Source organism: Lepidothrix coronata, unplaced genomic scaffold (genome assembly GCF_001604755.1).
Source record: "Lepidothrix coronata isolate B3197 unplaced genomic scaffold, Lepidothrix_coronata-1.0 Scaffold36, whole genome shotgun sequence".
In the NCBI taxonomy this organism is placed as follows: domain Eukaryota; kingdom Metazoa; phylum Chordata; class Aves; order Passeriformes; family Pipridae; genus Lepidothrix; species Lepidothrix coronata.
Genome location: NW_016690216.1, coordinates 1474622 through 1603162, shown reverse-complemented (window position 1 = coordinate 1603162; position 128541 = coordinate 1474622). Strand labels below are relative to the sequence as shown.

Genomic DNA, 128541 nt, shown 5'->3' with positions numbered 1-128541 from the left:
AAGGTGAAAGAAACAGATTATGCAAATGCAAGTGTAAAATTAAACTTTTTGTCTGAGCCAAGAAGCACATATTCCAACATTTGGAACTTTGCCAATTAGATTTCAGGTAAAAAGTCATATTTCTCCCAAAGACAGCTAAAATACCTTCAGCAAATCTAAGCTGGTAATCTGATTTGACAAACCCTATTATCTACAGAACACCCACTGCCATTAACAGCTCCATTCATTTGAAATCACTTTGTATAACTGAGAAATGTGTAAAATTAAGAAAGACACCTGTTTAATTGTAACAAAAAATATGCATAACAACCTATATTGACTTAATTTTCAATTATATTCAAACAGGCCTACAATTAAATCTCACAGTACTAATATACACACTGTACAGCACACAAGACTGTTTATAAAACAGAATATGAAAGTATAAAAATATAATTTCTAAAACAAATAAATACACTAATAACTTTAATATTTTGACCTTTCATTAAATACTAGGCTTTGTCACTACAATGGAAATAAATGCCAACACTGAGAAAATTCCAGAGAGATGACTAAAATACTTAGATTGTAATTTTATAGCACAGTATTTTGAATGGCTATATCACTGAGTAACAGAAAATCTAATTGTTCTCAAAACCAAATCTAATTGCTCTTGAAACCAAATAGGAAAAAATCTCTGTCTTCATGTCCTTGAAACCATTTGCTTCATGCAACTCTCTGTACTCACTACTTCAGCTGCAAGAAGGCTCTGGACAAAACCCCTTTGAAGGTACCAGAGAGAGAGCTAACTGTCTTGAAGAGAGGAAAGGTGTCTTAAGACTCAGAAAGAAGGAAGGAATGCTCCAAAAGAATAGATAGACTAACATTACCACCCTGAAGAATTAATGCTACTTTCCTCATCAGTGAATACAACAGCAACACCCATTTGTCTCTTTTGACTTCCCTTGCTCCTGATGAGACGGTATAGAAGGGAATAAAATGAAGGTGTATAGGCAAAATAAAGCACTGTTTTGCATTCTCTCATATAAGCGAAGTGGCAAAAGGGATTTTATGAGATCATTCTCTCACAGCTCATATTTTAGATGGCAGTCATACAGTACAGGCATTTAAAGGACAATAGCAATAGCCAAGGTTGCTAGGTTTGGCTCAAGATCTGAGCCGTTTGCTCCCTGATGTGCAGGATTGAGAGAACATATAGAATCTTGGCACCTGCTGTTAGCGGCTACTTTAGGGAATTCAAAATTTAATTAACCTTCATAGTAATCCATATGTTATTGTAAGTTCAGAAAGACCATGTAGAAAACTTAAAATTTCTATATTCCTTACCTTTCTACTTGTTAATACCTGGACAACGGATGCCAGGTAAAAAAAACAAGTGCCACACTTTCATGTAGTTAGTTGTTTGAAGACGTTTTACAACATAAGTAATTTGTTTGTGGTGAATTGGGAAGAATCCCATGACTAGCACATTCACTCTTTCCTTAAAGCATAAGGCCACGCTGCTGCTGACAGCAAAAACTCTCTAGAATTGCAAGGCCATCCAGTACTCTGACAGTACTGTGAGCTGAAGTTCCCTGAGGCTCCACAAACCTGCTAAAGAGATGCTATTTCATGGGTGATTCAATATGCCTGTAGTTAACGCTTCCAGAGCCTCAGAAAATGTTTTGAAGCTCCTCTGCCTGCATAAGTGCTTTATAAAACTAGTAATTTACGAGCAAAATGGGGAAAAAAGTAGAAACGTAGGGTGGCATATGGCCAAACTTTTGACTTAATTTCACCACAGGTTGCTTTTTATTTACAAGCAGCTAATCCCCTCTCAAACTACACAATAGAGCAGCCATTGGCAAAGGCTGGCAGATAAAATTGGCATGCCTCTGTATTGTTCTTGCTAATCTGAACCATTAACAGAAGGGTGAGAAGGCTAGTTTTGTCATTTAAACAGGCTTAAATCCTTTCTCCAAATGAGCTTTTGTCTACATAGAAGAATTCATCCAGGAAATTTAAGGGGTTTCTGTAAGTGTTGCATTCTCAAGTTGACTAGTCTACAGGAATACCAACCTGTTTATTTGGCCTTCATACTGTAAATGCAAGAATTATTTCCAGCTGTCAAAACCAAAAGGGGTTCTACTTGATTAAATTATTTCTCAGAGGTGAAACAGGATGAGATTATAAAGTGCTAAGAAGCAACTATTTGAAATCCTGGACTGCACCTGTGCAACTAAATCTCCATTTATACAGGTGCTTTTCAAATTGGATTTGAACCTTTAAATTCCCTGATTCATCCACTGAAAAACCAAAGAAGCTCAAATAACTAATGAAATTCAGAGACAGAAAGGCTTAAAATGGTTTCAAGCTGTGAAGTAAGGCCTAAGACTAACTATGTTCTTTGATTCATTGTTGATGTGACATATCAAGCATAAACATAAGTTGCACAATTCAAATGCCAGAGGTCATAGTGTAGCCAGTAGCTAAGCAATTATTTTTTCTTTAGCACAGGAGAGGTCATCACCTGGCCCATAAGCACAACACATACCCAAAAATCTGGGGAAAAGAAGGTATTGGCTAGTATGATCTGGGGTTTTTTTTTGCTTTTTACCTGGCACATCTTGCACAGATATTCAATGTGACCTTTGCTTGAGGCTCAGCCGTATGAGCACTTCGAGTCTGATTGAATTTGTTCCCAGAAGACATCACACTTGTTACTCCTTCCATTCTGAGATCATCAAGATCCTCTGCAACAAGACAGAACAATGGAATGAACACATGATTAAATGTTGTAGCTTAAATAAAGGAGCTTCACCGGTAGAAGCACTGAAAAATGGAACTGCTAAAAAGTCAGGAAGAAAATAGACACAGTTACTTGCATATTAATAGGAAATGACATTTGAGAGTATTTTTTATATTATCACCCTGTTACAAGGAGTTTCCTGAAAAATATTCAATATTATTTTCACTTCAAACAGTGCTGCATATTTTTTTCAATCTTTATTTGTCTGATTAATTTCTAAAAAATCTGTCAGGAAGAGATGCTGTCAAATAGCTCCATTTGACAAAGGACATATTGAAGACAAAAATATTTTTTTGAGTGTGTGCTCCTCCTCTGTTGTTTTTTCATCAACTATTCACTTAGCAATGAAAAAACATTCTTAAAATAAAAGTGTTCTGCTAGACCCAGAAAATGTGAAATGGACACACATTGAAAGAGACCAAAATGTGCATACTTAAATCCTCCATATCGCTGTAATATTGGCAACTCATAATAATAACTGGATTTTCTACTACTGTAAAATCATTCCCATTTTGCAGGAAGAGAGCTGAGGCTGACAGAGAATTTTTTCCCAAGATGACACCAGAAGAGTGTAGGTCAGTTAGACTGTAAATGATAATCTGTATCTCTTTTGCTAACACAAAATAGGCAAGTTCTCTATTTCTAATGTATTCATAAAGCCCAATTTTCAGTTGTTTATAACTTGATTAGGGTCTAGCTGAAGGGTAATCAAGCAAAACACTGATTAGCTGCTATTAAATGACCACGTACTGACTGATGCATGTGGCTTATGGTATACAGTATGTGATCATCTAATTAAAATGTCTTTCAGATAATGTATGCATACACGTGTATTTTCATATATTTCATTTCACAAAAGAAACCTGATGTTAATGGATCTGAGTGAAGCAGAAAATACAAAAAGGCAGATTTTAAATACAACATCAGATACGTAAAAGTCACAGAGAATTTAAAATCAGAAGAGGCACCATTCAATTAGAATTTAAAATATACAAGTAATCACTATAGACACACAGTGGAGTACCAAGCTCCTTTTCATACACAAAAGAATGAGATACAACCCCCCAAATCTTTACCTGAAATATTTTTGGTTGTCCTATGTAGCTCCTAAAGCTACTCTTATCACTGTGCTTTGAACTCAGGACAGTATGGTCAGATTGTTGGGACTCTGCCATGTTAAACGACACTCTAGGGAGACATCTATTTTAATAAGCAACATTCAATAACAGCTAGGCTAAACGTAAATGAAAGTTTTGTGACTAAAGTCCTTGAACTACATTTTCTTCTCTGTAATGTTTTATTTTACTGCTTAAGAAAACTGTCTTTCCACTCCCCTCTCCCTCCTCTAGGTAATTTGTTGCCTTGATATAAATTGACCACTGCAATGAAGTTCCTGGCATCATTTTGCACTGTTTCAACAGCTTTTCCTTTAAATTTCATATATGGTTAATACACAAACTAATTCAAAGGACCTGGAAGGTTATATAATAAAGAGTTATGAAATCAATCATCTATGAGTCATTTCAGAAAAGGTATTACATATTTGGAACACATTATGTATTAAAATAAATACAGTTTAATTGTGCTTTAAAAAGGTGCGAAAAGTTCCATATTTCTTAACAGATGTAAACCACTGTATGGATTACAGTTTAAAAGAAACTGAAGCATATGCCTCAGGTTTTTCTCCCCCTAAACAGATGTGATTTCTGTAAATGAGGTTTTCAACTGTTCTCTGCTTGATTAACTTTTGGCTTTCTGACGACTGTTTCAACAGAGCAAGGATATAGGCTGCCCTCCATCAGTCCTTTTACATTTGAATTTGTATATCAGAACCATACTTTTTTTCATTTTTAGTCAACTACCAGCATTTTTCTGTCAAGAAACTTTGTGCAAGAAATGTGGATTCAAGAGTTGCCTATAGTTGTAGCTAACAGGCAAATAGGCAGAATAGTACACAGTATTGATTTATTGTCACATGCTGTTAGACAAATAGCAGTATTTGCATACAAAAATGCAGATTTAAAATATCAAAAAGGTACATCATATACAATTGATAATTTTTCTCAAGGAATTTTCATTGATCTAATTCAGCATTGGATGGAATTTGTCAAATTGGCAAAAAGCTGCTAGTATTACAACTAGACAGAGAGGTATAACCTCATCTACCAAATCCAAATAACTGCAGCATTTGATTTAACCTGGATTACTGCACCTCCACATCAGTATTGAATGATTTCAGTTTCTTCTCAATGCCTCAAATGTAGAGTGCAAATTTCTTCTCACTAAAGAGACTGGGCTTTGAGAAGCTGCCTGGTTTGCAATACCCACAAATCTGGATGGGGATTTTTGAATGGTAAGCAAGTTTATATGCCATCTGGCAATCTTCCTGATTGACCACATTAATTAAATGGCCCTTAATTAAAAAAAAAAAACAAAACAAACCCAAAAATTAATAACAAAAAAACAATAAACCATACAGTAACTTTAGTACTAAACTCTGTGTGTATGTGTTGTTCAATAGTTCATGTGCGCTTTGTAGAACAATATTTGAACATAAATAAGAATGTTATTAAAATAAATACAAGCAACGAGTACAATAATGCATTCTAAGAATTAAAAAAAAAAGGTTTCCAAAGGTTCAGATGTTTCCATGTAACATCGAAAAGAACCAGTCTTAGCAAAAAAAAGGGTTTCTTTGAAAAGTCAATTCAGTTACAGGTTCTGGACACTGAATCCTTTCTCTTTCTTTGTATTCTCTGCTAGACCAACTATTGAGGATACAGCTGAGTGGTTCAGTGATTTTATTGAGCAGCAATGAGGTAATTCACTGAGAAAAGAGAGAAAGAAAAGCCAAGCTGATGACTGCTTATGTCATGAAAGACAAGAATACTGTGAAACTTCTCAAATCCTTAGAAAATTATTACCTATCTTCATACACAAATAGGCTGGAAGTTCACATAAATGAAACAACCTCACTTGTGCTAATAAAAGTTTGTTATTTTAATGCATGACTGTGCACTGTATTTCTTTGATTTAATGTTTATTCTCTGCTATTCTCTAAATGAATAGGGAATGTGAAGACTCAGCTTTGGTCCTATAGCAGTTTCTATGGTTAAAAAGACCCTACCTACAAACCAAATGAAAAAAACTTACATTTTTCTCAAATCAGCAATTCTCCAAAATAAATTCACACAGCTGCAATCTTCATGCATTGCCATAACAACAATAGACAAAAATACTTTAAAGTGAGATAAAGATCACAAGTATAATATAGCATAGCACAGAAACAGATGTTTTCTATATCAATAATAACACTGCACTAAGCTGAATTCTTTGTGATTTTTTTATAGACAAGTGTCATTAAAAATTTTATTTCAACTAAACAAGAATATAGCTCAGTAACAAGGTAATGTTTTTAAAATAGAATGTTGTTCACAATTATTTACTTCCTTTCTATCCCGGAAGGAAGGGAGAGGGGGAGGGAAAGGGGCACTAGCACCAAGTATTCTAGAAACAATGTAAGATTGCTTAATGTCTTGGGATGACAGGCTGTGGAAACATCTTACAAACATTTACAAGACTCACAAACCATTCACTTTAAGGATACAGCTTTTCTTATGCAAAACTCCTATAAAATACAATGAAAGTTTAGTTGTATAGAAGGCTCACATAATTAGGTCATGTGTTACATTTTCTTCTATGATCCAGTCACTTTTGTCTCCTTCCTCCTTTATAAAACGTAGTAATTTCCCAGGAGTACTTCAAGATGCATAAGGTGCAAAGCTGGAAAAGTCTATGACAACTCAGTTTGTCTGCTCTGTCTAACACTAAGAAAAGCACTAGATGTTTTCATGTAAGAACAAAAATTCAGATAATGAATTATGACTTGTGTTCTTGCAGGCCACCAGGCAATTCTGATGCATCAGGAAAATAATGCCTCCTCCTTTGAAGCAATGAATTTCTCGAGGTAGTGTTCTTACATCATGGTAGACATTGCCATACTCCGTGTACATAGCATTGATTTGTAAAGGCCTGTTGACTGACACACAGACTCTTAATATGTTCTACTACTCTCATTAAAAAGAAAAAAACCACAAACCAAAACCAAACAAAAAAACCACCAACCAACCAACCAATTACAAACCAAACAAACATAGATTCAACCCCAAAAAATCAAGTCATCAAACCCTACTGCTCATAGCAGTTCTGCTTGTGTTCCAGGAATCTCAGCTGCTTTATATGTCATACTTTTATACATCTTAACATATTAACCAATCCTTTCTGGTTTAGATAAATTATATTGCCAATATCAAGAGAGTCTAATAAAAAAACCACATTAATTACAAAAGAAATGTTGAGACAAGCAGGAATTAGGCTTCCAGACAAGGAAGAACCATTAGCCTAGAACACCTGATGCTCCATTCCTGAAAAGGATACTTTAAATATTTGCTTCAACAGATGCAAAACTGGAGCTAGCTTCTGCAGGAAGCTACGTGTTCTGGTACATGTTCTAATATGTCTTCCTATTAACATCTTCAAATACCAGACTTTGGACCAGTTTAGACCTATGCCATAGATTTTTGATACAAATATCACTCTAAGTAAATTCGGAGACTTTCACTCCTTAGAGGTATTTTAGATTTCTGAACACAATGTTTGGAAGCCATTTAACTTGAGAAGCATCTCAAGTTGACAATAAATTCCCTAAATGTGCTTTCACTGATGGAGTCACGCAAAATCAATTGAAATATGATGCCACTAAGTACCTGAGTTTGCATGTGCACCTTTACCTGTATCATTTGTCAGAGGATAATACCACTCTACAGTCTAAAACCCACAAAACCAACATAGGAGTAGGGAAAGCATCACTGTTTGCAGACCCTGAAACATGAATCCCTGATTAGAGTTCTCACTCTTAATCAGCATGAGAGGAATAAGAGTCAGAGGAATCTTTCTTCAGTTTCTCCTTCTTCCTCTTTTAAGCTGGGACTGGAATTAACATAGGAGGTCTTTTCTGATGAAGATGTTCTAGTTTCACTAGAGCACACTTCAGTATCTTAGAAAAGTACACTAAGCCCACAGCGCTCCTGCTTATTCTCCCTTTTCCCACTAGGTGTGATAATTGTTTATGACTGAAAACAAATAACTAGCAAGTAAGACTGATGAAACACTGACTTAGGGGATGAGAGCATCTCTAAGATGCAGTGCAGGGGCTTCGGAGCTTTGCTCCAAATCAGACAAACCACTGACTGAATGCAACATTACAGTCTCATTTTATTTAAATGAGAAAGCTCACAACCACAGTTGGAAAGAACAGGCATCATGTCCTCTTATCATTCCCTACTGGTAATCGTAGGACAAATGATCTAAAACCACCAAATAACTACTGCTCATCGACTAGTTCAGCAACAGTAACTGACTATATAAGTATTGTTGCTTCATATCAGTAGCGGTTTCAAACTCACCAATCTAAGATATTAACTAGGTGGTTTCACTCAGTGTTAAAGAACTCATTCATAAATTTTATTTTTACAATAATAGAAATCTAGTATTGATTGGAGCACATTAATTACTTCTACATTTCCAATAAAATGAAATTTAGAATATTTCACTTGTTACATCACATTCTATAATGCATTACTGCAACTGCCATAATTGTACAACAGTACTTTCATTGTAATAATACAGAACCTCAAAAAGGTGATCATGAGAAAATACACAAAATCACCTCAAAATCTGGACTTCAGAAGGCATCTAAAGGAATGTCTTTTAATGTTTTTCCTCAGCAAGCTTTTTTTTTTTTTTTACTTTAGCTTTAAGTAAAACATCTTTTAGAATTAAAAGCAAATTTTGATAAGTATTTCTAATCAGCTCCAATTCCAATGTCATTCATTCATGCAACCGCTACATTTATTTGAATGTGCAATTCAAACCACAGTCCAATTCTGCATTCTTAAAGAAAACCACCAAAAAAGCTTTGTCATAACAATAGAATTTAAATCAGTAAGTCTTTTTTTCAATCATAGTAAAAATATCAAAGCATTCAAAAAGAATGTGTATTTAAAAGGCTTCAGTTTGGTGGGTTTTTTCTTTTTTAACAAAGAGGAGATAGCGTAATATTTTTCAAGTGTATTTGGTTAACATAGTACAGATGTTCCTTACAATATATATCTTAAATATTGAATTTCACATTACATTATTGCTTACATTTTTCTTATTTATATATATTTTTAATCAAACCAATAATTTGCATTCTGTTCATATGAAGTTTTACAAAAATTATCTAAGATGAATAATAATTCATTAATTCAGTATACTTCACTAAACACAGAGCAACTACAGTGCACTTTCAGCCAGTTAGAGAGGATATTAAACAATTTTTGCACTGACAGGCACATCCCTATTTCTTTGCATTCACTCAATTTACTCTACTAGCCCTTGGCTGGATTAACCCTAGCTAGCTTGTCAAGAGGCCAGCGGAAATTCATACGCCTCATACTAAAATGAAAGTTGAGGTAAAGCATAAAAATTACAAATAATTTTATGCCAAACACTTCCAGTAACACTGAAACATCCAACAGTTTACTTTTAAAAATACATATCACATCAAGAATTCCTACAGTGCAAATATCTCTATACCCAACTTCTTTTTTCTTTTAATTAAAAAGATCGAATTCCAAATATAGTCAAACACTTTACTTGTCCTTCAGAGAATTTTCTTCATGAAGAGAGAAACACACTAAGTAAGAAGCAAGACGCTTAAACAGCTTCAATTTTCTACTGATAAACTAGAATATCTCCCATTTTAAAAACTGCTTTTCAGTCAAGCACTCTACCCAAATACACCTGGCTACAGACCAAAAAGTTGTGCTAGAAAAGTTCCAGTTAATTTAGGGACTCATATATGAGTGATTTCAGACTGGACAATTTGGGCAAGCAGGGAGAAAGCAAAAAATCTCTAAGCTCTCTGTGTGCACAGGAACGTTTAGCAACACATACTTCATATGTTGTATGTGAAAGTCCGTACTGAGCTCTAGGTGCATTAAAGTCCTGACTGAGATAGTAACACATTAATAATTCTACGATAATCACCAAAACTCTTAGACAAAAAGCTAGAAGAATCGTACTGTAGATCTTTGCTATTGCTCTTCAAACTTCTACCTACTTGCAAAGGGACAACTGCCCTCCTTGCTACCTCTAACTGTGTATCAAGGATGAGTACAACACGGCATCCAACAATTGAAGCTCTGCCACTTCTTCCAGTTCCATCCCTCTATCAGCTTGCATCAACTCTGCTTTGCCCTGAGACAAGACCATCTGTTTTGTATCACTATCCCTATTTTGGCCAGACACTGGGACATCTGGAAGACTGCACTGTCTGCACTCCGAGAAGCAGACACTGAGCTGGATACCATCAGCATACCAATGGCATCACAGCTGACAGTACATGCTCTTCCTCACTCATTGATTAAATTCATACCACTGACATCTTTTCAAAGAGGGCAGAACAAAATTTTTAAATATAATTCTATCTCTCTAGTTGGTTTAAGCAGATAATCTAGCCATGGTATGTCAAAACCATTCCCCACATCCAATAGATTAGTCAAGTAATAAAGTTTCAAATATACCACACAGTTTTCCATTATTTTTTTTTTTTACTAAAGAGAAGTTTAGATTACTGGAAAACATTAGCAGTTGGGGATATATAGGTGCTGTTTATTCTGTTAGATTGTTTTGTATAACTTGTGAGTTCAGTGTACTATTGAGTTACGTTTGCTCATGCTTTTGGTTTGAACAAGAGAAAATTAGGTTTTTGGGTTTGCTGCAATGCAAGACAGAGAGCTGGCTGAAATGGAAAATAATCCAGTACATATAATACATTTGGTTGCTACACTTCCACTGAATATTGCAGGACAAGATTATTGCCTAAATAATAAATCAGAGATTACAGCACATTACCTCATGTAATGTTAGCGCACACCTACTATCTTAAACATCATAGAGATACATTTACTTTTAGCCAGCAGTACTTTATCTTCTGGATATGAACCACACGTTTCTCTGGAAGACATGATTTCAGAAGTATAAAACCATTTTGTAAATAAATCAGAGAATGTTACCCAAAAATTCTGCTTTTTAAGACATAGTAAGGTTAATCATGACTCCACTGAATTCAAGCGCAATTTTCCATGGTTCCACAGACTGAAAATTTATCTAAAGTATTGTAAATTTCTCTCTTTTGGGTTTTAGCTCCCTAATATGAGAGCTGTGAAACTCAGACAGATCATGAGACATGTTTAACTTTGGAGTCTACAGCAGTGGAACAGAATGTGAACCATATCCCTAGCAGTCACTGCATTCCATCCTTTGCAAAGTATAAAAACTGCAGGCTAACCATTCAAAGCAGTTCAATCCACCAAGAGGGAGGCAGAGATCCTAGAATGGAAAGTCAATTCAACATCAGATAGCAAATGTTCCCCAAAGACTTTGAAAAAAACAAGGGTGAAGGAAATACAAAACATTAGGAAGCACAATCATCATACGCTGGATGGAGTCAGCAGAAAAGACTATATGGTATCACAGAAGATAAATTACTAATTCAGTATATTTTCCTTCTCAAAAAGAACCATCTGTACTAATTTCTTAGATTGCAGGCAGTTCGACTGATAAAAAACCTAAAAATGAAATAAGGACAAAGTGATAGTACAAACCATATCAACAGGAAGAACAGAGAAAATGAAAACAAAAAAAACCCAACTTAAATTGAAACTATCTTCAATAATACATAGCAGAGAAAATCTATTTCAAGCAAAAAGAAAACAGGTAGCATTGCTCGAAGAAGACAGCTAGGTCAACACAAAAAGGCCAAGTAATTCATGGTTTTCAGTCTTCAGGCACACTAGCAAAGCTCACTGGCCCTGAAACACCATGAGTTCAAATGGTGGATGAATGAGGTCAAACTCCAAGGTGCTAACCAGTAGTCACTAAGGATGCAGCTCTGAAATCCCACAAGGATGCAGCTTGTTCCCGATAAAGTCCCACTTATTTGTGCGCTCCTACCCCTTCCTGCCATTCCCAGTGATACCAGTGCTTGATTCTTATCTGACTTTGGTATAAGCGCATATGAAAAATATTTTATTATTGCTGCATATTTTATTTATTCTGCATGTGGCTTGGTGAGCTGCACTGCCACACTGAGGGATCATACAAGCATATAAAGGAAACACCATCAGCATACAGTGAAGGAACAGAGTAGGAAGGAGGACCACCTTCTTTAAAAAAAGCAAGCTATCATATTTATTTAGGCTCAGCCCTTCTCCCAGAGCCATACCCTAAGGGGTAGAGGCATGAGATATTTAAGTAATACATGGACATGTTCTGTGGAACTAAAGCACCAGAAATAAAAAAAAAAAAAAAAAAATATGCTAATTGAAGTATTAGAAATAAAAGTAAACAAGACATCATTTTACATTAATGCAATGATACCCCATCTGCAACTCACCATTGCTGCTTTTAAGGACCTTGAAATTTAGTGTAATTTTGCTTCTCTAAAGACACAGAACAAAAATTTTTCAAAATAGAGGTTATATCAGAATATTCAAGTATGCATTCAGAAAAGCATTCCTAATACATGACCAAAATATGATCTTTAATACTATGTGTTACTATATTAAAGATAGAATTTTCAATTTTTTTTTAGTAGTATTACATTTGCCAAGTAATCACGGCCTTTGTTTCTTTCTTATTTAACTGAGCAATGCCAAGCTGATAAAATCTAATATAACTGAACTTATATATAAGTTTGAACATGAGAGGCAGGCTAAGATGTTGTTATCAACACAGTGTCTTACTTTCTCATCACCTTTTCCTCATCTGTTTTATAATTCCTGAAATATGGCAACATACATGAATCAAGTTAATTCTGATATTCTGATACAACTGTATAAAGACTTTTTGTACATGAATGTAGACTGAACAAATGTAAAATGAACTGAAACTGATGTAGACATACATTTGAATATTCATAAAATTATGTCATATCAATTAAACTGATTCTTCCAAATTTAACATCCCTTATGTTGTCCCAAAACACACAAAAGTTTGTGACATCTGATAATGCTTCAGCATACCCAGAGAAACACTTTTTTCAGCTCCCAAATGACATTTTCAATTATCTATGAACAATCAAAATTCCTTTTCAGATAGCACTTTAAAATAATCCAAAGCAAGAAGCTCTCCCAGCTGTCAAAAACTTTTACTATTCCCTATCACCTGAGCAGCTTAGTTTGTAGACCCTCTCATAACCACTTCACTAAGCACCCAGACTAAGCACCCATAGCAGCTAACATAACTTCCCAACACACCAGTGAAAATCTCCCATCTAATTAATGTTCTATTGCTTATGGAACTTTTTTCTATGTGAAGATTCAATACAACATGAATTATTGCCAAACTATTTCTCATTTACAAATTATAAATTATGTCTAATATAAAGAAACCAAACCCATATAACCAAACAAATTCTAAAGAATAGGGCATCAGAAAGTGAATTCCTAAGGCACTAGTGGTGTAATTACAATATTTATAGAATTTGGAAGTTTGAACAGAGGAGTTTAGATTCATTAAGCAAATGTATCAGTCAAGCGTTTTCACCAATGTTTTTGAAATACATAAATAGAAAATTAATATTCAAAGATGAAAAAATAATTACTGCTCAGTGAGATCTTAACAATATTTTGCCTCTGGTCACTAGACATACATTTAGAACAAATTTCACCGAAAAAAAAGATTATTTTTATCAGATCATTGTGTGAATATTCATTAAAATCCCACAAAGATAAATTCAGCCTAATGGTTTGTGACTGATCATAACCCAGTTGCTACTAATTTCCTGAAAAATATCAGGAAATTAGTTCCTCTCAGAAATATTCAAATATGTCAAAATATTTTTCTCTCCCTCTAAGGACATCCAAGTAAGCATGAAAAACATTTAATAAAATCCCCGCATGGATACATTTCTACATACAGCCAAATGGAGAAACAGGTCTGCAAACTACTGTCAGACACCTTGCCAAGTCTCCTCTGTCCCAAACACTGCTTAGAGTACTTCTGCAGTTAGATGATAGTGATTGAATAATTAAATCTAAGACATGCTAAGGAATTGTCTCTCCACAGATATTAACTCATATTTGCCTTTAGTCATATATACGCTAAGTAACTGAGAGTCAGAAACAGAAATTAAATTGTACATAAAGTTCCTTTGTATATGTATAAATGACAATGAGTCACTCAGCTTCTGAGTGTCCTAAATAAAAATTAGAGTAATCCATATGTCAAGAAAAAGCATTTGCTTTTGATGTGCCAGGGTAATATTTTAGAGAAAGATGCAGCTGAGTGAGAGGAAACAAATCCACTGAAGCAAGCATTAATTAGGAATGATTGTATTCTCTATGTGTAGGAGAGAAACGAGGACTTTGGACCACTGTTCAATGTCTGAAGAAGGAAATACATGTTCAATTACTTCTTTGTACTATCACTGCGAATGGCAAGTTCTCTGTAAGGCACAAGCAGAACACGCACCCATCTCCTTTGTGTTTTGAGGATGAAAACAGCTGATTTGCCTTCAGGTGATCAGAAACCTACTTGCAACAAGAGGAATGTTTCTACATAAAACCTGTAAAACATCCACATGGCAAATATGGCTTATCTTCTCTACCTCAAAGCTTAATGTTTTCAGTTGAGTTAGGCAAAAGATTACATACGAGAACAAAATCAGTTATCCTTCATTTGCATTTCACATATACCATAAAAATTATTTTAACAATGATTTAGAAACAATAAATGCAAATTTCATATAATACAAATGTTACTTTTTCTAGCCTATTGGGCAGTACTTTAATTGTCTGAACAATCTTAAAGCTGAAATTACACTTCAGAAACTTGAAGGAAGACTTAAAAAGGATAATATGCAACATTACTTTCAGACTTCAATGTCATCATTTAAAGTTTCAAAAATAGGAAAATTTTAAAGTCAATAACATTTAAAAATTCTGCAATAATGTAGGAATGTTTTGGACAAAAAGAAAGTATGCTCTTTACCTTTGTTGGAAAGGACAAATATGTGACTATCACTTTTTTTATTACGAACTATGCCATTAAGAACAGGTTTGTATGCTTATAGTTCCATTTACAACATCTTTTCAAGTATTTATTCTCATCATATTGAAGAGAAAACAACCTTTTTACAACTTCTGGTTTCAATAAAATAAAGAGAGAAAACTTTTAGAAGACACAATTGGATTTGTCTCTCTTTAAATCTGGTTAAAAATCGAAACTTAAAAATCCTATTATTTGCATATTTATTTATATTTAATTATTCCCAGGACTGCAAACTTTCTCTGGAGAGAATTAAAAACAGTGAAATGGCTGCAATTCTTTTGATTTCTATTTTATTCCTTCATTATTGGATACTTCAAAGATACATAATTTCTTTACAGAGAAGAAATTTGGGTTACATCATTATTACCCAGAAGAAAAGTAAGCCAATAAATGTAACCTTTGTGTTCAAAACTCCTCCTTCTGTCAAAAAGGCAAATTGTAACCTCAACTGTTTAGTCCAGGAATGTACAAACTTTAGGTATTTAACATCACATACATACGCTCACACAAAACCTTTTAAATTTCCATTTCAGCTGCTAAATATCTCAATATTTAGCTAACCATTTGCATCCCCATTTTTAGATATTCTTCCAAAGGTGACTCACCACATCTCTTCCCAGGATCACACTCCCTCACCACAAAACCTTGTCCTTATATGCATTAGCGGCCAAACTCATATTTTACTGCAGTGAAGCCAGGACTTAACTCTTTTAAGAGTGCTTCCTGTGCAGCTTATTGTTCAAAGATCACAAAAAGTCAAGGAGCACAGTCAGTTTAAGCTAAACTAAGTCTGTGCTGCCACTGGAAGGGTCAGACTTGCTTGTCTCCCATGTCAGCCGACTAACTCGTCCAATCCTTACAATAACAGTAGTGCTTGTGTGGCCCACAGTGAAGGTTCCATCTTTCTTGCTGGGTTGATTTTTGGCTCAGCTCAGACTCACTCTTCAACACCTTCTTTGAAGTCTTTTGCTCAGACCTTGACTGTTTTAAACAGGCAATCAGAAGAGATGATTTTAAAACACAGCCTAATCTTTTTTTCCATTCAGCATCTGATGATATAAAATCAGTTAAATTACACAAGGTCAGGGCTTGTTATTGAAATTAAAATGGAAGATTATCATCAGAAAGTGTCTTCATAGAAAATAATGATACTTAGTCATCTTGAAATACCATTTTTATTTTCCTTGGAATATAAAACTGAAATCTTGTAGGTTTATTGTTACAATTTGAGGAAATATTTGGTAGATATTAGAAATTAATTTTAGGAGTTATTTTAATACCTCTTACTTTGGATTTAGTTTATGCAAAAATATTGTATGCATTATCTTGAGATCATCGCAGTACTACATAAGTACAGAGAAACACACAGAAATTGTCAAAACTTTCACAACTCCAAATAAAAAGGTTAGAAGATAAATTTGCTTCAAAAAATGATAATGTGGATTAAACCAACACACCTGACTGCAGGAAAAAAAATCAAACGTGTAATAAGGGAAGCAGTCAAAATACAGAACTACATACAACAGCTTCCAATGTCTATTCATACTTATTATAACTCCACAGACTTCAAATGATTTAATATCAAAGATAACTTGGATCCTTATATTTAAATCTCATATATTTCCTCTTTCTTGTCTCATCTTTGCCCATAGTCACACCTTTTTTTTTTTTCTGGATTAGGTATTTGGAGGTATTCTTACTATAGTTGTCTCTCACTCACCCTTCTAGTCCTCACTGATTATGCACAGGATCTGGTAGCTATTTATGACAACAGATGACATCTGTCAGTTGAAATGCTCCTTTGGGTTATTTTGTATTTATTTTCCATCATTCCTATTTTGTGATGTTATAAACTGATGATTACCCCTGATTTCTCTTCTCAGTCACTGTTCTGGTTTTGAATTTCTCAAATCCTGAATTCTTTTCAGTCTCTACAGTCTCCCACTCTACCATTCTTCCACTCCACTCTCTTGCAGTATAGCCTTCATTACATTTTGCCCTTTCCTCATAACTGATACATTAATAGTCAAGATGTCCTAGATAGACTAATACTTACTGCCAGTATATTCACACACAAAGAACAACGTTTTCATGAATGCTGCATCATTGAAGAAAATGCAAGAACAGAGGGTGGTAGCAGCACTACTATTGCTGTTAGCAGGTGCAGTGCAGTCACTCCAGTGATCTGCCTAAGCTAGCACTGAACTTGCAAACTCAAGGTATTGCATGCCACAGCAACCCTGTGAATCACAGCAATGGTGAATGAGCTTCTTGGTCAGCTCAAAATGGATAGATATACACTTGGACTGTTTGAAGCTATCTTTTGTTTGCAGGGCAGTCACAGCATTTACTGCAGTACTCATAATTTTACCTGATCACAGTTCTGTGCTTTAATTTCTTAAGGCAGCAAACAAAACAGACAAGTGGAATACTTGAAATTGTAGGTGAAGAGCTGTATTGTAGTGTTTTTATTTATTTTTTTTCAATCTTACTCTCCTCTAGTTTTTATGAAGGCTTTCGAAATAAAATTTTGAGGTCTGCAAGTATTAGAGGAGTTGCCATTCTGAAAAATCACATTTTGTACTTAGCTATAAATTATCTCTTACTTCAGTCTATTCTTTCTTCTCCATGTTTATTATTCCTCCATCCTCTTTTTTGCTTTTAGCAATTACAACCACTACTCCACTTCCACACTCAGAAGCTCTCCACATGCAATCCACTATAGAAAGAACAGCTGGTCAAGCAACAGTCTTTTAATATAAGTTGAATTCTCTGTTTTCAAGCAAGAACAGGTAACTTAACAAATAAGTTTGGATTTTGCCATGTTATTTACTGTTTTTCATATTATTTGCTGCTTGCAGAACTTAAAATTATATTTATCTTCTGATTTTTAAATTCAGTGTTACACTTAATATCATGTTCAACAGTAAGAGCACACACCTTGCAACACACAATAAAATTAAAATTCTGCTTGATAGGGAAAGAAATACAAACAAAAAAGGAGGTAGTTACTCTGTAAGCAGCAAATGTAATGAATCTTGGATTTGTGTTACATCTCAACAGTTCCTTCAAGCTAATATCAGCTGTTTCCCTCCATATTTCTTACAGTATCTATCCTCTCTCTAGTAATTCTGCCCATCTTCCTTCTTTTCCTTTCCTTTCCTTCCCTTCATTAACTCAAACAGCTTGTCCAGAAATGCTTCAGCAAGTCAGCAGATGGTTTGTTTGATTCAGAGCCATAACAGCGATCAATCTGCAATGGTAACTCTTTACCCTGTACTGAATCTTGAGGATGGTACTAATGAGATTGTCTTCTAGCCAGACACCAATTTTCAGGGAACTGGAGGAAATTTCATCTATTAGAGAACTCCCACATTCAGTTGAAATTTTTTAGCAGATTTAAAAGTTACTAGGACTAGAACTCAAAGACAGATGGGCACACTTTACAAAATCATGTAAGTCCACATAAAACCAGTCTCACTGGAAACCAGGGGCTGAAAACTTATAGGATGAAAAACAGCGTGCATGGGTTATCGTGACTGGGTTACATCACACTAAGCTCACAGCTGTGCAACTTATGTTACTGTGAACATTTCCCCCACTGAAATAAACACTGGATTAAACAAACATTTCCCTTTTTATCAGATTTCAGTCATTAGTAGCTTTATAAGGTCTAGTCCTTGAAGTAATCGAATATATGAGGTCTCCAGCAGACTCACCCTGCTTGAAGTTGCTACCAGGCAAAAGCATCTTCCCCTCCCCTGACAGACAATGCCACTCTTCTAGGCAGAAACAGCCTTCCTTAATGCACTGGGCTGAAAACAACAGTGATTCAGAAGCTGATTTACAAGCAGACCAGATGTCTTTGCCTTGAGGGTTTCCGTATCTATTAAGGTGCAGGATAAGGCAGATGGTTGAGGGTGGCAACAACTTCAGCCAACAATCTCCTGCTGCAAGTCTGTCAGAAGCCAAACAAGAATCAATTTATCCTCACTAACGATTTTGCATGCCCTTTTTCATTCCTTCTCTAAACTTTTAATCTATAAAACTCTTGAACTTCCATCTTTCTCCAGTCATTTCCCTCTCACATTTTCCAACATCCTTCCCTTCTGCTGTATCTGCTCCAAGATGAGGGTGTTTAGAACAGAAAGGCTTTAAACCAAACTGGGACAGCTCACTGGATTCTCACAGGGACAACTGAAAGACACCAGAAAGAAGTCAAACAGGATATGCAGAGCAGACAATGTTACATTTTGACCTACTGGCATGGGTCAAAGGTACCTGGCTCCTTTTATGTTCACAGCTGTTATGGGCCTGCAAACATATCATCACAACCATTTATGTTAATTCAGGAGTCTGAAGATTGTAGCCATAGGTCAAACCATTCTTTCTAATCTGTTCACAGACATTTCTCAAACCCAAAAGACATTTAATGTCATCTTGTTAATTTTTAGAAAATTCTTCACTTGTTTTCAGTCTTGACCCCCTTGGATATTTTAGTGTAATGCTGTAAATATCATTTCACTTATCACCTACCTCCCATTACACTACAGCATTCTAATAAAGGTATTCACTGCTACTGGATTGCCTAAATAATAAATATTAAAAAGCATGATTCTTAATTATTATTATTTTGCCACATGGGCAGCTTATAATCCATGACAGCACTTTATTTTTCACTTTATGACTACTTCATCTCCTTAGTATCCTTTTGTGAGAGGTTTTGACACAGGTTTTTTATGAAAGCCCAAGTAAGTTATCCCTACTAGCACCTACTAGCCAATATTTTGCCAACACCTTCATAGAATTACCATTACACACACAAAATACTGAAAAGACAGTTGCACTCAACTCTAGCCACTACAACAATCCCCTTATAGCTTTCCAGGGAGAAAAATAAACTTGACATTACTACAAACACCCACCTTTCAAAAATGGAGAAAAATCTTTCCTGCTAAAATAGCTGGTTTATTAAATATTGAGAGAAAGAGAAAGCAATGATTAAGTGTTTGAGACCAATATTAACCTCAGAAGCAATGTTATAGCTGACATCTTAACCATTTATTTCTTATCAGAAGTTGTGAAATATTTATATGGAAACTTCTCTGATATCTTCTGAAAACTGAACCTAGTAACTAGCTTACTAAAAATTAATCAAACTGCATAGGTAAATGAATGTATTTTTGAAGTGAATCATACTCCTTGAAACAAATTTTCTAATAAATTAAATTGGTTTTATTTTTAATGAAAATAAGCATCTACTTTAAAAAAAGTGTATTTTCTATTTTTATTACACAAGATTTTGGTTAATAAAAAAGTGCTGGGATCTGCAATTTTTCAAGTAAAGATATTTGTTCAAGATATTCAGTGGGAGTTAATAACACTGAGACATTACATACCAGCTGACAAAACTGTTATTTTACATGTCACAAAAACAATGCTAGTAACAGACAAGAAAATACTTTCTTGACTATTCTTGGAATGGTAGGGTGCAATGAAAGGGTTCCGATATATGTTGACAAAAATTTTGAATTGAGGAAGTTAATAAGGAAACAAAATGGAACTTAACTATTCCCAGTGTAACTCCAAACATGCTTATATGCTCTTGAATACCCTTCATCATGATCATAACTAATCTTCATATAGAGGTGTCTTGAAATACTGCAACATTACATCACTAAGGGTCAACGTGTAACTTTTAAACTCTCAGAAATTTTATGCTGTGGCAAATACTATTGTAAAGAAATGTGGTTTTGCCTTCCCTTCACAATTGTGTCAGAACCATTCCATGTATTAAACGGTTTTGTAAATCCTGGCAGCTTTTCCTTTCATGCAGCCTGATTACACCAAGAAAACATTATCTATTTCACAGCCAAGAGCCATTCATTTGATATTGGGCAGACTGCCTTTAAGAAACCATACAATGCCTAGGGGGTACAAGCACTATTTATTCTCTGAATTTCAGCTCATTTTGTTAACAGAGCATGCAAAAGGACAATAGCTCACAGCCCATCCAGTTAAAATATGTAAAACCACAGACAGAAATATTTGCCATACTGTTAGTTAAGCAATGCCTCTCTAGAGGTGAAAAGAGCACAAGCTTTTCAGAATTGCACAACTGCTCTGGAGCATTGAAAACAGAAATGTACTTTGATGATCACCAACAACATTCCAAATGCTCATTCCTTCTTTTAGGAAAAGCAATTCTGAGCTGAAAATGAAAAGATAACTTTGGTGTTATCTGTGTTTCAAACATGTTTCATGATTGTATCTATCCTAGTTGAATGTCACCAAAAATACTCCAGTGATAATTGCCTTCACACTAACAGTGGATGACTGATGTTCAGATGCCCGTGTTACAGCTATATTCAAAAGTACTGCATCATTAAGTTTAGGTATATTTCATTCAAAAAATACCAGGTTTCCTATACTTTCACCCAATCCAGCACAGATTAACTCCAGCTTTTCTACCCAACAGCAATGATTTTGGTAAGATCGTGATGCTGGAATCTACCTGTTGCTATCACACAAGCCTGAGAAAGCCTAGTTGGTACCAGTCAGCATCTGCTCTCAGAGCACAGGGCCTGGAAGTTTCCAGGCAGCTGGAAGCCTGCAGTTAAAGAGGCTTTATCTCTAGCCAAAGATCAGATTTGCATGCTGCACACCGAAGCCAACGTGCCATTATAACCCTGTCTCCTCACTGCAGATTTGGACATACATCTTGCTTGTATTCTGAGCCATTCTGAGCTGGGTGGCCCAGGTGTGTCATTGCACAACCCACAGAGGGGCTGCCCTTGAGCCACAGATCTTGCCGGTCCCAGCAGCTCCTCTGTGAAATGACATTCTTGTCATTTGCCCTGGTAATAGTAGCTGTGAAATTGTCAAGAATGTCAATTTCAGCAGCCTGCAGCAGGGGAATTGGGCATCTTCAGACAAAGAGCAAATTTAAAAATTCCTTATTTGGAAGAAAACATTTAAAGAAAATAATTAAAAATGTCAGCTGTTCAGTTCACTTTAATATTCACACTTTTTCTTTGAGGCATGTCTAAATAGCCATGTGATTTATAAATGTCACAATTTCAAAACTAAATTGCAATTTAAAAATAATCTGCCAGTTTCAGCAATCCCTAGGGTACACGGAAACACAGAAGACAGATGTAACTACTTGTCACAGGAAATGTCCTATCCTTTTCTTGGCAACAAACTGTGAGAATGCTGCAACATTCATTCTTACACTGTAATTCTTGACTTCAAATTTATAATATTACAACAACATTCCCCTTCATGGCAATGTCTCAGTCATAATACCCTACTACTTGTAACAAATAAGAACAAAATCCTGTAGTTACAGAAAAAAAATATATTAAGCTAAGATATGTCCATATGTATAAGGCTAAGAAACCTGGGATTGTTCAGTCTGGAAAAGAGAAGGTTTCAGGGTGACCTAATTGCATCGTTCCAGTACCTGAAGGAAGCCCACAATACCGATGGAGAGAGACTATTTACAAAAGCATGTAGCGACAGGACAGGGGGGAATGGATTCAAAATGAAAGAGGGTAGATTTACATTAGACATTAGGAAGAAATTCTTTACTGTGATGGTGGTAAGGCACTGGAACAGGTTGCCCAGAGAAATTGTGGATGTCCCATCCCTGTAAGTGTTCAAGGCCATGCTGGGTGGGGCTCTGAGCAACTCAGTCTGGTGGAAGGTGTCCCGGTCCATGGCAGGGGGCTTGGAACTAGATGATCTTTAAGGCCATTCCAATCCAAATCATTCTATGATTACATACATATATATGTGCATCACAGACTTCTGCTGGAGATTACTTGATGTCATCCATATTAAATATACTGACCTTCAGATGGAAAAAGTGGCATATATTTTCTGAACAATAGAGAACATGATTCTGCAGATTTATTTCAGTCATCGCCCTGAAAAAGTAATTTAAGATAAAGACACTCATGAGAAGTAAACCTTCATCTGTTGAACAATTCCTAGAGTATGACTGTTTTTCAGGTTCTTATAAATATTTGCAATTTCATCTTATTTTTTGCCTTACTTCTTGCACATCTCAAAAAAGTAAAAAAAAAATAATTATTGAGTTAAATTGTTGCATCCATTTCTAAGGGTTAGGAACACTAAAGTATATCTGTCAATGTTAAGAAAAATATCTATTTTACTAAGGGGTTTTTAGACTTTGGACACCCGATCATAGAATCATAGAATATGCTTAGTTGGAAAGGATCCACCAGCATCATCGAGTCTAACTCCTTTCCCTGGACAGGAAAGCCACAAGAATCACACCATGTTCTTGAACTCTGTCAGGCTTGGTGCTGTGACCTCTTCCCTGGGGAGTTTGTACCAGTACTCAACCATCCTCTGGGTGAAAAATCTTTTCCCGATATCTAACTTAAACCTCTCCTGACTCAGCTTCATGCCCTTAATCCTTGAGTCCTGTCACTGGTCACAACAGTGAAGAGATTGGCACTTGCCTCTCCATTTCTCCTCATAAGGAAGTTGTAGACTGCAATGAGGTCTCCCCTCAGTCTCTTCTCCAGGCTGAACAGATCAAGTGACCTCAGCTGCTCCTCATAAGGCTTCCCCTCCAGACCCTTCACCATCCTCATGGCCCTCTTTTGGATGCTCTCTAATTACTGAATGTCTTTTTTATATTGTGGTGCCCAAAACTGCACACAGTACTCAAGGGGAGGTCGCATCAGTGCAGAGAAGAGCAGGACAATCATCTTTAACCAGCTGGCAATCCTGTGATGAATCCAAACTTTTGCGGCAAGTCATGAGACCTTCTTTGTTATCAGACATCTTATTGAGACTTCTGTGGAAAACCCAGTCAATGTGGCCTCCTTGTAAAAGTCTCGTAACTTCAAAGTTATCCACAGTTAGTAAAAGCTCATAAGGTTAGCAGCTTACTCTGCCTACAGTACAGGAATATGGAATATTCCATACTTACATAATACATTTTTCTCAAAGGCTCCAGTATTGGACAACTAGTGATTTTTTTTTTTTCTGCTGGATGCTTGCCAGCATTGTTTCACCAAGCACCAGAACTGAGACCATGCCTGCTAGTCAGCACAAAAAAAGAGACGGAATGCAACACAAATGAAGAGGACAGTGAAGAATGGGTTTGGTTGAAAACAGACCCACAGAACAAGAGAAAATGTAATCATATATTAAAAAAATTATCTTCTAATGCATACATACAAGGAGTTCAAATGACATATGCAACAGAACCCTGTCTAGTATTTCTGAAGTTCTGATTAAATGTCCTGCCATTTTACATCTATACACACTTCAAAAAAAGTTTTAGTTCTATGTTTGATAACCCACTTACTAGAGGTAGAGCCCACAAAGGTACTGCTCCTTGAAACGCTTCTGTGGGTGTAGTTTTGTCACCAATGAAATCCCTATGAATGCACTTTATTTTTGACTGTTAAGCTACAGTTATGCCTTTTTTCTTGCATTCCTTTCCTGCTCATTCCAACCCACTTCAGTTAATATATGGCATGTCCTGACAAAATAATTCACGCTATTCTCCATTCTGCACCCTTATCTCCTAAGAATTACAGCTGAATTGCATCACAGATTCAGGTAAATACCTTATTGTCTAGAGTAAAGTTTAAGTTGAGCTACGAGTGGTTTTCAGTAGCATTATTGATGCAAACTTACACGTGTTTGTAATGATTATCATAGTTTATTAGATATGATCTCACTGAAGGGAAGACGGGCAATGCCTGTGCTCTAGAAATAGATATTATTTAAAAGCATATTTTGAATAGTATTAGCTTGATTTTTCTCCTAATCTTCTATGTGGAAGTGATTACTCACACACACACAAAAAATAAATCTATCAGCACTGGTTTCTACGTTATAGACTTTTGAGCCTTTCATATTCATAGGTCAAAGGCTTGTATTACTATCTTATAGTAGGATCTCCTTAAAAAGTAGGCGATTATACCTCTGTGCTCTATTTCCTTTCACAAAAGAATTTGCAAAACAAACAACTTTTTCCCTTACAAGATAAAGAGAAGCATTAGGGGTTTATTTTTTTTCATTTAAACCACAATTCCTCTGAACACTACCTTCTTTCAACAGACTTAACTAACTCATCAATTATTTGAGATAGGCTTTTGTAGAAACAAATCAAATAATAAAAAATAGTCACACCTTAAACAAGTTGCCAGAAAAATAGCGTCAGGATTAGAACCATTTAAAACTCAATTTTCCCACATGATTCTAACAAAGGACCAGGTGTGCTACAAACTAAAAGTATGAATTAAAGTCTGAAAAGAGAAAGCAATACATACACAATGAAAATTTTGCTTTGCCAAAAAGAAGGAAGCCCTTTAAACTCATTTGACCTGCAGCTTCTCAGAAGAAAACACATTACATAATAAATTCAGTAGAAGAGGTTTGACAGCAGCTGTACTACTTAGTTTCTACAGCAATCAACATACACTTCATAAGTTAATTGCAAAAAGTGCATGTACGTCACTTTTAACCAAAATTTTTAAAATAACCAAACTGTTCCTATTACTCCAATGCACTGTCTTTTGAAGACACCGACTAGAAATTCTGTTAACAACAAAATCACTTTTTTTTAAAAGAATCAAATTAGTTAAAATTCTAAACAGCTGAAGCAGGAGGTACTGAGCCCATTTTTTAATTTCTAATACATTTCAATTTTCTTTCAAAGAGTTTATTTTTCTGGTATGTACACATAAGCTATTTTTAAACCTTACGATAAACATTTTATAGAAATAATATCAATTTCATAACCAGGAAGAGGATACCATAATCACTGCAGCAAAACAGGAAATAATTCAATTAATTTTGTGGTAGGAGAAATAATTTTGATGACCACTTCGGGTTTCTTGTATCTTTTGTTCCACACTAATTAGTTAATTTAGCCTGATACAATTAACTGTAGTTTTGTACATATATTCAGTTAAGCACATTATCTCATATACAATGTCACAATCTTGGTCTGTAAATAATTTTCCAGCATTATTTAAATGTCCCCATTGTTAAGTCTAGCATTAACTACATGCTAAGTTAATTGTAAATGCTATAAAATTAAGTTCAAATGCATCACAATGATGACAAAATTCATTTTTGCAAAAATTCAAACTCAGGAACCTTAGCAGAACATCAGCCCTTCTTCTCCGTTCTACACATTCATTGCCTCCCCATACTTAAATAACTGCTTTTCCAGTAGATTTACAAAAATTGGGAAAAATTACATATACAAGAGGGGAGCAGCAGCAGTCTTTATGAGCAACAATTGTTGATATGATTCTGCCACATTTTGACAAGTGTTGCTCTCTCAGTTCATTTGCTTCTACATCAATCAAGATGACATAAACCAGGTATTCACAATTTGTACAATTAGATGAATCATGTGACAGGCTTGCAGAATCAATGATTTAGACTCCGAAAATTTGGCAAAAAGAAGCACATTTTGTTAAAATGGACAAATTTGCGTAGTTTCAAAGATAGCCACTATAACGCAGGCTAAATGGAGGTTTGTAAAGCCTAATTTTTGCTGCACATTTCATCATTTCTTGATTATACAGAAGAACAAGATGTTTGTTTTCTCATACGAAAATGTTGCTTTTTAATTTCAAGAAGTAAAAACTAAATCTGATTCTCATTTCTTCTGTATGTTTCTTTTAAATGATGCACACGTTTCTCTAATCACCATTTGAAAATCCATGTTCCTTGCAAAAATTTAACAAAAAAGATTCTGTCAGAGCTTACTATGGTGGACTACAGAACATCAGTTAAAAATTGCTTATCAGTCACATGCAGTCTTCAGTGTGACTATGCATACACCTCTTAGTAGAACAAAGCACCTATTTTATTTGTATAACCTTTGAAAAGAAAACTAGCACAGGTTTACAGTATACTGGGTTTTTTCACGTTTTCTTGCCCATACAGTATTTCTCTCCTGCGAAGTGAAGCACTTTGTTCGCCTTTTAAACAGATTAAATCTAACCTACATTTAGGTTAATCAACCCCTAAGGAAAAACGCCAGCGCCCCCTCGTGGACACAACTTTCTTTCGACAATACAGGCTTCACCAGCCGTTCCAAAAATTCAGTTCATCAATAATGACAATTCCCTTGCTAGACATTCATATTTTCTAATCATCGAATAGGCTGGGAACTAGATCTGTAAGCTGGAGAAGCACTCTCTTGTTTACCTGAAAAATTTACATTCGTATCCATTTTTACTACAGAATACATGAGACAGGTTTATGAAGAACAACCTGCAACTAAACTCTTTATTTTAGCTGCTTGTTTAAAAGACAATCTCTTCATAAATTAATTAGAATCAGTAAATCACATTTGTTATGTTGGCTGGTTATTGTAAAATAAACTGAAAACTGTTGTAAATGCAAAGTAAATAGAGAACACAAGAATGACAGGCTAAATCTGTATGGTCCAATCCTATTGCAAATAGACACAATAATTCATACAATGTACCAGGAGTATTAATGCATTAAGGAACAGTCTCTTTTTTTCTAGTAAGGCTGTTTGCACAGGAAAGTCTAAGTTTTTTCCCAGTGCCATTCACAGTTTTGCATGGCTTTAACATTGCAGATTCCTACAAAAAGTAAGGTTATCAGACAGAAGTCTCACCTGAACATAATTCCCACTGATATCATTGAAATTTCAGGGTAAACAGCAATCACAGCATCCCAATTAGAAAGTCTTCAGCATATAAATTTTTGGCACAGGATAAAGACGTCATTGCAGCACCAATTTGATACAGAATGAGTTGCAAATGCAGAGCAGCATCTAGAACCAGTATGCCAAAAGCCTATCAGTCCACTTCTGGAATTGTGTTCATCTCAGTGTGGAGCTCACATCTCAGGGTTTTCAGTGATGCATATGCCAAGTCATTGTACTTACTATTTCCTGTATATTACAAGAAGCTCACTTCTGGAACCGGAAATAAACTCTTCCACACTGTCACAGGTGACACTGGCATTAGACTGAGTCAGTGCTGAAGAGTACTACAGAAGATTATGCCTATACCAATCATTTTCAGAGAAAACCATGACTTTTTAAGCATTGAATTTTGTGTATGTCAAATAATTGTGTTAAGGTCATACACAAGATATAACCTTAACACAAGATATAATTTGCATCCAAACAAAAACCTTTAAATAAGGTTCCACTAAACTCACTGTATTGTATAAAATTAAGGAGAATTTCTTTCTATAAGAAATCAGTACAAAACAAGCAAAAATCTTTAGATTTGGTCAATATTGAAAAAGAAGATTCCAATATTACTTATCCATCATAAGCTTATATTACCTCTGAATTATTTAATTTCTTTAATAATATGAGTCTCCTAAAATTTTAAGAAAAAATTAAATGTTTTCAAAACCCTGTTTCCATTTCCTTTTTAATCTAAATAAACAAATATAAGCCTCAGCAATATTACAACAACTTTAATGAATTTTGAAGAAAATGTAAACTGAGGCAGAGGCTCCAAAGTATCCTGAGCAGTCTGTGTAGTAGCTGTGACTAGATGTTTCTGCCTCTCAGGCGCCCAGACACTTTTCCTAGCACTACTCTTACCTAGTTCTGTAGCTTCCTCTCCTCACTTCCCCAGATGTCAATGCTGTACTTTCTCTGCAGACTGCAGCAGTGAGCAGCGTGCATCTGTCTGTAAGATACTACTGTAAGACATCAGCTCTCACCTGCTCTTTATAGGTCACAACACCTCTTTTTAAAAATACTATATTCACTGCATTTTAAATAACACTGCCTTTTCACCTCTATCATAGGTAAGTGCACTATCCATAGTCTCCTTCAGGGATTTTGGAGACACGAGGTTGTTGCTGACTGTATGTAGAGATTCTATCTGCCTGCATGCGTAATTTTGTGATGCTCCTTTGCACTGAATACACCCATATTTTATCCCCTCATATTCTACCAAAATTTCCAATTATGCCTATATAAATCCATATTGTCTATTGTCTATTCACTGATTATTTTTTTTTTTCCATTAGGATTGTTCTATCTGGAGCCTGGGTGTTAATACTACACTTTCATCTACCCTGAAGCAACTGTTTGTTTCTTCTAGCTAAATATAGGTTTCTACCACACTGTCTGGCCCGCCTTCAACTTTGTGATCTGACTGATGAGATGGAAGTCAGATGGACTGACTTTTCCATCTATCTTGTCATTCTCCTAATTCCCCCCAAAACTGTTAGTTGGATGTGTTTTCAGAGCTAAATGTATCAAACTTATTAGTTCTACTTTTACTCAACAGCACTCATCTCCTCATTTTAAGTTCCTGATACTGCCCTCACAGCTGCTAAGCTACTAATCAGCCTTTAAAACCTGCTACTTTTTTTTTTTTTTAAATTGCTTGTTCTGAAGAGAAAGCAAAAATTGGAAGCCATTCACTGCCACTTATTTAGATAATTTCAGGCACTTCAGTCCACTGTAAGGGCTCAGGAAAGGTAAACAACTGTAATGGGCTGTAATAACTTGTCTAGGTCATTTTACATTAACTTTCTACCTCTATAATTTTAACTACTTCAGTTTATCAACTTCTAAAATGTGGCATAAAAATATATTTACTTCTGAGTTTTTAACTGGACACTACTCTTCAAGTTTTTTCTCCTCTCTTTTCACCTGGATTTCTTCCTAAGCAAAATCAAATCATTCATTTTGGTTTTTAATCAGCCTGCAGGTTCTTTTTTCCCCACCACATCTGGGAGATAACCACGAGCTTTGACAGAATTTTTGCATTACTAAAGGGCTAATACAATTCTCATCAGTAAATGAGCCTCCCCTCTGGATGACTGAACTTTTAATCAGCAACTGGGTAGTTAAAAGTGCAGTTTGTATCTCTAATACTTGCTACCATATTTGAAACTGCCTTTTTAAGTTAAGTAATATAGATCTGAGAGGAATAAGGAAATAGATCAATCGTTCACACGTTTTCATGACAGATATAATTCTTGTCCAGGTTATCTAAACCACCTAATATTTTAAACCCTTCTGCATGTCTTTTAATCACACAGAAGGTATCCATGTCATTACCTATTTCACTTTCCTTCTGAAGTCTAGATCTAATCTGTTCGACTCAGCCTGTATGTTTCATTTGGTAAAACATTGCTTTGCACAGTAGTTGGTGTGAGCTCCCTGTGCTTCTGCAGAGCAGGTTCTGATCCTCAGAACATTTTTGTACATGGGTGAAACTTCACGCAAGGCACTGATCTCTTCTCTGTGGTGACCAGTGACAGGACCCAAGGGAATGACCTGAAGTTGTGTCAGGGGAGGTTTAGCTTACATATTAGAAAAAGGCTTTTCACCCAGAGGTGGTTGGGCACTCAAATAGGCTCCCCAGGGAAGTAGTCATAGCATCAAGCCTGACAGAGTTCAAGAGGCATTTGGAAGATACTCTTCTGGTGCATGGTGTGACTCTTGGGGATGGTCCTGTGCAGGGCTGGGGGTTGGACTTGATGATCCTTGTGGGTCCCTTCCAATTCAGCAAATTCTGTGATTCTGTGAAGAATCCTGGACAATTTTAAAAGGGACGTCATCTGTTCTGAGCTGCTAAACTTGCTGCAGCATAACTTATGCAATCTTTTTACTATCACAACTTACACCCTGTACACTAGTCCATGCATTTAATTTTTGTTTTTCTTTTTTTTAAAAAAGGGCTATAAGAAAATACAGATTGAATCTCCTCATGGGAAAGGCAGCACCTCTACTTCTTTACTATTCTCTTATCTCGAAACTGTTATATCCCACCACACCAAAGTAAATAGATCTGCTGCAGCAGTTAAAGCTTCAGGAAACCTAACTTCCCATTTGGATCACATTTCTGTATATGAGGTTTTGCCCTTTTCTTTTTTTAAATAGCCTAGAGGAAAAAGCAACATAAGGCTCTGTTTTTCTATTCATTCTCTTAACTGTACTATCACTTGTCTGAATCATGGATACTTCCCATAATTTCATTTTTTTAGCCTTTGTAGACAATATTATACTTAGGAGAGATATGGAATGTAATAGTTCATTATTGTTTCTACTGGGAATACGAGTTATTCTGAAATATCCCAGTTCTGCAGAAAAATGCATTCCTGAAGCTGTAATATTATTCCCCCACTCTGTTACAGTACTTGTCAACTCCAATTTCATTGTGCTAGGGCTCATACTAAGAAATGGCAGTTTTAGAGTCTGAGAAAAGATCTTACAATCCAGTCACTTCCTCTCAATAAAATTACACACCTAATTCTAAGTCCCTTTCTCATACTTACAAATCCACATTGCAAATCTATGAATCTAAACCCAAATAATTAACTACATACTAACAACTAAGTTATCAGTCTTCTGGAGTAAATAACATTAGTAGGTCCAGTGTGATGTAGAGATTTAAATCTGATTTCTGAAGTAACAAACATTCAGTATCCCTACTTAGCTCCTGCCATTCAGAAACTTGTCAGAGTTTATCTATATCTTTTGAATAGTCCTTCTATTAGTTCTGCGTCAATAAACCGTAGTGACATTTGTGAATTATAGCAATCGCTAAACTGGATATCAAGTCTCAGCACAAGCTAACCTTACAAGTCAAAATTAAAAGCTGACTTCTAGTAACTGGCTGTTACTAGAATGGTGTTCGTTGGCCCCCGTGCTGAGCCCCACATGGTGCCCCTGAGACCAAAGTAAAAGGGGAGGAAAACCTGCTGGTGAGAATGGTGATCGCAGCCTGGTCGAGAGTGGTGGTCGCAGTCCGGTCAAGAGGTTGCAGTCCAGTCGAGAGTGGTGGTTGCAGTCCGGTTGAGAGTGCTGGTCGCAGTCCAATTGCGGTTCTGGTCCTCCTCTGGATCCAAAGAGTGGGGCCCAGAAGTCCCAAGACCCCAAGATGGTTGTGTGAAGGAGAGTGAGATGACAGCAATGTATTAGATACCTGATTTCTCATTACTATGATGGCATTCATAAAATCCTAGCCCACAGTCTCATTCTACCACTATCAGGTATGGGATCAGCTCCATCATAAACTTCACCTGAAATAGAAACAAATCTACCTGACCTACTGAGACACAGAAAGATGCAGAAAAGTATGAAAAAGTGACTTTTTCTACTGCCATTGAGGCTTCAGACCTGTTTAGGCCTTGCACTATTTTGAGTATAGCTATGTATTCGAACCACGCATTTAGCTTTGTGTCCTAGTTAGAACAGCTGGGGCCAGTTCATCACTGTATCAGTGTAACCCAAAACTGTGTATTCTATAGCCTTCCATGCCATTTCCCAGAAACTGTTATCAATAGACCATTTACACCATCTGCTCAGTGCACTCCTGACTCCTTAGGCTATAAACGGTGTTAAGAGGCCTTCCAGATAAGAGGATGCTCCTGTCCTCATACCCATTGTGAAACTCCCCACCCTGAGGGAGGTACTGGGCATTCTTGCCTGAACCTGAGGATATATATAATTTTGAAGTCTTGGGACTTTTTTAACCACTTGTGGGATCCAGAGACTGAGACCACCACTCTCGACTGGACTGCAATCACCACTTTTCAACCAGACTGCAACTACCACTCTTGACCAGACTGCAACAGCACTCTCACCAACAGGTTTTTCCCCTCTCCTTTTACTTTGGATTCAGGGGGCCCAAAGTAACACCACTCTGTTCATGCCCCAGAGTGCTGGGTTATACATTTGGGTTTTGTGGGTTAAAACCAATTGTTTGTCTGTATAATCGTATTTATTGTATTATTTTACTAAATTGTTATTCTGACTTATAATCTCTCTTTTAAGTTGGGTTCATTTCCCCTGCTGGTTTACCTTTAAACCAGCACACTTTCATAAGATTTTTAAGTAAGAAGTTCAAGTAGTCTGAGCCTTTTCATGGCTTGTCACCTAAACATTGACTCTTTCTTTGAGACCAGGACACAGTTCTGTGATTCTCAATTTCTGTAGCAACTTGAGGATATGATTTATCAAAATACTCTTTGTTCCCTTCCAGAATCTATTCATATGTGGTAGCAGAAGTTCTCATATAAGTGGTATCTATCTACAATGACATATAACATCATTATACCTTCTTCTCCCTGTTTCTACTTTTCTTTGATGGCAGAGGAAGAAGTAGCTTTAGCACTCAGTTTAATACATAAGTCATTTGTTTCTCCCAAAACTCTGCTGAAAGAGTCATTGCACTCCACATGAGAAGGATATAAACTCATGTCTTGAAAAGTGGCAACACAATTTCACTAAATCTGTGAAATTAAGCCTCTAGTATTAGGAATGTAACAAAAATTATATATATTGATTCTCAATGTGTTCTGATGATCACTTTACATGGCATACATCATCAGTCTTTGGGGGAAAACAGGCTAAATATTTTCAAATCCAACTCTTAATAGAAGTCACTAATATAAATGAACATCATCAAAAAAAGCAGCAATTAAAACCTACTTTAATATACTAGTTAGGAATAAACCGCAAATAACGTATGCCCCAAACTCATTTAGAGTGCCAAACTCAACTATCAAATACAAATAAAACAGAAAACAGAAGCAAATACAGTAAAATCTACTGGGAAATAATCCATAACAAGTTTTGAATCATAATACTTACATAAGAAGACAAAATATTCATAAGAGAACTCCCTTAGTTTTGGGTGCATCAGGTTAAACAAATATTTTGTTTTAGAAATTTCATGCTTTCCACTAACTGTACCAGAACCTAAAACATCTATATTCATTATGAAACATAAATAAAACCTTTATTTTCTGTAAGTAGCATTAAATTAGATTTTCAGCAATTGGAAAGGCTTCACTAAGTAAGGAAGGTCTCAGAAAAACATAACATGAATTTCTGAAAAAGCTACTGTGGTGTTCTGCAATGCATGGCAATGGAATCAGTTTTTCTACATGGATTTCCAACACCTTCCTCTCAAATTCTACTTTAGGAAGAAGGATAGAAAATTACATTTTAAAGTATTTCATTCATAGTCTTGATTTGGTTCATTTTGCTTCAATTCTTACTTTGCATTGTTATATCACCAAATTCTGTCCAATATTATAAACAGCACTATGATTCAGGGTGTAAAACTAAGTAAAAAAGTAAGAAATACTTTTGAAACAAATATATTTTATGTATTTTTTATAATTTATATGTGTGATTTTATATATATAAATAAAATATAATAAAATAAAAATAAATCTCTATGGCCACCCATCAAAACCCATTTCTTTGAGAGCTCTTACTGGTAGTAATTATCTTCTTGTAAGCAACTTATCTGTATGTAAAATAAAGGACAATTTATTCAGAGGAATCGATACTCTGGCAGTTCAGAAAAATATGATGGTAATCAGTCATATATTAACAAGAAAAATAAGTTTAAGCTCTGATGTGTTTGGACATAATTTTTTGCCTTCACATCCTTGCCTCCCAACATGGACAAAAATCACAAATCTCTCTTTGACTAAGCCCTCTACCTATCAACAACTTACTCTGATGAACAATCTCTCCTCAGTAGCTGGAAAGAGCCCCGAAGCCAAGGAATTCACTGAAGCAGGTCAAACACTAGCTGTAAGTGGTTGCAATACCCAAAATCCAGTAATCATAGTACCTCTCACTCTGCTGTCACCTCCCTTAATTGTTCTGATAGCTCTAGATCAACCCTATTCGCCCAGCACAAGACAGTAATTTCAGCTGTGTACAACTGAGTAGTAAGGAAGCTTCACCAGACCTCACAAGGTTCTATTGCTCTCTTCCACATCTCCAAGTGAAGAAATCCTATCATTTCTTACTAAAGTATGAGCTTGACGGTTGTAACTGACTTTTTTCTTGCTTCTTTTCCCTGCACGCTCCAAAAAGAGAATGTGATTGCTCTGGAACTGGCAGCAATTTAGCACACAGAGTAGTCAATCGAGTGCGCCAAATCTCCCCAGCCAGCTTCTGAAATCCAACATTCATATTTTGAGCTTCACTGTAAGCTCAAGAATAAGTATATGCAGAGGTTGTTGCAGATTACTAATACTGGAGAGTCAGCACGCTCACTAAAACAGAGCCAGGCACAAAAGCAACTACATCCATTTATTGCCACTGAATCATTTCCCAGCAGTATATCTATACTAACCTGAGCGTCCTGAAGAAGTACAAAGTAGTCTGGATATCCATTTATCTAGGACCTTAGGGATATCCCATTCCCAGGGATCAGTACAAGATCAGGGCAAGAATATAAGGATACTTTACTGTTATGCAAATGTGAAAGGTTAGCAAATGTAACACCCATCTACAAGAACAACCAGAAGAAGGATCTGGTGAACTACAGATCTGCCAGCCTGACTTCAGTGCCAGTGAAGGTCATGGAGCAGATCATCTTCAGTGCCATCATGCAGCACATAGAGGACAAGCAGGGCATCAGGCCGAGTCAGCAGGGGTTTATGAAAGGCAGGTCCTGCTTGACCAACCTGATCTCCTTCTATGACAAGACTTATTTAACAAGGGAAAGGCTGTGGATGCTGTCTGCCTGGACTTAAGTAAAGCCTTTGATACCATTTCCCATAGCATTCCCGTGGTGAAACTGGCTGCTCAAGGCTTGGATGGGAGCACTAGATTAAAAACTGGTTGGACGGCCAAGCCCTGAGAGTGGTGGCGAATGGAGTTACATCCATCTGGTGGCTGGTCACAAGGGCTCAGTATTGGGGACAGCTCTGTTTAATGTGTTTATTGATGATCTTGATGAGCAGTTTGAGGGCATACTCAGTCAGTTTGCAGATGACACCAAATTGGACAGGAGTGTTGACCTGCTAAAGGATGGCCCTACAGAGGGCTCAACTGATGGGTGGAGGTCAACAGTATGAGGTTCAACAAGGCCAAGTGTTGGGTCCTGCCCTTGGGTCACAATGACCCCATGTATGCCCCATACAGGCTTGGGGCAGAGTGGCTGGAAAGTTACTCAGAGGAAAAGGACCTGGGGGTACTGGTTAACAGCCAGCAGAACATGAGCCAGCAGTGTGCCCAGGTGGCCAAGAAGGCCAACAGTATCTTGGCTTGTATCAGAAATAGCGTGGCCAGCAGGACTAGGGCAGTAACCGTACCCCTGTACTCAGCACTGGTGAGGCCATACCTTGAATCCTGTGTCCACTTTTGGGCTCTTCACTACAAGACACTGAGGTGCTGGAGCATGTCCAGAGAAGGGCAACTGGGGAAGGGTCCAGAGCACAAGTACTGTGAGGAGCAGCTGATGGAACTGGGGTTGTTTATCACTCTCTACAACTCCCTGAAAGGAAGCTGTAGCCAGGTGGAGGTTGGTCTGTTCTCCCAGGTAACAAGCAATAGGACAAGGCCTCAAGTCATGCCAAGGGAGGTTTAGATCAGATATTAGGAAAAATTTCTTCATGGAAAGGGTTGTCAAGCATTGGAACAGGCTACTCAGGGAAGTAGTTTAGTGACCATCCCCAGAGGTATTTAAAAGATGCGTATATGTGGTGCTTAAGGACATGGTTTAGTAGTGGACTTACACTTTCTCCATTCTGTTCTTTAGGTACAGGTTTAAAATAAATTTTGGTTCCTTGTGCAGACTGTAAACAAATGACATTTTAGGCTCCTGCACATGATTATATTCAGTACACACCTATTTATTGAAAATTAATCATTATTTTGTAGCTTTTTACTAGCTGATGTAACTTATTTCAACTCAAGAAAAGCTAGTATCTCTAACTATAATTGGTTTTCTCTCTCCATTTTCACTTCAGCAATACGAAGCACAATGAACCTCACTTTCAAAACATTTTATGCTTATCTAAACAGAAATTACAGTAAGTATTGTAATATGTGACTAATCGAATTAATAATTTATTCTAACCTTACAAATACACTCTTAGCCAAACAACAGAACCTATTTAGCTTACTGGAATTTATCGTCAGTCTAAAAATTCCATGCAAACACCAAACATCTATATTACTAAGGACAGTAAGATTCAAGAGCAGGATTCCATTAGGACTTTAAACACCAAATTCCTGCTCTTTGAATAACAAGCTAGAGCTTTGCTTATACTTCAATCAATTAAAATATTCTCACAGATGTTGCTGTCTCTTAGCAAAAAGGACCACAAGATGAACTGAAATCAATGAACTCCATGAATGACATTAAACAGACTTGCACATCTCTCTTGCTCAGGGAGTTTATACATTGGCAGAAAGAAAAAAATACTAAATATGGTATCTGTTAAACTTTACCTTCAAAATGGTATTTAAACCCACACCTGATGAACTCTGAGTGCTCTTCTAATGGAAATCTGCTACACACACTTGCACCAAGTGCATTACATCTGCCACTGAAAACTTTGCAATATATAGTACAGGCAGTCTCTCCATGCAGAGCAGGCCTCCTGTCTCCCAGTGGTGTCAGCTTATGTGCATGCACTACACAGCAGATGCCCACTGGTAGTTTTGCAGATTTCCCAATAGCTTCCAAAAAAAGAAGATTCAGCGAAAGGGAACATGATGAGAAAATCCCACAGCTTTCTCCCACACAATCATTCTACTTAAACCCCAACAAAACAGGCTATGGGCCAGAAAACTGTTCTGAAGATGGTAGTACAACTCACATATAATCTTTCCCAGGGCCTTTTGGCCTCTTTTCTGGAAAATGATGTATTTTAGTCACATAATGGAGAAGATTTTGTTCAGCTGGAAAAGACAATAAAGAGGAGCAACCTGTTGCTAGTATTAGTATAATTTATCATGTCTAAAGTCAGTTTTCTACATGTTGCCAAAGGCCTTTAGGAACCAAAGAAATCAGGAATGTCTGTAAAGGCAGAGAAAATTTACTGAAAGCATTGCAGATTGCACACCCTTTCATTAAAGCGCTCAGAAACTGATTAGAAAAGAGTATAGATTATTTAAGGGGTGGACTACTGAGCTACGATCTCATCCTACAGGAAAATGCAATCTCCACTAAATTCTGTTTATCTCCTCTTTTTATCATCATCATGGCTAGGCTTCGCGAATGAAGATTTGAGAAGGATTCTATCCACGCTTCCTACAAGTACGCTGATGACTAAAAAGGTCAATGTGAGATAGACAAGTCTGGTTGCAAAAGGCACAGCGGAAAGTTTCCTTAGACGGCATTGGCAAGACATGGTTCCTTCTGCGTTGTCTTTTCTCCTCAAGAATGATTCTGCGTGTGTTCTCAAAAGAAGCAGCAGCGTTATGTATAGTGTGTCTCTGTGTCTCCCAACTGGAGGCCAGAGTAGACCAATGATGATGATCAATATGGCCAAAGCTGAGATATTGTTTCAGGGAGTCCTTTTATCTCCTCTTCGGGGCTCCTCTCCTGCGGCAGCCAGTGGCAAGTTCGCCACAGAGCACAATCTTAGGGAGGCGGTAGTCCTCCATCCTGGAGACATGCCCTGCCCAACGCAGCTGTGTCCTAAGCAACATGGCCTCAAAACTCATAACTGCTGCCTGTTCTAGAACAGACACATTAGTCACGTAATCAGTCCAGTGGATGTTTAGAATTGTATGGAGCCAGCGCTGATAGAAGTGTTTTAAGAGTTGCACGTGGTGGCAGTAAATGACCCATGATTCGGATCCATATCAAAGAGTAGACAGTACAATGGCTCTGTAAACACTAATCTTTGTGCTTTCTTCAGGAGTTTATTGAACCAAACTCTTTTATGGAGTTTTCCAAAAGCTCTATATGCCTTTGCTAACCTGTTGTCTATCTCTTTGCCAATCTTACCATCCAAGGAGATGACACTTCCCAGATAATTAAACTGTTGGTCTGATTTGAGCTCTGATTCGTCAATGATGATGTGGAGATGATGGAAGACTTCCTGAGGTGCAGGTTGGTAATTTGAACAGTCTGATTTATCTCCTTTCTTCTTATATAAAGTGATGATGACTGCATCACAAAGATCTAATGGTAGTTTGCCTATTTCCCAACAACGCACCACGAACTCATGAAATTTAGCATGGAGTGCTTGGCCTCCATGCTTCCAGACCAGGTGGAATTCCATCAACCCCAGCTGCCTTGCCAGTTTTCATCTGCTGTATGGCCTTAAGAGTTTCTCCCATAGTAGGGGCAATATCCAATTCATTTTTCACCAGTTGTTGTGTAATGTACTGAATTGCTGAGCCTTGAACTACATGGTTGGTAACGAAAAGAGTCTGAAAATGTTCAGACCATCGATTCAGAATGGAAATTTTATCTGTGAGAAGCATTTGACCATCCGCACTGAGTAAAGGGCTTTGAACCTGGTGTGTAGGTCTGTAGACTGCTTTCAAAGCCTCATAGAATCCTCTGTAATCACTCGAATCTGCGCATAATTGAATCTTTTCTGCTAGACTGATCCACCACTTGTTCTGGATGTCTCGAAGTTTCTGTTGGAGCTTACTGCATGCAAGACGAAAGGCTGCTTTTCTTACATAACAGGATGGCTGAGCAAGGTGTGCTTGGTAGGCAGTTCTCTTCTTTACCAACAATTCCTGGATCTCTTCACTGTTTTCATCAAACCAGTCCTTGTTTTTCTTGAAAGAGAACCCTAAGGATTCTTCAGAGGACTGCAGGATGTTATTTTTAATATGTTGTCAAAGCACTTCAGGAGAGGGATCTATGGAATGATCTTCGAGTCTAGTTTGAAGATTTACCTGGAAGCTGTCTCTCACTGTAGCTGTTTGAAGATTGTTAACTTGGAGTCTCCTCCTTGGAATACTACCCCTTTTATAGGTTTGAACTTAAGGTGGAAGTTAAGTTTACGTCGCACAAGACGATGATCTGTTTGACATTCTGCACTAGGCATCACTCAGGTATGACGAACATTGCGAACATCTCTCTGTCACACCTCACATCGTCAAAATACCTCCAAGGATGGTGATTCAGCCACTTCCCCGGGCAGACTGTTTTAGTATTTGACAATCCTTTCTGTGAAGCAATTTTTCCTAATATCTAATCTAAACCTCCCCTGGCATGACTTGAGGCCTTGTCCTATTGCTTGTTACCTGGGAGAACAGACCAACCTTCACGTGGCTACAGCTTCCTTTCTGGGAGTTGTAGAGGTTTCCCTCTGAGCCTCCTCTTCTCCAGGCTAAACAACCTCAGTTCCATCAGATGCTCCTCACAGGATTTGTTCTCTGTATCAATATTGTGTTAAACAATACAGAATGTCTTTTTCATCTTCCTTACTTGTAAAAACCTCAGGAATGTATATCTAAGTCGAACTGTGCTACAAAAAACCTCATACTTTACCATGTGTACGTTTATGCATAGCAGTACACTTAAACAATTATATACTTACACTTAAAAAAACAACTGATTCTTTAAAACCATATGAGTCATGCTTTGGTACAATCAATATTCACAGCAATTTCAGGGAAAATAAAAGTTCAGTGGACATCGGTGAGATACTGAGGGTATAAAATGATTTCAAAGTCTCAGTGGACTTTCATCAAATGTGAAAGACAGCTTAAGCCCAAATGTCATACAATTTCAAAAGGGCCGCAGAGTTTCATAAGGAATTGCTTCAGCTCCTGATTAGATTTCCAAAACACAATACTTTGGCATTATGATGTGCATTAAATGAGTCCCTTGATAAAATCTTCAGTCACAGACCTCAATTGCATTACCCTTTTAAATTTACAAACACATGTGGTTTTATAGTTACAGTTCTCAGCTTTTTAAAGTCAGGAAGATCCTTTCCACTATGATGTTATCTGTCAGTAATCTATTTCAGCCACCTGCTTGACTAAACATACTTAGAAAGATGCCAGTATGTGAATGGCCCTCCTATATATCTTATTTTACACATAAAGAGTGATAACTGAAATCAGAATGTAGCCCCATAACATTCTTTTTCATCTTTGCACATATATTGCTTTTGAAGCGGTTGACAGTGTAATTGTTTCTTCTATTTGGAATGTTTCACTGTAGCTAAAATCTTCATTACCAATTCTGATGGCAGTCCTAGGAGATGGGTTTTTTAAAAGAAACTATGCCAACAGTTAGCCTCATTCTTTTAATATCTAAATAAATCAAACAAACTCTGAAAAAGGTTCTCTTGAACACAGATTAAGATGGAAGTTTTTGTTCTGCAAAAACCTGCATTATAGGTAGTGTACGCTTTAAATAATCTGCTGTAAATAGATTTTTTTCCCAGAATCTTGACTTATTTGCACGACGTTTTGTAAATTTTTAAGAAAAGGCTGAATAAACAAATACTGAACTCTAAAGGGAACAAATCAAAGAGCTATATGCAAAAATTCAGTGATGGCAAAACACCATGATTTGAAATTAGTTATACTGCATATAAACAGTATAAAAAGCATCAAGCAGTTAATAGATTAATGTGGTACATTATAAAAAAAATTCCATTTCAGTATCAAACAGTTACTGACCTGGAAAATAAGGCAATGAAAAATACCTGTTTGCTAATAGAAACCGAAGTTCTTCATGTTACCTTCAAAAGAAAATAAAATACCTTTCCCATGTAACACCATCATATCCTCAATTTTGAGCAGTTCTGCAGGATGTAGCCTACCCGTTATATCAAACCTAACACATATAGTGTCAACAAATTGCGAAATGAGAATTAAAATACAAGCCAGTTTTTCAGAGGCACAGCATTTTCAACACCAAGATGTGTATATTCAACTTTCTATCAGTGCTATTTACGATAATATGGCCATACTATAACCACTATAAGCACACCTACTCCTCATATTCCTTTATACTGCCTTCCTGGTTCCAGATATCTTCAGGGATTCAAGTGTTTGGAAGGAAAGACCTATACCTATATAATGTTATCTACTGGATACATTTTTCTCACTATCTCCACAAAAGTTAACAAAAGATTCTATCCTGTATGTGGCAAATAACGAGGCAAATAACAGAACACACACACACTCACCTACTGTACCTTCCAGATGCCACAGAATCCTAGAGGAGTCCTGTGGTTTTCACCAGCACAAGACACCCTTTCACCTTTCTTTTTATGTTACATTGATAAAGTCAGAAAGATCTGTAAACTGAAGAAGGAAATAAGGAGGTAACGCAGCTAGAGACTAATTATGGTCTTCACTGAAATCCATGGATTAATTCCGGAAATACCAACAGATTCTATGAACACTGCAAGCCCACAGTCACAAACACTGTGACTTTTCAAACACAAAGAACTAATTGACACACTGTGACATCTGAGTGATCCAGCCCATTATTTCTTCTTTCTTGTAAAACAAATGCATGTATCAAACTTTAAACTACTAAAAAAAAAAGGTATTATTTTATGTAATTTATGTATTAATTCACAATTAATTAAGTAGAATAAAAACTTTTTTACGATGAGCACAGTCAAGCACTGGAACAGAAAGAAATGTTGTAGAATCTCCACCTCTAGATATGGTCAAAATCCATTCACAACAACCTGCTATAGCTGATTTCTTTGAGCAATGAGTCAAGTTAGGTATCTCCAGCACTCCTCTCCAATCTCAACTATTCTGTGGTCCTATGAAAACTATAGTAAGGAAGCAACAGAAATATATACAGAAAAAAAGAGTACCATGTGTTTTCTTGATTTTTAGATTAAAGTCCAACCTGAAAAAAATATTTTTTCCAGAATTTGTAAACATAAGAATGCTGCCCTATTCAGAAGTTACAGATTTCCCATGCTGTGATCCCACATAGAGTTCCATATAGTAAAAGTTGTGAAAAAAATACTTAAATTCATGACTACTTTTTAAGCATCTTACACTGAAAGATTGAAAAATGGTAGAAAAGAGACTATTAATTCATTTTCTTCAACAATGTCCCTCCTTTCAGAACTAGTGCTTCCAGGAAAGGGACGAAGCAGTGAGCATCAAGCCTTCTACAGTACAATTTAAGATACACAGTGTAGTGGAAATTTACAATCAGATCCTCTGAAGAGGTTACAAATTCACATTGCATAAGCTATTTGTAGCTCGTTAGTCTCAAATAAAATCCACTGAGGTTAAAACTTCGATACAGCTAAGAAAAAGAAGACCCAGATGAAAGACAGTGAAGCCGATTCTGTTCTTTCTACATAAATACATGCAGAACCTGCAATTGTAAGAAAACCAAATTAATTACTTTAAGCACCTGAAGCTTTTGACATTTCATGGGATTTTGATGCAGTTGGCAGTTTATTCACCTATATTGTCTTCATTACATTTCTCCTGAAAGTTTTAAGCTAAAACTTATGAACCTTCACACAGCTGCTAGATACTTCAGCTTCAAATATAGAGAGCAGTTTCAATAGAAAGACTATAGAGAGATTATAGAGACACTAATCTATGTTTGATTGGGTATTACACTTACAATAAAAAAATCAGAAAATACACATAATTTTTTGCAGTTACCCAGTAGTTCCATTGCATCATCTTCATTGTCAATATCTTCTTCGGTTACAGATGGAGCTGTGCTTTGAGCAGAATCAAAGGAGTCCTGAGAAAGCATGGCAGCCAGCAGTTTCTTATGTTGCTGCTGTTGATGTTTTAGTCCTTTGGTCTTTGGCTCCATTTTTAAGCTGTGAGAGAGGAAAGCACAACTTTCTCTTACTAGTGCTCTCTTCAAAATTTGTCACAATTTTGTCAAATTACTGTAGTCCATGATGTCTTCCAGATATGAAGGTTAACACCATCAGATCACACATAAACCAACTGGTTTTCACTCCTTCCCCAGTCATTGGATGTTCTAAGTCAGTTTGTGTTTGCAGTTCCTATTTAAAGTCTTGACTGAATTTGGTAGATTTCCCATTGACTTTATGGGCATTAATCAAGTCTAAATAAGCTACATATATAGAGCAACATGACATCAACTACTAATCAGTATTGCTAAGGCATTGATCACATAGCAACAAAGTTGACAACAAAGAACTTCTCCCTTGAGTGGTTATGTTACCATGACCCCACAGAATTAAGGGCTATATATTTATAACAATTCTCATAATTTGCTGAGTTGTATCCCTAACCTAAATAACAGAGAACTGGAAATGCGCAGAAGTTAGCAGAACAGTCTAAAGCAGGACTTGCTACCATTTGCCATTTCTGATTTCTTACAATATAAAAACAACAAACAGAAATTTGGTGCTCCACATGAGAGTATCAACACCACCCCAGATTGTTTTTATAGTCTGTTGCAGCAAGGCCCATCTGTAGCCAACGTATGAAATTTAGTATAATCAACAATAGTTCATTTCCCCAGCAAAGATAAACACTAATAAGGCAAAGTGGACCTTGGAGATGAAGAATGGCCTTTGAGTTTAGGGCATCAGGTTATGAATGGGGCCTCTGCAAGCTCTAGTTCATTTCAGGCTCTAAGAGAAAAGAGTATCATATTAAAAAACACTCAAATTCCCCACTGTGTACATACATTATCCCTCGAGGAAGATTCCCAAGAGCCTTGCATCTTAGAATTCCTCCAAAAAATTTTTCATGTAGAAAACTACCAACTGTGACTTGAAAATGAGTTTAATCCTATTTTCACGGTGTTCGAATTTCTGAAACATGAGCTCAGTACCAGCAGGATTGCCATCAGCACTTTTCCATGGTCTCTTATCACTTACTAATACCTTGCCTTGCTTCCTTACAGGAGCAACAGAGAGCAGTACAAAACCAGTAACAAACACAGTCTTTCCTCTGAGGCAATCCTAACATGGCAACTCAAACTGGCCACACCATCTTTTCCAGGAAAAACATTAGTGACATCTGTCCTTTCAGTTGCTCCTTTTTTTAATTTCTTTTCTTGAGTAACTGAACCCGGCTTTCAAATACACAACATGTCTGCTTCTGTTGCTCATCATCACAGGAATGTATGTTTTTACGGAGGAAATAGTGGTTCTTTCCCACTGTGCACTACTGAATAGAACAAAAAACGAGGATCATGGTTGCAAAGACAGAAAATCAGACAACTTACAAATTCCCAAATATTACATACTACGTATATTCACTACGATCTGCTTTATGTTGAAAAGACAAATACTGTAAATGAGCATGTTATCGATGTTATCAACAGATCCATAGGAATATGCTGCTTCCTGCAGTCCATTCCATCCTTTACAGAATGCAATGAATGTGTAAGGACCCAGGGCTTCCCCAAAAAGCTTGTACTCTATGGTCTGTGAAAACAACATGTGTCACATGACACTGATGGCAGTTACTTGACCAGTGATCTGCCAACGCCTAATCTTCTGGATATTTACATAATGTTTTATTTTTGTAGCATTTCCTTACGTTTAGTGACAGGTAAAGAAAACATTATCTGGAAATAATGGGACAATTTCAGTTTTCACTTTCTTGTTCTTATACTTTAACTGATTATTAGGATTAGTTTAAAGAATTTGCTGGCTTATCACATAAATTTTGATAAATAGTGATCCTTAAACTATCACTTCTTATTTAAAGTGTTGTTACATAAAATTTAACAAGACACAATTGGAAACATTTAATGTAAATTTCCAATTGCTCCTGCTTTCATTTGCCAGGTAAAAGTATAAATGAATTATTTTAGGCTACATTAACTACTAAGTGGTGAATGAAATACAGACGAGGTAGCCAAAAATTCTTTACAACTGAGAACTTCACTCATTTGAGAGTTTCACTTAATCTTGTAAAATTTATACTCTTCCCACTATTTTTGGATGTTACATTAAAATGAAGTTATTGTTATCTAATACTTATCTCACACATTTGGTATACGCTCAATTCCAAATTCTGCTAATAGCACTTTAACTCACAGGAATACTGCATTAGACCTTGAAGCAACTGCCAGTTATTAGTGAACTATTATTAAATATTCAGATTAACCTTGATCAACACAGGTCTTTTAAACTTCCATATATAGTTGGCATCAATCTTAGTAGCACCACTACCTTGAAGTCCTGCAACTTTATTTATTCTTTTGCAAGACTTGCAAACATGTTTTTTATAAATGCCTTACAAAAGCTGATGAAATGCTAACGAACCAAGAATTATCTCAGACATAAAATCAGTCATCCAAATGTAAATCCATATGCTGTATGTAATCTAGTAGTTATTAATTTCCACTGAAAATCAGTACTCCCACGATACATATTTTTCAATAGGTCTTTAGCATTTACCGCACCTAAAAACCAGAGATTTCAGTACCCCATGAGTTTTTCCTGGCTCATATGACAGGCAATGTGATTTTGCCATGATACTCAACAAGACTTCTCAAATGCTATTCTCAAAGCCATTAATCATATTTTTTAATTATAGCATNCCTTTCTTCTTATATAAAGTGATGATGACTGCATCACAAAGATCTAATGGTAGTTTGCCTATTTCCCAACAACGCACCACGAACTCATGAAATTTAGCATGGAGTGCTTGGCCTCCATGCTTCCAGACCAGGTGGAATTCCATCAACCCCAGCTGCCTTGCCAGTTTTCATCTGCTGTATGGCCTTAAGAGTTTCTCCCATAGTAGGGGCAATATCCAATTCATTTTTCACCAGTTGTTGTGTAATGTACTGAATTGCTGAGCCTTGAACTACATGGTTGGTAACGAAAAGAGTCTGAAAATGTTCAGACCATCGATTCAGAATGGAAATTTTATCTGTGAGAAGCATTTGACCATCCGCACTGAGTAAAGGGCTTTGAACCTGGTGTGTAGGTCTGTAGACTGCTTTCAAAGCCTCATAGAATCCTCTGTAATCACTCGAATCTGCGCATAATTGAATCTTTTCTGCTAGACTGATCCACCACTTGTTCTGGATGTCTCGAAGTTTCTGTTGGAGCTTACTGCATGCAAGACGAAAGGCTGCTTTTCTTACATAACAGGATGGCTGAGCAAGGTGTGCTTGGTAGGCAGTTCTCTTCTTTACCAACAATTCCTGGATCTCTTCACTGTTTTCATCAAACCAGTCCTTGTTTTTCTTGAAAGAGAACCCTAAGGATTCTTCAGAGGACTGCAGGATGTTATTTTTAATATGTTGTCAAAGCACTTCAGGAGAGGGATCTATGGAATGATCTTCGAGTCTAGTTTGAAGATTTACCTGGAAGCTGTCTCTCACTGTAGCTGTTTGAAGATTGTTAACTTGGAGTCTCCTCCTTGGAATACTACCCCTTTTATAGGTTTGAACTTAAGGTGGAAGTTAAGTTTACGTCGCACAAGACGATGATCTGTTTGACATTCTGCACTAGGCATCACTCAGGTATGACGAACATTGCGAACATCTCTCTGTCACACCTCACATCCTCAAAATACCTCCAAGGATGGTGATTCAGCCACTTCCCCGGGCAGACTGTTTTAGTATTTGACAATCCTTTCTGTGAAGCAATTTTTCCTAATATCTAATCTAAACCTCCCCTGGCATGACTTGAGGCCTTGTCCTATTGCTTGTTACCTGGGAGAACAGACCAACCTTCACGTGGCTACAGCTTCCTTTCTGGGAGTTGTAGAGGTTTCCCTCTGAGTCTCCTCTTCTCCAGGCTAAACAACCTCAGTTCCATCAGATGCTCCTCACAGGATTTGTTCTCTGTATCAATATTGTGTTAAACAATACAGAATGTCTTTTTCATCTTCCTTACTTGTAAAAACCTCAGGAATGTATATCTAAGTCGAACTGTGCTACAAAAAACCTCATACTTTACCATGTGTACGTTTATGCATAGCAGTACACTTAAACAATTATATACTTACACTTAAAAAAACAACTGATTCTTTAAAACCATATGAGTCATGCTTTGGTACAATCAATATTCACAGCAATTTCAGGGAAAATAAAAGTTCAGTGGACATCAGTGAGATACTGAGGGTATAAAATGATTTCAAAGTCTCAGTGGACTTTCATCAAATGTGAAAGACAGCTTAAGCCCAAATGTCATACAATTTCAAAAGGGCCGCAGAGTTTCATAAGGAATTGCTTCAGCTCCTGATTAGATTTCCAAAACACAATACTTTGGCATTATGATGTGCATTAAATGAGTCCCTTGATAAAATCTTCAGTCACAGACCTCAATTGCATTACCCTTTTAAATTTACAAACACATGTGGTTTTATAGTTACAGTTCTCAGCTTTTTAAAGTCAGGAAGATCCTTTCCACTATGATGTTATCTGTCAGTAATCTATTTCAGCCACCTGCTTGACTAAACATACTTAGAAAGATGCCAGTATGTGAATGGCCCTCCTATATATCTTATTTTACACATAAAGAGTGATAACTGAAATCAGAATGTAGCCCCATAACATTCTTTTTCATCTTTGCACATATATTGCTTTTGAAGCGGTTGACAGTGTAATTGTTTCTTCTATTTGGAATGTTTCACTGTAGCTAAAATCTTCATTACCAATTCTGATGGCAGTCCTAGGAGATGGGTTTTTTAAAAGAAACTATGCCAACAGTTAGCCTCATTCTTTTAATATCTAAATAAATCAAACAAACTCTGAAAAAGGTTCTCTTGAACACAGATTAAGATGGAAGTTTTTGTTCTGCAAAAACCTGCATTATAGGTAGTGTACGCTTTAAATAATCTGCTGTAAATAGATTTTTTTCCCAGAATCTTGACTTATTTGCACGACGTTTTGTAAATTTTTAAGAAAAGGCTGAATAAACAAATACTGAACTCTAAAGGGAACAAATCAAAGAGCTATATGCAAAAATTCAGTGATGGCAAAACACCATGATTTGAAATTAGTTATACTGCATATAAACAGTATAAAAAGCATCAAGCAGTTAATAGATTAATGTGGTACATTATAAAAAAAATTCCATTTCAGTATCAAACAGTTACTGACCTGGAAAATAAGGCAATGAAAAATACCTGTTTGCTAATAGAAACCGAAGTTCTTCATGTTACCTTCAAAAGAAAATAAAATACCTTTCCCATGTAACACCATCATATCCTCAATTTTGAGCAGTTCTGCAGGATGTAGCCTACCCGTTATATCAAACCTAACACATATAGTGTCAACAAATTGCGAAATGAGAATTAAAATACAAGCCAGTTTTTCAGAGGCACAGCATTTTCAACACCAAGATGTGTATATTCAACTTTCTATCAGTGCTATTTACGATAATATGGCCATACTATAACCACTATAAGCACACCTACTCCTCATATTCCTTTATACTGCCTTCCTGGTTCCAGATATCTTCAGGGATTCAAGTGTTTGGAAGGAAAGACCTATACCTATATAATGTTATCTACTGGATACATTTTTCTCACTATCTCCACAAAAGTTAACAAAAGATTCTATCCTGTATGTGGCAAATAACGAGGCAAATAACAGAACACACACACACTCACCTACTGTACCTTCCAGATGCCACAGAATCCTAGAGGAGTCCTGTGGTTTTCACCAGCACAAGACACCCTTTCACCTTTCTTTTTATGTTACATTGATAAAGTCAGAAAGATCTGTAAACTGAAGAAGGAAATAAGGAGGTAACGCAGCTAGAGACTAATTATGGTCTTCACTGAAATCCATGGATTAATTCCGGAAATACCAACAGATTCTATGAACACTGCAAGCCCACAGTCACAAACACTGTGACTTTTCAAACACAAAGAACTAATTGACACACTGTGACATCTGAGTGATCCAGCCCATTATTTCTTCTTTCTTGTAAAACAAATGCATGTATCAAACTTTAAACTACTAAAAAAGAAAAGGTATTAATTTATGGAATTTATGTATTAATTCACAATTAATTAAGTAGAATAAAAACTTTTTTACGATGAGCACAGTCAAGCACTGGAATAGAAAGAAATGTTGTAGAATCTCCACCTCTAGATATGGTCAAAATCCATTCACAACAACCTGCTATAGCTGATTTCTTTGAGCAATGAGTCAAGTTAGGTATCTCCAGCACTCCTCTCCAATCTCAACTATTCTGTGGTCCTATGAAAACTATAGTAAGGAAGCAACAGAAATATATACAGAAAAAAAGAGTACCATGTGTTTTCTTGATTTTTAGATTAAAGTCCAACCTGAAAAAAATATTTTTTCCAGAATTTGTAAACATAAGAATGCTGCCCTATTCAGAAGTTACAGATTTCCCATGCTGTGATCCCACATAGAGTTCCATATAGTAAAAGTTGGGAAAAAAATACTTAAATTCATGACTACTTTTTAAGCATCTTACACTGAAAGATTGAAAAATGGTAGAAAAGAGACTATTAATTCATTTTCTTCAACAATGTCCCTCCTTTCAGAACTAGTGCTTCCAGGAAAGGGACGAAGCAGTGAGCATCAAGCCTTCTACAGTACAATTTAAGATACACAGTGTAGTGGAAATTTACAATCAGATCCTCTGAAGAGGTTACAAATTCACATTGCATAAGCTATTTGTAGCTCGTTAGTCTCAAATAAAATCCACTGAGGTTAAAACTTCGATACAGCTAAGAAAAAGAAGACCCAGATGAAAGACAGTGAAGCCGATTCTGTTCTTTCTACATAAATACATGCAGAACCTGCAATTGTAAGAAAACCAAATTAATTACTTTAAGCACCTGAAGCTTTTGACATTTCATGGGATTTTGATGCAGTTGGCAGTTTATTCACCTATATTGTCTTCATTACATTTCTCCTGAAAGTTTTAAGCTAAAACTTATGAACCTTCACACAGCTGCTAGATACTTCAGCTTCAAATATAGAGAGCAGTTTCAATAGAAAGACTATAGAGAGATTATAGAGACACTAATCTATGTTTGATTGGGTATTACACTTACAATAAAAAAATCAGAAAATACACATAATTTTTTGCAGTTACCCAGTAGTTCCATTGCATCATCTTCATTGTCAATATCTTCTTCGGTTACAGATGGAGCTGTGCTTTGAGCAGAATCAAAGGAGTCCTGAGAAAGCATGGCAGCCAGCAGTTTCTTATGTTGCTGCTGTTGATGTTTTAGTCCTTTGGTCTTTGGCTCCATTTTTAAGCTGTGAGAGAGGAAAGCACAACTTTCTCTTACTAGTGCTCTCTTCAAAATTTGTCACAATTTTGTCAAATTACTGTAGTCCATGATGTCTTCCAGATATGAAGGTTAACACCATCAGATCACACATAAACCAACTGGTTATCACTCATTCCCCAATCATTGGATGTTCTAAGACAGTTTGTGTTTGCAGTTCCTATTTAAAGTCTTGACTGAATTTGGTAGATTTCCCATTGACTTTATGGGCATTAATCAAGTCTAAATAAGCTACATATATAGAGCAACATGACATCAACTACTAATCAGTATTGCTAAGGCATTGATCACATAGCAACAAAGTTGACAACAAAGAACTTCTCCCTTGAGTGGTTATGTTACCATGACCCCACAGAATTAAGGGCTATATATTTATAACAATTCTCATAATTTGCTGAGTTGTATCCCTAACCTAAATAACAGAGAACTGGAAATGCGCAGAAGTTAGCAGAACAGTCTAAAGCAGGACTTGCTACCATTTGCCATTTCTGATTTCTTACAATATAAAAACAACAAACAGAAATTTGGTGCTCCACATGAGAGTATCAACACCACCCCAGATTGTTTTTATAGTCTGTTGCAGCAAGGCCCATCTGTAGCCAACGTATGAAATTTAGTATAATCAACAATAGTTCATTTCCCCAGCAAAGATAAACACTAATAAGGCAAAGTGGACCTTGGAGATGAAGAATGGCCTTTGAGTTTAGGGCATCAGGTTATGAATGGGGCCTCTGCAAGCTCTAGTTCATTTCAGGCTCTAAGAGAAAAGAGTATCATATTAAAAAACACTCAGATTCCCCACTGTGTACATACATTATCCCTTGAGGAAGATTCCCAAGAGCCTTGCATCTTAGAATTCCTCCAAAAAATTTTTCATGTAGAAAACTACCAACTGTGACTTGAAAATGAGTTTAATCCTATTTTCACGGTGTTCGAATTTCTGAAACATGAGCTCAGTACCAGCAGGATTGCCATCAGCACTTTTCCATGGTCTCTTATCACTTACTAATACCTTGCCTTGCTTCCTTACAGGAGCAACAGAGAGCAGTACAAAACCAGTAACAAACACAGTCTTTCCTCTGAGGCAATCCTAACATGGCAACTCAAACTGGCCACACCATCTTTTCCAGGCAAAACATTAGTGACATCTGTCCTTTCAGTTGCTCCTTTTTTTAATTTCTTTTCTTGAGTAACTGAACCCGGCTTTCAAATACACAACATGTCTGCTTCTGTTGCTCATCATCACAGGAATGTATGTTTTTACGGAGGAAATAGTGGTTCTTTCCCACTGTGCACTACTGAATAGAACAAAAAACGAGGATCATGGTTGCAAAGACAGAAAATCAGACAACTTACAAATTCCCAAATATTACATACTACGTATATTCACTACGATCTGCTTTATGTTGAAAAGACGAATACTGTAAATGAGCATGTTATCGATGTTATCAACAGATCCATAGGAATATGCTGCTTCCTGCAGTCCATTCCATCCTTTACAGAATGCAATGAATGTGTAAGGACCCAGGGCTTCCCCAAAAAGCTTGTACTCTATGGTCTGTGAAAACAACATGTGTCACATGACACTGATGGCAGTTACTTGACCAGTGATCTGCCAACGCCTAATCTTCTGGATATTTACATAATGTTTTATTTTTGTAGCATTTCCTTACGTTTAGTGACAGGTAAAGAAAACATTATCTGGAAATAATGGGACAATTTCAGTTTTCACTTTCTTGTTCTTATACTTTAACTGATTATTAGGATTAGTTTAAAGAATTTGCTGGCTTATCACATAAATTTTGATAAATAGTGATCCTTAAACTATCACTTCTTATTTAAAGTGTTGTTACATAAAATTTAACAAGACACAATTGGAAACATTTAATGTAAATTTCCAATTGCTCCTGCTTTCATTTGCCAGGTAAAAGTATAAATGAATTATTTTAGGCTACATTAACTACTAAGTGGTGAATGAAATACAGACGAGGTAGCCAAAAATTCTTTACAACTGAGAACTTCACTCATTTGAGAGTTTCACTTAATCTTGTAAAATTTATACTCTTCCCACTATTTTTGGATGTTACATTAAAATGAAGTTATTGTTATCTAATACTTATCTCACACATTTGGTATACGCTCAATTCCAAATTCTGCTAATAGCACTTTAACTCACAGGAATACTGCATTAGACCTTGAAGCAACTCCCAGTTATTAGTGAACTATTATTAAATATTCAGATTAACCTTGATCAACACAGGTCTTTTAAACTTCCATATATAGTTGGCATCAATCTTAGTAGCACCACTACCTTGAAGTCCTGCAACTTTATTTATTCTTTTGCAAGACTTGCAAACATGTTTTTTATAAATGCCTTACAAAAGCTGATGAAATGCTAACGAACCAAGAATTATCTCAGACATAAAATCAGTCATCCAAATGTAAATCCATATGCTGTATGTAATCTAGTAGTTATTAATTTCCACTGAAAATCAGTACTCCCACGATACATATTTTTCAATAGGTCTTTAGCATTTACCGCACCTAAAAACCAGAGATTTCAGTACCCCATGAGTTTTTCCTTGTTCATATGACAGGCAATGTGATTTTGCCATGATACTCAACAAGACTTCTCAAATGCTATTCTCAAAGCCATTAATCATATTTTTTAATTATAGCATTAGCTGTGAGGTTTCTCACATCTTGTACCACCCTCTACAAAGAGAAAAATGCGTTGCTTTGAATCATCTTTGTTACTCAGAACTAACCTCGTTGATCCCTTTTGGAGATTAGACAGAGATGCTTATTTCTGCTCCTTCCTATTGACAGAAAGGATACAATATCCTCAATTCTCTCTGCAATGTGGAACAGATCTTTATTCGGTGTCTTTATTGGCTGCTGAATAAGGAAAAAGAAACACAGGCCTGCACAATCAAGCTGCAGCGCCCATTGCTGACTCCATTACTTTCCCAGGAATCGCACTGGAGAGATCCAGTGTCTGAGTTGTGTTGGTTCCCATCCAATGTCTGGCTGAGGGATCGTTACTACATGCTGTTACTTTGAAATAGTAGTACTTGCAGCTTTCCCCACAACAGTCTAATTAAATGAAGTACTCATGGATAACAAACATTACAAACATGTGAGGAAAGTTAATGAATGCAGCCTTTAAGAGTAAACCTAGTGACAGACTAGTCTCCTTCTGACAGGGAGGTAAATTCCAATGGAGAAGGCACATGGAGGACACAGTGAAGGAATACCTTAGATATTTCAAAATGAAAGCAGATAGTTTCTGCCTTCTTAAAAGAGGAAGAAAAAGGTGTCTGCTGCAGTCAGCGTACTAGTTATAACCAAGGAGAAACGCCACAGGGCTGAGGGAGAAAAGTAGGTGATTAAGCCAATTAACAGAGGCAGTGCACAAGATTTACACTTAAAAAAATAGGCATTAATTCCTTTTAAAGAAAAGCTGTGAGTATTTAACTTCTGTGATAAACCGGTATCTTTAAATCATGGAAAATGGACTCCTTGTAAAAATGATAATCTCTTTCATGTAGCTGAAGCACATTAACAAACAAACATACTCCTTCATTCTCAGACAAGCACAATAAATCTTCAGAAGTTATTTACTGCAGAGAACACAATTTTCTCTTTGAGAAAGACCTGTTATTGACACCAAAATGCTAGGTATATGAAAAGAAGATAAATTCAGGAAGTCCTGATAAAAATAACATAGATACTGTTTCCCTTGTCCATCTTTTCTTTAGATGAGAAAATCAGGTTTATCACTGAAGTGTCAAGAAGAGTAACAAATACCAACTACCAATTGTGGAAAGATGGAAGGGTTTGAAGTATCTGAACAAAGCTATACCTTGCAAAATTATTACACGCTGGACCCCAGTCATGCCAATATAACCTTAGCTTTATACATGGGAATTAATTAATGTGATTGCAAATAAGTATGAAGTTAATCATATATAAAAGCATGAGAAGAAATCAGTCACATATTAATGACTTCCATTTATTCTGCATGCTGCTGCAGTACGACATGGGAATTGAGAAATGGAGTTTGTGTTAAAAAGACAGCTCTGTTTCACAAAATATAATTTTTCTAGGCTGGACCAAAATCCCACCTTCCTCCAGGACTGCTGCTATCCTCACTGTCCCACTGCTCATTTTTATTTCTTGGTGTTGGTGGCTGTAGCATCTCAGCAGCCAGAGGGTCTGCATCATTTTCTTCACGGCCAACCCATTCTCCAATCACACGAGGTCTGAGAAGGGGGGTGTTAAAACCTGTTGTGTCCTAAAGGGAAAAAAAAATAATAAAAAAACCAATGCACTGTTTGTTCTTAACCATAGGTGTAAATAGAGAAAGAAAAGATGAAAAAAAAATTCACTAAAAAAGTACAAGAATAGTACAGTACATTATCACTTCAGAGGGCTACAAAATACCCTGAAACAATGATAGACTAATGGAAAGTTTCCCATTAACAAAATTCCAGGAGATATAACAAAAGCACAGTCAAACTAAAAAATAGACCTGTATACCAAAGAAAAAGATATGAAATTATGGGATAGGAATATTTATTTTAATTTTACTAAATTCTTTTCTAGGTTAGCGAAGACATTTCAAACACACTGTTCCTAATTAGAAGAGACATATTCTATTCCTATCATTTTACGAGAGAAAATTTTAGGAAAAAAATCCACGGCTGTTATCGACCTCAGTGCCTCAATAAGTATTTCTGCCTTGAAACAATGCTTTCCAAACAAAAAGCATCTGGAAAATGTACAGCACAGCAATTATTTAGCATAGAAACCATATTTTCTCTCCTTTCTAAAAAAGAATCACTTTCGAAGCCTCTTCCTAATTGAAACAGATACGGTAAAAGCACAGTTTGAAGTAGAGGCCTCTACTGAAATGAAAGAAACAAAAAACCAAAAAAGGCTGCAAACTACTTTTAATATGAATATATTTACCTAGCTCTGGCTAGATGCTGTAATTTTTCTGAGCAGAACTCCAAGAGCTTCTATTTTGACAGAAACAAATGCGACCCAGGCCCTGGATCCAATTCACTCAACCTTGTTGTTTTGTTCTGCTTTCTGCAATGTGCCTGTGAGTGCATTACCACATTCCTCTCTACAGAGTTGTCCATCATTTGACTAATTCACTTTTACATGATGTCTGTTTTCTGCAAGGACCACTGAAAATTGAATACAGACCATACAGAAGAGAGAAATCTGAGGAAAACACCACAGCTTTGGAGATATCAGGATATCTAGCCAGTGCTGTTCTGTTCTTATGTACTTACAAATATACATTTTGTGCATTTATTTGGAGCTGTGTCATAGTCAGGTCAGGTAGATTACATGACAGTCACCTTTGGGCTCTTGACAAGCATAAACTGTCACTGGTGTGACTACCATCATATGATTATGAGCTTAGAAAAAGGATTGCCCACAATGCCTTCATTAAGATTGCCCACAACCTTTCTGAGGTTTATTCCTTCTATTCTAGCTATTTGCTTCCTTCTCTTTCTCCCTAAGATAATTTCTAATAATGAATAAAAAATGGTTCCTGAAAGTCAGAATATCTTAGTGTCCATCTTGCTAAAAGCTTTCAGCGTCTTAAGTGAAAATGAAAAGCACCTAAAAATGTATCCTTTTGTCAGTACCTTAAGTTTTTTCTGACACTGTACACTACACCATCAACATATGAATAAGTAAACCATGAATGCTGCAACTGTCCTTGTTATGCTAATTTCTTTCCTAGGCATTTTAGGGATTAAAGTAGCAGTTTCATACTTTACTTAATAGAAATGTAATTTACATTACATAGTCATGCTTTGCCTTACTTTATCACCTTGCTTTACTTTTTGCATCATGTTAGATTAGTACACCACAGTTTCAGTGACCTAATTTATCGTCCTCCTTTCAACTATATAAGCAGCCACAGTGAAAACAGTAAATGGAGAATCAGAGACAGCTCTATTCAGAACATGAGGATGTTTCTTTGGCACTATTTCAAAGGCTGCAATAAATTCAGATGAAGTATTCTGTTCTCTAACAAGTTTTTATAGTTTTGGGTTGGGGTTTTTTTGGTTGGTTTCTTTTTTTTCATATAAATCTTACAATCTTAATTGATTTCCAATCTATATTCCCCCATAAATAACAAGAGATTGACAGTGACATTAGTGGGCACAGAAATATTTTCAGGACAGGTAGGTATTTAAATCTGCAATAAATGAACCGAGAGCACTATTTCACGGAGCAGTCCACGTGTTATCCTCTTATCCACATCACTGGCTACCAGTTTGACACACTCAACCTTCCTTTATGTGGAGACTAGGAAAAGAAGGGAAAGATTGCAAGACAGTTGAATCTCATCTTCACATTGGGCTGAGTTGTGGTTGCTGAATGCAACCTCTACCAGAGAGCGAAACATTTTTATATCCATTTATTTATGCATCATTTAAAAAGCCTGGTATTCCTATTTTCTGATATGGATTTTAAGGGAATTTCCATCATTAGAAATACTTTTAGGTGAGAAGAAATGTTTTTGGTTTTATGACATAAGAACAGTTGTTTCATCTATTCTATTAATCTGTGTTCACTGAAGTAACATTACATATGAGAAGAAAGTATACGCTAGACAGCACAGAATATTTTTTAATATTAACATTGAGGGTCAAAATCTGCTATAAATTTTTTGATCTTCCCTTGAGTTTCCTTGTGGATCTCTAACACTTAGATTAAAGTGTTTGAAAAACATCATTGGGTATTTGGGATAAATTTCACAATTTATGGCAGGTCTCTCCCATCACTGTTTTTTGTGAGAATTTTTTTTCACCCTAGAATTCTGTGAATTTCAAAGAAAGGTTAACTTCCTAGCTCTCCTTTGTTTACATTAAACTCTTCACATTATGCATGAAAGTGTGTAGTTTCCTAAAGCTCTTCAACAGTTTCTGTTCAGTGGTATGGAGGGTGAGTCAATTCAGAAATTTGTATTATATTAACTCTGCACTTTAGTTTTAAAATACGTGAATCACAAAGCATCCTTTCTTATTTCCTTTCCTTACACAGCCTACTTGAGTGCTAGTCTCTGATTTTACATAGCTTCTATGGCCTAGAGATGTAGGCTGAGTCAAGAGAGAGAGAACAAACACTGCAAGTCTGAAGTAACTGAGATGAAAAAGAAGGGAATCTATACAATAAGTCTGTTTTAAATGCAGTCATTATAGGACTTTTTTTTTTTTGCAAGTTTTATGAGACTAAGTCAAACTGAAAGATTCCATTTTGACTGAAAGACTGACCTTGTCTGCCTGTATTTTCTCTCTCTCAGACTAAAGCCCTAAGTACTGATACAAAGCTAATAAAAGCAGATATTTGACACGAGTCCATTTAAATGAAACACCCTTCTACAAAAGTCATTGTAATTCAGACCAAACTGTTTTTCCAAATCCAAATGCTCGAGTAACTAAGCAACTAACTAACTAACTGGATTACTTGGAGAAGGACTTACATCAACCAACAATACTGATTAAGTACTCCCCTGATGAAGGCAGCTGCGTTACTAAAGCCAGAAAGAAGTAATTTAAAAAAATACACAATGAGGAAAAAAAATAGAGGAATATACACATGTATTCTCTGTTTTCTCCAGGTTCATAATTTAAACCACAGACAAAGCATCAGGATTATGGGCTCTGTTCTAGTCCCCCAGATATTCCAGATCATCAGGAAAATAAAGCAAGGAAGAGTGTATAGAAGTTTATTACTGTGTTTAGTTTTATGTCTCTCATAACACCTATGCAATGTCAATGTTTTAACAGAATCCAATGCCAAGTTTGGCCATGCTATTCTAGACCCATGACATGCACCCAATGGGTTAAATGGTTAATCCAAACCACAGATGAATGTGGTTTCAAAAAATGATTCAATGCTGCCACAGCCTAGACAAGAAGTTCTAGTATCAGCATTTATTTCTGGTATAGGAATTACAACTTGGCTACATTTATATCTGAAAAATAAACATCACCTGTGAACACATTCAGAACACATTCTCTTTAACTTTAAAACAACCATTATCAGGTAGTCTTTGGCTGCTTTTGGTTCAAGCCAAGTAATACATGCAGAAACAAGTCACAGGAACATGTCAGGAATTAGCTTCCTAGGAATCATTCCTAGGAGGCAGGACTCCACAAAATGGTCCTAGCTATGCTTATATTCTTAAGACAGAACTAGATTTTATGTTCATTAAAAATCCCTAAGGGTCCAAACAAGAAATAAAAATGAAGATCACTAAAGCCCGTGGAGATGAAAAATCACTCCTCTAAGTCTGTGCTGAAAGCCTGTTGAGCAATGCTGCACAAATGACACATGTCAAGAGCTTAATTGTTTGGGGGTTCATTTATTTTACAAATAGTTTCTGACTTCAAGAACGTTCTATTTACCTGTCCTCATCGGAAACATACATTAAAGCAGATGCAGTATTCCAAAGGTGTCAGGTAACGCATGCTACTGAATGTACATACCATAATTCCAAGTTTTGTTTCAAAAATTCAGAAATACCCAAAAGTACTTCTCATGATGGAAGGTCCCTCAAAATCCATATCAGAAAATAGGAATACCAAGCTTTTTAAATGATGCATTAATAAATGGATATACCTTTCAATTTTAAACTATAAACAATTAAGTAAACAAACAGTAACCAAAAAAAAATTATCTCTTCGCTCAGTGTGGATCCTGAGGAAAGCCCCAAATTATGTTCCCCACCTCAGTTTTCACACTGAATAATTAAATATAAAAACCATTAATGTTTTTGAGCAATATTATAGTTTAAAAAAATTAACAGAAATTATATCCTAAAAATAGATGTAAAAAGTGTTGATAACAGGCTCTAGCCCAAAATGCCTTTTCCTCCCACAAACAGTATTTTATAGTTTTTTTCAACAAACAAAATTAAATGGAGTTTTTCATAAGTATTCTTAAAGGTAAGGGTTCTAATGGAAAGGCTTTCCAATCATTTTTATCATCACTTCTGAACACAGTTATGAAAATAGTAGGAAAGAAGACTTAAGCCATAGTTTTGAAATGGCAGCCACATATGCTCACGACTACATGGTAACAGTGATCAGTCTTGTCTAACTGGCCTTCCTTGGAGAACGCAGTGGAGGTATTTTATATGCACTTGTCAGAAAGATTTGTGTCCTCATTTTACCAGCAGAAAGGAAAAATATTTTTTTAAAAAATGTGTTCTATATTAAGCATTAGTCNTGATCTCATTTCCCTGACAGCAATTGTTTCCGACACCAAGAACACAACCCAAGATTCTTGGCACCTGAAGCATACTGCTGTTCACAGGTGAGAATAGAGAAGATAAAGGCGCTCTGTTTCCTTTGGTAATTCGAAAAATTAGCTTGATTACTCTTTCAATGTAGAGTTTATTACAGCTAAAACTAAAATTCATATTAACTGTGTAATGTATCAAAAGGGACTGAGGAGAAGAGATCATTGTTTGTGGCATTCAACAAGGAGGTAAAGACTGATTTTTATGCCCTGTGCATTCCTGATCAAATCTAGAAGCAAAAATAATTCCTAAATATTTTCACAAATCATATCTGGGAATGCAGGATTTGTGACTTCATGAATAAAAGGTATTTAAGGCTAAATGTTTCCAAAAGTATAAAAAGTAACCCAACAGACTGTACTAAGCAAAGATGGTGTCATGATTAAAAAGTATTTCCATGGCCTCATTGAGAGTCTCTCAAACTCAGTGAGAGTTTTTTTCCATACTTGACAGCGCTTTCCAGTCAAGCTCTTGATGTATCCACATATACTCTACTTACACAGCTTTCCATACCTAAACTTCCTCTGAACCCAACAGAACTGAAGTCTGTATGCCAGGACAGGGAGATACAGCTCTCATTGCCTAAAATTATCACAATCAACTGTCTCTGTGTACTGTTCATTAGGTATACCTTATCAATCTTACCTTCTCAAGTTCATCAGAAACAGCAATGCCTGAAAATGAAACAGATTGGAAAAAAAAAATTTAGAAACATGCTTTCTATAATGTCTTCTACTACAGTAAGGAAAAGTAAGGTTTAATCTGAAAAGTTTACATATTGTTCTCTGCATGCTGCTGTACCACACAATGTGTCATATTTAGTTCCACTAGTGAAATTGCCTGGAAACAATATACTTTTATATCAGCTGCAATATTACCAAAATGAGTTTTTAAAAAACTACGGAAATGAAAATAGCAGATGTGCCAGTAAAGTGACAAGAAGGTTAAGTGCAATTCTACCTGCTTTCTGAAACTAAATTAGCAACATTGTATTTACCAATGGATACCTTATTATGCAAATCTCACCCTGACCAGCATGCATAACACATCTTGCTGCAACTAGAGGGCAATATGGACATGACTCTTTTATCTTTCTCCGTAGTACAATGTAGAAATGATTCTATAAAAACAGGTGGAACTTTGGAACATAAAGTAAAATTTCCCAAAAGAATCCAAAACAATTTTTCTAAATCCTCTGAAAAAGAACTTGTATATTTGCTCTTGTCCTTTCTGCTGATACCTGCCCATGTCTTTCCTATACTTTCTTCCATCATGTCATCTAAGTCTTTTAAGTATGATAATCCTGTAGAACATTAAATATACACAGCTGGTCTCAGAATTTTTAATAGGTCTGCACATGTCATATCACAAGTAGTTATCAAGTAATTATACATTTAATGCTATCATGTTGAAAATTCAGATACATTGAAAACAAAGCATTTCCCAGATTCCTACGAGGTTCGATAAGAAACATTTCCAGGTTAGAGCTTCAAAAACCAAGGACAAGTTTCTCCTGGTGGTGAAACTAAAGTGGAGACATATCCATGCACAGGAAGACCACACACTTCAATGTTACATATAAGCACATAAAACTGAAAAACATCCATACTTTAAATGAGTGTTTTTTGTAAAATGCTTTTTGTTTGTATGTGCTGTAAATCACACTGCTTGCCAGAAGTTATTTTGAATTTAGACAAGACTAAACTGAGTAATTGAATTGACCAGAATGCCTCAAATTTCTTCTTTACTAAATAGGAAACAGTAGCAAGAAACCAAAATTAATTGTATTTCTTAGACAAGCAGAGAGTTAGCAGTTTCTGAAGACACGTTGGCAAAATAAAATTTTACACATTTAGAAAACTTTTATTTTTGCAATCATGGAATTAAACCTGCAAACTATTTTTAGCTCTCTCTCTCTCTAATGGGTCATCAAGAGGAAAAAAAAAGGATTCTGGGGAAGAAATTTTATCAGGAGCTTATTACAGCAATCTTGGCATGGTGAGTCTTCTGGAGGTGGTATTTACCACACTGTCAGCCACACAGATCTTTCTGTTATGTCTTGAGCCTCATTATTATTAACAGTACTCTTTTAGTCACTGATAACACAACTCCATTAGCAGAGACCAGGATAAATAACCCATAAAACATTGGGTGTAAAAATGCTTCTTATTTCCTTCCAAGACTCTACTGCACCACACAGTTAGTGTGTGCCCATCTCTTACCAATTTTTTTTTGCAGTTGCCAAACTCACAGGATATCATGGCTGAACTTGAGAGGAGGGGGGATTTGCAGCGTGCAGTAGACAGAAAATCACAAGAGTGAGGTAATTTTTTTAGTGGAATAATATGGACTCCAATTTTCAGAAAGCAGCTCCTCAAAAAATTCAAACCCTTGTGTATTTAGGATAACATTAAAAAAAAACAAAACCAAAAAAACCCCACAACCACCAAACCCTTAATCCAGAATGCTGAAATTGCAACTAGAGATATTGTCATCGTCATTATACAGGAGTATTTAGGATTTCTGTTAATTTCTTAGCCCTTCGCAGACTCCTGACTTTTCAGTAGTCAAATAGTTTACTGTCAGTTACTTTACTTTCAAGTAATATACCACCAATTTAAAATAGTTAAATTTCTATAAAGTATTAAAATAGTTCAATTTCTAAAAAGTAGTGGTAGTGATGGTTGCTATCTCCAGTTCATGTAATTGCTAGTATGCAGACAGCACTTTTCAAAAAGAAAACTCTCTTGTCACTTATTTGTGACAAGTATCTGATTTTGCTCTCTGTACTTCATATAGTTATCTTCAGCTTTTTGTCTGTGGCTTTCATACAACATAATAGAGAAAATAGAAATTTTATTTTTATATACTCTAAATAAGAAAATGTCATTGTAAAATCACCCAATACTAGAGACAAAGGTACAGCCCATTCCATGAAACTACTCTAAATGGAAACAGCAATGGTTCAGTTTTAGACAAAACATTCACAGGTGTAGCCAAAATGTCTATACACTAAAAACTTTTAACCTGACAATTTAGTCAATTCTTCAAACTGTAACTCTTTTCCATCAAATCCTAATCACCAAAAAAACTCTAACACCACAAAAACTGACACATCTAGTTTATTCAACCTTAAATCCCATGGCTTTGTTAGAATATATGTTACTATGAACAACTATTTCTGACTTTTCTCCGTTTAGAGCATTTAAAGCCTGACTCTGCACAATGATGAATGTAGAGAATGGAAGTTTTAAGGGTGTGTCATCATTGCTCTGCCTCAAGACACTGAGCAGTAGATAAGAAGGGGACTGTTAAAAATATTCTCCTTCCTTTGTTGGGAAAGGTCTTCCGATGTCAAAGGCATATCCACCAGAAATGAAGGAGTAATAAAGGAGCTTCACCCTTTCTCTTATAGCAGCTGTTTCTCACAGACAACATTTGCCACAGTTTTATATCATACTATGACCGACAACTATACACTCCTACCACTCTTACTAACCATTCCAAATAAAGGGGTGAGAAGTTTGCTTCCCACCATCAGCTAAGGCTCATGGATGAGGTTTACAGTGGGAATTAGTTAGGTAGCCAGTTGCCAATTTTATGTCTTTAAAAAATCCTCCCTTTTAAAAGTAATTAAGGGTGCTGAAATTTGATCAGGCACCACAACTATCCAGCCCACTCAGCTGTCTGCTGAATCACACAGACAGATTCAGGGCACTTGTTTCTACTTTTGAGTGTAATGACCCTCTATGCTGGAAGAGTGCTGGAACAATGAAATAATTGGTCTGAACATGCTTCCACAATCCTTCACAAAAGCTCCAGAGCCACAACTACTATCTCTGATCAGCAACAAATCTAGAGAGGGGCTGTTGATGGTAGCACAGATTCTCTCAAATGGAACATCATTCTGTCACTAGCTTGGTTTTTGAAGGGAACTGGAAAAACAATGTACTCTCTGATTGCAAGAAAGGTCTGGCACTCTAGGATTAAATGAAACATGATTAACAATGTAATAACAATGTAATTTATTAATACTTATTATATTTTAGATAGTATTATTATGCTTTTTTTTAATTAGCATGGATTATTAAAACCATCCTTTACATAGTTATCTTAGATTTCTGTCCCCATCTTCTATCTCTATGGTAATCTGCAGCAGCACAATGGTAAGAATGAAGAAATAAATATAATAAATATACAGTGTCTTCTTTGATGTAAAAGCCACCTCTCAAAATATCTACACTATGTTTTAACAAAATAAAATCCCTTTTGAGTCTAGAACGAGTATCTTCCACAGTACAGACCTTCTGCTTAGGATATTCTGCTTCATTTCTAGTTTATCAAAAGAACTTTCTTTCTAAAGAAAAATTAACATTGTTAATAACAATTCCATGAGTCTTAAAGATGCCTAGCTCTTGCATATGCAGTTTTTAGCAGAAGAGTTTTATTTGTTATTGCTCTCCTGCAACAAATACAATTAATCCAGTTCTTAAAGCATCTCCACTCAGTGGTATTATTCCTCTTTGAAAAGAAATTTTTAGACTTTGATGTTCTCAATCCAACAGTATAACATTTATTTTCAAAACAGAGGGCACCACACCAGGTCTTTTTGAAATAGAGCAACTGATGTCACCTACCAGGACCTGTGCAGGGCATTTGATACAATCCCAGACAACACTCTTGTCTCTGATCTGGAGAGACATGGATTTAATGGGTGGATCATTCAGTGGATAGGGATGTGTCACACTTAAAGAACTGTGTTCAATGGCTCAATGGCCAGGTGGAAATCAGTGGTGAGTGGCATTCCTCAGGGGACAGTATTGTTACTGATGCTGTTTAATATCTCTGTTAGTAACATGGACAGTGGGATCGAGTGCACCCTCAGCAAGTTTGCTGACAACACCAAGCTGTGTGGTTCAATTGACACGCTGGAGGGAAGGGGTGCCATCCAGAGGAACTTCGACAGGCTTGAGAGGTGGGGGAGGCTGTGTGAACCTCATGAAGTTCAACAAAGCCAAGTGCAAGTTGCTGCAGCTGGTTCGGAGCACTCCCAAGGACAAGTATGGGCTGGACAGAGAATGGATTGAGAGCAGCCCTGGGTAGAAGGACTTCTGAGTGTTGGTGGATGAGAAGCTGGTCCTGACCCAGCAAAGTGTGCTCATAGCCCAGAAAGCCAACTGTGTCCTGGGCTGCATCAAAAGCAGCGTGGCCAGCAGGTCAAGGGAGGTGATTCTCCCCCTCTACTCTGCTCTCATGAGACCCAGTCTGGAGTACTTGTGTCCAGGTCTGGGGCCCCCAACACAAGAAGGACAGGGACTTGTTGGAGCAAGTCCAGAGGAGGGCCATGAACATGGTCAGAGGACTGGAGCACCTCTCCTATGAAGACAGGCGGAGACAGGTAAGGTTGTTCAGCATGGAGCACAGAAGGCTATGGGGAGATCTTATAGCAGCTTTTCAGTACCAAAAAAGGGCCTACAAAAAGCTAGACAGTGACATTTTACAAGGGCATGTAGTGATAGGACAAGGAATAATGGCTTCAAACTGAAAGAGGTTAGATTTAGATGAGATATTAGGAAGAAATTCTTTACTGTGAGGGTGGTGAAACACTGGAACAGGTTGCTCAGAGAAGTTGTGGATGCTCCATTCCTGGAAGTGTTCCCAGACTAGATGGGGCCTGGAGCAACTTGATCTAGTGGAACATGTCCCCCCCATGGTAAGTGCAGTGGAACTAGATGATCCTTAAGGTCTCTTCCAACCCAAACCATTGTATGATTCTATGAAATGGCAAGTCATAAAATCCCTGACTGCTGCATTATTCCTGATCAGCTTTACAGTAGCTTAAAAGCTTGCAATATTTTCATATGCTATATGAAATTATAGAATTTCATATAACATCTGAAATCATAGAACTGGTGATCTGATAAGAACGAAAGTTGTGAAACTTCAGAGACACCCACCATTTTTGCTTTTATTTGTAGTCCTTCAATAATTACAGGAAGAAATAACACAAAATAAAAATGTGGTTTTTTTTTTTTAAGACTTAGATTTTTCTAATGACACAATGTAATCTGACAAATTCAATGTGTAAGAAAGATATCTGTAAGAAAATAAAATGCTACAACTTTAACATATGCCAGACTACCATTATTCAACTGAATGGGAGGAAATACTTATGCATTCTTCTAAACATCCAGAAGATGGCCACAAAGCTCCCAATAGCCAGATTTCCCTACCTGCCAGATGAAGTCTTCTCTATTTACTTGACACACAGGTTTTGACATAGAGACTTTAGACATACTAAGACAACCCCAATGCAACTCTGACTAACTTGACAGAATTCATTCTCAGGATCAGTCTAAGCCAGGGAACTTCTGGATGGCTGGACTGTCAACCTCGCAGCGCATATCACAGGTTCTGTAAAAAACTCCAGGACAGAAACAGCATTATTATTCTACCATCATTAATAGAGCAGCTTTGAGCACAAACACAGAAATACTGTATCATGTATCAACTGCCCAGCGGTTAACTTTCCCAGTGCATTCTCCTACTCCTTGTAAATCAGGGGAAGCATATGTGCTTTCATTAGTGGGACAGGCCACCTTAGCTGTACTTGCATATCCCATGTCAAGACCTTTTGCCATACTGCAGCTGGCAGCCTAGTATATTCTAGTCCCTGTGCCTGCTTGGACTATGTATTGAACATTAGGTAAATTGAAATTATTTCTTTCACACCATCCCTGGATCATAAAGAACATAAAATGGTTGCTCTGATTTACCAAACAAAGCATTCATCCCCCCCAAAAAAGTACACGAGAAACAAACCAGCTCAGTCATTTCTGTGTAGGAACTATGGAATACGTTTGTCCTTGGCTGTCATAAGAGACACTGTTAAGATGTTTCCTTTGCCTACGCTGAGTCATTTTACCACTTTCAAAATTAGACATATTTCCCCCAGTAGTAACTTAGATTTTCTATGAAGGCATATTGAATTGAAACCTCAGAGTTTTACCAATGAGGGCCGTGTGCCCTTATACTATTAAGCAACTACACATCAAGTTTCTGTAGAGGTATCCATAATAATCCTCCCAACACCTAGCCATATTAGAACAAAGGAAACTGTCATCTACAAGGCACCACACATCAACATATCAGCACACTATACATCTTGTAGTCACTATCTAGAAAACATGATTTTAATCTCTCTTCTTTGTAGTGGCTTTAAAAGAAAAACATAAAAAACCAACTAATCCCTAGCAAAATAATCTCTGCTTTGGACTTGCAGCATTTATATATCCAAATTTCTGAGTGACTCCAATGGAGAATACAGGTTTCGGGATTAGGTTTAGTGACTAACACACTGAATTATGCAAAGACAGGGAAATAAAATGCAAAGTACCCACCAAATATTATGTCCTAGAAGATCTCCTAGGCCAAGGTCATCTCAGAAGAGAATAATCAACAATGCAGAACCTTTCAGAACTCTTGATTTTAGGGAAAGGTGTACACTCTAGTAAGTGGGTTAAGATGGAGAACCTGCAGCATCCAGATGCCAAGGGCAGAGTCATAGCTTATGCCCTATTACCCCATGAATGTCAACCCCCTTGTACTAAAAACTAGTAAGTTCCACATCCAAGATGACAGTCAGACAAACCTAAATTCTGCATTAGGGAAACTTCTAGCAAGCCAAATACTGTTTCAGAAAACGACACAGTAACTATAAAAGACTTTAGTCCTGAAACTTAGAGTAGGCTGGAGCTGAATGGCAAATACCTTCACAAAGGTAATTAAAATCTTAATATCTGTGGGAAAAAGATACTTAAAACTGAAGTAGCATTGATCTCCTGGCCATGCAAGCCCCAGTATATAATTGAATAGCAATAATTATGTTCATATTCTTCCTGTTTCAATCTCAGAAAATATCATTACTTTGTATTATTACTCATACTTCATACTAAAAGCAAATGGATTTTATGAGCAAAGGCAGTATCACATAACAGCTGCAGTACTGAGATAAAATTATCTTCCTTAAAGGTTTGATTGAGCTTATCTAAAAATGTCGATCTCAAAATAAGTCACAAGCATTGATCTCACACAAGAATAACATGATTTTAAAGTTCAGACTGAAGAGAGGGCAGAAAAATCCTCTAGACAAGACTAGTTTTGTGGTTCAATTAGTGAACACATTTAGGGCTAGATGATCAACTGATAATGGAGAAGTCATTTTTACAGACTCAAGTCCATTTCAGATCAACAACTGTGTACAATTGAAAAAGATTACTAAAGTATTATGTCTTAAAACAATGCCCCTCATAAGGTAATTGATAAAAGTCTACTTAAGTGTCATGCAGATACACTTTTGCAGTTATATCATTATCACCATCAGAAATGTCTGGCTTCAGTAAATGTTAATGGCATTTCATTCAGGTATATCTTCTATAACCGTAATGTAAATCATTAATAGTTTCCTATAGTGTAGAAGCTTCTAAATGAAACCCCATTCTAATATGTTTCAGAGACTACTAAATGCATTGAAGTAGATCATGATGTATATATTAAGCTTCTCACATCCCACACACTTGCAGGTTCACCCATAAAACTAAGGACATGATTTTAGTGGTTGTTAACATATTGTGATCTTTTTTAGAACTAGTTCTACCCTTCTTGTTATGAGATTTTTACTCTTGTTGCTTATATACTTCCCTGTAAAAGATAAACAGAACACATGCTTTTAGTTTCACTATTTAATATTTTTCTTAAAGAGGTAAGATCGTGTTTGTCTTTCTTAACCTATGCATAAACAATATCAAATGATTCTAACATTATGATAAATAACTGTTTGAGATACTCTGGAGGGACTCGAGATTTTTCATTCTTAGAGGCATTGAAGAGCCTGGAGACCTGGCCCTAGGTGAGCCTGCTTGAGCAGCAGGTTCGGAACAGTTGACTTCCAGCCATTGCTTCCAACCTCGGCCATTCTGTGATTTTGTAATTCATTATGGTTTCAAGCACTATTTCCTACTAGACTGCACATTGTTTCCTTATTTACTGATTATTTATTAATTAATCCCCTTTGAAATTAAGAAATGAAAGAATACTGTTTTCCTGTTTGTTACCACTGTTTCTGGGATTCCCTCCAACTAACTGATTTGGATTCATTACCAAATACTTTTGGTTAATGTTAACTTACTACCATTTTCTGACCTTAAAATGTCTGTTATGTAGTATACACCTAGCCTGAATAAGGATTCAAATGTTACTAACGAAATGTTGGTTATCTTCATTAAAAGGTTACATGTAATTATGAAAAAGTATCTATCTCACAGCAGAAGACATTGTGTCATCAAATGCTGTTACCATGTTTAAATTAAATCTTCAATATGCATACATTTTCAATATGCACTTTAATCCTTAACTGGTTGTTTAAAAGATGCAAAGTTGTTCACAAAGTATACAGACTTCACATCTAATTGCACCAAGCTCTCACTAATTTAGCCCTCATTTTTTCCCCACTCAAAACACTCATAATTCACTGGTTTCCATCTCTTGTTATCTATTTTTGCATCCTCAGAAAATGGAGGGTGAAGACAGGCATATTCATTAGCAAGATCCTTAGCTATATGGGAGATTTTAACTCTCTTTGAAGGCCAGAAGTTGAAATACAAGAGCATACATGGAACTTTTATTCCTTATGATCAGCAGAGGAAGAAAGATGACAGCAGTAAAGGTAAGAGACCTTGCAATAAAAGAAAATCAGACGTGCACAAGGGAAACGCAGTACATTCCTATATGTTGCTTCATAAACCAAAATCTGCCCTAAATCCAGTTCCAAATCGACTTCAATGACATACACTTGACTGGAAAAGCAAACAAAACCCAGCTTTCACAAGTGGGTAGGGCTCTGAAAAATGGTATATTTAAATCATGAAGTTCCATCACGCTTAGACCATAATTACAACAATAATCTTCTTCAGACTCTCAAAACATTTAAGATGCTTTTAACTCTGACTGTGAAGTCACTGTTGGTTTCTCAGATCTACTACAGCACAGAATTACTCACATATTTTTTTGATGGGGCTTGGGAGAAGGGGTCCAAATATAAGCAAGTTCAGTTTTAATCACTAGGACTGAATACACAAGAGATCAGACATCTAAGTGCCTGAGTCTCACCTTCCAACACTTACAGGCAGTTCTAATTTTGTGTGAAGTGCACAAGTTGGTTTCAAAGCAGGTACCTAGACTGCGTAGTAAATGAAGCAACTAGAGTTTAACTCACAGGCTGTGTCAGCTGCATAGCAGGCAACAAAGTCATGGAAACTCACTACAAGATCCAAAGCTTATCTTTAAAAACGTAAACAAATTCTGGGACGTGATGAAAAATTCACTTAACTTCAAACATCTCATTTTATGTGTCACATTTCCCTGTTAAAATACTGAAGAATGAAATGAGAGGGTGCAGTACAAAGCCGCTGATAGTACATTGTGATCATTTGCATACTCAGCTATCTGTTGAGCACAGTGCCTGTCCCATACTGCTTCCAAACAAGATTAGTATCAAATGCAGCATTAGACTCATAACATGCTTGTAGAATCAAAAGCACTGACTAGCCTTCCCAAAACAAGCATCAACACTGGAGAAAGTAGATATGGGACCTTGTGATGGCTTTCATAAAATTCATCACATGGGACATTTGTTTGGGGACAGCACAGAATAAGTTTCATGTGTCTTATACTTCTTAAGTCCTAGACATGCTTGTTCATTGAAACCCCCTAAGAAATTTCAATGTGCAATCTGTATTCTGTATTTGGGAGAACAATAACAACACATTTATTTTCCAAACTGCATATCTTCTATTTTTACAGATTTCACATTTTTCATTTTGATTTTTTTATCGCGCTGACATGAAAGAAATCACAGAAAAGAAATTTTATTTCCTGGAATGAACTTAAAATCAGCAATATGAAACCTAGAAACAAGGACATATTATCTTAGAATTAATCTGATGCAAGTGTTTAAATGATACAAAGAAAAAGGTTAAAGCACAGAGTAACTAACAACTATCAAACAACAAAAGAAGTCACAAGAAAAGATACTATAAATACACTAGGAAAGGAGGACAAAGTAAAATGCAGAACTATTACATCAAAGAGAAGGAAAGCAAATAAGAGATGACACAAAGAATTCCCAGTGTTCAGTACTTTCACTGCTTCAGTCTAACAAAAAATTAATTGTGGCCAGATGCTTAACACTAGTGATTTTAAGAGGAAAATCTGCAAGCCAGACTAGTGAAAGCTGAAAGATATTCTGATGACTTAGATACATTCAGGTTGGCAGAATCTTGTGAAATTCACTCTAGAGCACTCAACTAACTGAAGAAGCCTCTTATCCATTAGCAACAGTCTTTCAGGAATAGAGAGGACAGAAAAGGGCAAATACCATATCTTTCTTGAAAAAGGAAAAAAGGAAGATGTGGGAAAGCCTAAATCAGACTAAAATAGCAAAAATCTTAGAGAAAACTGTTAAATAAACAATGTATCAACATCTAATGGAATAGAAAGGCAATAAGAACGAGCCAACATGAATTTATCAAGAATGAAATGCGTCACATCAGTCTAATTGCATTCTCAACTGGGAAACTTGCCTAGTGGATAAGAGGAGGAAGCAGATGCAAAATACTTCAGCTATGTGACTTTGTTTACTGTCCTGAATGATACTCTAGTAAAAAAACCTTGAAAACTACATTCTGGGTGAAATCACTGCACGGCAGATAAACATCTGGTGGGAAAAAATGCACTTACTGAGTAGCTTTCAAGAGCTGGTTGTCAGATTTGAAATGGGATCATGAAGAGGTCTGACAATATTTCCATTAATGGTCTGGATGAAGAAATAGAGAGCACATTCATAAAAGTGAACTCGTTATCAGGCTGCAAGTGATTTAAAGCACTCTGGGGGCTGGGATTCAAATTCCGTACTATCTTGATAAACCCTCAGAAAACATCAAGTACTAGCAAGAAACAGTGAAGAATATTTCATTTGTGAAATAACACTGTGAAAATTGGACTGTAACAACGCTGACCAGGTACATTGACCTGGTTCAAGCGTAAGACCCAGAAGAGCTGAAGTGTTTTCCACTCTGGTCAGAAAACTGTTACAAAGAGAGGTACAAAATGCTGCAAATTGTATTTTAGGGATAAGGAAGCTAGATTGTGTGGAATCTACACAATATTCAGTAGGAAAGACAAAGATTGAAGAGCTGATTTAGCCATTAATTACTGAACTCTCATATCTGATTGGTTTGTATCTCCTGACAGTGAATAAATAATCCTTTCTGAAATCGAAAATAATTGTTTCTGTATCTGTGTTAAGCTTGGTTACAAGTCTCTAAAGAAAAAAGGCTTGAAAAGTACACTCACACCCATCACAGTAAAACGGTCAGGCAATAGTGAGGCTACAAATCAAAGATCCTGACTGGAATTGGTTTAGCTCCTCGCAAGCAGATAGACTTATTTACTAGATCTGTATTTGAAAAAAGCCCTATAACTATACTACTACCATTAATATAAATATGAAAATTTCTCAGAATATAATTCTTGTGATCAACCTAAAATATTTGGGAGAGAGGGAATTTGGGCAAACCAGTTTGGGTATTTGGCACAATTTTGAAAAATGCTGGCTCTCAAAATTCTCCTCAAAACAGATCTTCCATTTTTTATTCAGCTCTGTCTCTGATCTCACCATCTGCAAATTCTCCAGTGAATGAAGAATTGCCATGGATAAAATTTAATGAGATAAAAAAAATATTTCTCTTTCAAGTATCTCCCAAATCACACCATTCCTAGTTTTTATGCACCACGGCAAGGAGTACTTTTCATACTTTAATAACTGTTAGTAATATTTGTTCCCTCAAATGTACTTCAGAATTCTCTTCTATAGTAAAGAGAGGGGAAAAAAGTGTGTAAGGGATAATATGTGGCTTTTATTATGAAATAATTGGATTTCATGTTTCTGAGTATTTATTTGAGATGCTTTAAAATATTTTAATTGCTTTGAAAACTGGAAGAAACTGACTGGAGTCAAGGATGAAAGATAGCTAAGTGTTTTTCAGTGATAGGTCTGAACTCCATCAATGAGGTCAAAGTTTTACAAAGGTTAATCTAATACAACTGCTACCACCCAAAGAAGCAGTCTCCCTGCTGCATGTTCCCACCATTTCCATTAAACCAGTCTCTTCTGTTGATCTCTTTATGAGCTAATTCAGCTCACCTAACCAGCAGAAAACTAAAATAAAGGAGTGGAGTTTCAGTTTCCAGGAGGGCTACTGAATTATCTCAGACATTCTGTAAACCTTATCAACAGGAATGTAACTGCTGATGTCAATGAACCTGGTCTTCACTGAATAGAAGACACCTTTCTGGTATATACTTCCAAATGACAATTCAGGCTGCATGGTTACATAAAAAAACTAAAATCAATGAACTTACTGCGAGACAGATTCTCAAGGGCTTTTCCAAGTTTTTTGCTCTCTTGAAGAATATGATTTAGTTCATCAAAATCATGGTTCTCCGGTTTTGTCTTCCAATCCCATTTAGGATGCTCTATTGACCTTGGCACTAAATATACACAGATATATAGATGAAGTTTAGATTTGGTAGTTCAGACTCCTACAGTAGAAAAAAAGCTGCACAATGAGTTTACAAACTCAAGTACCTTAAGTGGAAATTAATTATCTTCTATTTTAACAGTTGGAAATATTTTCTTTGGTCAATGTAAAGTGAAAATGAAAACATCTATGAACAAATGCATTCTTGGGATGATTCTTGGCATTGAATTAATTGGTAAACAGGAATAATTAATAACAATAACAAAAATAATAAAATTAATGCAATAAAAATGTATTTAAACTACTGCATGTGAATGTACTTCATTTACAAGAGAATAGAACTGTGTGGCCTAGGGGTCAATAAGGAAGAATGTCAAAACAAAAATGAGTTATTGGTACTTTTGGCTTTGCTAGGTATTTTATCGGTAAGAAAAAAAAAATATTTTAGATACAGCTTTTAAAACAACATTTTTTTTAATTCCAAAAATCATGAAGTGTAGATAACACAGTTAATTAAAAACAGTGAGACAAAATATGTCCTTATCATTCATGCTGTACAGACTGCAATCTTTATTTCTCTACTTAAACAAACTCAATCCTTGGGAAGCACAGTCCTGATCTTACAGTCAGTTGCTCATTATCTATTACCAAGGCCTTTGATTTAATTTTGAAATAACAGTTTCTCAACTGCTGAGCTAACTTTACCTACAATAAAGAGAAGCATTGTCTGAGATATGTAGGACGCACAATGAACAGAGCTGCATTGAACATTGTGTACATTTTGAACAATTTGTAGAAATAAAAACAAAAACTATGCTGTTTCTGGAACTGCAGTTTAACATGTTCTTTTTGCCAGTGTTCAGAAGTAAGCAATGTGCTGCCTTTGCCACCAAATGCAACTGTTGGACGGTCTCCAAACATAGCAGTCCCATGCTGAGAACTGCACATGCTGGTGTGAAGATGATGATGCCTAGTCCACCTTACCACTAGAAAGGACCAGTTGCATTTATCAGTAGTTGCTAACTACTCACTTAAAAATAACTTCAAAGAAAAGCCTATAATGTCCAATACATCCTGGACAGCTTTGAAATTTTTGTTTACTATTTTGACAGCTGTCAACTAATTTATGCTTACAAACTTCATTTTCACTACATGCTGAGAAGGAAACTTACTAAGAAGGACTCCTACAGATTGTGCAAAAAAAAGGTGATATGATAATTTGGAATTTCAGAGTGCTTTTATGATGGTATGGGGAAATTATCCTCAGACATCACTGCTAGCTATTACAAAATGTGTTAAAAAATTGCTAATGAAATTTGCCTTATTGTTGACTTTCCTCTGTGTGAATACAGACTCTTCTCTACTTTGAATCAACTCCAATAGGGAAGGTTGAAGTTAAACCAATAGTCATATTTTCCTGGTAAAGAAATAGGACAATGTTAATGTTAAAGTCCTTCTTTCAGAATGAACATGATTCCACATAAACCAAGTCATCTTCAAACCAGACTTCTATGAGAGTCTGAAAACCACAGTATATCCTGATCTGTAACACCTATTCAGGAACCTGAGCAACTATTAGTTAATATATTAGACTGCAATTACAGACATTCTCAAAGACAGAAGACAAAGGAGACATTGAAAAAGACCTACAGAGATAAGAATAGGAGGAAAGGGACACACGAACTCTCGATAAGGAGGAGGGAAGAGAAGGGCAAGTTATCGTGTCAGAGTCTGATTCTGCTCTGTGTTCAGAAAAGACAAGTAATATATTTCCTTCTGAGGACAATGGAAATAATGAGGCATAGTGGCTTCTTGTGAATAGATACAGGAATTAGAGTAGGAATAGCCTCTCGTCAGATGGGCAGCTTGAAATTTTTGTTGATATTTATAAATGCCAACTACTACTACTACTACTTTTTTATCATTCTCTGGTTTAAGAACTGCTCTGTCAATTAAAAGTTATGTTATGTAAATTTTTGTGTGAAAAAATTTACTCCATTCACAGATCCTAGCATATATAAATTAAACAGCACAACTTCAGTATTTCTCATCCTTTTTCTTATTTACAAAATGTTCCACTTAGTATTTTTTCTAAACTTTTTCTAATTGTAAAGATAAATATTTAGTAAACTAGAAAAGGAATTCTATAAATTCTCTCTATTCTCACTCACCTGTGTTTTATATTGAGGTCATATGCTCCTTTAATGCCTGCTTTTTCAGTCATCTTACCATCTCCCTTCAGTGTGCCAAAACTATATTCTACATCATCACTCGTATGACAGACTTTTCTTTCCATGTTTTATACTGAACTCACCACAGCATAAAAATCTCACAGTACCACCAAAATACAAACAGGCAACAATTTAATATAGTAAAACCATGTACAAAGATGACCAAACCCAAGAGCACTGCAGAAAATTTCCACAAGCTAGAATTTGATATCATGTCATTTTGAAACAAAACACATTTTTCAAAATACAAAAGGACAGAATTTTTGAGAAACCACATGATCTTAAAGCAAAATTTGTCATGGCACAGAAGCTGGATGAAACAAACAAATAAGGACATAAGTTCTGCTCTACAGCTGTGGAGTTCCAGCATCAGCAACTGCAAAGTATATGGACCAATTCACACCAGGAAAAGGAGAGTATCAAGACTCTATCCTTGAAAGGTACAGACACTTGCTCAAGACACAGTGATTTGGTCCCTAGTTTCAGAGAAATGTCCTACAATCACAGGAAGCTTAGACTACTTCTCACTAGATGGATGGTAGGAAATCAGTCAAAATCACAGTGGAAATTTGCTCTGCGTGGTGGTTTACTATCTATCAGCTGTGTTTCAGTGAATCATTTTGCACTTCAGTGAAAATGTACCAAAACAGATATGCTGTCATGAAATACTTCTAAGTTTCAATAGAATTTATTTCAACAATGAGTTTGGCTCATTCTATAACTGAACCAGAACTGAGGGAAAAGTTAAACAGAATTAGAACTGACTGAAATTTTTATTACTTCTAGAGACAACACAGCTCTTCTTACTTACCTACTCTTCCAAATAATGAATGGATACTAAAAATTATTTAATTATATCATGTGGCACGTGTTTGTCCTTTCAAGTTCATTTTCTGCTTGCTTACAGATGTTTCTGAAGTATACACTTGTATCTTCTCAACTGTAGGATCAACAAGCACTGGTCATTTTCAATTGGATGGCTTTGTGTGAAGCATGCAGAACTGTAAAAAGCCCATACGACCTTTCTTTCAAATCTTTTCAAATACACGATCCTCCTTGGTATGTACGAAGCCCGTCATAAATCATTTATGTGCATATGTCACTACACACTTAGTAAAATCCTTTCATTATATTCTGACCTTCATTTTTTTTATTATACTCACCCATTCCTCAAAGTTGTCATATCAGTAATTTTAAATCCCTCATTACAGTACCCACCTCAACCTCATCTCTGTTATTTGAGAGATTTATATATTATAGAACACTTTCTCGTGAAATTATTTGCCTACAATTCAGAAAATTTATTACACCTACATTGTAGACCTTTGTATAGAAATATGTAAGGTTTCCCTTTGTGGAGCTGAGATTTCCCCATCTCATCTTAGGAGACCAGAAAGACACACTTGCCGGTATTTCTGATGTTCTGCTTGTGTGCCCTGCCAACAAACACACATCAGATTCATTCACAGATGTGTTGTGAATTCTGTCACAAATCAGTACACCTTTATTTTATACTGGATGATAGTACAAGATCAGTACTGGTTTTATCTACACATATATGTCTTTTCAAGACATGATTTGCAGACAGAATCAGACTAGTTACTCATTAAATCCTACATATCATTAATACATTATATGTTCACCTTACAGCTCAAAGAACAAAACTATGTATATTATTATTGAGCATAAAATTATTCATGTATTTAAATCTCGTAATAGCATTCAGATTAGAGTTCTTTGATAATATAGCCAAACTGGTTTTCACAGTATCTGGATGTTAAGAGGCTAAGAGAATGATGGCCTACAGTTCTAGACTGAGCAAGAGCAACTAGAAGTACACAACACTGCAAACACAAATGGGATGTGGTGAGAATGCTGAACTGAAGCAGAGTGAATGATCTCTGATCTGATTTAATATGGAGGTGGTGAAGAGACCAACCTACTTTGCCTAAAAGTGTCTAACTGGGAAGCAAGAAGTCTGTTCTACAAACTATTTTGAAACTTCTGAATTTGTTCTTCTTCAAATACAGAATGTGATTATCTAAACATTTCAATAAGTATATTTATACACACACACACAGAGTCATAGCTCCAAGCTTCTTCCTTGCCAGACAACAGCAGCAGCTTCTGCTTAATTCTGGTTTTGCACACACACCAAGGAAGAGGTCAGACCTCTTAGATATCAAGATTTCTTATTTGTGAGTCTCAGGTAGATATCAAGGCTTCTTATTTGTGTGTTTCAGGTGCAGCTGAGATGATAACAGGCAGGAGGAGGGACTGAGGGAATCTTTTCAGCAAAAAAGTTGAATGAATAAGGAAGTGAGATTTCTGGAGGAATAACATGAACACTGCAGTCAACATCACTGTTGAAGGAAAAAAAGATTTCCTAATTAAATAAATCAAATATCTGGATGTTTCCAAAGATTCCTATGAAATTACAGTTCTTAGTTCTGAATAAACTTACAAGTTCAGGATCATTTGAACAAGACAGTCATAAGACAAAAACTTTGCCAACAGACATAATACACCTGATGGACTCCATTAAATTTTGGGCTCGTTTTGGCAGTTTTGGGAGGGTCTTTTTAGGTTCTTGGGAGTGGGGGTTTGTTATTTTTAACACAAATCTGAGAGTAAATCTTTAGGTCTCAGCAGACGGAAAACATTCTGTTTCTCAGATAAGTCCCTACTAGCTCTTTGGAGAGGCTTTGGAAAAAAATGTACAATGACACACAAAAATGTTTTGAGGTACAAGCAGAAGACACAAAACAAATGGAATATGCTATGCACATTTTGATAGAGCAATAAATGGTTTCTAAACATGTTTGCTTTCTGCTGATCTGCGTAGTTGAAGGGGCACACAGTACCCACTGATTTTGCCATAAACCCAGAAAAAAAACATCAAAAGAACATCAGTATTAATCTAGTTGGCAGAAAATAAGAAGCAGATATGGCAAAAAGGCACATGGCTGAAACCAGCCTCTGTGATGGCAACTAAAATACCATCCTCCAGCAGAGTAGTTGATGGTGACAATGAAATCTCCCCTCAGCTTTTATTTCTTTCATCTCAAAAGTGAAAAACAAACACTGCTGGCTATACTCTTGCTACTGCAGCCTAGTATACAGCTCACCTTCAGCGTTGCATGAGCACACAGCCACAGACTGGTTCGTATTCAAGTTCTTGCCCACCAGCACACCACATCTTTTTCTGCAAAGGTACTTTCTAGTCATTCATTTCCCATTTTTTACTATTGCTCAGGGTTACTTCATCCAAGATGCAGGATTTTGAATTTGCCTGTGTTGAACTTCATGAGGTTCCTCTCAGCCCATTCCTCAGTCCTGTAACTCTGAATAGCAGCCCTGCTACCCAGAATATCAACCACTTCCCACAATTTGGACTCACCTGCAAACCTAAACAACATTCTACCTCATCATCCAGGACATTAAGAAATTCTTTTAAATGAAACTGGTCTCAGTACCAGTCCCTCAAACATGCCAGTAATGATAGATTTTCCAACTGGAATTTGCATTGCCAGTCACAGTTCCTTGAAGCTAACAGCTTGCATCAACTTTCCACACATCTTGTTGTCCACTTATCCAGTCCATATCTTACCAATTGAGTTTTAAGGATACTATGGGAAACTGACAAAGGTTTTGCTATAAAGTCAAGGTATTAAGTATCCACTGCTCTTTCTTTGGTTACAGGGCCAGTTTTTTCACCAAAGCGGGCAACCATTTTGATCTGTTCAGACATTTATGATCTCATAAATCCATGCTTGCTGTTTCCAATCACATTTTCCTCCTTCTTGTGGTTAGGAACACCTTCCTAATAACCTCAATAACCTTCCCAGAGAACGAGATTAGGCTGACCAGCTTACAGTCCCCAACATTTCCTTCTTGCCCTTCCTCAAAATCCATGTGATATTTGCATTTTTCTAGTTATCAGGAACCTCTCACAATCATTATGACATTTCACTGATGACCGAAAGGCCTTGCAATGACATTAGTCTCCTGTTTCAGCTTGCTCAGAATTTATCCCATGCAGTGCCATGTATTTATGTATGTCCAATTGCATTAAGCACACCCTAATTCTACTCCTGTTATAGGTAAAGCTGCACTCCCACACACTGCTTCTAGACCTAGGGACTTGGGTAGCTTGAGAGCAAACCTGACCAACTGAAGAACATTTTAAAATGTCCATCAGTTCAAAGGGACAGATCCTCGAGCCCAGTCTTATTATGAATGTATAAAATATTTCCTTTTTCGACATGAGACCTGGTAGTTTAGAATGTCCAGTTTCCTCTTTGTCCCTCTCCTGGGTCAACCTAAGGACTCAACAAGCACGAAACTTATAGTAGGCACACAAATAAAGGGAAAGACATGATGTCATACCCCTGTCTGGGATAAAGACTGAGAACTTCAGATCTTTAGGACAGGGCATGAATCTGAAGACCAAGCACAGGGAGGAAGGAAAGGAATGCAGTATGATGACAGGAACAACTCACAATACCTTTGGCCACTGTTTCTAACAGTGGATCTCCATAAACTGCTGTTATCCATCAAATATGTTAGATTAGACACAGATTGTGAGTGACTATGAGCATTTATTTGAATATCTCTATTTACTCTTGAAAGTGAATTAAAACCCATGTGCTTCTTTTGAACTGATTTAAAAATTCATGTGCCCATTGAGAGGTACAGCGGAACTAATGACGAAATTTGAGCCTTTTTGAAGCAGGAGATGTATTTCTTGAAGAAGAAACAAAGACAAATGCTCCATTTCCAGAAAAAATAATACTGAGAAAAGCTATACTGTGGGACACAGCTACCTATAACAGGCATTTTTACTTGTTACAGTTATTTATTCTCAATCAAAAAGGTTTCATAACCATACAAGACTGTTAATTAGCCAAAAGCACACTATCTCTATTGCATACATTTATTTTACCCATTGTTGTGCTGTATTTTGACTTAGTGAGGCCACTGGGTGATTTTCCTTAGACTCCACTGAAGTCTAGATTTCCCCATCTTGCTTTTAGAGGAAAGATAGCAAGCTTTCTACTGCCATATACTATGTATCTGTTCACATCTGGTGCACGTAATCACACTCACAGTTATTAAAAAGATTTGGCTATTACAAAAATTCAAAAAGCTACAGTCAACAGAAGAAAACCTTTTGCAACTTATTTTGGAGAACAAATCTTGTACACACAATTCTGTATGTGTGTAACTATATTTATGTACATATGCATATTGTAGATATATTTATTTGTGAAAAAAATGAACATTAAGAATCAAGCTTAAAAATTAAATTTCTTCAATAGCTAGTACACAGGAAGCATTATATTTCGTTAAGGTTTGTTGCCTCTATTTTTACTACTTCTATTTTACAGGTGATTGACAATATTCTCTTCAGCCATTCTCTTGCTTTTTCTTTCAGTGTACATTTAGATTCCTCCAGCAACTCTCAGAGCAGTACATCTGTTCTGCTGACACTGCCCCTATACCTTGAACAGTAGCTGTTCATAATTCATAGTTTTGCATTGCCTGATCCCCTGAAAAAAATCTGTTATTAGGACCAATATCAACAGAACAGATTTTACACATGCAAAATGACACTGCAAATGAAAACATCAAGTCATAACTAGTATCCAAATATAAAATTGTGCGTGACACCCAGAGATTAGTCTATTTTTTAAACCATCTATGTAGAATTCTATTGTATCTATAGATGACAACATAGGATATTTTAAAATATTCAGAATTCAAGTGAGAGTACGGCAAGAATCAAACTCTTCTAACACATATACAGCCATCTCAACTGCTCATAGTTTGCTTTCCATTCTAATACTAATTCAACAGAAAAACATACTATGGTTTTGAAAGTATGCACAAATTGTTAACGTAGTGAAGCTTTCTTACATGACTTGGACTCCGGTGATGGTGGAGAAATGTTGGACACAGCAAGGTCGCTCTTCGACTTTTTGGGCTTTTTTGCATTTACCTGCCAAGGCTTATCATAACTTCTAAAATCTCTTCTTGTTCCTTTATTTTCTGTTAAAATAATCAAATCAGATAGTTGTGAAATTTGTAGGGTCATTTTCCCAAGACTTAATAAACAATTAATCCAAAAAAAACCAAGGCCTATCAGTTGAAACCAAAGACAGTTCTTTTTCTTCTTCTTTTTCTGATTTACGTTCAATTGAATATATTTATTCCATTTCCTAAATATCAAAATTTAGAAATTAATTAATAAGTTTTTTATGAAAAAGAAGTCTATTTTTTGTTATGAAGAAGTCCCTAATGTCCATTTATTTTCTTAAGTTTTACCACCTATGCTTAAAATCGGATATTTGATATAAATAAAAAGTTGATTTGTCAGTCAACTAACATTTTGACTATCAGCCAGCAACTATTTAAGCTCTACTATAGTCTGAAACAGTCAATTTTTAAACACAAAACTAACATTGTAATAGTAGCTTTTACCACAATATCAAAGCTAAGATTTCTACTTTACAATCAAAGCAGATATTTTTTCAGAATATTTTTTAAATGCTTCTGAAGATCTGCAATCCAAAATTACACTAGAATTCATAAGTAGCATAGCATCTTCTCATTAAGGGTTGGAATGATAGGTCGTTAAAAATATGTATTACTAAAGAAAATGCCCCGATAGAGGTTAATCTCTGGCACAAATACACCATGGGAGGGAAAAGGAAAACAAAGAAAAGAGAAAATGAAAGCAAAGAGGACAGCAAAAAAACCCAGGAACTTTTATATGGACATACTTTCTCATTGAGAGCTGGACTGTTTCCACTCTGTAACTATGACCCGTACTCACATCATATGTACACAGGCTGAGGTGATAGCCAGTAACGTGTATTAAGTTCAGTATCTACTGGACAAACCAGATTTATTCTGCATGTTCAAAACCATAGAGTAGTACATGTTCAGTAGGTATATGCTCACCCAGGAAATCATGGACAAAAGTGTTGGAAAATTATACAGGAGTCTAGCTCCTTCCAGCACACAGAACATACCTGATGTTTCACTCTCTGCCCAAAGGGCAGCAGAGCCAGACAACGTTCTCTGAAGCTGATGGCGGTTCCCCTGTTTGGACTGAAGATGATCAATTAGAAATGGGATTGGCTGGTCAGGTGTCTCTGTTATCAGTTTGGTCATCAACTCCTTTAGAAAATTAAAACAGAACAAAAAATTAGTGAGATATTGCACCTAAACTAATCTTGTATTTACCAAAAGTAAATGAGCATTTATGAAGGAAAACTGTTTTCAACTTTGAAGAAAACAGCTAGAAACATCCATCTCCTCAAAGTACTGCAAGTTTTGCACTATGAAAGACTCATGTCTGAAGTGTTATTAACCTATATGGTCTCTTATCCACTGGAATTTTGGTAAAAAAAAAATCTAGTCCCTGCTACCTGTTCAGATTTACCCCAAACAATCTGAATACTGTTCATTTAACCATGCACAACAAGCACCTCTTCAGAGCAGCAAGTAGCTCTTGCCTGACCCATACATGCAAGTTTCTTCTCCTTGGAAATTTGTGTATCAGGAAGGTTCATGTATTTTTCATTTCACACAGACATGAAACAATTACCTGGTTAGAATATGGATTCATATCTGGGAACTCCAAGGTCTGATCAAATAGGCAAATATTTTTTAAAGCGAGTCCTCAAAAATACAATTGTATAGACATGAGCAAATATTTTATTTCACTGTTGCAGACACAGATACAAAACCAACGCCAAGAGGAAAGCATTTTCTATGCCATGCACTGATACTACCCAACTGCTGTTTTACACCTTGGCCTTGCACAGCTGCAGAAAGAGAAGCACTCTCCATACTGCTGCTGGGGTTCTTCCTGGCTTCCTACACATAAAACACATTAGGAGTCCAGAAAGAAGCTGTGGCTCTGTGCTGCACATGTGCTCTGAGAGGAAATGAATTATTCATGTGGCAGGTGAGGTGACCCCAAAACCCACATAGTTCTACAGGAAATTTGTGATCGTCACTGAAAAACAAAAAAGCTGCACAGAAGCAAAAAATTACAGGAATGTACCACAAAATCAGAAAGAAAACAAAACCAAACAAAACCACAAACAACAAAAAAACTTAGCTAAGTTGTTCAGAGCATTTATTCTCTTCACCTACCCCCAAGCATAAATCTTACCATAACTATACACACTTAAGTCTATCCTCACTTCACCGTTTCCACACATTTTAATTTAATAAATAATTTTTCAAATACCAGCAGTTACTTAGTATTACCATCAGTTAAGTGTGTTGGGAAAAGATACTTCAAAAGAAGTATTCCAAATAGCAGTAAACACGAATAACAGCAGGCAGGATTACTAAGGCACAGCAAGTTATCTTTGTCCACTCCAAGACTTTCCATTCTTTTTATACAAGTAGTGGCATAAACAATTACGTATAAGTGAAAACAAAGCAAAAACAAGCTTTCAATTTCAAAAAGAGAAATTTAATTTCAGAAAACAAAAAGGAGAAAATATGCCCAGTCTCATGTCTTGTGAAGATGTTAACTTCTGTGATGTGATTTTTGGTATCTATCTACAGGGAACAAAAAACCCCCAGGTGTCTTTGGTTTCAAAATGGAACTCCACAGGCAGAAATTAAGCTACTTAATAATCTTAGAATTTTTAAAGCTATGGAGAGTAACTTCATCTAGACTGTCTCTCACCAAGGTAGGAGAAACTCTCTCATATACATCATACAAGAAAAATCCAGAAATCAGAGTAATTCGTATTTTGGTTGCTTGGCAACACTAACAGCAATTCTTTCTTTCTTTCCCTGCCAAACAGAACTAGTGACTATGGAAAGAACTAGAGACAATGGAAAGATGTAATCTAGTCCTTGTAATGGACCACCATAGCTGTAGGAATTCCACTGACGATCCTATTACCAATGGAAAAGTGCCAATCTGTAATAGCTGACTTGTAATTTAAATAATTTCTCAGAATCATGGTTTGAAAATGAGAACTGAGATACATGCACTGATTCAATTAAATTTTTAAAGACATGCAGGGGTGACAATTTACTAATAATACATTACAAAACTAATGTAGCACTAAAAAAGTTAGTACACAAAAATAAAAATTTTAGAATGCCTACATGTCAATGTAAAACAAAGGCTACTTGGCTGTTGTCTTTGTAACTGACTTGGTTGTAACAGGAAGGAATAATCTTTATTTAACATAAAGAGATCTAATAAATTAAAACTGCTTACAGGATTCTTTACCTCATTCTGAGACCTAGTAATAAAAATAAAGAACATAATCGTACAAAGTAGCAAAAAAAAAGTTCTATTTGAGGTGATGTGAAATTTGATCCTATACAAAAGGACCACTTTTTTTATCTACTGTAAACATATTGATAAGACCTGAGTGATATAACGATCTGCACTGTCCCAGAGAATAAACAGTCCTTTTCTGTGATAGCAGTTAGAAAAGTTTAAAAAACTGTAGATATAGGCTACTTTTACCTATCTGGAGTAACAAATTGTTGTACCAATCCTTTACATCTGAAGCGGAAAAAAAAAAAAAGGAAGTAACATTGCTGGAATCCTCATAAACTGAAAAGAGTATGCAGTTCAAAAAAATACTACTTTTTCGGTGTAATAAGCCTAAAACTGATTTGCCTCAAGCACTTTCAGAGCTGTCATTAAAAGTAAATGCAACTTAAAATGAACCCAAATGTGACTCAGATTACAAAGCCTGCCATTAAAGAAAGACAAAGCTCTTTACTGCAAGTATTCCATTGCAAAAGGGGAGAAAAGAAGCTCTTAGGGATCTGCTTCTCAAGCTGCTCCAAGCAAGGTTTGAAAGTGGTCTCCAGCTTACCACTTTCCATGGAGTTCCTGAACTCTGGAGAACGTGCAAAGAACAAGTAACAAAAGCTGTGTAAATCCACATTCACATACAGGAGGTGTCATCTCTCTTCCATATCCTTCTCCCACACACACAGTGAGAGATTCCAGAAGTAAGATCATAACTCCATGACCCTCACTACCGCCCTTCTACCAATTTCTGCCACCTAGTTCATCAAGGGACCTAACTCCATCTGCACAGCCCCCAACATATGCTCTTCAAGTTCATGCTTCCTTTGAGACTTTTGTAATCCCCGTCAAATTGGCAATTACATGGAAATATGTTATCTGACTGTTGCTTGGCTATGTCATGAGGAGGAGGGGTGGAAGGGGCAAGAGAAAGAAAGATAAAACCAAAACACACACACCAAAAAAAAAAAAAAAGCTTCAGACAGGCAGTAACTGTACTTAGTGAGCACTCGGCTCATTTTCAAGTAAAAAACATACACTTCAGTGAAGGTGAAAAGACATTACAGATTATAAATGCCTATTAAGGGGTATTCTCATTTTATCACCATTTGCTAGTAAAACTAATTTAAACTTCTGATTAAATTACCGAAAGTTTATTTGATGATCTCATCTGTTGCTTGAATGACATCTTAATAGACAGCAGGAATAACATACTACATGGTAGTCTAAATATACTCTTACACATTTGAAATGTTTCAAAAAAAGATGACAAAAGTGAATGTATTAAATAAGAAAAACTAAAGTGTACAGGGTACAAAAATAAAATTCCTTTTTGGTTAGCAGCAGTCTGATCTGACTCACAATGTGCTAAGTAGGCAAGGTTTCACAAGAAAAAGAAAAGGGAAAAGACCAACTATTCTCAGTGAAGACGCCTCTGCATTAAGAGCAGAATGAAAACGGCACAAGATCATTGAAATTGAGAATCATTTCTTGATGAAAAAATCATCAGATAAGTTTCAATTATGCATGAAAACAGAAATGCAAGACACATATATCTCTTAGAAACATTAATTATACTTTTTGCATTTCTGGCTGAAATTTCTAAGTGTTCTACAATTCAAATAAGAAAACTATGTTCTTCTGTGCACAGTGTGCCTTATAACAATAGATAAAAAACCAGGGCAGATTGGGTGTCCATGCTGCCAAATGAACTGTTCACTACCCATAATCTCGCTCCTCCTATCTTCCTTCCACTGCTATGTCTTCCTTTCACTCCATGTCCTTTTGTCTTTTCTATCAATAGGACTCCTCTCAGTCTCTTCCTTCCAACTGTGTAACAAGTGAGGAAGCCTGTTCAGATGTCAGTAATTATGAAATCCCTGTGCACCCATGAGACACACTGGAGCACAGAACAGGAGTGAAAGGGAACTTCCACGGTTACTACAGACTAGGGTGAATACATCAGTTTCTGCTGCTTCCCCATTATATTGCTCCAAATTTGGTTCTGCCTTGACTGAGGGCAGAATGAGAAAGAATGGCAAGATGATGTAAGCTCTGTCAGTTAACTCCTTCAAGAATTTAACCTTGTATTGTGCAAATCATTTCTACTTTCTTCTGTAATGGTAACTTCACATGTTCTTACATTTAGTTTTACTGAACTATGTTACATAGACTGTATTAAAAAAACCCAAAACAAAAACTTGTAGAAGTCGATTTGTGGATGTTTCGAGAAGAGATTCATGCACACACATTGATAAGGCTGCAAAGGATCTTGGAAAAAAAAACAAACAGGTCTAAAGTAGCAGCTTAATATATTAATTCTTTATAAAGAGAATAATCTTTTGTTATTGTACTGTCCTGAGGTCCTCTATTAGTTATTCAATGAAGGCTCAAATTTTAATTTCCTTGTAACTGTCCATGCATTTAATACAAATGAAACAGTCTTCACAGTCTATTAATCATGGGCCCAATTACAAGAAAGTCCTAATTAGCTATGTCTAAACGTACCTATCAGGTTATTAAGTTAATTAAGAGACATTCTATCTTGCCCTGTAATTGGTAACAGTAACTACACAACAATGGCGCTTTTTAACTGCAGAGACTTCTACAGACTATGGCACAGCATGCACAGATTTTGGCTCTATTATGCTCTTTGGTCACGGTTTAGATGCTTAAAGTAGATAGAGTGAACTGCCCTCAGAAGATGTCTGTCTCTCTCTCCCGACCGAACAGACTAGGTGGCTGAGGTTTAGATGGCATGCATTTCCAAATTAAGTCAATTAAATACAGCAAGTCTTCCCAGTGATGTCAATGGTGATCTTGTTAATAAAGAAGTCAAGAGAGGTTAGAGGGCTCCCAGTTGACTAGTCAATGTGTATGTCCACTTAGGATAAGGATAAGAAGAATTACTCTCCTGGCTCCACTGACTGCATATATATATATATATATATATATACATACACACACACACACTACAGTGGAGCTTGGACACTTAGAAGATATCTACGTTTAGGCTTCCTAATCACTTCCTACAGGCTGTAAATAAACAAGGAAGATATAAAATTGAGAGAAAACTTGCAGAATGAAAGTAGGTTTAATAAATTTTTTGTGATTGACACTTCTTCCTTCAGAATTCCTTTCTGATTTCTGCAGTAACACAGCAAGGAAACAAAAGGTTTTAGAAGTATATTTCAACATTATTCTTACTGCTTAAATTAAGAGTCTGAAATTCTCAAATGAGTGCAGCAAGGTAAATACTACTTCTGCCAGAAAAGATTATTTTCTATGGAAATAAATGAAAAAATACCACCATCCTTTTTTTGAAAATAGCTAGGCTTCAAATCTCCTCAAGCAATTTAGAACTAAAAGTAGTAAAATCACATTATAGATTATAAACAAAATGGACTTCAACATATTTCAAGTGTTCATAAAATGATCACCACATCTCCCATAAAATAAAGTATTCGACCCTAAATAAATTTCCCCGTAAACACAATTCACATGCCTATACCATAATAGTTTCAAACTAACCATGGTAGAATAACAGTTGAGAGCAAACTTCTATAGTATTAGTCACCCTATTCAGCTTTCTCGTGAAAATATTCACAGTTTTACCTGGAATTGACTGAAAAATTTTCAACCAATTCTTTATTTTTTATTTTCAAACCCTCAACACTATTCACTGCTGCCATTTCAGACAGCTGTGCAGCTAATTTAATATCACAAAATTGCACTACACAACATGGAACACAACCCACAGAGAAAATACTTCAGACATTGAAGAAAAGAGAAAGTACAAAGCTGATACAAGTACAAAAAAATGTGATGAAAGTACAAAGCCCTAATTCTAAGGTGAAAACAAAATTCACCTAAAGGTGGCACTGGTAGGGAAATCTACAGTAGGGACTAGTAGACTACTACCATTTGAAGTCTCAAACTGCTTTTCTAATGTCTCAAATCAGAGTAATAACTGATATACAAACTTTTGTATGTTACTGATATGAAAACTTTTGGTTCATACAATGACATTAATAGGAGGAAGTCTAAAAACAAACAAAGAATAGCTAACAGTCTTTCTTAAATGTTCATCTACTAAATATCTGTAGCAATTCAATAACAGAAGACCAATTTTTGGGGCTATGTTAGTAACCAATTTTCAGGGAGAGCCTGGAGAACAGAATGGAAACAGCATACTCATCACACTACAAACCCTTTGCAAGTCAGTTCCTTGACTTGGATGAACTAGCCCTATTTGATATAATTCCAACTCATGTATGTGACAGTTTATAAAATATGCATCATTGATCTTAATTAGCAACCTAATTAGAAACCTCTTGCATGGATGAGGTCTGATGGACAATTCCAAAGTTTCACTGAGTAAGCTCATGACAGTTTATTCAACTCCTCCACACACATTATAGCATGTAATACCTACCTGAACCTCTTGCTATATCTTTTCACTTACTTATCCTTTGAGAGTTTTTTTCCTCTTACCTTATTCTTAATATTTCAAATACATTTGTCCCAAATATATTACACCGCTCCTGAGTTCACAAAATAGCTTCAAACACCTTTGATCTTTGGCTTTATTACTGAAATATTTCTTTTCTCCCATTCAAGCATCTCAGACAAGAATGCTGTCAAAAGGGAAGTCACTGCTACTAGGTTACTCTAAAACATTAACTAATTCTCAGTAAAAGAAGAAAAGGTTAAAGACACACTCTCAGATATGCCAAGCATGGCAACCGTTATCACGTTTTCTTCCGTAGTTTTCAAACCATGAAGATTTTCTATGATAGCTTACACTTCTTTCTGTAGGCCTGTATCTCTGCATAACAATCTCATGTTTGTGAAATTATGCCTACCATACCATTATCTGAACTCAGCACGGATTTATCAAATGAAGGTAGTTCAGGTTATTGCAGAAACACTGTAAGGTTTCCCAGAAGCGTAATTCAGAAATCTTCCTCAGTTTTAATCCACTCTATCAACCACTGGAAATCTACCCTGAAGGCTATGCACTTCACAGTTCAGCCAAAAGAAAATGAAAACTGCTGGTCTGTAGGATTTACATCAAAAGGAATACTTATAGATAAAGGCTAGGAAAGACTATTACAACCTGGACTAAAATTACAGCCATAAAACAACACTGACTGCACATCACTGCTTTACCTAAAAGCTAACTCAACAGGCTAGAGCTGATCTTTCTCTGATCAGCTGAAGTAATCTTATTCCAATTTCAAGGTCTAAGGTGAAGTCACTTGTTCCACCATGTTCACTGATTCATTACTGCAACTGTTAAAAAAAAAATTAATCTCATCATATTTCCAGTTTAAACTTCATTGACTTAGCTTCAACCTTCTGACACAATTTTTTTTTTTTTCTGAGGGAGGGTAATGCTAAAAACTAAAGCAGCAGGTATTTTTGTGGCTACCCCAGGTTGGTTGACCCCAGATAGCAACTAAGCACCCACCAGCCGCTTATTCATTCCCACCCACCACAGCTGGATGGGGCACAATACCATAAGTATGACATTGATAAATTTGGTCTAGGAATAAAAAGTGTCATTCTTACTACTTAAAATTCCAGATTTCAATTGTTAATATTTCCAGCAGAAGACAGAGGACCTAAATCTGGAGTTATGCAGCAAGAAATTATTTAGTGCAATGCTAGTGAAAGTCCTAGTCCTATCTAAAGTCATAAGCAAGGTGGACATTTGCCTCAGCCATTGCCTGAAACACCCCTTAATCCCCCTGCTTGCTTCACTGTACTGATAACTACAAGGTGTGTACTGGGGCTTATTCCACCAACAGTGGCATGGCTTCAAAGCAAGCCCTGTCAAATCAAGTTTTACAGCAAACTTTAGAGCCACAAGTTTGATAGCCTGGCCCTGTGCTTTTCTCTCCATTTTACATGCTCACTACTACTCTTCCGCCTATTGTACACATAAAGCACATACAAGAGACTAAAAAGACTACATTTTTGTAGAGAACCACAAAGTGCTTTGAGGCAGCATGAATCTACTATACTTGCACTAGAGAGTAACTGCCTTCCATGCCTCCCATGAACTCCTAGGTTGTGGCATCTGCCAAAGCCCTGCTAAGAGCACAAGCAACTGGAAAAAAAAATTGCCAACTTCAAAAAAGCTTAGGACTAAGCCATACTCCAAATAAATTCACACTGCAAGTAAAGATTATTTTAAAATTGCTAAGATTATCTCTGAAAAACTGCACAGCAACACCTGCTTTTAACTCTAGCTTGACACTTGAGACCTAGCTAGTATTTCAGACATTGCTTTGTACTTTGGTATTCAGTACTATGGATAAGTTCATAGTATGTGGGGTTTCTAGATAGACACATAGTACTACCCATGCAGTGTTCAGTCCTAACAATGTGACTAACAAATCCCAGACTCTATGGAAATTTCAGCAATTTGGCTTGTAACTAAATACACATAATGGTTTGGATCGTATCCTCAACGAAAAAAGGAGACAAATAGCTTTGCATTCCTACAGGATTATATTTACTCAAGTTATACAGGAAAATAAATATGAACAAATAGGAGATGATGTTTTAAAAATTTCTACTGCCCAATGTGTGTAGCCAAAGTTAACAAATATTCTGTGTAAGTTCTATGCATTAAATTTATTATAAAAATTGTTTTCATGTTTTTTTAATCTTGACCAAGAATTTTTAAACTATTCACATGGAACTTCAATAATAACCAGCAACTGCAGTGACACAAAATAAAGAATGTGAGTTACCAGAGTCCAAGGCAGGGAAGTTCTAACACGGATTTAATTATCTTGACTTAAACTGCTACCCTAAGTTTGCTCAGGTAATGATCACTAAACAAATGCCAAAGAAATTAAGAGATGCACCCTGATTGTTAGAATTTACTTAAATCATGTCATTTGGAGATGTTCCTTCAGTACAGCAACTAAACAACAGTTGGTAATATGCAGTCTAATTACAAGTTCTATTCATACACTTTGAATAGATTAATATCTATTCAGATACGCATCTTAATTTCCTTTTATTTACCTGTGAGAGATTGACTTGGTCTCTTAAGACTTCATATCAATGTTGTAATCAGCTTTTTAAACAGATCTAAATATTTAATATGCACCAATACAACAGAGGCTCCTGAACTGGAAAGGTCAAAATTTGTTGCCATAGAAAAATCTGGAAATTAATTTTCACCACAGCAAAATATAAAGAGTTATTTTACATCTGTAGAATTTATATTCTGCAATTGTAGCTGAAATTCCTTAAACAAGACTAAGGAGTGTTTTTGATATAGCATTTTAAGAAGACAAAGAAGTTGTTCCACAAATAAGCAGTTATTTGATTGACCTAAAGCTACTGGCATTCTCTTTTCCCCCCACAGGAAATGTCACACGGATTTGCTTGTCACAGGTAAAAAACCATGCACAGTATCTTGTTTGGATGTGGAACAATCAGAACAATCACCACTGCAGACCATCTGCAAGCTCTCAAACACCTTTGAGAACACTCAGTCTTGTTCAGTTTGGTTCAACACTGCTCATACTCTGCTTTTCTAACTGCATGTAGAAACTATAAAAATCTTTTAACTATTACAAGTAACACTTTTCTATTAGCAGTTATTTTAACCTGTGTTCATTTAAATGTAGATGAGGCTTTTTCCTAGTTACACATACATTTGACCTTTGCCATTTGGAAAAAAAAGCAAAACCCACAATGAAATTGGAATGAAAAGAATTCGTCTCTTTAAATCCAAGAATACAGGAATCTTTTGCTATCAGTCCACAGATATAAAAAAATTTGGTTATAAGTGCATGAATTAATAATATTCTGATAGGTATCTAAATAACTAGGTTAACTAATAAAAAAGAAGTATTGACCAATTTGTTTCTATAATATAGATCTTCCTGCATTTTGTGTACTACCATCTATTAAATTCTACCATATGATACTGGCAACTATTTTATTTCTAATAATGGATATCAGCATACCTGTATTTATGTTCAGCCCCAACTGGGAAGACACCTTAATAATTCCAGTTCAATAGGAAACAAAATCCACCTCTGATTGGTTCCATATGAACTTTTTATCATCCATCAGTTAGGCGAAAATCACTTGTATGATTTTCCTCATCAGCCAGCAAGATGACAGAGAAACTTTAATGATACTTTTTTCAAAGTTCTGAAAGATTTCTAACATTCTCTGCCTTCATGGATAATCTCTTTATTTCAAGTAAAATTAAAATAGATACTTCTGCTGCTCAAGGCAAAGAAATTTCTGAGAATGATGACCCCATCATAGTCAGACTAAAAGAAGAAAATTGAAGATTAGGTACACATAGGGAAAAAGACATGCAGGTGTCCATTTTGATCTGAACAGTATGGGCTTGAAGTATTCAAGTTTACAATGCACCATGAACCATGAAGGATCAGGTATGAGAGACACAGTAGCAAAATTGCTAGGGGAAGGAAATGTTAACACTGAATGCAGTGGTACCCATGTTCTACATGTCTGAAACCACCTTCTGGGATTCCCAAACTGCTTCCCAGTGGCACTTCCAGGTTCAGTGCTCTGCCAGAGCCTTGAGAAGTTATAGTTACTGTCTCAGACTTGCAGAACAACCCCCAGGATGCCATCTGGGATTCTCCTGAGAAGCAGGCCCTTCAGGTGCTAAGGTTTCAACACACAACGATCTTGGCAAGGCTGAGGTCTGAGCCCAGGAGACAACACAGCCTACTGAAGGCGAACAACATGCGGCCCAGTTGAGTGCTCCTACAAAGCAAAACCTACTCTTGCAAAGGAGGCACCAAGGTTACCTGCTGAAAATGCATGCTCCAAGATCCCCTCCACAGATTTACTTGCTTACCTCATTTACTGGTTTTGTGCTGCCTTGAAATAAGACCCAAAACGCTTCAGGCAGAAGTTCTTGTTTGCAGTATGTCTACAATTTCTACCAGTAGGGTACCTTTTTCTTGTTGCAGCCAGCAGGTGAAAATGCAATATAAAGATGGCAGGGGTTTTTAGAAGATAATTGATCTAACTACATATAGGAAGGATAACCTATTATATTCATTTTGCACATCTTGAAATGTGAAAAAGACATAACCATATTCCCTAGAAGGCATGGAAAGAGATAAAAATGACAGACATAATTCAGTAGTTATATGAAGAATAGCACGGATATCTAAATAATATTTAGCTTTGTTCATATAAGAAGTACTGTATTTTAATCCTGAAGTATGTAATATCAAAAATTCAGTCTAAACACTTGTATCAAGACAGTCCTGCATTATTTCCACATCCAAACATCAATTCCCAATGCTGAAACACAACTACAACATACTGTATAGAACTGTAACTTGAATGCTCTTTTTTTCACCCAGGTTTGGCTACTAGAATCACAGAGCCAAAAAATACCTTTAACCAGTGTACAATTGCAATTAAACAAGTGATGTTACAAACCAAAGAGAAAGATTAGATCATTATCAGAAAAGACAAAAGCCTCTCACTCTACTGCCATACTTCCAGAACTGGTGTATTGCAAAGCATGTCCATTCCTCTGGAGAACTATGAGGAAGAACAGATTCCCATACAACTTCTGCACAGAAAGAGTCACTGGAAGACTTGCTTCAGACAAGACACTTCCTTCTCAGAGGCTGGATGTCCTATAGTCATGCCCAGAAAAGATAACTTCAGCAAAAGACAACTGATGAGCAGAAGTAAAAAACCAGTGAGTCTATTGAACTCTATGAGGAAAAACACCAAACTTTCTTGAGAACATATGACAGATGTTAGAGTACACCCAGGCACACGTTTAACAGAAGAGATGGTCTAATGCCAAATGCATAGTTCTACACACTCAGCACTACACAGCTGCACCAACACTGCAGACAGTTTCAGGCTGGGGCTGTAACTGTCCCTGGACTAAAACAACACATAACTGGGTTTTGTCCTCTAAATTTTTAATTTGGATAAATTTCATTTCCTATGTTAATAAAAAAGTAGGCTTTAAAGCAAAAAAAACCCACACCACAAACACTTGAAAGTTTGGTTTATAATTGCTCATACAAACTTACTGTGGTTCATTTTTATACATATCACAGTAATCACACAGACCGTTAAAAACACATTCTGTAACACTTGTTCAGCCTGACTTTAAACTTGAATGTCATTATTTGAACAGGTTTTGTATAAAATATGAAAATAATCCTTAAGTAATGGATCGAACACAAAAATCATCTAGCTGGTGGGAGGCAGAGAAAGCATTATGCTTTTCTACCAATATTTATACATATATATTATATTATTGACATATATCAGGCTCATGGAGTCTTTTGATATCACAGAAATTCAGAAGAAATACACCCAATATTCCACTGAAAGCAGGACAAAGAGATGCTCCGAGAAAGTCTTCTTGATTATTGTGGTACCTCTTGATTATTGTGGTACCTATTATTATAAGGACTTATGAGAATGGCGAGATCCCATTTTGTGTAATACTAGAGTAAATTTTCAAACGCTCAAATATTAGACAAAACCACTGCATAACTAGTCATGGAAAATACCATTCAAGCATTTTTGTAGTACAACCGAGAGAGCCTGTAGGAGCTTAACAGACATCCAAACTATAATTTCCATCAAGCAATTCAGTCAAATGAGCAAGTTCAGTTAATCAACTCATCACAAAAATCTGGTGCTTTAACAAAATACGTCAAATTATCAGACCTAAAGGTTTAAAGGAACTGTGTTTTTCAACAAGAATTAAAAAATATATATATTTTCACCAAGCCCTAAATCATACATTGCTGACAATCCCTATCCAAAACTGATTGCTATAAATTTTGCATTCTCAGACCTACTCATATCTGCTCATCAATGTGTCATTATGAAGAAATTTAAGGCAGCATTCATCCTGAGGACAAGCACAAAATATGACATATGAACACTTAAGCTGAAGTATAAATGACCCACCTGCTGTTAATCCTGTTTTTGAACTTTTCCTTTTCTACCTCGCAGTATGATAACAGAACTTATGGCTGAAAATTATATTCATTCAAATGCAGATTCATATGTAAAGCTACTGAAAAAAGATGAACAAAGTATATAGTCTACCTTCATGATTTGTCACATAGATTACTGCTTATTTGTTACGTTAAAAACTTACTTGCATGCCCAAGTCCTTAAAAAATCCTCACCTAAGTAAGTAATGTGAAAAACCTCTCTCGTGCTAGCTTTAAATTGCAGTTGAAAATGTCAATACTAAGTTGCAAAAAAAGCCTCTGAAATGAGAGGATGTTGGACACTATATGATGGCAATATTAATGCCACTTTTACATAATGCAAAGCATAAGTATGAAATTTAAAAAAATATTATTGGTCTCTGTGTATCAAAAATATAAGCTAATGAATATATATTTTCCCAAAAGAAAAAATAGCATGAAAAAAGAATTCATAAAAAAATATGAGTTCTAATAATTACATCCTATGAATTAACTTAGTAATATCACTTTCTAGGTCAAACAAAGTAACTTCAACACATAGTTTTTAGAAATAAACCAGTTTTACCTGTCATTTGCACTTTGATTGTCTTCTTCATGTAAATTGTCACTGCAGATTTAGTCACCATGCCCTCACTGACCTACCAGAGACATGACCTGCAGCATCCATGAGCTATCCTCTGGTTTAGGTTTTCAAAACAAAGGACTGAAGGACTATATTTTATAAGAAAGCTAGTGGATATTTAAGGAAATACTACTGTACTAACAATTTAAAACTTTCTACGGGTAGTAATGGTAATTTTTAAGGACAAATAATTGAATTGTACATAGAACTGGAGTTAGGCCCATCATTTCTTATCAGACGCTTCTACCATCAAGACTGCGATGGTTTAGGCAACTAAAAATCACTTTATTTCTAGAAGCTGAGATCTGGGAAATTTTAGAAGATGTGACAGGTTTTTGGGTTGCAGAGCTATTTTTAATAACAGCCAAAGCATTATTAGTCTCATTTTCTTATGCTTTTTATTTAGAAAACAATGCCTGTGAGTCACTGGTGTATGTTTCAGTTTGTTTCTGACACTGCAAAGTAACTTCCCAGCCCTGACAGCGATTGCCCTATTAAAGCTTCCTGATGATTTGAGTGCTGTTTATTTAATATTAGACTAAATCTGCCTGGTTACGAGTGAGGGCCTTCCTCTTGTAAATCAGGGTCTCACCAACTGCAGCAGGGCTCCCCGTGGGAACACAATGTGATCACACAGATCACACTGCAGCCTTGAGACTTGTCCGTGCTCTAAACCACCACACTAAGCAGGGAAGAAATCAATTTTTTTTTATTGTGTGGCACCAATTAAAGGGATTAAAAGCACTACCAGACACTGAGGTAGCACAAAGAAAGAAGAGGAAGCAGAAGGACCATAATGAGCTAGGGGCCTTGCTGTGAAAACTCCTAAACCATGTAGGATCCAGAGTGGTTTGCAGGCTCTGTGCAGAAAAACTCTGTGCAGAAAAACAAGACAAAGAAAGGGGAAACACAAGCACAGAATAATACATGATAATGCAGCAGGACAGCAGCAGCAGAAGTAGGAGCAGCAGCCAGATAACTGACTACCATTTCAGTATCCCAACTATAGTATATTTTATTTCCTCTCCTGAACTCTTATCTTTTTCTTCAGTGTTTAAGTAAATATTAACTGGATCTTCACTCTGGCTAACTTCTTTCTTCTAATCTTTTTTTTCTATAATCATAGGGAAACATAGAATAAAATAAATTCTCTTGAGTTTCTTATTTACCTTTGCTCCTTCTTCTCTGCTTTTTCTTTCAGGTATTCCTCCTTCACAGAGTAAGAAATCAAGATTAAATCTGTTACTCCAGCAACTTAGTCTTCTATTTGTGTGTATCTCCTCTTTGTTCCATACTGATAAGTCTCTGTCCAGTCTTTATCTCCAAATAGCTTCACTATCTCACACTTTGTGTTAGACTACAGGTATTACTATCTAATGGCATTATTCTGAATCATGGCACACTTAGGAGGAGCTCTGAAACACCTTTTAATTTTTTTCCCGGAGGCTCTACATCATGCAAAAGTATGTGTCTTAAAAAGATACTCAGTGAGTTGCAGCCTGTCATTTTTCTGAGGTTAATCCTACGAAGAGTTCATCCTCAGCACAATTACGGGTGGTGGTTCATAATGGCACACCCGCTCGCATCTGCAAACCTTGGTTTTCTCCTCAGCTTCTGTTTTCCTGAACATCTCTGCTTTGTGCTTATTTTGTCAGGAAGGACAAGATTCTTCAGACTGCTTAGGAAGATGAATTTCCAGGTCACGTTGGGTGTAATGTATTGAGCGTTTCACACCAAACTACAGTGGACATGTGCAGTTAATACAATGTGTCTGAACAGGAAGGAACACACAACACCTGCAGCTTTTATACATCATCTCTGTCCAGCACACATGGAATTAGTAGGTGTGTCCCAATGTTTCAGAGCTCATGCACATGCACACATACACATTTCAGTCTGAGAAATCCCAGTACACCCAGTCAGAAATCCAGGAATCCTATGCCATGTCTCTCTTTTCTTCTTCTTCAAAAGAAACTGTATTCTTATTTACACAAGTGCCTCCCAATTCCATCTCTACAAAACTATCACAGAATCTGTTGCATAAACTTCTTTTCTTCCAAAATGCCCTGTGCATAATTGCTTCCACAGGTTCTCTTCAAAGGTCAACTACAGTTGAAACCACCCTTCCTGTTCAGTTCTGTGAACCATCTCCCATGTCTCCAGAAGCGACTGCTTCAACTTACTTAGGCTTCTAGGACAAATTCTGTTACCAACAATACAGAACAGCTTTTCTGCACTAGTGCACCAAAACTTATCATTCAGAATTCCTTTTTTTTGAGATAGATACCTGACCAGAGAAATATTTCATGATCATCAGTTTACTCATCCACTCATACAAATGTTAGCAGAGGCTCAATGCCTGTCAAATTGGAGTGTAACTCCTTCTTCATGAAGTTCATGGCACAGCAACCAGTGTTAATAGTAGTGATAAGTACTTTAGCTCCCCAGCAAATGTAGCCCAAGCAGTATAGACAAGAACAAGTACCAGAAGTATGAGTCAGACACTGCAAAACATGCATATTCTTTAGATGATAAGAAGTTATATTTTCTCATATTTGTCCTGTGATTCTCACCCTTTGGTTATATTCTTAGCAACTACAAGCACTTGAACCTTTCCTTAGAAAAAGAAAGTACAGATGCCAGGTAACCATTTCACTGAAGATTATAAAAGAAAAATAGAAAAGAAAAAGAACGTGTTGGCAATGTAGCATTAATCTTTGTCATCCCACCCTCTTCCCATTTCTATCCCTTCTCACTTTCAGGCTCAGTGTATTCATATGGTCTGCTTCTTCCTAATTCATTCAGCCATCCTCCCCAATTATTCAATTCCCTCTTCTGCTCCTTCACAGAATCAACTGGGCTGGGCTCCATGACATTCTCCCAACCTGTGGAGAACTGCACCTTTAAAAGGCAAGATCCATATGAAGCTAACTTCAGCACATAAGCTTTGCAGATCACTTATGCCCATTTAGCAGCTTGCTACTGGAGAAAAACACAGTTGTGCTTACCTCCTTCCCCTCACTCTCTGGCCACGTACATTTTCTGTCCCAAGTCACTGCCATGGTCCTCATCAGACCACATAGTGACCCACTGAGCTCAGCCAACTGAACATTTTTCACTTCTTTGCAGACTTCTTTTCTTGTATTTCATATTCCCAAACTGGGTAACCGTAGTATGACACAACTACCAGTTCTGGAATAAGGACACCAGGAATGGGCAGCCAGCAATGAAGACGAACAGGACCTGCAGCAACTGACTATTAAATCAGCCTTATAGCCTGCAGTTCTGAGTACTAAACTATCGAGTGTCTGAAATAAAACAGACTATGAAAGGTGGAAAGATCCATTTAAAAAGGCTCCAACACAGCTGAAAGACCTCATCATTCCTGCCCCAGAAAACAGCTCCTCCAGAAGCCAACAAAAGAGCTTGATAAGTATATTGTACCAGCCACTATAGAGAAATCTGGGGCATGAATACATTGATTTCATTCATTGAATATTGCAGGGAGCTGGGAAATGAGGAAAGAGAAAGGATGCTTCATGTAAATACCCAATACACAATAAGAAGCTAAGAGTTTCCACTCTCTGTATGGACAGAAATTTTATAAGAGGTGCCTAATGTAAAATAGCCTTCTTTTTTATCAAGGGTAAGCAAGTTCACATGCAATCCTCATTTTGTATGGGCATTTCTCATAACTGTAACCAGAGAGGCATCACCTGACATTAAAGTTAAGGCTGTCAAAAATGTGTCTGTTATAAGCTTCTTGAAAGAATATTACCATCTATACTGAGAGCATATATAGATGTTGGATTGTCTTGGTAAAGGCATAGGTGTGCATTTCAAGTGATCACGCTCTTTACCTATGTCCTACGATTAAACTCATGAATCCTTGTTTCTCCTATGAAACGAGCACTGCTTTTCATCACCTTCAGTAAAGTTTGAAACAGCATACTGCCTTAGTCAGGAGGCCAACAATTGTTTGCCAACAAATCTATTTGAAAATGATGTTGCTTTCAGCTGGTTTTTAACCATTCCTCATGGTTTCAGGCAGAGAATCCTCTTAAAACAGAAGATACCCTTCTGTCATACTTCACAGCTAGTATGACATTTCTTAGGAGTATAAGAAAGTGTGCATCCATGCAAGAGAGATAATACAGAATACAGGAAACAACATCTAATTTCTATCTGAATTATTACAGACATTAAAGTGTTTGGGTAGTCTTTGTTCCAAAAGTTGGTGAACATAAAAATACCCGAAGCCACCTTTCTAGTCCAGAGGTAACAAAGTATCTCCATCACCTGCCACTCATACAAAAGCACATTTCCCAAAAAAAATAAACATTCCAAGATTTTAAAAAATAATAAATAGAAATCACTACAAAAACCAACCAACCAAACAAACAAAACCTACCAAACAATCACTAGAAAACTGAGAATGAGAAATTATTGGTCCCCACTTCTTCATTTGCATGAACAAGAGACAAAATGGAAAGTACCAAGTGGGAAGAAAAAACATTGGGAAAAAAAAAGAAAGAGTAGTGATTAGACCTTCAAAATGTGAGGCAAACTGTAAAAGAACATGCTGGTGATATGCTCTTAAAAATTATGTTTCTAACTCAATTTTTTAACACTTCCATTTACAAAGTAACACTTCTAAAAAAAGCTAACATTAATAATAGTTGTCTTTCTAGGTGTGTTTGTTAAAATAAAGAAGCTAACTAAGAAGCCCACTTGCTGCAGAACAGTAAAACATGCTTCCTTATTCAGGAACAACATTCTTTTCTTAAACCCAGATTACAGAGGAGAGCAGAATTGAATGCATCAACCACAAGGAAATTTCTGATGACTTTTGCATCTTGTTGGTCATCACAAAAGCCAAGTAAAAATCATAAAGCCATTGCTCATGAAACTGTTAATGGAGAAGGGTGTGTCCATAGTTTTAATTAGGGTTTTTCACTTCTTTTCCCTTGAAGACAACTTTAACAAGGCAACTATCAGAATGTACAGTGAATTCTCCAAAAAACAAAGGACATGTCTACACCAATTTTTCCATTTGACTTTCATTCCCCTTAAGTAGGTCTTTTACTTAAGCACACATCAAGGCTACCACAATGCCCTATTGTAGCAGGAAACAACAAAAATAAAAATTAGAACTTAAATGCGATTCCCTACCCCACACTGTGTAACACTACAGCATTTCTAGATCACTACTGGTTTCCACACATCCCTTGAAAAACAGCTAATATTGGTTCCCCTGAAACAGGGACTGCGAGGCTGAAACAATGTCACCGGGTAATCAGTGAGTACCTAAAATGATGCTTGTGATGTCTAAGTACTGAAAAACTCGGTCTTCCAAAGACTCCATCTAGCTGCTTGAAATTAAATGCTTCTGTAAATAAATTTGTATCATCCAGAATACAGACTCTTTCACGCTAGCAACAGAATCTAACCATTTAAGTATAACACCAAATGAAAATAAAATATTATCTAAGCAAGATCAACAGAAAAGAATTCTTTGAGTGCATCTCTACCATTCACATTGCAGATATTGCAGCTTAAAATTTAATTTGATTCTGTGAGAAATCTTAAACCGGTAAATAAGACATTCAAGTTGACTATGTCTACATTTGTGTATTTAAGAACCAAGGGTAAACATCGCTTCAGAAGACAGTCCAAACTCCAGAATTCATTCCCGAACTTTGACTAAGTCAGTCACAAGATGCACTATGCTATACTGGTCATCACCAAATAGGTTAAGGTTTAAGTTAGAAGCATAGTTATTTTATTTAAATAATGGAAGACAGTGCATAATATACACCAATAATGTTATGTCATTTAGGGAAAAAAAAAATCATAAATTAAAAAAAGTTTATTATATTTGCTTCTGTAACTTTTTCTGCTAAATGAGAAAAGCTAAGGGTGATATTATGAACATAGCCTTTATGTTGTTTGAAATATAAATTACAGTTCTAACCCCATATTACTTGGAGAAAAAAATCTCAGGTAACCAGAGGTTTGGCATGTTTATTTTGAGAAGAGTTATTTTGGCTTTTTATAACTGAAAGAAACCACAGTTCTCTGGTTTGCATAACAACGGTGTACCTGCTGGATGCTTTTTAGCTGCAGTTCTAGAAATAAAAAAATTCTGAAACACTAATTTTATCTCACAGCTCTTGAAGATTTATTGCAATCTGTTCTTAAGAGTGCTGATCCAGCTTTCAAATTCACAGAAACTGTCAGGTTGCCCAAATAAGAACACAACTGGATGCTAAAGAGATACAGTCATACAGAAAACTAGATATATGATACAGGCAGCAGGATTATGCATTGAGATTATTAACACACAAAAAGAATTTATTGGATTGGATGCCTGAAACACAAAGTGGGTCAATACTTCACTCAGACAGAAATGAGTGGGTGCTGATTCTGAATATTCTGTCCCAGCCAATTTTAGGCATACACCTCCTGTTCACATTTTAGAAAGATGGAAAAAAAAAACAACAGTGAAGCTTCATCACAGAAATAATTCATATTTAGAATTCATGTTACCTTCCAAGTTAATGTGAAAAAAAAAATCTTAAAAAAATAAGGTAGTGCTATGCTATGCATTACCACAAAAATCCCAGAAAGAGGCATTTCTAAAGGGCATTCCTCAAATCCAAAATTGTCTAACCACAGTATTCTCAGATGCCAATAATCTCTTACAGAAAGATGTCTAAGATTTCAAAAGCAAATGGAAAAAAATCCTTCCCACAACACACAAAATCTACACAGAACAGAATAAGGCAGCTCATGAAACCTGACAGAATTTAAGGGGTTAACTTCAGACCTTACTGTCAGCACTAACAACACCTGCATGCCCTGGGGCATTTAGGAGTTGACTTATAGGTTCACAGGAATTTTACCCGAAAAAACCTTAGACACCTGAAAGATGAAATGGGAGAGACAGTTTTGAAAAGCCATGACTTAGAGACCTACATTCAACAGGGGAAAATGAGGCTGAAGTATCAAAGTTGTTTGTAATCTGTTTTAAATCTCAAAATTGACAGTCTTAGATATACACACTAATTCCCACCCACCTTCCTTCCCACCTCTAACCCATAAACTAGAATTTAACTAGTAAAATGTTTGGAATCAAGTGAATCTGTGTGTTACCGTTCATAGCTAAGTGGATAGGACTTCCTACTATCTGGTAACAGGTACTGGTAGTCAGTAGAAGACCAATGCCTGCTGAGTCAGCTGAAGCTCATTAATTCTTTCTCCAGGAGGTTATTCCTCGCTTTTCTTTATAGAGATGGAAACAACTTTTTAAGCAAGGGAGAGCCTAAGGTCTTTCTGCATCTCATGTGTCAGCACTTCTCTTGAACTCTTTCACACAAATAAGAAGCATAATTCAAGTGCCACACCATACAAAACTTAAGAAAAGACATTCTTAAGTAGATACTGCTGGTTAGTGAAGTACAAAAAGCCCTAGCCACAGTAACAGAGGGCCACAAATACAGGACAGAACGGAGAAAACAGACACTACCAGGATAACTGCAAGCAACTGGAACATAATGACCAACTAGCAACGAGCAGCAACTACTGTTACTGACTGTAATGCAGGGAAATTGTACTTTATCTTCAATAAACCGCCACCTGTTCCATCTGTCAGTTAACTGCGCCTGTGCAATTGTCTTAAATCCATGGTGTAAAGTCCTCCTGAACACTGACCCTTCATTATGCAAGTATGAAATACAATCTATTTATGCATCACCATCTCTGTCTTCATCTCAGAAAGCCTGCAGGTTCACTATCCACATTCTTCTTTCCTGTGACTGCCTCCAATTATCCAGTATTATTTTTTGCACTCCTTAAAATGTTGACTTGAGGCATATATTGAGCAATTACAGTCACAACCTGCTCAGCAAATAACACTGCAGAAAATGGAATCCAAGTTTGCTGTGTTCTGACTTGGTATTAGAAAATTAGTACTCACTGAAAAAAAAGATAACTGTCATCCATGACAAGTGATGATTAATTAGCATTAAAACTAGAAGTGGTATAAGAAAATGCTAGCTGTTCCTGAATGAAAGACGAAGCACAGGTCTCTTTTCTCAATGTGTCAGAACTTTTAGACACATGAAAAACTGATGTGTTAGTGAATATATCTGACTGCGAACACATGGTATTCTTGAAACACCACAATGAATATATAATAAGAATACTAGTATAGAGTACAAGCTTCATCCTATGCATAGTCTTTGATCAATTCCCATCAATTTCAAATACATGCCTTCCTCTTACTAAGATCAAGCACAGGTTGTATATCTACAATAAACTGTTGAGATCAAAAAGTACATCACCAAAATGAAATATGTAAGTATATTTTGAACAGCTAATCAGGAAGTGGAGGAGATAACAATTACGATCCTCTTCCTCCCACTGTTATGGATTAAAATAACTGTAAACAGCTACAGGAATGCTACACCCCTATATCTTGAAACCACTCACTAGTATTCAGGTGTAAGTGGATTTCTCACAAAAAGAAAATCTTCCTGGTATACAGGAGTACACTAACAAGCTGTAGACAGTCTACAAGGTTATGCAAAGAGCCTTTCACAGATTCTTTCTATCAAAATTAAATTCCAGTGATTAGTGAAATATGTAGTGATACATGAAATGCTGTAACAAATACAACTTCTTCATCTTTCCCTCCACTATTGATAACTAAAGCATCCCACAAGAATCTAAACAGCAGATATGAATGAGCATCTTACACTACTGAGAAACTAGGTTAAAACACCAGGACTCAGAACAGTGATGTCAAGTATTTTGTTTGAATTTTAATGTGCAAACCAATGGGTTAAGGAAATTTTGAAGAAAATGACAGCTGTCAAGGGCCTAACCCCTCAATAACCCCAAAGCACTTAATTCCCATCGAGATATACAAGAGTCAGTTACGTATTGTCATGGTTTCACCCCAGCTGGCAGCCAAGCACCTAGCAATTCTGCTGATTGAACAGTCTTTTATTCAGAAACTGAACCACGCAAATATTTCATTTTTTATTAATTCCTTAACTAGAAAAATCATCTGCTGTTCCCTAGTACTCAGTTACTGTTCCATCAAATGGAGCTTTATTTATTGCAAAATAAAAATACCTAACACCTCTGACACTGAGCCAACATAGTCTGTTTCAACAGCCTCAGCGCATAAAAAATACAAAAACATTAATGAACAGTTTTCTAACAAAATTTGAACCTTTTTTATGGGCGTTGGCAAACGTTACCCAAAATATACACTGAAGACGAGGCATCCACCACACCAGAATAAAAGAGATTTCATATATAGTAAGCTTGATTGAGAACAAGCTAAATACTGAAAAAGGGAGATTTGTGCCTTGGGATAACACTGCCAGAGTATAATATATGTGCATTTAGATGTGAAAACTGCATGAGAAACAGGATGATAAAATGGTAATAATTGCGATTGCTCTAGTACCCTTTCAAATTCTAAGTATTCACAGCTTATGCACTGAAATAGTAAAATATGCACATCTGTGCATCTACAAATCCAAGCAAGTGCATAGTTGTAAGAAAACAGAAAATCTATAGCAAAAATACGGTTCCCAAGTGTATGACTGCAGATAAAAATTTCAGTAAACACCATCGACATGGACTTTTCGCAGGACAGAGTTCTTCCCGAGTGCCCCAGTGGGTTTCCCGGTGGGGAGGCATCCATCTCTCCGTCACTGCTAGCCGGTCAGGGAGGGGCAGCGCCTCGGGGCTCGCCTAGTCCCCGCTGCTCAGCGCTGCTGCCCTGGAGACAGGGGGTTTGGAAGTGCCTCCTCCCCCCGGCTGCGCGGGGCGGGTGCGGGATACGCCGCTCCCCGCGGCCGGACGGCGGGGCCTGGCCGCTGTCCCGCACCGCGGGGCTCCGCGGCCGCCGAGGCGAGGCCAGGCGGACAGCGCCGATGGGGCGTCCCTGGGGACTGGGGCCGCGGGCGGGAGGGCGAAGGGGCACCTGTTTCAGGATCCGCGCGGGATCGTGTGGAGCAGAGGGCGGCGCGTCCGTGGCGGGGCGAAGAAGCGGGGCACATCCGCGGGATAGCCGGGAAGGGAGGGCTGCGCGATACTCCGGCATTCGGAGGGGCGTGGAAGAGGGACACGAGGGCAAACGCGTGGTGCGGGGCGGCAGTGCACGGCAAGGGGTGCCGGCACTGCCGAAGCAGCGCCTCAAACTCATCCTCGCCCCTGCGTTCCCCTGGGCTGCGCGGGGAGCCGCGGCCACTGCGGGGACTCCCCCGCCCGCACCGCTGCCCGCCGGGGAGGAGCCGGCCGGCAAGAGCGCACCTCACCTCGAAGAGGGGACCGATCTTATTCTTCTCCAGGTAGGCTTGGATCCTGGTCTGCTGGTGAGACGCCATGAAGAGCTCCGGAGGCGGGGGCTCGAGCTCCTCTTCCCCGGCGGCGGCTGCAGTCCCTCCGGCTGCTGGCGGCTCGCTCCCCCGCCGCCCAAGGGCTGCCACAGCGGGAGCGGGCGGAGGCGCTGCGAAAGTCCCCGGGACGGAGCTAACTCAGGTAACCGGGGGCGGGGGGGAGCCGGCTGCCAGTCGCCCGCTTAGCTAGGCGCGGAGCTAGCTGCCCTCAAGGAGCGGCGGGCGGGCGCTGCCTGGAGCAGAGCATGGTGCAGGGAGGAGAAGCGCTGCAAAGGCGGCCCCCAAGCCCGCGCCGCTCCGCGCTGCGTGTGTCTGTCAGCCCGTCTCTGTCTGTGTGTCTTTGCAAGGCAGCGCCTTGGTTACGGGAGCGGCCGCGGCTGGCGCTGCTGCCCTCGCCACAGCGCCGCTCCCGGAGCCAGGAGCCGGGGGCTCCCGTCAGCTCCGCGGCCGCTGGCGCCCGTTGACGCCCGGGCTCGGCGCACAAAAGGCGGGAGCGAGGGAAGTGGGAGGAGAGCGGGCGGGAGGCGGGAGCTGCTCTGCCTCCTCGCCGCCGCCGCTCCCCTGCCCTCCCGGGGATGGGCTTACCTCCCGGCGGGGACGCGTTCCCCCGCTCCGCGGGCGCTGCCTGCGCGCCGGCGTTTTGCGGGGACCCCACCTGGCTCCGATCCGCGGTCGGGCGTGAGCGCCGCGGGCCGCCCGGCGTGAGCGACCTGAGCGGCACATGAAAACTTCAGCTGGTGGAGGGTCGCGGGGAAGTGAAACAGCTGACAACAGGGAATGGGGTTGCAGGGACTACAGCCAGCACTTTTCCTTAGTTTTTATTTAGATTATTTTTTAAATCTTAAGATGCTGCCGTTCTTGTGATGCCAATGAAATTCCCAGTTAGCGACAATGAGTATCTCAATGCAATAATTGGAGTAGCTATGCAGGTGTATCCTGGTCTCAGGTTGTGTTGAGTTCCTGCAGGCATCCAAGAGGTCTCGGCCAAAACCCAATGGAGCAAATGAGAAATTTTCAGCTGGCTTCAGGGAGTAGTGAGTTAATGAGTACATCAGAGAAGCAGTATTTATTCTTTCTCCGCTTAAAATAAGTAGTATCCCACCATTTCTAGAAGCAGGGTCCTAACCAGCTTTTTTTTTTCTTTCTCTCTCTATTTAGAGAAGAACAAACAAATCATGTTTCTTGGGATTTGACACTTCCGTTCGTCTTCAATAACTAATTTTGCTGTACCAGCATTCACCTGTTTTGTGAAAAAAGATACACCTTATTTTTTCATAAGGATTTTTTTAAAGACACAAAACAGCTTTGAAGAATATTGGGAACGTTCAACTCATCTGCTGAATCAGGCTGCCTGCTCCCAGTCAAGCGATGCTCTGCAAATGCAAGAGTACAAGCTTCTCCTGATTCAGAAACTGCTAAAGAAAAGGGTGAATTTCGTCAGAAGTTAAAAGATCATGAGTTCCACTGCCATTGCCATTGACTGTTGTTTGACTTCAAAGTCCTCCTTGCTGACCTAAACCTCATGCCTCTTCCTAGAAGGAGGTCAGATGTAAGTGTTTTATAAAGATAGTTTGCAGCACACCCTGTAGAGTAAGCAGTAGCTTGTAGAATTCTTTAATAGTTTTGCTAGAACTTGCTCATCCCAGTCTTGCTGAGGCAAAATGTTTGTTTCCATTGTCACTTAAAAATGGTGCTTTTTTTTTTTTTTTAAATTTGGATTCGTTATATGCTGGTAGTCTTCTAAAATTCCTATTAGCTCAGAGTTTTAGGATATCATCTTCAGCAAAGTACTTCTGCTTTGCCTCTTGCTACTTAATTAATATGGTGCTAAGCTAGTTTAATCAGCCTAATGAGGATCATACAATCATAAGTGTAATTGCCAGTGATGTAGATTCTCTGTAGTGGCTCCAATGATTCCCATCAGATGAGGATGTTTGTAAAATTTCACAAATCTCACCAGAATCTCAACTGCTCCGATAGATAAAAGTCTCCCACTTTGCAAAATTATGCTTTCCTCCTATGATCCAAACCTGAGAATATATATTTCTCTAGACCTACACAGCCTGACTTCTGAAAGCAGCATCACATGAAGACTTGCTAGGACCTGACCACACCGGGTCCTGCAAACTGTCACTGCTCTGTGTAGACCGGGAAGAGGACCCGAGAAAAGAAACCCCACTATCAGCAATATGAATAGAAAAGAGAAAGATAGCATAACTGTCTATGATTGCATATCGTACACTTAGCTAGATCCTAATCTCTCACTGTTAAAACCTCAGAGTCTGGGGTTTTATTGTGGGTGTGTATTTTTTTTTATTCTCACACTGAATCATAGAATGGTTGAGGTTGGAAGGGATTGGTCCCAGCCCCCTTTTACAGCAAGGTCACCTAGAGCTTGGTTGCCAAGCACTATTTCCAGATGGCTTTTGAGTATCTACCAAGGATGCTGGATTTTTCTGGTACCTGTAGTCGGTTTTGCTTACTGTTTCCGTAGCTCATCTTTTCCATCACTTAATTCTCATCCAGACATATAATCTAGACTTTCCAGCAGGCTTGGGAGACACACTGTCACTCCTAGTGTGGCTGGGAAAGCTTCCAAGGCCAAATGCTGAATTAGCTTTTTTAACAGACACATCTTGTAATCTCCAGAGTTCCTGTAACTCTTAACTGATAGGTTATACTTTGATATGGATTAGGCATCTTAGGGAGACATCAACACAGACAGTTCCTTACCTAGACCTTCATGCTACTGTTTCCTAGTTGAAGGTCTCCAGCAGCTCCCTGAGAGTAAAGCTCTCCGGGTGCTGAAGTATGGGAGTACAAGTGTCTCCTGCAGAGAACGTAGCTGAATGGCATGATGTAATAGGAAAAGGAACTTCACTGTTAGCATTTTTTTCTCTTTTTCTCAAGAAAGCACAACAACTGTTGCTAGATTTAAGACAAGCCACACTAAGATAGCACTCAATAAATGCCTGTGATTTGCAAATAAGCACAGAGAGCTGGGTATGTCCCTTCTGTCCTCTCAGTTGTTAGGAGAAAAACATTTTAAAAATTTAATTAAGGTATTCTGAGTTTTTAAAATTGGTATTAATACAATATTTTAAAATATACTTCCATCTTAATATCAACGCAAAAAATCTCTTGGGTTAAAATTACTGGTTTGGACATGACTGAATTTGTATTACTCACAGCAGTCTTTTTTTATGAGGAACTGAACACTAAATTACTTTACAACCTAAGTAATAAAATATAGTCTCTTTATTGTGCTTGGCTATGTACCTTGTTTCATTTCATAGATATTTTTCTTTAAAGAACAGTATACAGCATTCACATCTACATAACACTCAGCACTGAACTACAAGAACAGAAATGACTGCAAGAATTTGCACACATGAATCAAAAACTGAAAAGTGTCCCAACTTAAAAATATATTCACCACATAAAGTAAAAACCATGAGATTCCCAAAAAGCAAGGAGAAAGAGAAAAAAAAGAATAGAGCTAATTTTAAGATGCTTGTGACCATTCTCTTCTTATCCCATGTCTGTACCTGTGATATCTGACCTCTGTGCTTCTTACCATCATATGTTGGTGGGTTTCTCATCCTCCACTCTTCTCATCAAGAAAAGAGTATGCATGTTTTGGTAGGTTGTTTCTGGTGTGACTTAGTTCAAGGACTTCACAAAAGTAGGGAGCCATGAAATAATTCCATAGTATTCTATAATTTCAGTCCTATCATCCATTTTTCAGGAATCAGGTTGCTGCAGTTCCAATGCTGAGCACTGAATTTTTGAAGTTATAATCACTTGCAGTACACATTCGTCATTGCCGGAGTTACGTTACCCAAGCTTTACATGCAAAGAAGGTGTTCTTCAGGAGTCAGAGCTGCCACTGCCTAAAAGAAAAGGAAACTGATGACTTAGCTGTCTGTAAAGGTACTCCGTGGGTCATATATACCCAGTGCCAAGTCAACAATTCTTTCTATTCTGGTCAAAATTTGATCCATATGGTCTGTAGGAAGTTTATTTTTTTGAGATGGCATCTGGAATGCAATAGAGACATTAAGATCTAAGAGAAATATAGTGGCAATGTATGAATTTATTACAGACCTTTAAATGGTTTTCTAGCTCCTGTTAAGTGCTTTATGTTTCAGCTGTCAAAAATCATCAGAAATTCCTTAATGAACCTTTCAAAGACAATTCGAGAAAAAAGGAACAAATAGTAGGCACATTAAAAGAGGTAGTATTCATCAGAAACTAGTGATGTTATCTTTATAATGCTTTCAGTTTTGTCAATGTTTCCTTTCATGTCATAACTTTATAACAAAGAATTCTTCCATTACTGTGGTCATTTCTATTGAGTTTTATATTCTATGCAAAGTCATTATCTGCTTCACAAAGAGGTAGGAGTCATTAGTCAACAGCTGACTAAATGTAGTTCTTAAAGTATGCTTGTGCTTCAAAGAAAATGCAACTGAAGTTACCTTCAGGAGAATAAATTCCCTGAGTTCCTGCACTTTATAAATGAGGCATTATTTTTATTGGTAAAGCGTAGCCTTGGAACATTACAAACCCCTGTTGTAAAATTTTCTAAAACAGCATGCACGCACACACACACACACATACTGGCTAAATATTGCAGTGCTTCGAGCTGTTTAAAATAATGAAGGTCTAGCAGTTCCTGACCTAGAAAGCTGTCATCTAGCTTTTTATTTAGTATTCCTCTAAAAATGTACCTGCTCAGATGGCATGTTTTCAAAAGAAATTGAAGCATCTTAGTATATTATATTGAAACATCCAATTTATGTTTTATCCCCTATCAGGTTAACTGACAGAACTGAAAATATCACTGGAGGGCTGATGCTAATGATTTGGTATACCTAATTTTTTTGGTGGGTTTTTTAAATGCACTCTGTAAAGGATAATATGCCCACAAGCTTGAGTTTAAGGAGTCTCAAATATCCTTTCTATGGTTTTATATTTGCGCCAAGATAAGAGCCATACAACTTCAAAATCTGGACTAGACCCAGGCTTGTAAAGAGCAAGGATTCCTTTGCATCTTCATTCTCCTAGAGAATTCAACCTGTGTTTTGGATATTTTGTCTTTTATACGTTGTGATCTTAGCCACAAACACTTAGCCTCTCTGGTAAAACATTTTGTATTTTCTGCAGGGCAGGAGCCCTTGGGAACTTAAAAGCTTTGTTATCTCAATAAGGACAAGCACAAATCACTAGAAAATCCAAGATGCATAAACCCACACTGTGCTTAAGGAGGATGAGTTTCTACCTCTTTCACTGCTCTTATTCTCAGATGTATTCTGTAATTTGTTTTCATTTATCCTGTTCACTTTCCTGATTCCAATGGTTTGTTCCAGAATTCCCTTATCCTATTCAGAGAAAAATCCATCTAAACTTAAAAAAAAAAATTAAAAATTTTGTTCATATCATATTACCAATCCAACTATTAATAGAAATCACTACTCTTTCAAGACTTCATTGCAGCTTATATTTGGTTTTAGTTGCTTTCTTTCTGTCTGGCTGCACATAAACATAATACATAAGTAAAAGGAAAAGTAGCAGTACTTATGAGGGCATTGATAATAGAGCTGACTGTATATGTTAAATACATTTCAAGGACAAATCTGCTCTGAGATTTCACTGTTTAAGTGCAGTACAGAAGACTGCAGACAGAGATTATTCAGAAACCAGCTAAGGCTACAATGCAGCCTGTGGAGCAGAGCTCTTAGTACCCTCCTGAAGATTCGTATTTGGCTACATTAACACTCAGGGACTCAAGTAATTAAATGAAACACTTGCAACACTAACTGACAGTTACATTCTTCTTCCTTTCTGAGGGATACAAATATTAATTTAATTACTTGGTAGTTTCTAAGAGCATAAAAATACAAGCCTTCAACAACTACTCCTTCCCCTCCTTCTGCAGCACTGCACAGGTCATTTGTCTGTGCACTGTTGGCATTCTGGTAGTGTGGATTGCAGCAAGGAGTGAACCAAGACCCTTTGGTGTGTACTGCTGTTCCAAGAGTCTGGTCTAGCTCTTCTAGCACATGACTAGTAACTAATACTATGCAGACCAGCCACTAGAGGGGAATAAAGAATCATACTGTACTAACAGAGGTTAGTGCATTGCAAACTGCTTTACAGGGCCATCTCAGGCATGGCCATGAACAAGTGCTGTACCCGACTCAGCTGGCAACTGCTTCATGCTGTAGTTCCATTATAGTTGAAATTAGACACCAAGGTTTACTTAAGGGTCTATAAACCTTTAATATGTTTGTATACTCACTGCATAATTAGTATAAATGCTTGTACTTCTTACTGTATCCTAGTTACCTACAGGGTTAAAGTTATATAGGCTCTGAACCACCAAGCATTTCAGCATGTTTTTTAGCTAAAAACATACATGCACATTAGGTTTTCAGGTACTAAAGATAAACATACTCAAAGTGTTTTGCTAGATGATGATGTTTTGAAGGGCAGGGAGATACAGCCATGAGAGGATTTCAGAGACAGATAACTAGCCTAGAAGGGCTTAGTTGCCTGTAAGACATTCATTTGTGATGCTACTGTAAGCAGGTTACAGTACTAAAGCTTCTGAAGAGTGAGTGAACCAGTGCAGAAGCTAATCTAGACAGTGGAAGTTTAGACAATTGGTTTTCAGACACTTGAGTTAGCTATTGTGTATACAGCCTGGACTTCTCTGCTCTTAACAACTCAATACTGGTCAAAGATTCACCTTACTCATCAGGAATTCCCAAAATGCACAAAAGGGTGTTTTCCAGATTGCTTTTTATTACCAGAATATACCTAAGAATGAACAGGATTATTTCAAATGAGCATAACAGTAATGCCAACTTCCAACATTTAAAAACAAAAAAGCAGTTCTAATCCAAAATCATCAAGAGAGACCTTAAAATAGATTTTAAATCTTTAAATTTCATGGTTTCAAGGCTTCTGAGACCTCTTCTTCCCCCGCCCAGTCCCCTGACACAAAGCTGTGATCTCTAGTAACATTTTTCTATAGTGAAGGCAAAAATTCTGTTGTAGCCATTTGAGTGCAGGAACTAGAGGCAGAAAAAAAACCAACACTAAACATAAAAAGAGTAATGGTACAAAATACATGACTTGGCAATGCCACTGTATCTTCTTTTCCAGGCTTAGTAGAGGTGGATTTGAAGACAATAGCCAGGGACAAGAGCTTAAAAATTGAAAATTTACTATCCTAAAGATTGTTATCTTCACACAAAAATCCAGGCAGAGAAGTGTATATTGTTTTTTTAGACAGGGGGAGGCTAGCAATGATCCCATTTAATTTCCTGTAGTGGGAAGCTTAGCAACTATTCAGTAATAATATCTCCTTAGGTGATTACTGCTTATCCTTGGAGGGATGTGAAATTAGAGGAAGTCCTTTAAATATTAATGCCAATGCCCATTACAGTCCTTGAAGAGGAGGACAAGGACCTTGGACTGAATGTGCCATTGAATGCTTGCCCTTGGCAGAATTTCAGACATCACACACACATCTGATTCTTTCTAAAGGGGAAAAATTCTTGGCTTGGGATCCATCCCCTTGGGTTGTTTCTCATGGAAAATACTGGACACAGAGTTATTTCATCATGGCTGACTTGCTTAATTGGAAAGAGAGATTGATATTTCTGCTATGACAGTGATTGATGTTTAACATTTTTGCATATGCCGGCTTTCATAAAGTTTCAACTGATTGTCCTAAAGCGGTGTATGCGCAAGTCTTCGTAGGCTGATGCCGTGATAATGGGTTGTATTTTCCACCTGATACACCAAATATACAGACATACAGCTGTGTCCTAAGTTGGAATTACTAATTTGAAACATTTTAAATAATATGCATTACAATAGGAACATTCATCAGACAATTAGCAAAAAGGTAATTGAATTTGTCTCCTGTCCCAAAATATAGAGAAAAGGTTGGCTTGTTATTAGTAACATGACATCCCTAATAACATTTTAAAATTTATTTTTAATGTAGGATTAATTTTCCAGCAATTGATAAAGAAATTTAAATTTCATAAGCTTCATTGTCCTAAACAATTTTGAAATAAAGGATTATCTTTTGTAGTAAAATTGAAAGGCTCATTTGGAGACTAGGTTGCCTATGTGACTAAGCTCTTTTATGAAAAGATGTAGACAGTTATTCTGCTGGAAACTTTTTTCATGCAAATAGAGGATTGTATTGTCTATTTCACAGAAATATTATAGGTTTAGTCATGTTATCAGGAAATTTAAATTCCAGACTATAGGTATAAAAAATAATATTCATGTTGGTACCAACTTTCCCCTCAAAAGAATAAAGCATGCAAATATAAGCCACATATAGAGATACTAATTCAATGCTTATAAACAATACTAAAATTTACTATTAATTGTATTTTTAAGTGTCCTAGGAGTCAGGATATTAATTTTTTGTTAATCGTTGGCTGACCTGCTTTAAATCTTCTTACTAGTGTGTATACATGAATTGGACCACATTTCTATTTTGGCTGGATTTGTGGACTCACTCATGAATGTTTTGTTCTGTGGGAAATATTTGTGCCAACTGACCCATGTAGAATGATAGTATTTTTTTTCATAATATGCTATAGAAATTTAGCATAGTGGCTTTGTTTACAACAAGAACTATTTTCTAATTATTAGCTAAGCATTAGTACATGACTTACAAAACAGTAATTTAGGGACTTCAATACTTTATCAAAGATAAGCATAAGAAATTTTTTACAATTTGTCTGGCTTTCAAGGCTTTCTGGCAAATTCTGTAGAGGGGAGATTTTTAAAATAAATGGGGATACTCACAGTTGGGAATTTACATAATGACTTTTTGATGATGCCTAAACGATGGCATGGAAGCTGAAAAAGCATGAAGAGAAGCACAAGTACTTACTCACTGGAAAACCATTAAGTGAGAAAACTCTGTGAGTATCTGCATAACTGCCATAAACAGTGTGAGGGAGCAAAGTAGTAGAATCATGCATTGTACCACATTAATTCTTTGGAGAATGTGGAAAGGGTTGTAAACTGGGTATGATGGTTCATTAGAAAATAGTATCTATCAAGGTCACTACACTATGCTATGATGACAGTTTAGTCAAAATGACAAAATAAACAATACATTTATTTCCACCTAAGAGGAGAAAAAAAGGTTCCGAAAGGTTTGGATTCACACCTGCAACAAAAATTCTATGCATCTAAATCTAGCGGGATCAGTATCATGTCCACAGTAAGGATAAACCATAAAATTAACAGAAAGTCTGAAGCTTTCAAAGGAATTTTTAAAAGTTATATTTCAGAAAACAGAAATACATTGATCTGCCAGGTTTGTTAGTGCAGCCTTTTTCTTAAATAGCAATATGCTGCACTTGAGGAAAAAAATAAAAAAAGCATGAATGAACGGTCTGTTCAGAACAGAGAAACTGTAAGAAAAATAACAGCATTGTTGGTATCACCAACAGATTGTGAGCATGTGCACAGGTTGCTATTACTGAGCTTTACAAAAGTACACTGGTATTGGGAACATTTCAAAAGGTTAGGAGAATCACTTCAGATAGTTATCAGAGATTGAGTTGGTAGTGAACATCCTCCTAAACAATTTATCCACAAGCCCATTCGGAAATGCAGTATCCCTCTTACTCAAATGCTTTTCCCATTTCTTTTCCCTCTATTCACTTCCTATTTATAATTTATGATTTCTGTGAAGAGGTACTCAAATAGATGAATACATTTTCTATCAAAGTAGGTAAGTGCATTATCTACGTCTTTACTGTTTATTAGCAAGGATGCTGTGCAAATTCTGTGTGAATGTGGGGAAAAAAAGAAACAAAGATGACTCTGTTTTGGTCTCTGGTACCTAAGCACATCACAAAGAACAATCCTGATGTTCACTGGCAATGTATTTTCCTACCACAAAATCAGCATCTCTCTTTTTTCCTCCTTTCCACTGAGTTTTCTCTGTCTAGTCAGTAGAGACCTCTTTACATAGCTACTATCCCTTTGACTCCATTCTTTGGCATATATGAAGTGTTGCTGCCACTGAAAAAATTCCATATCCCAGGATCTACCCTAACTACTCTGAATTCAGATGCTGACATAGGGCCCAATGATAGGAATCTCAGTTTTTGTTATTTTGGGCTTTGTTGTGTTCTTCTCATCTGTCTTATACTGAAACAAAAATTCTTCTGTTTAATAATTTAATAATAATGTAATAATGTTTAATAATTATTTTTCCAACAGCAGCTCCATAAAAGAATTACTTCACTGCAGGTGTCTTCTTCCATCATGAAGATCCATTCACTTCTGAACTACTATTGAAGTTGCACTGATTTTCCAAATCCATCCATTGCCCTTTTCTCCACCATCCTTGACAAGAATTTTTCAATCTCAGCCACTGCACTTATGCCCTCTTTACTCGTTCCCTAGTCTGCAATGATGAAAAGTTCTGCCTCATTTTTTGGAATATTAATATTTGAAATATTTATCCAAACAATTTGTTTTCTAGCAACACAATAACATTTTTACTGGTTTTTAGTTTACAAATGGGGGTCCAGATGTTTCTTTTTTTTCTTCTCAATTTAAAAATAGGTTAGCAATAAGAAATATGAACCTTCTAGTTAGTGTTTCTTGCCATCTGAATAAACTGCTGCTTCAAATATGAATCCGCTTTCTAGTATAACCTGCACCTTAAGCCAGTCCATTCCAGTCAAAAGCTGGATAGCATATGGATGTCTTCTTCAGATTTCCTTTCAATATATTAAAAAAGAAACAAACAAACAAACAAAAAAAAAAACTAAAACAAAACAAACCACAGCATAGTATTTCAAAATTATTTGGTTCCAATTTCTGAATGAGGTTGAAATCACTTCTACCTCCTGTGAGTATAATATCTAAGGAGAGCAGGAGAGAAACTGCTATCTGAGAATTATTTTTAAACATTTTTAATGTTTCTTAAAGTATTTATAAAGTAGTTTTAAATGTTCACAGAAAGCTTTACATAGACAAAGGAAGGAAATGGAAATACTACAGGAAAACATTTTCCTTGCAAGTACAAAGCAGAGTGTAATTTAGTTTCAGTTCACATCCAAGAAGCTTAAAAAACAGTGTATCAGAAACTGAAATGTATACAATGTTTAAAGACAAATATAATGCAGTTGGTCTGGGTAGCAGCTAAATCAGGAAATTGACTTAATTGTAGTTTATTTTATGAGAATATAATATAATTACAAGACTGTTGAAAGAGAAGCTTATATACATCAAAATTACTGGATTAAGACATTATGTTCTTTGTATGAAATTCTGCCCTCAGACTCTGAGGGAAAGGATGAAATGGCAGAGTGCAGTAATGGAGTTAGCCCCACAAAGCATTAAAGTTGTACTGCCGGCAATGCTCAGCAGGGGTGCAAGGAAGGAATCAGAGTATCATTTCAAAATGAAGTGATGCGAGAACATGAGATGAAGGATCTACTCGGGCCTTAAAACACATCCTTCCTTTTCACAGGCTTTAGATCAGCCTTCTCCTATGACCACACAGAATGAAAGTAAAAGAGCATGAGGGCACATGTAGACTTCAGTGTGCAGACTGGACTGGAGAATAAAGTTACCAATGGACAAGATGATCTCCCAACTGATTCGGAGATGCAAAAATTAGGCTGTTTCCTTAGTGCTCAACAATTACAGAAAATAAGATTTGCCACTAGCACTGATCAGTGAGAACAAGAAAAGCAATGTTTGTAGGACATAAAACTGACCTATAAAAGGATTAGTTCTTAAGTCCTACAGACTTTCCATAAAGTTTGTAGAATAAGTGAAATAAAAATTATATCATGACTAAGAAAATTTATGTGGAATACAATGGTGGTGATGAGCCATGGGATAAGATCAGTTGTGTTTTTTCATATGAGCTATTGAACAGTAAGATCAGAGACCATTTTGGATATAGCCCAAGGAATATGCCAAGCAAAGCAAAAAGATACGAGCTGAAGGAACATTAAGAAATGAGTGATTACAATAAAATCAGATATATGTGCAAAATCCATGCTGCAAGAAGAGGTAGTGTGCTTTTAATAACTGGAGTGGAACTGGGGTTTGAGAAGATATGAATTGCAGTGGTTGGTCTATCCTAATGACAATAGTAATGTCACTGGACAAAATAAAAATGAGAAATTGGGACATATAGATACAGAATTCTCTAGTGGCAGACTAGGAATCAAATAGGTTTTATATACATTCCATAAAATTAGGTTTTTTCTAAAGCAAATGATCTGTGATTATAATTTGCAGTCTGATATTAATGTACCACCCAAAAGATTCTTAAAATGCTGCATAATGCTTTGGCAAGGTGACAGCCACAGCAGAAGCACGTTTAAAACATTTGCAAAACCTTTCAAAAGTGCCATCCAGCTGAATAAAAAAAAAGACATTTCTGTGGCTCTGTGTTTTCTATCAACACTTTGCTAATGTTTGTCTGAACTTTGCTCCTGAATAAGGTAGGACAGCCTTTCAGTTCTAAGATATATCAAATTTCTTGGGTCAGTATTCTAGAAAGAATAATTTTCCTGTTCTGTGTAAGACTAGGCCATAAGACTGCCAGGCATGAAGCCTTTAAGTTAGCAGGTGAAAGAATGGGTTTTCCATATAAATGTGTTAATTTCTACCAGCAGTTAAAAAAGGCATTCCCTTTTCCAGTCCAGAATTTTTAATAGGTGGGCAAAGTAAAAATCTTTCAATAAGTTATAATGTGCTGAGGGTTAGTTAAGATCTTTGGTATACATGTTTCTCCTTATAAAACAAAAATACATTATGAAGGGGGTTGTGAACAATCCATACACCCCAAAGTTTTATCCCTTCTTATAAGTTAATATAGAGTAAATGTGGATACAACTATGTAGACTTGGCAAAGATACAAATGCTCAGTTTATCTGGATTATCTTTTTTATCCTTGTCTTACCCAGTTCTGCAATGGAGCCATACATAAATACTTGCGATAGAAATATGCAAAACCCCTTAGATTTTCAATTAAAGAAGACCTAAAAATCTAAGACTTTTCAGTCAATACCTTCAAAAATAACCCTTTTGTGAGGGCATTGATATGCTCATTCCATAGAGTGTGGCAGAAACTAGCCAGTAGGTAGGAAATTGTTTGGTTTTCACAGGTACAACTGTCACTGGGAAAAAAAAGTTTTCACTGCTGTACGTCTCCCTCTGCTCTTTCCTCCATGTAGCAGTCAGCATGAACTTTCAGCCTCACAGTGAACAGCTATAACAACAATTTGTCACAGTTTTCTACTACAAATCAGTATTTCATTTTGAAACTTTTAGCTATTTCGATGCTATTATGCACATGTTAATATTTAATATTTAGTGTAATTAGCAAGACCTTATGGTTTTCCTTTGTATATGGTCCTTGTATTTTTTATGTGATGGCAGAAACGAACAGTAGTTTTCATTGTTCTATGATCTCATCAGCTCATACAAATTAATTTAGATCAGGCTGCACCAGGTTTGGATGCTCTTCCAAAATATATGAAGGGACTTCAGTAGATTGAATTAGTGATTTGCAACTTGAGAATTAATCTGATGTGATTTAATGCAAAATGAGCTGGAAGGTACTAGATTGCTGCACAAAGTCTTTGTGAGATAAAGGGTGTATTCCAGTTCCTGACGAAATTCAACTTCCCTCCTGAGAAAGCTTTTATCTGAGTAATATTATTAGCACTCACATATATAACAAAAATTTCCACTCACACATATATCAAGAATACCTGTGGACAAAGATGCTGTCTGAGGTAAATAAAGATAGCAGAATTTGTTCCAAAGACTTACTGGGATCTCCCTTTTAATCATGTAAATGAATAGTGACTATGGGGTACACAGAACTCTCCAGAAGGCTTCAGCTTGCTCTGCATCTCAGACTCAAGTACTGAACAAGAACCACCCCCCAAATCTGATCTCTGTGTGTGAAAATCCATTCCAGAAATTAAAAACTAAGGAAGGAGGAGGAATGAGGAGACCCATCTTTTCCCCAAATCCTGAATTGCCCTATCCCTACAATGACCCAAATTCTCCAGTCCTACATTTTCTAAGTTAATCTCTGTTCCTTTTACATTTGCTGTTTTCCTGCTTGTGTGTCACCTTGGTCTAAAAATTGGTCTCAAAAAGCAGAGCTGCTTTTTGTTGTTGTTGTTGTTGTCAGGAGTTGGGTTTTTCTTTGTTTTCTGAAGAAAAGATTATAAGTTCTTTAGGAAGAAGGTCCACAGAGGTAAAATCTGTTCCTGAATGGAGGAATACTGCAAAATTTTAATTTATATATTGAATAAATATTAGATACCAACAAGGAGCCAGTACATTTATAATGGAATTGCAGTCCATCTATAAGACATGTAGCTGTACAGATTGGGTAAACATTGCTGAGGAATGGTTTAAAAATGTGATTGCTATAATGGCAGGAATTTGAGGAGTATGGCAGAGAATACAGTATAAACTTGATAGAAAAACAATTACTAGCCTATGGAATTCGGTGGAAGATTTTTCATGAATTATCAGAACTGGGAAGGTGAAGCATAAGACAAACTAAAAAAAAGATTTTTCAATCAAATGAGATTAAAACCACTAGCACAATATCTACTAAATAGTTTCAGTGTCTCATTTGGGAAATTATTTCAACAGATAACATGGACAAAATTTGTTACTACTTATGTCTTTAACTTCATTGGGTATTTATGCATTTATCTTGTGTATGTAGGTTAATTTAAAAATCTTTAAAATCTTGCTCTCTATGCAAGGAAAATATATGATTAAAAGACATATAAATGTACATATATGAAATATTTCAACAGAACTAATGCTTTTAGTGGCAATGAGATTTTGGGGTTCTGGGTCTGTTATATGGCAAAGCCAACAAGTGCTGCATTTGGAGAGCAAGTAATACTTAGTTAAAAACTGACATCATAGAACCCTAAACATATGTGCAAATAGGAGGGAAAACTCAGTAATTAAGAAGTGATGACAAATGGAACAAATTTTCTTCATTAGGAAAAGATTCACTCCATAATTCAGCGTGGTTAGAAACTCCTAGAAAAAGAGGGACAAGTCAGAACGGTAAGGCACACAGATAGAAATTACTCACCACAATTCAGTGGCAATCCACAAAGACTGAAAAATGTAATGTGTAAGTATTCCCAATAGCTAAAGGGGAGCCAGGACCAGTAGGATCACCTAGGCAATTAGGTTAGCCTTGTTGTAAAGAAGTCATGAAAACTGCAAAATCAAATAGAAGTAATATCCAGATGTTTAAATTTAGGTGCCTAGAGACAGCTGAGTTCCTGTTCCTGAAAGTATTTGTATATATATGCTTAATTTACAGATCTTAATAGCTTCATAAGCACAGAGTCAACAGGAACTGAGTGGTCTGCATCTCAGGAAACATGAGACGAGTCCACAGAGACAAACAGAATAAATAGAAAAGAAAAAAAGCCAAGGCAAATGCAAAAGAAAAAACATTTAAATATGTGCATATATACATCCATACACGTGTATAAACTTATGTTTGTGTGTATATACCTACATATATATATATATATGCATGTATATATGACACCCAAGGAATGAAGAAGAAGAGATGAAGTACAAGGTTACATGGCTGATTGTAAGTATCTTCACAAAATAACATCAAAATACAATTAATTGGAAAAGTTTCTATATTCCACAGGCTAGGCCAACTATTATTAATATTGACTACTGAGTGAAAAATACCAGTTTCCAGTTCCTTTTCATTCCATTTCCAGCTTTCACACAAGGTAGACCTCCCATACTTTTTTTCTAACCTACATTGTGCTGTGCTTTGATCTTATATACTACACAATTTATTCAAAGTCCTGCTGGTAAGACAGCAAGAATTTGGAAGATTAGGTGCCTAGAGACAGCTGAGTTCCTGTTCCTGAAAGTATCTATATATATATATATGCTTAATTTTACAGATGTTAATAGCTTCATAAGCACAGAGTCAACAGGAACTTCCAAAAAGCCATGTCAGACAATAATTTTTACTCCAGTATTGCACACAGTTGTGTAGCAGAATGCTTAAGATCAGGTTACATTTTGGAGCAGACAGAAATGGTTTAATTTATTTTAATAATGCCATTCTTATTTATGGCAGCTGAAAGTGGGCATCTTCATGCTTAACTTTTATTTTGCATAATTTTAACACAAAATAAACCAAAACAAAATAACTCAGCTCAAGTCTAAATAGCGCTTTTATGGTAATGGTTGCTTTTGAAGTAATTTTATGTTTGTTCTAAATGACCAGATACTACCAGTTCCAAAATGTGAATTTGAACACTCAAAGTAAAGGACAAGATTTTTTTTTTCTATTGATGCCAGCAGATATCCGATACCCCAAATGATAGTTCTGAATTCTTAGTCAAGAAGTCATGTTATATTAATTGTTCAAGTAACTACTGTAGGCAACTATTTGATGGCTCTTGACTATAGCTAGCTATCTGACATGCCCTGTTCCTCCTACTTTTGCTTTTTCTAAGTCCCTTTACCACAGAAAATGAAATCTCTTAACTCCCACACTGGGGTCAGGGCTATTTGAGAAGGCCTGAAAATGCATTTGTAGTTTCAAAATGGCGTTCACCTTTCTACTGTATTTGTCATCTAATAGTTTTATCCAGAAGTGATAAAGAATTCAATCTTTATTTTCCTTTGCCTTTCTTTTGACAGTTGAATGAAATTGCTGACACATGCACCACACATTTCAAGTCAATAGTAATAACTGAGTAAGTGGTATGTATTCATACTCTTGGCATGGAAAGAACCATAAATATATGTCTTCATAATCTCTGAGATCCATAAAAGGGCAAAGAGCCCAACTACTTATGGAAAGGTCAAGTTCAAGACTAGTACTTTCCTGAGCACACTGACTTCATCCACTCTGCAGTGCAGCTTGGCTTAGCACTTACCTTGCAGCTCTTCACACCTGCACAGAGGCCTCTCGGGTGACAGCTGGTGAAACAAAATGCAGTAGGCACAGCCAGAAGTATCCACAGCTACCAACTGAAGTGCAGCAGTAACTGCTGCCTGCTATTGCCTCTCTTCCTCCTTCTACTCAACAGTTTATGCCAAGTCTATCTGGCTTTCCCTGGCTTCCACCACTGCAGAGGATGAGCCATTGCTATGCAGGTAGTAAACTGTCTGCAAGAACTGGTGTTTGAAAGTGGCTGTGCATAGAGGAGATATCTCCATCAGATACCCAACCACTGGGCATTTTGACATCATTCTAGCCAGGCTCCCCACCACAAAGAGGAAGTTTGAGTCCTGAAGATCAGTGCCACTTGTTGAAGGCTCATGGCGCAACACTCCTGGCATGAGTTTTCAGAGGCATATTTGAGAATGTGGCTCACTACATCTAGCACCTGCCGGGAGGCTGTGGAGCCTACAAGACTTAGCTTGTACTGATCAACTGGCCACCAGTCTGGGGTCAGTGTGTCTGGAAGGAACATGCTGGTGGCTGAGGGCTTCATCTAGTGGCAATTGATTCAGCAGCCAGAGTAATTTAGGTCAGAGCCATGCTGTCTTCAAAATTAGATCAGATTTGCATTTTCCATCTGAGTGTTGAAAATCTCCAAGGATGAGGATGGATTTTACAGCCTGTCTGGGGCAATATGTGCCAGGTGACAAATGTTCTTTCCCTTCACACTACTCATGCTGCATTTCCCATATTTAATCTTGTGGCCATCACATCTTCTGTTTTAACTATGAACTTCTTAGAACAATCTGGCTTTGTTTCTGCAATCCCCTTCTCACCTGACTAAGAGCAAAGTTGTTCAACCTCAGCTTGTCTGCCATGTGCTCCAGCCCTGTCTCCCTCTGCTGTGCTCTCTACAGTTGGTAGACATGTCTTGTACTGGGATGGGGAGAGGGTTTGAAACTGCATGGAGTTCTACAGCTGTGGTTTCCTGAGTGCCGAGTAGATGGGATTACTCACTTGATCTGCTATTTACATTCTCAGAGCACCTAGTGTGTGGTTAGCTGTCTTTGCAACTGCTGAGTCATGACCAGCATCATCACTAAAGTCCCCAGAGCTCCAGAGCTGTCACCTAGATAATCAGTTGCCCCAGCCTGCACTGGTGTTCCACGTAAAGGAACTTTGTACTTGCCATCCTTGAGCTCTATGAGGGTGCCATGGGACCATTCCTCCAGATCATTGAGGCCTCCCACAATGGCACCCCATCCTCCAGGGCATTGGCCACTCCCCACCTTTGGGTGCCATCCACAGCTGGACTGTGAAGGTACATACCATCCCATTGGTCAGTCCACCGACTATTGAGTTAGACAGCACATCCAAAGCATCAACACTAAGTCAGCAAGGTGAGGTGTGAGGGTGGTGACTCCTCCAAAATGAAGTCGACATGACAGCATGATGCTCAGGTATGAAAGAAAACCTAATAAGCTCCTGGAAGCATTGTTAGACTTGTTCTAATGGCCCTCAACTCTTTCCCTCATTCCTTAAAGAGCTCCTCTGGTAGTCACTGCCTCTGTGGCCAATCGCTGGCTACAGGAGGCCCATACCTTCAGTGATTCTGACTGTGGATTTGCTCCAGGGTGATATCTAGTACCCACAACCAGAATTTCACAGTCCTGGGCATGATGGTTGTTGTGTCTGCAGCTGAATTCTTCTCTTTTTCTCCACTTGTTTCTGGAAAAGTAAAGATATAAAGAATGCACATTTTTTCTTACTTCTGAGAATGCACAATATTCTATACTGCTGCATGTACCAGCTGCTTAGTGAACCAGCATTCTAGTTTTGCAGTTGTATGAGCATGGCTGGGATGGGCTCATTCCTTGGAAGATACAACTTGATCAAAGCTTTAAGGTATGGAATTTAAAGTATATATTTTCAAAGCCTCTCTGAAGACTCCCGTCACTTAACAACCACATGAAGTCAGGCAAAGTTTGAAAATGCTAAAATATTTTTAAAAAAATCCAAAATAAAGCAAAACACATTACAAAAGCATTTTAATTGTTTTAAAGTTTGACAGAGACAACTTTCATCCTAGTTTGATTCTGTCCCATACCTCAAACGTATAATGTGGCAGCTTTCTTCATAAAAGTTTTGTAGAAGGCTTGTAACCAAGTTTGGCAATACATAGAAAAAATGTTAGGGCTGATATTTTGCATAGGGATGTTTTCTATGGAGCTGCCCTTCACAGAAATCAATGCAGTAATAGCTTAATGAGGCTTGTTCCAGAAAAATCTTGTTTTAGAGGAGAGGATGCATTTCATGCAATCAATTGCATGATTCTTCTATCAGTGATTGCTAGATAGAAAGCTTTATTGTTTGAATTTGTTCTTCTGTTTCATTTCTTTATATGTTAAATGGTTTAATTACATTACTTTTTAAAAATTTCTTCCTGTACCAATTGAATTTTGAAGTCTCTCAATAAGTCAATATGCCTTATATTTTCATGCTCATTGTTTCACCAAGATGGAACTTTCTGCTACAGTGAACACATACAGATCTTGGTGAAATCAGTGAAAATTCTATTTTTAAGTACTCCTGAAAATTTGGTCATAACAAGGCTATGTTGCTGTCATGTAAGACCTCTGGAGTTGCTCCATAAAAGTTGCTCCATAATAAAACCACATAAGCATTATTCTTTTTCTACTACTATGAATATTTTGTAGAAAAAGAAGGTTTTTCATAAATACAAAATATAAATTTTCTCTGTCTTCTCAAGCTAGACAAATCTAACAAAATATTAGACTATTGAAGAAAATACTACCTTCTCTCTGGCTAATAAACCTTAACAGTGAGTGCATTCAAAATGGTTTTTAGGTTATACACATCAGAACACAAATGCAAGACATGATATTCAGTGTCTCATTTTACCAGAAAAATCTGGCAGAAATAGTTGTAATTTGGTTTTATACTTGTAGCCATTATGCTACATAAAGCCTTTCCTCAGAAACGTTTTTCTTTAGGCCTAAACACAATGGTTTATGGTAAAACACTGCGGAGTCCCTAAAAGAACCCTGCAAAGGCTCAACAGCTCAGCTAATATGACCTGTTTTCAGAAAGAACTTAAGCATTCGTGGGCCTAGATCTTATTATTTTTCACTCAAGGCTTATGTAGCTTTTGGTCAAGTGCTCAGTTTGTATATGCAAAGCCATGTGTAGTACTTCTGCATCCAGTAAGTACTGCATCATCATGGACCATGATGAAATCCAGACTCATTTCTTTGTCATAAATTCCAAAACAATCCAAAGCAAACATCTTGACATTTTGGATAAGTACCATGACTAGTATTTCAACAAGGTGGAATAAAACTGGAGTTACTTAAGATATTAGTGAGTCAGACCTAAACACACCTAGTCTTAAACTAACCACCCCTTTCTCCATGGTTTCGATACAGCCAAGTCTAAATATCCTTGCTAACACTTACACTGCAAACAGCACAAGAAGCAAATCTGTATGAGGATGGTGTTTCTGCCTGTGGAACCATTGGACCCACAAATATCTAGTCTAATTAGCCTCCAAACACACTCTTTTCTCTTTCCTTCCCAGAGGCAGTAACACCAATATAATTCAGACATGTATAGCTTCTCTATTGCAAAGAACAAAGCTCTAGTTTTCATTAACCAGTGCTCAGCTCTAGCAGCCACTCTCAAATGGAGTCTGAAAAACTGGAACAATTGGTGCAGTTTCCATTTTATAGCTTTATGTAAATGCTTAGCAGTTCTGTTCAAATGATGTCACAATGATTTTTCAACCTGTTCACAGCTTATAAAATGCCAGCCCAGGTAGCAAGAAACATAACCTAATGCCACTTACTTGAACATAGATCTCTCCATACTCCTCTAGAGATAAGATGATGTGACAGCTCAACTGCTTCCATTGGAATTACTTCCTTTTGCAACCACCAAAATAAAAAATGGCAAGAAGTAGATTTAAGCTTGAGGTTGAGCCCTGAACCTTCCTTCAGGGAGCAGAATCTGTACAAGCAGACATCTCTGAGAATTTTTAAAATACTGCACAATAACAGAAAAGCATGTACGATTTTTTTTTTTTCTAGTAGAGGTG

At 36.8% G+C, this 128541-nt stretch overlaps 2 protein-coding genes across 2 annotated transcripts in view; both read right to left on the bottom strand.

Moving 5' to 3' along the window:
* The window catches only part of LOC108496037 (uncharacterized protein C8orf34 homolog), a 93980-nt gene extending 50504 nt beyond the window's left edge, over nt 1–43476 (bottom strand). The window contains exons 1-2 of the mRNA XM_017812390.1: nt 43317–43476; nt 2597–2732 (exon numbers count right to left, since the gene is read on the bottom strand). Of these exons, the coding sequence (XP_017667879.1) occupies nt 2597–2732; nt 43317–43476 (296 nt within the window). The remainder of the gene's footprint in view (nt 1–2596; nt 2733–43316) is intronic.
* A 6828-nt stretch (nt 43477–50304) lies between these two features.
* On the bottom strand, nt 50305–107539 carry CUNH8orf34 (chromosome unknown C8orf34 homolog). Its single transcript, XM_017812389.1, has 8 exons — nt 107336–107539; nt 83098–83245; nt 81980–82111; nt 73711–73839; nt 60877–60905; nt 55019–55188; nt 50693–50859; nt 50305–50393 (listed from the first exon to the last, which is right to left on the bottom strand). Exons 1-8 carry the CDS (start codon nt 107402–107404, stop codon nt 50305–50307), a joined length of 933 nt encoding a protein of 310 aa, XP_017667878.1. The 5' UTR covers nt 107405–107539.
* Between the last annotated feature and the right edge of the window lie 21002 nt (nt 107540–128541).

Excerpts from the sequence above, each read along its gene's own strand:
- CUNH8orf34 (XM_017812389.1), bottom strand. The coding sequence starts at position 107,404 with ATGGCGTCTCACCAGCAGACCAGGATCCAAGCCTACCTGGAGAAGAAT. Across the intron at positions 83,246-107,335 it reads AGATCGGTCCCCTCTTCGAG|GAGTTGATGACCAAACTGAT; the intron begins GTGAGGTGCGCT and ends AATTTTCTAAAG. Across the intron at positions 50,394-50,692 it reads TGATGCAATGGAACTACTGG|GTTCTGCATGTATTTATGTA; the intron begins GTAACTGCAAAA and ends TTACAATTGCAG.